The sequence below is a fragment of the Mustela lutreola genome, chromosome 2 (assembly GCF_030435805.1).
Source record: "Mustela lutreola isolate mMusLut2 chromosome 2, mMusLut2.pri, whole genome shotgun sequence".
NCBI lineage: Eukaryota > Metazoa > Chordata > Mammalia > Carnivora > Mustelidae > Mustela > Mustela lutreola.
This window is the reverse complement of record NC_081291.1, coordinates 139,579,875-139,724,053: the sequence shown is the minus strand read 5'-3', so window position 1 is coordinate 139,724,053 and position 144,179 is coordinate 139,579,875. Positions and strand designations below refer to the sequence as shown.

General features: G+C 43.2%; 2 protein-coding genes and 1 long non-coding RNA gene across 3 annotated transcripts; 1 reads left to right on the top strand and 2 right to left on the bottom strand.

Moving 5' to 3' along the window:
• Positions 1–39,431: 39,431 nt before the first annotated feature.
• LOC131824929 (uncharacterized) lies at positions 39,432–42,256 on the bottom strand. The gene is made up of 3 exons (XR_009351041.1): positions 42,151–42,256; positions 40,331–40,515; positions 39,432–39,944 (listed from the first exon to the last, which is right to left on the bottom strand). It is a non-coding gene; the product is annotated as an uncharacterized LOC131824929 (long non-coding RNA).
• On the top strand, positions 41,736–49,138 carry IL12A (interleukin 12A). Its single transcript, XM_059163651.1, has 7 exons — positions 41,736–42,226; positions 42,893–43,047; positions 46,158–46,271; positions 46,607–46,648; positions 46,724–46,765; positions 46,862–47,005; positions 48,466–49,138. Exons 1-7 carry the CDS (start codon positions 42,211–42,213, stop codon positions 48,619–48,621), a joined length of 669 nt encoding a protein of 222 aa, XP_059019634.1. The 5' UTR covers positions 41,736–42,210; the 3' UTR covers positions 48,622–49,138.
• Positions 49,139–54,135: 4,997 nt separating this feature from the next.
• LOC131824927 (uncharacterized) lies at positions 54,136–88,737 on the bottom strand. The gene is made up of 17 exons (XM_059163650.1): positions 88,431–88,737; positions 78,231–78,265; positions 78,024–78,110; positions 76,071–76,112; positions 75,720–75,749; positions 72,210–72,254; positions 71,805–71,852; positions 71,592–71,638; positions 71,442–71,491; positions 70,950–71,167; positions 70,596–70,846; positions 68,445–68,579; positions 65,577–65,715; positions 60,664–60,717; positions 60,086–60,166; positions 57,208–57,477; positions 54,136–55,597 (listed from the first exon to the last, which is right to left on the bottom strand). The coding sequence occupies exons 1-17, from the start codon at positions 88,460–88,462 to the stop codon at positions 55,578–55,580; spliced, it is 1,584 nt and encodes a 527-aa protein (XP_059019633.1). The 5' UTR covers positions 88,463–88,737; the 3' UTR covers positions 54,136–55,577.
• Positions 88,738–144,179: the final 55,442 nt, after the last annotated feature.

The window sequence follows — 144,179 nt, the reverse complement described above, 5'->3', positions numbered from 1 at the left end:
TCAAGAGAGAAAGGGTAGGAGAGGGGAAGAAGAAAAAGAGAGAAAATAAAGTACGTTCCACACATTATGAGCAATATTGTTTTGTGGAACAATTTTCAGCTGGAAGTCTTTTTTTTTTAAGTATAGATGTTTACCGGAACATGATGTAAAAACCACAGCCTGTAAACATTTGAGAAACTCTGGCCTTGGGACGCCAGGGTAGCTCAGTCAGTTGCGACTGTAACTCTTGATTTTGGGCTCAGGTCATCATCTCAGGCTCAGCGTGGAGTCGGCTTGGGAGTTTCTCTCTCCCTCTCTCTCCGCACCCCCCCACCCCCCCATGCTTGCTCTTTCTCTCTCTAAAACAAATAAATAAAAATCTTTTAAAAAAATAAAGAAAAACACTGACATTGATTTTTGAAGTAAAGTTTCTTCAAAATATGGACTATTGAGTTTCCACAATTACTGAGCTAAATGCAAACACTACCAAGGTTGTCTTTCTTACTGACTCGCTGAGCCCACTGGAGAAGCTGGAGAACAGACACCATCTCATTTATCTCTCACTGGACTGTGGGCCCCTGGTGCCTAGAACTTTGTACGATCACTATGGCCCCACAGTGTGGTGTCTTGTTTGCCTCAGGCCTTTCGTAAATGTTTGGCAAATTTAAAACAGACTGAATCCACTGTCAGTTAAGGTCAGCTAGGTGAAGGACCACATTTAACTTTGTTAGGGCCTTTCATGAACTAAATGATTAATGAGATTTGCTTGTATAATAAATGTCTGGCTTTGAACCCAATTAAAATTTATCTTCCTCTGATTACCAGGGCTAAGTGAAGGTCTCCAAATTACAGGAAAGGAACTAGGAGACACGTGTTCCCATCTCATAAGTGGTGGGCCCAGCGAGAGTTGCCAGGAGGCCTGTCATCTGTCCAAGCAGGCGAATGCCTGCCAGAGGAAAAAGGATTCTGTGTTTGGGATGGAGACTGCTGGCCACGGAGGGAGGGGCGAAGGTGGGCTCGGCCCCACAGAGAGAAGCCTGGGTGACTCAGAACTCACCCAGAGGCTGGAGGAGATGCTGGGGCGCTACACTGGGAAACAAGTGAAAGCTGGTGAAGCATTTCTGAACCTCACTCACACAACACCTGTCAGCTGACCCTGACTTTACCCCAGGGAATTTAGTGCCAGCCCTGGAAAGAGAGGGCAATGAGAAATCAGGCCTGACAGCAGCACCCTTTCTGTGCTAATTCGGGAGGTGTAACTCGGGGCCGAAGTGACCGTAGCCAAGCTCAGTCCACAAGGCGAGACTCCCCACTGTACTGGTGTCATGAAGGTGGCCTTGGGTTAATCCCTGAACTGGAGGAAACCCGGCTACAGCAGCTCCTGCTCAGAGCACCCCCGCACGAACCATGTGTAGAGCCTACATTTTTTGCCAAAGTGTTCTAGAAGGCACCATGGTGAACAGGGAGTCACTCAGAGACTGAGGAGAGAACCCCGAGGGGTGCTCGGGTCCAGATGATTGGGTAGCTGCTCGACACTGAAGTTAGCTTTCATTCCTGTCAGTTATTAGCCAACCCTTCCATTGACCTTTCCCACTGATGTGGCTTGGCAGAAAATGGGGCTACACAGGATTGTGGAAAATCCTTCAGCATCAATCACATTTTTCCAGAGAATTCACATATCTGCCAGCCCAACCCTCAGGGGCTCATTCATGTCCAGGAAATGTGCTAATGAGTCAGGCCCTGTTAGCATAATTTCATTATTAAAGAAGGTTCCTATCCTATGAGGAACTATACATCTGCACTCTGTCTCTCTCAGCCTATTCTAATTTTAGGATGTGGGGTTCCATGGTGCAAAGCACACTTCTCTATAAAGCCACAGGAATCCCTTCTGAAATTACAGCTGGAGAGTACTTTTTTGTTTCTATTCCGTTATCACATCAATTCACTGACAACGTGTACCAAAACATCTAGGAAATTTTCAAGCTTTGTACAGCAGTTAAAGAGACTTGTGCAGAGCAATACTGTCACTGACTCGTGGTTTCCAATAAAAGGGCGGGGGGAAACAGACTCCTTATTTCTTACAAATAATCTATCCAACGAAAGGTCACCCACTTGTTTTGTAAAGACCTCCAACGCTCACATGGTCTATAAGCTCTTGGGGAAGTGGGGTGTGTCCTCATGTGAAAAGAAAGAGAAAGCATTAGGGACCTCCTGTTTTTAAGATTTTAATTTCTATGCTACGTATTAGAATGGAAAAGTAGCGAGAGAACCACAACAAAACTAATAGCTGCCGTTTATTCCATATTTACCATGGGCCAAGTGCTTTGTATGCAGTATCTTATTTAATCCTCCAAACAATCCTACAAGCAAAGCTGACATTTGGCCAGGATGCAGGGATCGATTGTGGAATTACTGACATGTCTCTTCACCAGTTAGTACATATTCACTGCCCTGAGACCACTCAGTGACAGCGCCCGCCCTCTCCCTGCACACAACACCTTGTTCACCCTTTGACTTTATGTTCTCCCTTTCCTCTTCCCTGGGGACTTCCAGGACCGTTCCAGGACTAAACCATTGAAGCCAGAGATGGTTGTGATGGTTGGTGTCCCTGCTATACTCGTGGTTAAATATTTCCAGTGTGACCTCTGACTTAGGATGTGCACATGATTATCCTCATTTGCAGATGATGAACCAGAAGCCTGGGAGAGTATAGCACACTCTCTTCTCCAGGGTTGACTACAGTGATATTTCCAGTCATGCATGCTCTTCAAGAACCTTGTCACTTCCCCGTCAAGCATTGGCCTCTGTTTCTCCTCCCCTAGAGACTGGTTGGGCCTGTGTAGCAATCTCCGTGGACAGAATGTGGTGGAAGTGATGCTGTATGACTCCTGGGACTAGGTTAGCAAAGGTGATCCACTTTCTACTTGGCTCGCTCTCCTGGGACACTCACTATTGAAATACAACTGCCACGTAGAAAAAGCCCAAACCACATGAAGAGCCCACATGTAGGTGCTCTGGCCCATAGTCTCAGCTGAGGTCCCGGTGGACTACTAATATCAACAGCCTGACATGTGAGTGAATGAGCCTCTGGATGACTGCAGGCCCCACCCGTCACATTACCCCTCAACCTTTGAATCTTCCAGCCAAGGCCCCAGAGATAAGAGAACAGAGACAAACTGCCCATAGGTGACCCATCGAAATTTCTCACCTTAAACTTAACGAGTATGCAAAATGGAGGGAATTTGTTGCATGGCAATACATAATCATAGGGTAGTTAAACACTTTTCCCAAGGTCATACAGCCAGTGAGTGGGGAAGCCAGAAACAGCTGACATTGAGAGCTAGCATTCTTGACCACCAGATGACCCTGCTCCTGAGGCAACGTGGTAGCAAGAAGACACCAGCTGGACCACCTTTCAGCTGGGTGTGTGGAGCTGACGGATGGGCTAGGGCTGCCATCACTCTCCAGGATACTAACTGACATACCTTCCATCCTGTGGCTCTCTTGTGTATGGTTTCCATCTCCAATATCATCTCCTGATCCGAGATGTCTGCTCCAATTCTAGCCGTCACATCTGGATTCCGGTCATTAGGAAGACGGAAAGAAGAGAAAAACATGAAAACCTCCTTTCCAGAAAATTCCCTGGAAGGTGCAAACACTATTTCTACTTAACACACCACGCTCCAGAACTTAGTCACATGGTGTACCTCACTGCAAGTGATATTGGGCTACTGTCCAGCACTAGAGGCATGTTTCTGTAGAATCTAGAGTGTAAAAGAAGAGACCTGATATCAAGACACCTGACAATCTGCCAGAGAAAAGAAAGGGGATTGGGTAGGAAATCAGTGATTTCCAGTTTGAGCCATGTTAATACTCCACTTGCTCTACTTTCCCCCAACCTTCTATTTCTTTAAAAAAAAAAATCATAATCTATTATTAAATATTTTCTAGAGGATTTGAACTGATTTTGCTGTGACAGTTTTGAATGCCCTAAGACAATAGGAATCCCCTGGTATGTTGCCAGGGGAAATTTGCCTTAAAAATGATCTGGTTTCAGTCTGCTGTGGCCCGTTATCCTCCAAAGGAATAGAAACGCTGAGTAGATCAAGAACCTAAAAAATATAGTGTCATGTTCAGCCACACAGGATTAGCTGATGGTTTTGGCTTGGTTGAGAAATAAAGGTTACCATGAACTTTGCAGGGGCCCATTTCTAAATTGCAAAGTATATTTCTTCCCCTCGTAAGTGTACATCTAAAAAGTGCTTCAGATGATGCTTTCTCGGATGACGACAATGCTGAAACCGATTTCATTTATCCCTCCCTAAAACTTGAATGTCTACTCTCTTTTCCATTTCCAAGATTCTTCCCAACATGGAAACCGTTTAGGTGAGTGGAGGGGGCAAGCAGTCTCTTGGACTAAACAAACACATCACTTGAACTTCTCATCACAAGCCTCTAAGATAAACATTTTTCAGTGCTTGATGATTCAATCACTAATAATTCTTTAAAGAAGGGACCTGAAATGCAGTGGCCAGTGGAAGCAAGTTGAAAGGAGGGAAAATGATAGTATCCCCAATAGACCAATCTGTCTTTATGTAATTTTGATGAAAATTTGCCACCATGTAAGAAAATAAAACAGAAAGTTCAGGATGGCTTAGCAATAGGGAGAAAAGACTATATATAAAATGTTCTGTTGGCACAAAAATGCAAAATCTGATTTCTGAACTGGAGTCTATCCGATCTCAATTGGCGATGTTGTCAACTTGTTTCTGCAAGAAATGAGACTAAACTTGTATAGAATGTTTCCCCCAGGCTTCCAGGGGAGCTTGGGAAAGTGTGTGTAACTAGAAGGCTTAACCCTAAAAATTCCTCCCCGCAATCTAAAATCCTGATCCTGAAGGAAAACTGGGTAGGAGCTCCGTGACCTGCACTTTCTGTTGAGAAAGGGGATAGGGGTTTGGGTTCTGCCCACAAGGGAAGAGGGAAAGCTTGAGTGAAGATAAATTTTGCTATGGATTCTTCCCCCCACTACACAGAAAGCCAGCCAGAACAGAGAAGGAGCCTAAGTCTGCACAGCATTTTGTGATGGACAAATATCTTTCACCCTTAGACCTCTATAAGGCTCTTTGCAGCTTGTAGGGAAAGCATACAATTCTGATCATGGAAACCAAGGTTCAGAACACTCGTGATTTTCTAGGGGTCACCAGCTGATGAGTAGAAGAGATGCACTCCAGCTGGGTCTTCAATACTAAAGAGATTACTTTTTCTAGTCCTTCACATTTTTCTCTCTCCACTTTTCCAAGTGACCACTGTATAAGGACACACCACATAGGTTTCTAAAATATATTCACAAAGTCTTCAAAACTCCTCCTTAAAAAACAAAACAAAACAAAACAAAACAAAAAACAGAGCCTACCAATTCTTCTTCTCTTTAGCATGAACTGGACTTAGTGACTCTCTCCTAACAAACAGAATATGGAGAAATGACCACGTAGTGACCAGGTCATAGAAGGGTCTGCTGGTTCACTCATCTGAGGGAAGCCAACAGACAAGTAGTGAGGGCACTCAAGGAGAGAACTACAACCTCCTTTCAACAGCCAGCAAAGAACCCAAGGCTCCTGTCAACAGCATTGTGAGTGAGCCATCTTGGAAGGGGGTCTAGCCCAGTCAGGCACTCAGGTGGCGATAGCCTCAGCTAACATTTTAACGGCACTGTTATGGGAGGCTCTGAGCCAGAACTGTCCAAAACCTACTCTCAAACTCCTGACACATAGAGACCGTGAGATAACAAATATTTACTCTTTCAAACCACTAAGTTGTGGGGGTAATTTGGTACACACAAATAGATAATAATAAGGGCACCTGGGTGGTTGAGTCAGTTAACATCCGACTCTTGAATTCGGCTCAGGCCATGATCTCAGGGTCGTGAGATGGAGGCCCAGGTCAGGCTCTGGGCTGGGCACCTCCTTGGGATTCTGTCTCTCTCCTTCTCCCTCTCTCCCTCCCTTCTGCTCATGCTGTCTCTCTCTCTCTCCCTCAATCTCAATAAATAAATAAATAAATAAATAAATATTAATTAGAAAAAGAAATAGATAACCAGTAAACTTGTGAACTCTTCATTCTGTTCTTTGTTTTCCAAAAGCATATTCTTTTCCCCATGCCATGTGTTTTTGTTTTTGTTTTGTTTTTATCTTTCTCTACTTTTCAAAGACTCCAGACTGTTTAAGTACAAACAACCCAGCGGACCCCTCATGCTATTCCTTGACTCCCAGAAGCCTTAACTTTGGGCCACATTTTTTGAAATCCATGATATCCTTTACCTATTCTGCTCATCTACTTTAAGCCAGCATATTAATGTTTAATAATGTTTATCATCCCTTCCAGATACTATGTTTGTATTTTTTTTAAAGGTTATATTTATTTATTTGACAGAGAGAGACACAGTGAGAGAGGGAACACAAGCAGGGGCAGTAGGAAAGGGAGAAGAAGGCTTCCTGCTGAGCAGAGAGCCCAATGTGGGGCTTGATCCCAGGACTCTGGGATCATGACCCAAGCGTAAGGCAGACACTTAAAGACTGTGCCACCCAGGCGCCCCACTGTGTTTGTATTTTAACAGGGAACTTCAACATCTGAACCTAAAGGGCAGTTGCAACATATGGTGGGAGGGGAGGGGAATTTCTGACCCCTGACCTGCACTCAGAGTAGTCCATTGTATTCTCTCTATGTGGACACCCTACAGGCGATGCTCACTGTGTGATTAGCCAAGATATCTAGGGACCCAAATCCTGGATTTTAAAAAAAGGTCGAACTAAAGAAGTAATTGAAAAATGAAAAGTAGAAGGTTGAATCTAAAAAGGCCATCTACTGTATGGTTCCAACTCGATGACATTCTGGAAAGGACAAAACTATAGAGACAGTAAAGAACCATAGTTGCCAGGGTTTGGGGTGAAGGAGAGATGGATAGACAGAGCACAGGGGCTTTTTAGGCAGTAAAACTACTCAGTATGGTGCCGTAGTGACAGATACATGTCCTTATGCATTGGTCCAAACCCACTGAATCTATAACACCAAGCATGAATTATATGTAAACTATGGACTCTGGGTGATAATGATGTGTCAGTGTACATTCACTACTTTTAACAAATGCACCGCTCCAGTGAGGGATGTTGAAAATGAAGGGAAAAGGATATGTGTGGGCACAAGGGGTATATGGGAACTCACTGTACTTTCTACTCAATTTTGCTATGACTCTGAAACTGCTCTTTTAAAAAGTCTATAAAAATTTAAAAAATCAAATTTTTATAAAAAAAATACGTTAGTCTGGGGGTGCCTGTATGGTGGATTAAACATTTGTATCTTGGCATCAGCTCAGGTCATGATCTCATGGGTCATGGATCAAGCCTGGCATCGGGCTCCACGCTCAACAAGGAGTCTGCTTGAGGCTCTCTCTCCCTCTCCCTCTGCCCCACCCCCCGACTCATTCTCTCTCTCTAAAATGGACTAAATAAATCTTTCTTCTTAAAAAAATAAAGTAGGTCAGTCTACATTTATAGATTGTGTAGAAGAGAGGCAGACAACAATGGAGGAGACCACAGTTCTAAGGAGGGTCTACATCCGACCCCAGAATCCTTAAAGCCTGTGCTGTGAGGAGACAATATGGCAGTCTATCAACAGCAAAGTCTATTTCTAGCTGTTTGGTCTCTGCCCAGCCTTGGGCTGGATCCTGGTAGTATAGAAGTTAGAGATAACTTCCCAGATCTACAAGCTACTTAGGGAAACAACATAACACACCTGAAGAAGAAGAAGCAAGAGCAGCTGATAGGACGCAGGGTGACGGGCATTGCTGACATGAGTGGTGGTGAAGTTAGGCGTGGATTAACTCCTAAAACAGGGGTGTGAGAAGTGGCTGAAGTGGTGGTTAACCGATGCCAGGTGCAGAAGATAAAAGATAAAAGGTGCAGAATCGAGTAGGTATCTTGGTGGGAATTCAAGTGAAGTTGTCTTAGGGACGACAACTTCACTTGAAGTGAAGTTTTTCCTTCACAACTATTCACAATACAACTTTTTACAATACAGCACTCTTCAATGGGAAGAGGACGGCTGACATACAGCCCTTCAACTATGCTTCTAGCTGTAAAATAGGAAACATGTTGGAGCTTACCTCCTAGGGTTGGTATGAGCACTGGATGAATGCAAACACCTCCAGGCACTCAGAGCTACGCTGAGCACGCAAGAAGTGCTTAATCGGTATTAGATGCTGCTGCGGCTGTTACTGGACCCAGACAGAGGCAGCAGCAGCTCCTGGAAAGAAAGTTGCTGGAGGAGCCCACGCAACACCCAGTGACAAAGATGCCTCTTGACAGCACACTAGAAACTCTTTCAAAACGCATTCTGCCCAGCTGACTGCCCTCTCCCTGCTGTAGGGATGGCGCATTCTGGCCAAGGCCCCGGGATCATGCCAGAGGCTTCTGGCCTCATTATGGGCTTGGGGCTGCCTGGGACTGGGGCCTGCTGCTCCCTCACAGCCTGTGCCGCGGGGACCATCGTGCCGCCACACAGCCACCACAGGCCACCGCCCGCAGCACGTGGCCAGCAAGGAAACACAGCCTCCCCCTTGCAGGGGGAGATGTGACCTGAGAAAATCATGTTGCCGGTTATCTCGGGCACAGCCCACCCTGAAGCCTGCATCAATCCCCTTGGTTTGGTGAAGGGCAGTTCTCAGGGTTATCTTTAGAATTCACACTCCAAATGCTTTAGCAAGAAGAGACTTCTGCTGATGAGTGAGGGGATGAAAAGGGTTAGCTCAGGTGTCACAGTCCCAGAAAGAGGGGCCTCGTTGTGTCAGTAGGACAGAGAAAGTTAGTGTCTAAAAAACACCAATGGTGGGCGCCTGGGTGGCTCAGTGGGTTGAGCATCTGCCTTTGGCTCAGGTCATGATCTCAGGGTGCTGGGATGGAGCCCCGCATCGGGCTCTCTGCTCAGCAGGGCGCCTGCTTCCTCCTCTCTCTCTGCCTGCATCTCTGCCTACTTGTGATCTCTCTCTGTCAAATAAACAAATAAAAAATAAATAAAAAACACCAATGGTGTTTCCTGAGAACTTTCCCTTTTGCACTGCCAAAGCAGCTCTCCTTGTCACCATCCCTGTTTTATGTGGCCAAGGGTGAAAGATTCAGAAGTCCTGGGAACCTCTTGCTTTTCTTTATAGAGACTCTCTCCCCACAACTATTCTTGAGCTAACATCTGTGTACTACTCTTTGGCTCAGCTGGCTTCTAGATTTGGAAGCATTTAGCGATGTTGGTCACTCATTCAGAAATACTTATCAAGGACTTACCATGTGCCAGGCACTTTACTAGGCCCTGAGGGTGAAAACATAACTAAGATAAATTGTGCTCTCGGGTCCTGTCCACCTGGTGGGTCACAACCACAAAAAAAAAAAAAAAAAAAAAAAACCAACGTGGTGAGTTCTATGCCATAAGCCAGTTATATTATTCTGAGACGTTGCAGAGTGTATATGAGAGTTATACCCACAGCCCACCACCTGATGAATGTCTTAGAGTTTACCCTTGTCAGGGAGAATTATGTTTTAATAAAAGTACTGAAAGGCAGAAAAGTTCTCAAAACAAAAAAGGAATTCATCTCTGTGGCAGACGGTCCTTACTGATTTGAGAGATGAGGGGCAGGAATTTTCTCTGCACGTTTCAATCATCTAATACCACCTTCCTTAGAAGGCAGCCCCAAAAGCCAGATTAAAATTTAGATGCCCCACCTTAATGCTGAGCATCTTATCAAAAGAATCACCTCTACTAAAGGTTTCTCTATGGAGAGGGGAAGGTTCTCCTGCTGCTAAGAAAAGCAGTGTTTTTTACCATATCTTTACACTAAGGACACAATTTCTCCCAAGACTCAAACCCTTTCTCAGGGGACCAGGATGTCAGAAGTCTATCACTAATGCATCATCATTTATCTGCTGAGAGAGCCTGATGGATCCCTGTCCATGGAGGCGGGCTTGTAATGGGTCTGCTGTGCAGCATCCACTAAAATTAGGCTTTATCTCAGCTGGAAGGGTCTCCTTCTTTTGCGCAAAGCTATTTGGGATGAAAAGGGATATAGTTCTCATCTTTTTATGAGCTATTTCTGGCTAAGGATAACTTTACTGGGTGATCTCAACAGTAAAGAAAAAGGGAAGCACCCTATACATTTCAGGCGTCCTGGAAAGAGCCCCCCTTTGAACTCTGCCCTGCCCATTGCCGCTGACCATGGCCAAAATTAGAGATAGACTGTCCTGGGGGCCTACCCCTGCTAGGTGCAAACACTCATTTAAAAATAAACAAAACTGGGGGCACCCGGGTGGCTCAGTCATTAAGCATCTGCTTTTGGCTCAGATCATGATCCCAGGGTCCTGGAATCTAGCCCCACATCAGGCTCCCTGTTCAGCCAAGATCCTGTTTCTCCCTCTGCCTGCTACTCCCCCTGCTTGTGCGTGCGCTCTCTCTCTCTCTCTCTCTCTCAAATAAATAAGAATCTTATAAACAAACAAACAAACAAAACTGGAGAAAAAGCTACTGGAATTGGGTCTGCTTGTCAACAGACTATCCATAGGACAAACATAGTATAGGGGTCCAAGAGAGGAACCCAGGAGAAATAGAGACTCAGAGAGTTAACAACCTATCTGCAAATTCACCCCAGAGAGCGAACACTATCTAACAGCCACTTCTACCCAAGGCCCACTGAGTCACTGGAATACTAAGTGCTATAAAAGAGGAAAGAGGCAATGAAGAGAATGATACTGTACGTTGGGGGGCAGGAAGTCAAAGAAAACTTACAGAGGACACGGGACTTGTGCCCCATGGGCCCTTAGACCAAAGTAAAGTAAAACAATCTCAGAACCAACAAATGTAACTCAAATGATATTTTCAAGAATCTGGTCAGAGATTTGAATTGTATACGTGAGGGGTATAGCTAACTAACTTACTAAAGTTTGAGCTGGTTCATGTAGTAGTTTTTATTAAACTATGAATTGACTTAAACTGGAAAAGATTGGTTTTTATAAAATGACAAAATCAACCCAAATGGAAATAAACCAACCATACTTTTTTAAAGATGACCAATAAAAATTAAAACAAAGGCATTCGTTCATTCCTTTGTTCCTTTGACAAACACTGAATGTCTACTAGTGTCAGTCAACATTTTAGGAGAATTTAAGGTCTTGCCTTTGAAGCTTATAGTTTGGTAGAGGGGAGACAGACAATAACACAGATTGAATAAATAAGTAAATATCTGGAAGTAATAAGATGAAAATAAAACCAAGTAATGTGCTAACTACTGATTCAGATTGGATGGTCAAGAAAGGATGTTCTGGGGGAAGTGACATTTAATAGGAAAAGGAAGAGTAGGAGCTAGAAAGCTGAAGATAGGGTACTGGGGTGATCATTCCAGGCCAAAAAACCAAGTATGAAGGACCTATGGTAGGAGCACTTAATATAATATGTTCAAGCAACCAAAAGCGAACAAGGGCTGAAAAATGGTGGGCAGGAGGAAGGTGGGACAAAATTAGGAAGGCTAGGAGGGCCACGTCATGGACAGCCTCACAGGCCTCGGTCAGGAGCTTGGACTTTGCTCTAAGTGTGAGGAGAAAACAGAAGGTTCCAACTGCTGAGTGGAAAATGGGCTGCAAAGAGTCAGAGGTGAGGTCAGGGAGACCACACCAGGGGTGGCAGTAGTCTTGTGAGAAAGGGTGATGGTTTGGACCAGGCATGCACACAGCTGACCCAAATCTCAATTTTTCCATTGCCCTCATGAGAAAGCATCAGCAAGTGGTTCTTAAGTTACCTGGTGGCTGAAAAACAAAAATGAATTCTTCCAAATAAGATTCAATCAAATCATGTAGGGATGCCCTTTTCCAACAGACCATGCTAGAGTTGCCTTTGTCTCAGACAAAAAATAGAGGAAACAGAGATGTCCTTGAATAATAGCCCTGGAATTTGAGAAGATGAGTTTGAACTAGCTGGACTGGGTCTTGGACAGCAGAGATTGAAAGGGAGTTTGTTTGCCGTGCTAAAGAGCAGAGGACACCCCTGCATCTACAGCAACCTAAACCAATAGTTGTCTGTCCTTTTGGTTTAGGATTATTCCTGTGCAAATTCAGTTTTGTCTTCAAAGGATCATAGAAAGTAAGGTTAGAGAACAAGAGATGGGATTTGAATATGAATCTCTTCTGGTACATTTCAGCTCTTTAGCAAATCACACACCAATCTAAAACTGGTTCTTCTTGGTTGGGTGGGAGAAGAAAGGGTTAGATTTCATCAGTCACCATGTGCACAGAATATTATATAATGTTCTACAAGGTACACAGAAATTGTAGAAGGCATGTTATTATTTGCCAGATGCTAACTGTGTTTATATAACTTGATTTTCTTGGTCAGTGATCTCCGTTTTGTAAATTTTATAAATTCGCTCAAACCAATAAATCAAACTCCATTTCATGCTATGAGAGAGCTACAGATTAGGCTAGCAAGCCCTGTGTGGGGTTCTTTATAAAAGAATAAGAGAGTCAAACTTGTGTTCTTAATGCCCATTTTATATGCATGACTTGAGTTGAGTTCCTCATGCATAATTCATGTGGTCATTTACAGGCTTTCTCAGAACTCCTCCTTTAAGAGTTAACTAACAAAGGACGTTATCAGCCATGGCAACCAAGATATTATGCAAATCTATCTCTGAGCCAACAGAAAAGGGGGTGGGTTGATTAATTAAAAAGATAGGGGAGAATAGAGAGGTACACATCCCTCTTGAAGTTACTCATCATTTATTAATGTATTTAACTGAAAAGAATTTTGAAGAGTAAATACATGTTTGTGCATTTCCTCTGGGTGTGAGGGCACTGGTTAACCCTGTGAGCAACCATCTGAATGAATGCAAAATGAATGATTTCATTCATTTCATATCTGCTCCCTCCAAGGAACAGCATCACACGAAGGTGAATTTGGTATCAGGTGACACCAGATTCTTGTTCTCTTTAGCCCATTTATTCAAGTCACTTCTTTCAACAACTCACTTTCTTGCATATGCAGTATAAAAAAAAATAATTGTCTCTATTTTTTTACCCTGGTGCAGTGTGGGAGGGGACTATACATGGGTATGAGTAGGAGTAGACAGCAATTATTGGGAGTCATCAGGAAGCTGGATGTCAGAAGCAGAAACCAAGAGAGTTAATTTTCCCAGAGTCATTGGGTGATAGAGAACCAAGTCAAAGCAAAGATCCCCCAAAGTATTCCCATGACAAAGCTCCTGACGTAGCTGCTAGTCACTGAATTTCTGTTTCAGTGGGACCCTCTAACTTGCCAACTGAGACTTCTGAAGTTTTCATTTCCAAAAACTGATCCACAGCAGTTATAGGATCTGATTCATGAGTAGTTAAAATGTTTACCCTTTACCTGACGAACAAATATTTCCATCAAGTGTGGCTATAAAGCAAGAGTGAATCAAGAAACAAGTTAATATTTCTCTCCCTTCCTCTCTCCCATCCTCCTGCTCAGCCCACCCAGCCCCATCCCACTTCTCTCTCAGATTTTTGTACAGATCGAGATCAGGTCAGGGCTCCTGTCCAGAAGAATACTTCAGAGACAGAGAGCCAAGCCATCAAAAGTCTTTCCGGATTCCACAGAGTAGCTTCAAGTTAATGCGTGACTACTCCTTGACTAATGGAAGCCCTGTGATAAGACAGCGGCCAATTTCTCTGCAGGTGCTTGGTTTTTTACTTTATTTCCTGTACCTGAGAACTGAAGATACCTACTCCCATATCTCGAGTACTTGCTCTTCGGTACATTCTATTTTAAAATTATGGTGTAATAACATCCTAACCCCACATTACAAAGAATTTGTGGATTGTTCTGATTGAGCTGTGGAGTGGACAGCACCTTGTTACTGTTCCAAAATAACCTCTGTTATTTTTTGATTATACAAATAATAAATGTTTATTGTATAAATTTTGGAAAACAAAGAAAAGTCTAAATAAAGAATTAAAAACTACCTGTCAGTATTTGATGTGTTTTCTTAGTTTTTTTTTTTTTCCTTGTACATGTGTGAATATGTCTGTAAGTACAACATTAAAAGCATGGTCTATTCCCCATGGAAAAAAGTTATACTTGGGATAATCCTCTGGTCTGGATTTCAGCACTTTATCCCAGGGACCACAAATGATGTGCCATAAAACATAGCTACAACTACAAGAGTTCTATAGCCATTTAAAATTAGTCTTCTTAAATGAGCAATGTTCATAATTCCTGCCAATATCCCAGATTACAGTGAGGTCACAGAGGCTTCCAAACCACTGAATACCACTACTAAAGTTTTCAAGAGGTGAGCATTCTTTTTTTTTTTTTAAAGACTTTATTTATTTATTTGACAGAAAGATCACAAGTAGGCAGAGAGGCAGGCCAAGAGAGAGGGGGAAGCAGGCTCTCTGCTCAGCAGAGAGACCGATGTGGTACTCGATCCCAGGACCCTGAGATCATGACCTAATCCAAAAGCAGAGGCTTAACCCACTGAGCCACCCAGGCACCACCAAGAGGTGAGCATTCTTGGAATTAAGAGTTCCTTTCCCAGCCTCCCAGGAAGAGGAATTTCCAGGATCACCAGAACAATGGATTGTCAGAGCTTTGCTGTTTTCATAGCAAAGCTGGTGTCCACAATCCCAGTCTCTAAGTCTGACCAGTTGTTGGACTGCTATCACTGGGGTCTTTGGCTGTCTTCTCTGGAAACTAGAAGCCAGTTAATCCGATAATTCCTGATGATAAAAAAAAGGAAAGCCTCTTTCAGTTTCTCATCTCACATATTCTTAATTCTGTATTCTTTAGAGCTTCTTTCTCATCTATTTCCACTGTAATTCTTTTTCTAAGAGAACTTTCTACCATTCCCTCTGGAATCCTTACTCTGTGTAAAAAAAAACAAAACAAAACAAAACAAAAAAAACCACCTCCAAACCCCTCCCCCCATTTCTAGTAATATCATAGGTTGTTTGGAACAACTTCCTGTTGGAAACAACTAAAAAGGAGCTGAATTAACTTTTAGTCTTCTTGAAAGAATCAAAGAAGTTAGCAAAGAATTATAAAACTGAAGAGAAATTCTGATGGTCCAGTTAGTTCAATAAGCACGAAAACATACTAAGAGCATGGGTCTGTTCTGCAAAGTTTAAACTTTGGTTTTAATGGCCTTGTGGGTGAAGGGCATGTTTACCAATCTGTGGACCTGCACAAGGCAGAGGGTCTAACAGGAGACACAGGGACAAATTCCATAGTAAGCTAGGACTTCCGAGGACTGCAGCCTCAGAGTGAAGCTAAAGTGGCTTGCCCTTGGAACCTCAGTCCTTAAATCTGACAAGGTGGTCTGAGGTTATTAGTTTCCCAAGGTTCGAAGCAGAAGCAAAGAACATTATTTTTGTAGAATTCATAGTAGTCTTTGAGTTGTGGTTACAATTTTTTTCAACTGTAATGACACACACACAATCACAGCAACTCCAGAGCAATGAGCAATAAACAAAAACTCCTGTGCACAACTTCAGATGCTGAAAATATCAGATAAAGACTATAAAACAATTATGCTTGTGTTTAAAGTTTATGAAAGATCCGCTTGAAGGTATCTGCAAGGAACATAAAACCACCAAAAAAGCAATATAATGTATTAAGAAAAGAAACATATAGATCTTCTGGGAAAGAAAAATGCAGTAACAAATAAAAAATTCAGTATATGGGTTTTAATGACACTGAAGAGAGAATTAGTAAGCTGAAATAGGGGTCAGAAAGATTATCCACAGTGGAGCATAGGAAGATTAAAATGGAAATCACAGAAGAGAAGGTAAGAAACAGGACAGAGGAAGAAAGTCTAACATGTATTTAATTGGTGTCAGAAGAAGTTAGATATTATGGGGTCAAGATAGGATCTGAAGAGATAACGGTTGAAAATGTTCCAGAGTTGGTGAAAGATGTCAATCAAAAAATTCAAAAATCACTACAATATCTAGCAATATAGCTAAGAATGTTAAACACATTATAGTGAGAGTGCAGAATACTAAAACCTTAAAAACATCCAGAGGAAGAAAGGCAGCAACTTCAAAGGAGCATAGATTAAACTGACAATCAATTTCTCAACAGCAATAATGGAAACCAGAAGACAATGCAGCCCTACCTCCAAAAAGCTGAAAGATTACTGCCACTTGAATTTTACACCCAACAAATATATCATACGAGAAAGAAGATGAAATAAAAACATCCCAGACTAACAAAAGCCATGAGATGCCACTACCATCACACTCGTTTGAGAGGAAATTCTGAAGGATGGATAACTTTTGCAAGCGGGGGGGAGGGAGGGGGTGACCACAAGTAAAAGGTCTGAGCTACCAGAAGGAAGGAAATGTAAAGAAAGTAGTAAAGGGGGTGTATGTAAAGCTAAATCAACACTGACAGCATAAAATAATAACAGTGCTATTGCTTTTAAAATATATGTTTATGCTTTTAAATGTTAAAATGTTAATGCTTTTAAAATATAGAAAATTAAAATGATGCTTTTAAAATATAGAACATTAAAATATATCATAACAATAACATAATAACATATAGGTCAGGAAAGCAATAAATGGAATTAGAATATCCTAATTGTTTTTATTGTCCTTTGGGAGGGTAGCATTAGACACTAATACATTAAAGATATAAGTTGTCATGTCTCAAGTAATCTATAACATCCAAAAAAGTAGAAAAGAAAAATGGGATGAAAAAAATAATATGTAATAACTACAAAGAAAAGAAAGGAAGTAGAGGCGCCTGGGTGGGTGGCTCAGTGGGTTAAGTGTCTGCCCTTGGCTTGGGTCATGGACCCAGGATCCTGGGATTAAGTCCCACATTAGGCTTCTTCCCAGCAAGGAGCTTGCTTCTCCCTCTGCCTGCCACTCCCCCTGCTTGTGCTTGCATTCTCTCTCTCTCTCTGACAAATAAATAAATAATAAATAAATAAACTCTTAAAAAAAAGAAAAGAAATGAAAGGAAATAATGGCCTCAAAAGTTAGTGCAGTAGTTAATTCCAGGGTTGAGGCAAGGGGACAGGATGAGGAAGGAACACCCACAGAGTGTTTCTGTGGTGCGGCAATAATCTATTTCTTCAACAGTCTGGTGGTTACATGGCCAGATGCCAGACAATTATGTTATACTGTACATTTAGGTTTTGATGTACTTTTTTCTATGTGTGTTATACTTCATAATAGAAAGAAAGGAAAAGAAAAATGCAAGCTCCCCATACTTTCAACTTTCACAAAATAATTCACTCAATCTCCTTGTCTTGGTGGAGATCTGGCTCTCATCTACTTCTCTCCTCCCCTTTTAGGGCCTTGTTGCTGCTTTCAGAGCATAACTCTTATTTTCCACTGGAATCCATGCTGTCTAGCTCAGTGACCCACTATCCATCTTTTTTTTTTTTTTAAGATTTTATTTATTTATTTGACAGACAGAGATCACAAGTAGGCTGAGAGGCAGGCAGAGAGAGAGGAGGAAGCAGGCTCCCTGCCGAGCAGAGAGCCTGATGTGGGGCTGGATCCCAGGACCCTGGGATCATGACCTGAGCCGAAGGCAGGGGCTTTAACCCACTGAGCCACCCCGCCCCACCCACTATCCATCTTGATTTACTCTCTCTCTCTCTCTCTCTCTCTCTCTCACACACACAAACACACACACACACACACATTACCACCTTGGCCCATTGACTGAAGACTCAGGCCCTGACTCCAACTTTCTCTCTGACCCATTTCACACCATTGCCATGAGTGACTTCAACATCCACATGATCAAATCAGCTCACAACGCCCCCTCCAATTGTGAACATCAGGCCTACCCCTAATTTCATCACGCTTTGATCATAACAACCCATTCCCATGGTCATATCCTGGACCCTGAAAGAGATAGTAAAATACTATTAACTTAAACAAGAAAAAAGAAAAAGAGACAAAAAGAAAATTAAAATCACCCATGATCCGACCCTTCAGAAATAACAGAACATGGCTGTGTGTGTCTGCCTCAGATGTCTGGGTGCCTAAGAGAAAGATGACCCGTCTTTCACAGCATGAGCCTGTCCTTTTAACTAACCCATATGGTTGTCTGTTCAGTCAACAGTTAACCTGACTTCTGTTATGAACCCACTTAGACCATCACTTTGACCTTAGCAAGCTGCTTCCCCTCTCTGGATTATATTCCCCTTTCTCTAAAACAAAAACATTGATTCTGATCATTTCTTTCTTCTTCTTCTTTTTTTTAAGAATTTACTTATTTGTCAGTTAGAGAGAGAGTACACAAGCCTGGGAAGCGGCAGGCAAAGGGAGAAGCAGACTTCTCACTGAGCAGGGAGCCCAATGCGGGGCTCTATCCCAGGACCCTGGGATCATGCCCTAAGGCAAAGGCAGACGCTTAACCAACTGAGCCACCCAGGTGTGTCCTGACTGTGATGGTTTCTAAGGTCTCTTCTAGTATAGGCTATCCCTAAAAGCGAAACTTGGGGGAGCATCTCCACGTCAGCGTCCGCAGCTGGGCTGACCGCGCCCTCAGAGCACGAGGTCCCATCTGACAAACACTGTTACCATCCAGAAGGCCTGCTGCACAAATGCATAGCCCGAGAGGTATTCCTGTGCATTTTTAATCAGCAGCCATTATGATGAACAGCATTTTCCCATTTCTGCTTCCTGCTCTCCCTTGACACCTCCGTTCCCCTTCTCAAAGGATACGGAAACAGCCTACTTTGCTTCAGATGTCAGTGTTTATTAACACCAGGGCAGGAAAGATGTGCATCTGAACCGGCAGGGATTAAATAATGGAGACGAACATAAAAGCTTTTTATGTTGACGTTCTTACATATCATTTATTGACAATACAATCCTGTTTAATGCTTTCCAATCCCGTTTCGGGGCTTGTCAGGAGCATGCTGGGACATTGTTCACAAACCCATTTTGTACTGATTTCCTTGGCAAGCCAGTGAAAAATCTTTGGAGGGTAGCAGGCTAACGGTGGCCAGAACAGGAGAATTCAGACCAGGATTCTGGCTTTGGTGCCCAAAGGGTCTCTGCTGCCCCAAGCCCTTGGTTCCGACAGCTCCCAGGCTCCATGCCTGGGTGGGGTCTGGTCATCCCCACCCCCTTTCGGAGCTTCTTCTGCTCACTCACATTTCTTGCTTGCAGGGTGCAGGAATGATTGGCAAAATTCAAGACTGTGACGGAACTCTGAAACAAGCAGGTGAGAGAGACACAATTCCCCAGGCTATGGGAGCATGGGATCAAAACCAGACATCACGATTTGGTGAGTAAGTAGAAGACTACAAACAGAATACTAAAATCCCAAACAAACGTAAAAGCAGTGTTTACAGAGTACCTCCAGTCCAGGGTCAACTACATGTGAGCATAAAGAGAGATCTGGAGCTGAGAGGAAGAGTAGGTGTGCATACCCGCAATCAGAGAGCCCCGACCCACATCAACATACCCCACACTGCATATTTAGTATGGAAATCTATTCAGAAATGATTGAGGCATATTAAACATCAGGTTTCTTCACTTACTGAAAGAGTGTATAGCACAGTAGTTAAGGGCTCAGGCTCTGGAACCAAGCATAACTGAGTTCAAACCCTACTTCCATGAGCTGTGCTTTTCTCAAGACAAATGGGAATAATAATAATACCCCTTCCTAAGATAATTGTGAAAATTAGATGAAAGGATGCACGTAAAATACTGAATATAGCATCTACCACATCCGGGAACTCAAAAATCACAAGCTGTTGTCAAGGGTTGTGGGTGAGTTCCTTTTTGGCTATCCCCACTAATACCAGCAAACATAGATAAGCTTAGTTCCAATACTTGTGGTTATGATTTTTTAAAATTCTGTCTTTATCTTTACTTATTTATTTTTTGCCCTGTGATGTTAAGGACAATGTTTTTGTTTTTGTAATTTTATATAGTTGAAAGTCCCTGTAGAAATTCAAATGACTGTATTCATTTCTTTATCAGTCCTGCATTTCTGAAACAGGTAGCACAGAGTAGCGTGTTTCTTTAGAATAGGAATCCATCAAAGTTCAGGTAGCCTTAAAGACGTAGCACATTGTCGGTGCTAAATAATGTGTCCTAATCATTAACGTTGAATCTTTCTTCACGTTTCGAGTTTTACAAAAAGTCTTGTATAGAAGATGTGTCAATGTGTGGTGATCGCTGTGCACAGTGCTGGAGTGTGTAAGCCACAGATGTTCACAGTGTCATCAGGGCGGTCCCTGCACCCCAAGTAGGTGCCAGGTCACCAAGGACATGGATTTTGTATTTCCGCTCTGTCATCTATCCTCACCGGGTCACCTTGATCCTCAGGCTGCTTGCCCTTGTGACGACTTCTCATCCAGATATAAGGGTACCCGAAGGGAGAAGGGGTGTCTATCTACCTTAAGGATTATGGAAGAAATATTGCTTCTCTGGAAGGAAGGATATCGTTCTCTTTTTCCCACCAAACAGGGGCCCCTTCCTAGTCCTGCATTCTCCCAGTAGAATTACATCATAATTTTGGTTAGAGAGATATTCAGTGTTTACACTCTGATGACTATTTAAGTATTATTCAGGGCTGAGTCAGATGGTACTTTATGATTTATATTCTCTTTCTTGTACAACTTTGGGCTTTCCCTGGAGTTAACAACTACCCATTTTTATTTACTTCTATTTGAACATACTACTTATTCAACCAAAAAGTCTCCATTAATCATCTAAATTCCTCTCCAGATGTTCAGAAACATGAGAAATGTATCAAATCATATTCTTGAAGAATTTTCTCTTAGAGACTTCTGTCCTATTCTGATCAGAGCTAGCTGCCGTTTGGGGGATACCTGCTGACATCATCCTGCAAGGCTCCTTTCTCTCTGTCTCTTCTTTCACCCCCACCCCTTCTGTTTGGTTTATTACTGAGTTTTGTGGTGCAGACCCTTCTGCAGCCTTCCTTCAAAAAGGAATGGATCACAGGTAAATTTATAAGATCTCGAAAATGTCCTCATCTTCATTTGCTTGAGAGCTTGGTGGGTGTGAATTATAGGTTGTAAAACGTTTTGTTTCTGACATACTTGAGAACATTTCTCCACTTTCTTCTAGCCTCTAGTTTTGCTGGTGAAAAATCCAGAACTGCTATGACTCATCACCCTTTGTTACATAATCTGTTTTCCTTTTCTCTAGAAACTTGTAGGATCATATCAACGCCCCTGTGTTACGAAATCTAATGAGACAATGCCTTGATTTGTCTGATTTCATCTATGTTGATGGCCACTAGGTGGGCTTTTTCTGCTTCCTTTAGTTCCAGAAAATTTTGTTGAGCCATTTCTTTGTTGATTTTTTTTCAGTTCCGCGTTATAAACGTTTTAATTTCCAATGTAATAAGCAAAACAGATAAATTTTTAAATGCTCGGTTTTCATTTCTTTGGTTGTAGTGATGTGGAGTCTATTTTCATATTACCTTTACTGTTTTTATTTCCTACATTAATTATCTGTTTGTGTCTTTCATCTGTCGCATTCTCTTTCTTTCTAGCAGGACTTCCCCTACCTTTCGGTGGAAGATTCTTCAGCCATCATAAAAGTATCAAAAAACAAGAAGAACATAGGAAGACAACTCACATGATGCCACCCCCCAAAGACAGCCAGCCGCAGTAGATAATTTGATGTTTTCTTCCATCCTCCTTTCTTTTTTGTCCTAGCACATGATTGTGGATCATGTTGTAATCTGACAACGTTGTGATCATCCTGTTTATACAATTATGTGCTCTGCAATTCTTTTTTGTTTGTTTGTTTTTAAACCTCTGAAGCAGGCACTTTCAAATGTGTGACTCACTCAATTCTTTTTAAAATTTTTTATCAAAGAGTTCTCTCCTATAAAATCCTAATTTTCACTAGGCCCACATAGCACTTGCTCTAAAATCAAGGCACAGAAAGAGCAGTATGCCTCTGGAAACAAGTATAATTGGAAATTTTAAAAATAGTTCTGTGAAGAAAGGGAGTAGGTTTAAGATAAGGGTTGTGAATCTCTGAGACTCTAAGCTCAGGAATTCCCTACTCTTGGCAGAGCTTCCTGATTTCTCTTTCCCTCAAGAACTGTACCTAGACCCTCTTAATTCTCTCCTTCCAACATTCAGATCCCCACCTGCCTTCCTTTCCTCCCTGCCTATTCTAGATGCTGGTGGCCCAGAGGCCTTCAGCCCTGGTGAAGAAATCTCCAGATTTCTTCCTCCAGAAATCTTCATGACTCACTCCTACACCTCCTTCTAGTCTTCACTCCTTGGGCCCACACACCCACACCCACCTTGGGCCACACTCCCCGTTCCCTTTACCTTATTCCCATGGTTTCTTTTGTTCCTAACCACACAAATGTATGGTCTTCAGTATTGATTCTGTGTCCCCTCTCCACCGCACTCCTGGGGTTAGAGATCTTTGTTATGTTCATTCATGTATCCCCAGAGTGACTAGGACAGTGCCTGGCACACGGCATGTGTCAATAACTTATTCATTCTGTTGAATGAATAAATGATTGCTCAAACAAGCCCCCCACGTGCCTTTACTACCCTGGTTTCTCCCACCTTCGCTGTTGTCAATTTCCAGACTTGAATTTAACCAACACTCATTTTTTCAGCCTCTGATGCTGGGGCTTCTGCTATTTTCAGGCTGCTGAGGTCTGCCAAGTGGACCCACCACAAAACCCTATTGCTAAACCTCACGTGTGCCTTTGATCATACCTAGCCGTCTTTGTATTTAGCTCATGTTGCCTCCCTAGCAAATTCCACACTGTGATGTTCTAGAGTGCCTTTCTTTTTGAATTTGCATAGAACCAGACTGGTGGCCCACTCATAGCCCACGTTCAGACTTGAGCTGTTGTTTTCATTTTTACAATACATTTTTCCAGCTCTTACTTTGTCCGTACATTTGTTGGCCTCTTTCCCTCACCTACTTCTAACGTAAGCACTCTTGCTGAATTTTTAGTCTACTCACAAGCTACCTTAAATTCTTTTGCTTTTTAATAGAGACAGTTGTAAGCTTGAGTTGTTGGGTTGGTTGGTTTAGTGTTCTTAAGTGATTTTATTTTATTTTTTTTAAAGATTTTATTTATTTATTTGACAGACAGAGATCACAAGTAGGCAGAGAGGCAGGCAGAGAGAGAGGAGGAAGCAGGCTCCCTGCCAGCAGAGAGCCCGATGCGGGGCTCGATCCCAGGACCCTGGGATCATGACCTGAGCTGAAGGCAGAGGTGTAACCCACTGAGCCACCCAGGCACCCTCTTAAGTGATTTAAAAAGCTCTTTGTATATATACACAATGGAATACTATGCAGCCATCAAAAGAAATGAAATCTTGCCATTTGCAACAACATGGATGGAACTAGAGCGTATCATGCTTAGCGAAATAAGTCAAGCAGAGAAAGACAACTATCATATGATCTCCCTGATATGAGGAAGTGGTGATGCAACATGGAGGCTTAAGTGGGTAGAAGAATAAATGAAAGAAGATGGGATTGGGAGGGAGACAAACCATAAGTGACTCTTAATCTCACAAAACAAACTGAGGGTTGCCGGGGGGAGGGGGTTGGGGAGAAGGGGGTGGGATTATGGACATTGGGGAGGGTATGTGATTTGGTGAGTGCTGTGAAGTGTGTAAACCTGGTGATTCACAGACCTGGGGATAAAAATATATGTATATAAAAAATATATGTTTATAAAAAATAAAAAATTAAAAAAAAAAAAAAAAGAATATAGAGAATGCAAAAAAAAAAAAAAAAAAAAAAAAAACTCTTTGTAACTGAAGCTTAATGGCTGTGTTATATTCCATTATACAATAGTGTACTTAACCTATACTAATATTGGATGTAGATATATTTTTCCAGTTATTTTGTTATCATAAAAACTTAGAGACATAAATCTTTATTTTGCTTTTCTGTGAATCCCTTCTGGTAGATTTCTAGATTTATTGGGGTCAAATGGTATAAATATTTTAAGATTTATGATAAATTTTGTCAAATTTTTTTCAGAAAAGCTGTACTGACTTATGTTCCTAGTCACAGTGATCATTTCATTATACCCTCACCAAGACTAAATGTTCTCATTTTATCATTTTTTTCCCCCAACTGGATAGCCAAAGAATAGTTTTATTTTAACTGCATCTCTTTGCTCATTCATGTTATATATAATATTTTTTCACATATTCATTAACTATTTGTACTTGTCTATTTGCAAATTGCCTATTGATGTTTCTTTTCTCATTCATCTATTGAGATATTCATGTTCTTAAACATTTTTATTTATTTATTTATTTGTTTGTTTGTTTGTTTATATTGACAGATAGAGTGAGTGAGCACAAGCAGGGGGAGTGGCAGGCAGAGGGAGAGGGAGAAGCAGGCCCCCCAAGGAACAGGGAGCCCGAGGTGGATTTGATCCCAGGACCCAGGATCATGATCAGATGCTTAATGGACTGAGCCACCCCAGGTGCCCCATGTTATTAAACATTTAGTGTGTGCATTTGATAAATTTAGTGTAGTAATTATGTGTAACATTCAGCAGAAGTAATTTTCCAGTTTGATGACTGCCTTTTCCTTCACTTTTGCCTTTTTATATATACACAGTTCTTTGTTTGTCTGTTTTTAAAGACTTACTTACTTGGGGGGTGGGCAGAGAGAGGGGGAGAGAGAAACTTCAGCAGACTCTGCACTGAGTGAGGAGCCCAACATGGGACAATCTCACCACTCCAAGATCACGACCTGAGCCAAAACTAAGTCCAACATTTAACTGACTGCACTACCAGATGTCCCTGTAGCCACTGTTTTTAAATCTTGTTAGAGCTATATATCATTGCCTTCGGAATCTTTGCATTTGCTTTTAGCTTTGAAGAGTCTTCCCTGACCCAGAAATTTGACACTGTCTTCTAGTTTTTGTTTCTGATAGTTCAAGATTCATGCAAGTTGTTCTTCATATGCAGGCCCGGCATGTGTGATCATATAAATTTTTCCTCCAGCTAACCAACCACTAAATGTTCTGGATTTGGAGTTTCCGCCGGACCAACCAATGACACCATTTCCCCCTCGTGAATTAGAAACTGCTTACAAGATAAAGATACAATGGGGGCAGATGTTGTCTTCTTAATGCTGTAAAGCTGATTAGAACATGTAATTTTAGATAAACAGCCAGCAGACCAGCAGCCAGTTTATCGACAGGCCAGCAGATCCAAATGGGGAAGGAAGAGCTTGAGTCCCAAGTTCTCTTGTTTCTCTTAGAATTCTAAACGCCTTAGTCAGGCATTTCCTTCCCCCTCCTCTAGAAAGGAGAAAGCAAGGGCCTGGGAGTGGGACAGTGGGACTCCAGTGGGACTCCAGTGAATGACCCTGTACCTAGAAGCACACACTCAGGAAAACAGCTTCCCTCTATCCCTTCCTCCGACCCCACACGCACCCACCACCGACATCTCCCACCACTCACTAGAGAACCCTTCGCTGCCCTCCTGTTTTGTGATACCATCTTCGTCCTCACAGTGGATGTTCTAAGGGCTACTTCCGGCCTCTCCTGTTTCACTAAACTCTCCGCTAACAGTAGAAACAAATTGGTAACATTATTGTTCTTTTCTGTTGTCTTTTACTTTCTGGGAAAGTAAAAGACATTCCTCTTCTTCTTCTTCTTCTTTTTTCCTCAAAATGTGTTAGTTATATTGTCTGTTATACTCCAGACGCACTTCAGAATGATTTTGTCATATTCCAAAAATAACCCTTTTGGGATTTTGATTGGAGTTATAACTATAAATTAATTTGGTAGGAATTGACATCTTTATGATATTCTGTTCTTCCATCCAAGAACATGGTATGGCTCTATTTATAGAAGCCTTCTTTTATATCTTGTAAAATCTTGTCATTTATTTATATAAATCTTTCATATTTTTTGTTAAGTTATTCCTAGACATTTCATCTCTTTTGTTGTTACTGGGAATGCAATATTTTTCCCATTATGTTTCCTCACTGGTTATAGTTAGTATATAGAAAATCTAGCAATTTTCAGATATTTATCTTTATAGGGGCGTATGGATCTTTCACATATTAAGTCATTCTTTCCATCCTTTTATTAATGTCAGTATTCCCCCGGGCCATGCTACCAAACTCATCTTAGATCCCCTTTTTGCAGAACCCTGTGTTCTCTGTTCAGTCCTTACCATTCTTGACATCTTGGCTGACCACTCTCCTCCTTTTAAAAAGCTATTATTATTATTATTTTTTAATTTTTTTAAAAAGATTTTATTTATTTATTTGACAGGCAGAGATCACAAGTAGGCAGAGAGGCAGGCAGAGAGAAAGAGGAGGAAGCAGGCTCCCCGCCGAGCAGAGAGCCCGATGCGGGGCTCAATCCCAGGACTCTGGGACCATGACCTGAGCCTAAGGCAGAGGCTTTAACCCACTGAGCCACCCAGGGGCCCCCAAAGCTATTATTTTTTAAATGCCTCTTGTGAGCCAGGAATTACGTTAAGTGCTTAAATTAGATTAGTGCTTTCAATCCTCATAATATTTTATTTTAGGTAGGTCTTATTCTACCCATTTTTACAGATGAAGCTGAGACCTAGAAGGATATGTAGAATTCCCCAAGGTCACACAATAAGTAAGAGGTAGTATTGGGTGTTCATATGTTCAAGACCTTTACAGTCCTTGGTCATCTTCTATGACATTTTGTTTGCCTTGTTCCTTTTATCCTGTGTCTCTGTTGTTCATTTTGAAAACTGGGGACATTCTCAGTCATTTTTCTTTCAAATGTTTTTTCTGAAGTTTCCTCCTTCCACACTCTTTCTGGGACTCTGATGACATGAACGTCAGACCTTTTGATTTCCTCCCACGGGAGAAAGGGGCTCTGTTCTTACTACCCACTCCAAATCTTTTTTTCTCTGTTGTTGAGACTGGATAATTTCTATTGATTTGTCTTCAAATGTACTCACACTTCCTTCGGTTATCTGAGACCTGCTATTCAGTCCATCTGGAGAGTTGGTTTGTTTTTGTTTCTTTTTTTGTTTTGTTTTTTTAGTTATTGTATTTTTCAGTTCTAAAATTTCCAAGTAGTTCTTATATTTTTCTACTTCCTTGCTGAGTGTTTCTACCTTCCCATTCATTTCCAGACTGCTTGCCTTTACTTCTTGGAGCATTTCTATAATGACTCCTTAAAAGTTTTAATGCCAAAATCTGTGTCATCTCAGCAGTGGCATCTGTCCCTTAGCTTTTTATGTGAGATGACATTGTCCTGGATCTCCTTATGACGAGTAATTTTGCAGTCAAATCCTCTACCACTGAGCTATACCCCCATGACGAGTAATTTTGGATTGTACCTTTGACATTCTACACTTGATCTTAGCCAAAAGGCCGAGAAGCGATGTACCTTTGACATTCTAAATGTATGTAAGGAGACCTGGGCTCATGCCTCAAGCCTATGGGAAATTTTGATATTTTTTTTTTAGCGGGCAATTGACCTGATTGGGGTCAATCCACAAGTTCCAACCCACCTTCTGTGAGTTGTAGTTCTAACAACAGTTCAGTGTTCAGTGACTTTGCGGGGCTAGTCAGATCTGTACCCTGTGTGTGCCATCCAGTGACCAGTGACAGACCAGCATGGCATCAGTCCACAGATCAGTTCTCACAGTCCAATAATCTGTTTAGGATCACAGAGATTCAAGTCCAGGTGAGCCCAGTAGAGAGCTACCGGATGGGGTTGATTTCCTGAACTGTTCTGTCCCCATGATCTTCTTCATACATTTTCATTCCTGGGGGATTCCCTTTTCAGTCTGGGTGTTTAGTTCCACCCTGTGCTGTCTAATTCCCACAACACAGAGTATGTATACCTTCCCAAACACGCAATACGTACCCAGAATGATAAAGCCGATTTAAGTGTTATGTCCTCACCCCAGTCCCACGCCTAGACCAGTAACAGTCTGCAGGGAAGGATGCCTTGAGCTGATAGCTCACACAAGTTAGAACGTGACTCGGGGGCTGAGAATGGGCTGGACCTCTGACAAAATCAAGGTGCTGTGAAGAATAGGAACATGCTGTTGGGGTGAGTGAATGAGTAGTGTTTATAAATCACTCTTTCTTCCTTTTCTTCCCTAAACCATTAAATGTTACCATCACCTTCCTAATCACTTAGGCTTTTAAAATCTCCATGTTTTCTTTCCTCTGTGCTTCCCCTCCCCACCCACAAGCCTGTGAATATCCAGACAGGTGCTCAGCCCAAAGATGCCTCTTCAACATCTTCAACAAGTACTCTCTCTTTGCTGTTTTCTGTCTAGCCATTTTTAAAGCCTCCTCTAGCTTCCTTGGCCTCAGATTCCTCCTCTCCAGTCCTCAAACAGACCCTGCAGTTCCTGCCCTTTGTTCCAGCTGTGTCTTCCCAAAAGGCCCTTTTAACCCCATCACATTAGCCAAGGCTCAGTTCCCTGGAGACTCAGAGACCTTACCATGGTAGAACTGGTCTCACTTCCCCTTAGGTTTTGAGGACATTGCTACCGTAGCTTTTGATCACATTTGCCCTGAGGTCCACTGTTGTCTCCTTCACCAGGGCATGAGCTACTTATGATGCAAGACCAACTCTTACTCTCTTTGGTAGCCCCCACTGTGTCTGCCCTAGTACCCCGGATACAGTAGATACTCAAGATATGGTTGTTTCATTAGATTCAATGAAATGGGCTTGAACTTTTAGCCTCCAGTGTAACATTCTTGGAATCAATGCAATCCAGAAAAATTATTCTTCTAATGGACTTCTATGGGTATCTTGCTCAGAAAGGAATGTAATAAGAGAAATTATTCTCTCCCCAGCATAGCCTGGGCACTCACCTCTATGCTATTATAGTTCCCTATAATACTTCTCATTTTATATCAATTATCATTGTTTAATTATTTGGTAGGTATCTATCCCCCTCTAAACTTTGATATCATTCTTTGAAGGCAGAAACCGATCGTTATTCTTCTCCAGTGTGTGACTAACACCTACCACAATTTCAAGTTTGCTGAAAACACTCTCAACTACTTATTCCTTGAATGGAGTTCAATAATTAAGAGCTTCTGAGAAGAAACAGAAGTTTAAGTGTGTTATATAGCACTGTAAATTGCAGTGATAAGAAATAAACTCTGAAGTCTAGAAGTAAATGAACAAAAGAAAATGAGAAACACCATAAAATGTAGTCTGCCTTCATCAATACAATCTCAACTTACCTTCTCCCATTCTCTTTCACTCTCTTTCTTGACTTCCCAAATTCTTTCATTTTTTCTTTTCCTTCTTTGTTCATACATCAGATGGGAGTGCCAATTGTCTCCTTGTTTCCAGCCTCATCTTCTCACATGTGAATAGAGTCTTTAGCTTGTCATATGGCTGCCTAGGTAAAGCTGATATTTCTTGGTTCACCCCTTTGCAGCTTAGAGTAGTCATGTGACTAAATTCTGGCCAGTGGAATGAAAATAGAATGAGGTATGCAATTTTGGCGTTATACCATTGAGGAAAAGAAGTATGCTCTCCCTTTCCACTTATCCCCTTCCCAACACCTGAAATGCAAGTGTGATGGCTGGAGCTACAGCAGCCATGTTGACCCACAAGGTGGAAGCTCCATGTTAAGGTAGACCAAGAAGATAAAAGTAGCCTGGATCCCAAACCCCATGTTGCCACCAAACCCACCTTGGCTACTTCCACCCACATTGTTAATAAAGTGAGCTACAGAAATGCCTAATTTATTTAAGCTGCTGTTACCTTTGTCTTTAAAATAACATCAGTATTTACATCCTTAGTAATACAATGCATGACCATCTTTATGGTCATTTTTCCCAACCAAGATAAGAAGGTGGGGGGCGGGGGAGGATGAAGATACTTTTTGAAAAATCCCACACCTATAGGCCAAAATTGTTGGATAGTTACCTTGAGACAATAATACTTTCCTCTGTAACCTATCTCCGGAGAGAATAATGTGAGCTCTAGGTGCAAGATATCTCATTCTCAAAGGATAATGTATGTTACCACAAGGGAATTAATGCAAGCATAAGGTACTTTGTAAGAAGAAACCCATGTCTATCAATAGATGAATGGATAACACGTGGTACACATACACACACAAACACATACACAATGGATCTGTCAACCACAAAAAAGAATGAGATCTTACCATTCACAACAACATTGATGGATTAAAGAGGGTATTGTGCCAAGTGAAATAAGTCAAACAAACAAACAAAAAAATGCCATATGATTTCACTTACAGATTGAACCTAAAAAACAAAATAGACAAACAAAAAGCAGAAATAGACCCATAAATTCAGAGAACAAACTGATGGTTGACAGAGGGGAAGAGGATTGGGGGATAGGCAAAATGGGTAAAGGGGAGTGGGAGGTACAGCCTTCCAGTTATAGCATGAACAAGCCATGGGAATAAAAGGTATAGCATAGGAAATATAGTCAACAGTACTGTAATAATGTTGTATGGTGACAGACGATAGCTACTCTTGTGGTGAACATAGTATAACATAGAGACTTGTTAAATCACTATATTATATACGTGGAAATAATGTAATATTGTGTGTCAACTATGCTTCAATAAAAAAATACATTAAAATATTGATACCTTTTTTAAAAAAAGACATTTTTGGGGACACCTGTGTGGCTCAATTGGTTAAGCATCTACCTTCGGCTCGGGTCATGATCCCAATCGAGCCCCTCATCAGGCTCCCTTTCTGCCCCTCCCCCTTGCTTTTGTGCTCTCTCTCTTTCTCTCAAATAAATAAATAAAATATTTTTAAAAATCATAATAAAGAATAAAATTTTAAAAAGACATTTTATAAAATTTTGTAACATGTTCTATGTCTCAAAAATTTACAGATGCTTGCTATCTTGTGATATTTCTGTTAAAAAATAAAGCTGACCTTTCAGTATTTAAATGAGAAAGGAAAAGTTGTAACAATGTCTACTGAGAATCATTTTTGTTTTAAGTAAAGGGTTAGGAGTCTGTCCCCATTTGGACTTTTGCAACCAGAGGAAAAAAATCCAGCAATAGCATTACCAATTATTATTTAATGTTACCTTGAGTAGATAGCAAAAAGGAGTTCTACTGAAAAGCCTTTTGAATTATGTTTGTCTCTCAGGGTTCTGAATCTTTCATTCACTTCCCCCCAAAAAGAACGAAAGACTTACTTTAAGGCCTGGCAAAGCAAGGGAAATTATTGGCCAAGGATCCCCCTATAACACTTAGGGTGATAACACTTAGGGTGAGTACTGAGATAGTGTGCATCTCATTAATTTAGCTGTTGAGAATTTTGATTGCTTACTAATATTTATGCAACTTCTCAAACTTAATAAGGATAATAACTTCATATTTTGTATTTGAAAGAAACAATAGACTCTTAGCATTCTTAGATTTAACCTCCTGGGTTTTTTTTATCCATGAAAAATTTGGATGTGTACAATATGACATGATCTTACATTTTGCTGCATTTCACAGAGGAAATCTATGAATGTCAGGATCTCACCTTCAGGATTATGGCTATCCACTCTCTTCAGCAGAAAACTTGCCTGGTTTAAAGGACTTGTTCATCAGAAATCTGGGGGCTTCCCTCTATAGAGGCTAGAGTTTACAGTGCCTGAAAGACCAAGAGAAGAGACCACCTCCTTTCAAAATCCTTTTGTTAGTCCTTAATAATAGAGAAACACAAGTGTTAGTTGCTGATCCTTTTTCTCTACAAATTATTCTCTTGCTAAAGGGACAGAGAAAATATTACTAGTAGATGTGCAGTTGAAAGGAAGACTATCAGTCAAGAGATCTCAGACGAGGGTGGCCCTTCTCAGTAGCTTCCTGCATCAGAAGCCCTGGCGCATTCATTGCTCTAGTCAAGAACCTAGCACAAGAAGGTGCTCAACTAATATTTGTTGAATGAATAAATAGATGCTATGGATAATTCAGGGATGCGTAAGAAATATTCCTGCCCTTAAAGAGTTTACCAGTTATACAGACACAATACATAAATAAAAAGAAACCAATTTTCTAAGAAGCTAAGAATTGATACTGCTTGTAAGTACTGCAGCTTTCCTGGAAGGTAGTTCTTTAAGGCTTAGACGAAAACAAATGAAAAGTGAGAAGAGACTTCAGAGAAGAGTAGGTAGAGAGGAAGGAAATCCAGAGAGAAAGGTAGGCATGAATATGTAAGGTAGAGCCAAACACACTGGGTAGATATAATGGCAGAAGACGGTTGGGTTTGAGGGTGAGGTTAGAAAAAGAAGCAGGGGCTCTGTGTGGAAGGGCTGACCAGCCAGTTGGGAGCTTGAACTTTCCTCTGGGTCACAGGAAGCCATTGTGGTTTGCTCCCCTAGAGGAGAGAGCCGGAAGGGGGCAGGAAGACCTCTTAGAAGGCAACTGCTCTCTGTACATATGTCCAGGCAAGAGTCTAATGTGGCAGGATCAATACAGAAAAGAATGACACCGGGAAACACAGTGCACCACCCCTTTAGGATCTGGGAGATAACCCTGCAACACTTTTCACTGGAATCACAGGAAGTGAGTCTGACTGACGAGGGGGCTACTTTGACCTAAGATGCACTAGCATAAATTCTAAAGTAGAAGAAAATTTCACCTATGAAACAGTTCTGTTAGCTTTGCCTAAAAATGTTTTTCAGAATATTCAAGTTCATTTATTTTTTAAAATACTGAAGAGAATACGGAAACAAGTAAAAATTACCCCAAATCCCACTCCAACCCACCAAGAGTACTGTTATTATTTTGGTGAATACCTTTCCACACATTCTTGTATGCACAGATACATACAAAGTATGATAGAATTTTATTAATTTGTTCCATATGTACTGTTCCAGAATCAATTTTCCTCACCTCATAATATGTTGTAAATATCTTTCCATATTGATAAACATTGACCTACATATCATAATGTCAGTCTGTCTATATCACAATATTCTGTTAATGGATATTTAGATTCTCTCTAATACCATAAACTATCCTGTGATTAACCTTATTATGCATATAATTTCCCATCTGTATAATCATCTCCAAAATACAATCTAAGAGGTTGAATTGGCAAAGTCAAATATGGGGCGCCTGCGTGGCTCAGTCATTAAGTATCTGCCTTCGATTCAGGTCATGATCCCTGAGTCTTGGGATTGAGTCCCCCCTCAGGCTCTCTGCCTGGCAGGAAGCCTGCTTCTCTCTCTCCCAATCTCCCTTGCTTATGTTTCCTCCCTCGCTGTGTCTTTCTATCAAATTAATTAATTAATTAAATCTTTTTTTTTTAAGTATATATAATTTTATGTTTTGATACTTACTTCCAAACTGCCCTCCAGAAAAATATATCCCTTCATTTATTTACTCAAGAACTATTTCTGGAATATTGACTATGTACCACGCCCTTTTCTATATAGTCCCTGACCTCAGGGGCTGTACCTTCTAATATAGAATAACAGACAATAAACAAACCACTAACATGTAACATAATGTCAAGTAGGGGTAACTGATAGGAAAGCAAAATAAAATAGTAGTGGGCTGGAGAGTCACAGAGTGCGCGGAGGGGAAAGCGCGTTTTACATGAAGTGGTGAGGGAGCAAGGATAAGGAAGAGCCTTGTGATCGGTCCTGGAAGGTAACCGAGGGTAACAGTGGTACAGGGAGAAGGAACAGGAAGTGCAAAGACTCTGCCATGGGAACCTGCCCAGCAGCAGCGTGCTTCAAGGCCAGAAAGGCAGTGACGCTGGAGAGTCTTTGGAAATGTGGGTGCACACGCAGCCAGATCAGACCTGAGAGCGCACACGAGGAGCAGCGTCCATGAGGGGCTTCCGTCCATTTGCAGAGCTGTTTGGATTCATTATGATATTGGCCAAGGGGATCTGAGGGTATTAAAAAAGGAGAAAGATGGGACAAGATCTACTTTTGTGTTTTGCCCCTTCTGGGTCTCCTATTCATTAGACACTGTTGAGTGGATGTCTGTTTTCCTCCCCACATTTTCCCGCCATACACCCGGGGGCTGGTGAGGATGGGACACAGGTAATACTACCTGGGAGATATCTGAAGCTTTCCTTAAGTTTATTTTATAAGTCTCATTATGAGGTCTTACTATACCTCCTAACTTTAAGCAAATGTGCAAGCTCCTTCTTCCAGGTTAACTAAACTGAGAAATTCTCTGCTTCCCTGATTGGAGACCTCTATCACCTTTTTTGTTGTTGTTTGTTTCCTTAAGATTTATTTATTTATTTGAGAGAGAAAGAGTGTGGAGAGGGAAAGTCTTATGCAGACTCCCTGCTAAGCATGAAGCCTGATGTGGGGCTCGATCTTGTGACCCTGAGATCATGACCTGACCGGAAACCAAGAGTCAAATGCTGAGCTGACTGAGCCACCCACGGGCCTGGGAACCTCTGTCATCTTAATAAAAATTCAGGCAGCAACATGGGCTCATTATAGCTGATTTATAATAATTTTCCCCAAGCCACTTAACAAAGAATCTTTAACACAGAAGGTGGCATAAATATAAATATTTACTGGATAAACAAAAGAATGTATTGACAAATATTCTTTAAAAGCACCTATACTTTGTAAAGTGCTCTTCTATTATTGTGATTAGCATCAATTTCAGAGGATACATTCTGACCCTCTTCTCCAATTCTGAACCTCTTTGATGACAGCTCCCTGAGTCCTGACTTTGGGCATCTTCTTACATCTGTGGGGAAGGTCCAAGGAATTTAAATGTGATAAAAGAGAGCACTGACAGTATTTAGGACACAGGTTTGAGTAAACCCAAAGCTTCATTCTGCCCCAACATACCTTCCTGAGCTCACAATTTCTGCTACAGTGATACTTTAGAAGTCATAGGAAAAAAATAAGACTAAATAAAACCCAAAGAAAGTTTTAAAATATTAACTTCAGGAGAAAAGGTTATTTGCTGACAATAGAAATTGCGATGTTAGTTAATTTACTGTTCTTCAAACAAAATTAATAGTAATGTTTTCTTTGGGTTATAAAAGTAATTCATATGCATTGTAGAAAAATGCTTCAATACTGAAAAGCATAAGGTACACAATAAAAATTACCTAATAATCCATTATCCAGGTACAGCCACTGCTGCAATTTTGTTAGATTTTCTTCCATTTTAAACGTAATTTTGATCCTACTATACACACATAGTCTTACATTTTTCTTTTCCCCTGACAAGTTCTGACTTTTTCCCAATAACACATTTCTTTTTTTAAGATTTATTTATTTATTTGAGAGAGAGAGAGTTGTGGGAGGAACAGAGGGAGAGAATCTAAGTGTACTCCCCACAGAGGGGGCAGCCTGACGCAGCTCCATCACACAACCCATCTACCCAAAACTTGAGCTGAAATCAAGAGTCAAATCCCAACTGACTAAGCCACCAGGCGCCCTCAATAACATGTTTTTAATATTCTTAGTAAAAGATATGTAATGCTTTAACTATGCCTCTGTTATAATTTATATTATGTGCCTATTACAGACAATTGTTTTCAACCTATATTATAAACTCTCACAGTGTTGCAGTGAAGACTCTTGTATATGATCATTGTCTCTTTTCAATGCCCTGAACCAGAGCCCAGAAGTGTAACTGTTTGGCCAAAATGTATGATATTTTAAAAATCTTTTGTCGGGGCGCCTGGGTGCCTCAGTGGGTCAAAGCCTCTGCCTTCGGCTCAGGTCATGATCCCAGGGTCCTGGGATCGAGCCCCACATCAGGCTCTCTGCTCAGCGGGGAGCCTGCTTCCTCCTCCCTCTCTGCCTGCTTCTCTGCCTATTTGTGATCTCTGTCTGTCAAATAAATAAATAAAATCTTTAAAAAAAAAATCTTTTGTCAAGTATTTCAAAAGCACTTTCCAAAAAGGTCATATTAATTTACACTCCCTATACTCTCCACCCTCCCTGTTACCCCATTATATGCTAAGAGACTAACAAAGATAGGCTGGATTCAAATCCCAGCCCCACTCTCCTAGGAAATTTATTTAACCTCATGAAAGCTCAGTTTCCTCATCTGTAAAGTGGGGATAGTAATGGTATCCAGCTCATAGGATGTTATAAAGATTAAATGAAAGGATAATATTGAATCACCCACTACAGTCCCTGGCATATAACACGTAGTCAGTAAGTACTATCAACTGGTATCAGTAACCAGTAAGATCACTCCTCCCGATTCACTCCTAGTCAACGTAATATCTGGGTGCAAAATCCCCTAACACAGTCGGGAAAAGTACCAAGCTTCCCAGTTTAATAAAACTGTTTATAGCTGAAGTCATGCAATAGTTGTATCCACAAACGAAGCCTCAGTATTCTGAAAATAGCAGCCTCCGTAGTTACCACCTGGAAGCAAAGAGGATCTTCTGAAAGGTGTTTTCTGCCCTTTTTACATTATTTTCGTAATGGTATTTTTCTTATTCTTTCAAGGGAAACATATTTACTTCAGGGGCAATGGCTACAGTTTGGAAACTGTTGTGGCACAAGCAGCTGCGTAATTCACCAACAGGCCTCACGGTAGGGACCTACTACATTTTAGCAGTAGCCTCTCAAAAGAAATCAATAGTTTTTGTTTTTTAGTTTGTTGGTTTTTTTTAATCTCCCTGAGCAACTTAACTAAGAATTTCATTCCAATGAATTTGGAAAGTCTGCTGGAACTGGGTGTGGAATTCAATGAGTTTCTCGTTCGGCTGTCCCAGAATTTTTGATTGAGGAGATCCCAAGATAAATGAAACCATTTGTAGAGAGCCTTTTATCAGATGGAGGCCCTAAACCTGGGGCATGAAATCGGTTTAGCTCTACTGAAATCCAAAATAGATCACTTTCAATTGTTTTTGAGAATACATTCACATTTTTTATATAGATACTTATTGAGTGTGGGAACATTAGTCTTCTGCTCTAGAGAGGAACAAAACTGTTCTGTTTGTTGTCTGAAAGGATATTACTACCACTGGAATAAATATACAGAATGTGTTCTAGATTCTTTGAAGTCCCTTGACATCGGGTAAATTTGTGTCATTATTTAGGAGAGAAACACTGGGATATTTATGCTGTAAAAACAACAGAGGAAATGAAATTGTAGGATATCAGTAAAGGTCCGGGCTGCTGTTTTCACCTGGGGTTTCTTTGGAAATCTTAACTAAATAAAAAGCTTTGGTCTCCTGCCAAAAGGTAGCATTGGGGAATAGAAAACTGATTCAACTCTTCCCTTTCAGAAGTACAAATATGCCCAGTGTTTTCCTGTCCCATTTTCCTTCTCACTCTGAGATCAGTGTTATCAGACCCTATAAATTTCCCATGCAGTGGGTCACCAAATAAACAGAGGTATATGATAACAAACAGTTGAGTTGAATGTCTTCCTGTCTAACTGTATTGGCTAGAAGAGATGGGTCATTCTTCCCGTGAGACAGATTCGGGGAAAATTCTAATTTCGAGTTGTCCAGAACCTGATATACCCAGATTACTTCTAACTCCTCACTGCTACAAAGAATGACTTGCTGGACATTCTCCTATATGTCCCTGTGTGAGCCTGTGTAAGAATCTCTTGGAGATAGACACCCAAGGTAGAACACTGAGTCATCAGGTGTGCACATATTTAATCTGACCAAGCCACATGACTGAACATAGCTGCATCAGTCTACCTGCATTGTATAAATCATTCTACCATCTGACATTTCCCCCCAACACTTGTCAGTATCCAATGTTCTAATTTTTGCCAATCTAATATGTATAAAGTGATCACATTGTTTTTCCACTTGTGTTTTTCTGATTATAATATATCCGAGCATCTCATTATGCTGATTAGCCTCGAGGGTTTCCTCTCTGTAAATCATCTGTTCATTAGCTTTGCCAATTTTTACTGGAGTTTCTGTCTTTTTCTTGTTGACTTGCAGGAGGTCCAGGTCTATTCTCCTATTGGACAGTGCAAAATGTCTTCTCCCCATCAGTCAGCGGTCTGTTAACTGTCCATGATTAACAGGAATTAATACTACAGAAATTCTTCATTTGGGGGCACCTGGGTGGCTCAGTCAGTTAAGTGTCTGTCTACGGCTCAGGTCATGATCTCAGGGTCCTAGGATCCAGCCCCATATAGGGCTCTCTGCTCAGTGGGGACCTGCTTCTCCCTCTCCCTCTGCCCTTCCCTCATGCTTATGCACACATGTGCTCTCTCTCTCTAGCTCTCTCAGATAACTAAAGATCTTTTAAAAAAAATTCTTAGTTTTTCGGTAACCAAATTTATCAGTATTTTCCTTATGGCCTGGGGCTTTGCTGTTTTTGAGAAGTCCTCCCCATTCTTGAGTGACAAAGATAGCCTCCTACATTTTCATCGAGCACTATAACCATTTTACTTTTTCCTATTTTTCCTATTTAGTCCTCCAAGTGGCTTTACTATCTCTGTATGCTGTTTTAGGTTGGAATCCAGTTTTATATTTCACCACATAGTGAACATTTTCTGCTAAACAATCCATGCTTTTCTCATTGACCTGGGTGCCATCTGAATCTTATACTAAATACTCATATGTACGAGTCTGTCTCTAATTTCTCTATTCCGTTTCAATGGTTTATTTGGCCATCCTTTTGCTAAACACTATTCTTATTACTATTGCTTTGAATGGCATGTTTGTATCTGGACTAATACCCCTGTTTATGCCTCCTCTACAAGTTTAGCTTGGATATTCACAGACTTTTATTGTTACATATATATTTTTTAGAGTAGGTTTATTATTAAGTTCCTCAGAAAATTATTTGTAATTTGCATTGGGATTGCATTGAATATGTGAATTAATTAGAATAGACTTGAGCTCTTTATGTATTAAGATCTTCCTCCCAAGGGTATGGAATGTGTTTCCATTTAAATTAAATCACTCTATGTTCTTGATTAGATTTTTAAATTTTTTTCCAAAGACTATTCTACACTTACACTAACTCATGTAATAATCACAACCACCATTTAAACTTTTATCACCATAACTTTCCAAATTAAGAAACTGAGCCCAGAGAAATAAGGAACTTGTCCAAGAACTCATAACAAGTAAGTAAAGTAAGTGACAGAGCCTAGCTTCAAACAGTTTATAGTCCATACTCTTAACCACTTGGACTGCCTCTCAATTTACAGGGAGTAACTTTATAGTTTGGCTGTTACTGTGAATGGTATCTTCTTTGTATTGTCATTCATTCATTATTTGGTATATTATTTTTATTATATTTTCTAATTGATTGTTGCAGTTGTAGAGAAATGTAGTTCGGGTTTTTTTTTTTTTTTAATTTTAATTCCAGTATAGTTAACATGCAGTGTTATATTAGCTTCGAGTGTACAATACAGTGATTCAACAATTCCATACATCACCCAGTGTTCTTTTTTTTAATTCCAGAAATGTAGTTGATTTAAAAATTTTGGTATTTGCATCCAGTGAAGTCGGTGATTTTTCTAAGTAATTCTAATTAGTTCTACATTTTTCTCTTGTTTCTGTTGCCCCCCCCCCTTTTTGGGGGATATCTACTGTGTATCCCATTATAAAATAATGACCATTTTGTCTTTTCCTTTCCAATTTTTAAGTCTCTGTGTTCTTATTCTTGCCTTACAGCATTGGCCAAGACTTCCAATAAATGGTAGACTCTCTGTAGTAGTGATCACGGGCAAAGAATTTGTCTAAAAAAGCAGTGTTGTTCCAGAAGAAAGTTTTAATTTTATCTTGGTTGTACTATACACAGCATATCAGAGAACTGTTTCACAGAGCATAGGTTAGAAATTGTGTTTGGGAGGCGCCTGGGTGGCTCAGTGGGTTAAAGCCTCTGCCTTCGGCTCAGGTCATGATTCCAGGGTCCTGGGATCGAGCCCTGCATCAAGCTCTCTGCTCAGCAGGAAGCCTGCTTCCCTTCCTCTCTCTCTGGCTGTCTCTCTGCCTACCTGTGATCTCTGTTTGTCAAATAAATAAAATCTAAAAAAGAAAGAAAGAAAGAAATTGTGTTTGGTGGTCCAAAATCCATTCTAGGCAGACAGGCCCTGTACTTATCTATGCCACAGAAATTACTTTTCCATAGGGGAGAGTCCTTCCAGGGGAGGCATAGTTCAGTTGTGATGAATCTGACTTCATTTTGACTTTAAGTATATTTAATTCCGTCCTAGTGCCCTATAGCAACAACACAGCTCTGCACCTGTCACTTGCTTCACACAATCTGCTAGATGCAGTTGTTTCTGACAACACATCGGTCCCTATCCCCATGGGGGAATTCACAGACAGCACCACTGCAAGGAGCCTTAGAGAGCAACCAGTGCTCTCATTTCACACACATCTAAAAGTCCCTATAGTGGGTGCCTCCTCACCCTTGAACAGATGATCCGCCCTGGGAGCCTGATGCTAACAACTGAGAGAGCTTGAATCAGACCAGGGCCTATCATAGCTTTCTTCTAATTGGCTTCTTTGCTCCATCTTCAATGGGTCCTGCTTAGTACTCATGGCGGTGTCTCAAGGTTTACAGGGACTCATCCATCCTGACTTCAGTAGGGACCTAGAGGAGAGAAAGAGGAAGCATCCACTCTTCTTTGTAGCCTCAAGGCTTTTCCCTATTCAAGATGGGCTCATCTGCACAGAAGTGGGTACTGATGGCTCCATTATGCAGTCCTGGGGCCTGAGCACTGTCAGACCCATCCGAAGCTCTGAGTAGGTGACCAAACACACCCCTCCCTTTTACACATACCCAGGGTGACTAACACTTGTGGTAGAGATGAGTGAACTGAAAAGTCCCACAGGAACCTCACACCCAGTACATCCAAAATGGAACTTCTCACTGTCTCCTCCAAACTCGCTCCCCTCTTACACTAACCCCTGCCTAGGCCCTGGAATAACCCCCATTCCACCATCCTCAACACCTTCCTGGCCATCACACGTAAGGAGTTACCAAGTCTTGGCCCCTCAGCACCCTGAAAGTCTCTCTGGCCCACTCTGTCCTCCCCATTCTGACTGAGGCTTTGGCCATACCTCCCAGCTGCTCCCTGTGCTCTACTCCTGATGCCTGGGATCCACCTTCCATACTATTGCTGAAGGGAATCTTCCCATCATGCCTCTCTAACCATGCCTCCTGCCTAAAACCTGAGAAGGCTCCCCACCACCCTCAGAGCGGATGTTCCTTAGCATGGCATCTACTACCCTCATAGCACAGCCCCATCGCTCTCTCTGATGTCATACCCTGATGGCAGGGGCCCCAGATCCCCACTTCCCACTACCCTCCCTGACTGTGCTTCAGACCCCTGTTCCCCCGACCTAAAACCTGCATCCCATTTACTGGGCACAGTCTACTGCCCGTAGAAGCATACTGGGGGGCCCTGCTCCGGGGAGCCTTCATTGCCTCCTCACCGCCTTGTCCTGCTGAGGTGTCCTCTCTCTGGGCTTCTCCCACGGCCCCGTGCATCCATCCCACTAAATAATACCCTTCTCTCCCTGTAGGAAACTGGACTCTCCGGAACAACAGTTTATTGCATCGCCAGTCTGGTTTCATCCCTTTTCACATTTAAAATAGGTACGCGAATAAAATACACGGAGTCAGATTTAGTGTGGGAGTGTCCCCCAAGGGACCTGTTCAGCAGTGGGTGTCAAACGCTTAGCAGGGCCCAGCCGGCACCGGCACCGGCGGACCGTCTGAATGAATACACGGCGAGCGGACGACCGACGAAGGCCCTCTCAGGGCCGGGTGGGCGGTCGCGATCAGGGCACATCCCGGACACAGGTGGACAGTGAGCGGCACTACTCGGCGCTCCGTGGGAAGGGGGCGCTGCAGGGCGGCGGGGCGAGGGCCGGAGGGCGAGGGGTGGGCGGGCCTCCGAGGCCGGGACCGACGGCGGCCGGCGAGGGGTCGGGCTGGCCCGGGGACCCTGCGCCCTGACTCTGCGCCAATTTCGCTTTCGCTTTGGGCGGGCTGGAGGCGGCGGGGCCGTCCCCAGAAGGTTGCGGCCGGGCACCGGCGGAGTTAATCCGAAAGCGCCGCAAACCCCGCGGGCCCAGCTCCACGTGTCACCGAGAAGCTGATGTAGAGAGAGACAGAGACAGAAAGCAAGCAGGACAGCGGAGTCCCGGGAAAGTCCTGCCGCGCCTCGGGACAATTATAAAAATGTGACCCCCCGGGGCGGCCTCCCACCACCGCCCTCACCTGCTGCGTCCTCAGTCCGTGTCCAGCGCCCGCCCGGGGTCCACGCCGCGCCCGCTCAGCATGTGCCCGCCGCGCGGTGAGTAACCCGCCCGCCGGGAGGCTCGGCGCTCGCTCGGCTGCGGAGGGGGCGGCAGCCCGGGGAGACGCGGCAGCAGCCCGGGACCGGCTCAGCGGAGACCGGAAGGCAGTCCGCAACCTCGTGCAGGGTGACAGAAGGAATGACTGCGTGCTTACCGCGCGCTCAGTAGGACATTGTCTCCTTATCTGGAAGCGGCCTTGTGGGCTATCATCGGGCCCACTTCACAGATTGGAAACTGAGGCCCCTCGCGGTAACTTTCTTTCTCAGGGTCCCTCAGTTATAGCTAGAAGAGGGCAGATCCCAGCCAGCTTCAAAGTGAGGCTGTCACCCCACTGTTTCCAAAACACTTGGCCGAGTCTGGGCTAGTCACTTCACTACCTGGCCTCAGTTTCCCTACTGGTGAAATAGAGGGTGAGCTCTGAATTCAGCCGCCTTGTCCGAACTCGTTAGGGGGGCCTCACAGGGAGTTGCCTTCTAGCCCTACACCAGAGCACTGCCTTCCAAGAACTTGATTCATTTCTCAGGTGTCTAAGGAAGATTGGAGATGCTGGAGGGGGGGTTGGTGAGGGTAAGATGTGGATGGGTGCAGATGACCGAATGGATGGAAGGTAGCAGTAGGGCAAACCAAGCTGATGAGCTCAGCCTGCTCCTCTTCCTTTCCAGGCCTCTACCTTCTGACCATCTTGGTCCTCCTAAACCACGTGGACGACCTCAGTTTGGCCAGGAGCCTCCCCACAGCATCCCCAAGCCCAGGAATGTTCCAGTGCCTCAGCCACTCCCAAAACCTGCTGAGAGCTGTCAGCAACACGCTTCAGAAGGTGAGTTTTTCAATATCCTTGTTCCCACTTTGCGGCCTTTCTAGGGAAGGGGTTTCTCTGAACCCCTGATCACCTGAAAAGAACTGCAGAGAAATTGGGGACGTTAATCAGGAGCCGTCAGGATGGGGAGAGGGAACTTTACAAAGGGCCCAACTATTAGCTAAAGAGTCTCAATGAAATTGTGTCTCCAGAGAAGGCAAGAGTGGTAATAAATTATAATGGCACTCATTTTGGCTATGTCTACACAGAGGAAAGTGGATATTTACAATGTTCCCTGTAGCCTGCCAACAGAGATGGAATTGTATCAGGCCCACACTCTTTCTCTGACACACTTATCAATCCAGGAAAGCGTTATTAGGTGCAGCCCCTGTGCTCCAGGGGCTACAAAGATGAATTAGATTTGCCCCGCGCATCACTCACCAGCTTCCAATGTGGTGACACAGTTCTTTGTCTGAGCAACATGTTCCCAGGGGCCTGTGACAGTGGGTGTGTCACGGGTTATCTAATACAATTTACAGCTTCATTCACTTATTTAGGTTTCATATTTTAATGCAAAAACATCCTTTTTTTTTTCCTTTTGAAAGTGCTTCTATACCTACACCTTCTGCTGGAACAGCCAAAGACTGATGTTTTAAAAGCTGTCTTTTGGCTCCCTGTTCTCTGGTAAATCTTTCCTGAATATTTTCTAGCTTGTTGTTTTATGACTCTCTTAAAATATACCCAAGGCCACAAGGCCTTCTTAAAGAATTCTTTCCCCCTTCTAGGCTTTCACAATGCCAATTGCTCCTCACAGTTCAGTCAATCTTAATTAAAAAGGCAGCTCAGCAAATGAAAACTGCAGAGAAAAGTTCTTGGACTCCTGAAAAAAGTTTCAATCTGGATAAAATTTAGGAGCTGCAATTTAAATAGATGCTTTATGTGAAAAAGCTAACCCTTCGACTCCCCAGTACAGCTCTAAAGGTCAAAAGATTGCAGGACTCAACTTGATAGTTTTTTATAGCGTTCCTTTGTCAAATTTGCTAGAACAAATCAGCTGGCTTCTTACAGAAGAAAGAGGTGGCAAACGCATGCTGCTCACAGCCCACAGATGTGTGGAGTTTGACCCGGACGTTTTGTCTTTGATTTTGAGTTTGATACCATTGAAAAAAATGGGCCTTTTATATAAGAATCCAAATTTCCAGCTTCTCTTGAAGAGAGAAGGGCCCATATTTCCAAATCCAACTCTTTACCCCCTGCTCAGGACGGCGGCTGCCTGGGTGCGTGTGTGTGTGTGTGTACGTGTGTGTGCGTGTGTGTGTACCTCCAGGAACAGTGTATAGCTCCAGGTTGCTGCTGTAACTAAATACCTCAAAGTTAAGGGGCTTCAAACAACACCAATTTATTATTTTATAACCCTGGAGTTTGAAATCTGAAATAAGCTAGAATCCAGATGGGAGCAGAGCTGTGTCCCTTTCTGGAGACCCCAGGGGAGAATCCATTTTCTTGCCTTTTCCTGCTTCTAGAGGCAGCCCACAGTCCCTGGTAAATGGCCCCCTTCCAGCCTCCAAGCCAGCAGTGGCCTGCTGAGCTGCCCACACGCTGCATGACTCTGACGTTGACTCCTGCCGCCTACCATTTATAGCAACCCAGCAATGACATTGGACCTACCCAGATAATCCAAGATAGCTTCCCAATTTAAAGCAAGCTGATTAACAACCTTCATTTCATCAGCAACCGTAATTCCCCCTTGGCCATGTAACCTCTTCTCCAGTTCCAGAGGTTAGGAAGTGGATGGAGGGTGGGGGGATGGGGCATTATTCTGCTTACCCCGGGGATTTTACTACTTGTTTCCAAACATGCTCTGCATCTCAAGCCTTGATTATGGCTCCTGCACTTCCCTTTGCCTGAAATTTCCTCTCCTCTGCCGGTAGGCCTTCTAATCCTCTTAATGCCGATGTCTTCTCTCTGGAGAAGACTTCATACCCTTCTCAGTACTTCTTACATGCTGACATGACTCCTTGTCGTTTGGGCACTTGAACTTAGAATCTGGGAAGGAAGCGGGGGATGACAGTCCTCTTCTTCGTCCTGTTCCTTAGTACCGTGGGTCCTCCCTTCTCCATGGAGGATACTTTCCGAGACCCCCAGTGGGCCTCTGGAACCACAGACAGTACCGAATCCTATATTGTGTTTTTTCCTATACACACATATCTATGATAAAGTTTAATTTCTAAACTAGGCACAGTAAGAGATTGACAATAATAATTGATGATAAAATAGAGCAATTATAAGAATTTAAGTTAAGGGAATGTGGTTTCTACGTATTTTACTGTACCATACTCACCCTTTTTCTTGTGATGATGTGAGATGATCAAATGCCCGTGTGATGACTTGAAGTGAAGTGAGCAGCCACAGGCATTGTGATGTGCTGTTAGGCTACTGGGAAGCTTTTGACTCTGAGCTAGAAGGAAGATCACCTCCTTCCAGACCACCGTTACTGGCAGGTAAAGTGAAGGAAAGTGAAGCCACAGATAAGAGTAGGGGGGACTCCTTGGACACCTTAGGCTTGATGAATGGAAAAACGATCTCAGTCTTCAATCAGATTTACTGACTTCTTAGATAAATTTCATAAATCTATTCAACGGTGCTTTCCAGCGTGCTTCTAAGATGACATCCGTGTGTGTGGTTGCGTGTGTGTATGTGAACCACTTGTCTTTAGGTTACATGTTTGTTATATCCATCAAGTTGGGACCTTAACAGTTCTGCCTTTAGACATTCTGCTTGAAAAGGATATTCATAAAACCCAGGTGCTTTGACAAAAGGGAAAAAACCTGTTTTCACCGGAAGCAAGTGTCACAGCATGGTGTAGACGCTGATTAGCATAGCCTGTTGAAATGATTTATACTGTTTACATAATGGAAAAGTGGATCATTCAGAGAAATTCGTCCTAGGCAAAGGGAGAGCAGGGAGGGAGAGAGAATGTAAATAACCTGTTTCCTTTTGTCTTAGGAAGATCCCAGATTTCCTACCTGTCAAAGACGTGGATGTCAGAAGCAGCCTGCAGTGTCAGCTTCTTATAGGGCCAAGTGCCTTATTAATATTATAAACTGGGTTACTCTTTATGTTTCTTACAGGCCCAACAAACCCTAGAACTTTACTCCTGCACTTCTGAAGAGATTGATCATGAAGATATCACAAAGGATAAAACCAGCACCGTGGAGGCCTGCTTACCATTGGAATTAACCATGGTATGGATGATTTTCTTCCCCAAGCAAGTAACACAGTTAAGAGCTAGGCATCAAACCTCATCTTCTTCCAAAAATGTGCATCACCAGGAGATTTTAATAGGTTCCACTTCAGAAGCTGAATTTGAAAAAATATGTATATACATACAACAAATATGTGTTTTACAACAATGTGAATATACTTAATACTATTGAATTATAGTATGCTTAAGAGGAATTAAGATAGTAAATTCTATGTTATGTGTTTTTTACTACAATGAAAAAGATGTGTTTGAGAAAAGCCAGGAAAATGTATATTAAGAATTAATATTTTTGATGTGATTTTTTTTTTTCTCTAGAATGAGAGTTGCCTGGCTTCCAGAGAGATCTCTTTGATAACTGTAAGTCAGGAAATTAAAGGTTTCAGCCCCTATGATGAATTCATATCATTGATGTCTCATTATTTTTTCTTCTAGAATGGGAGTTGCCTGGCCTCCAGAAAGGCCTCCTTTATGACGGTAAGACACAAATATTGTCTTTCCTCAGATGCAATGCGGGGGGAAACATTTTCAGCCATCTCAGTGGCTCCTTCCCCATTTTGTCCTATCACTTAGACCCTGTGCCTTAGCAGTATCTATGAGGACTTGAAGATGTACCAGGTGGAGTTCAAGGCCATGAACGCAAAGCTTTTAATGGATCCTAAGAGGCAGATCTTTCTGGATCAAAGCATGCTGACGGCTATTGATGACTTGTTGCAGGTAAGACCTTCATACTACCAGGGAGAGCACGTTCTTCAAGCTGAGATGGCTAGTCAGAGTCTGTGATGATTGGGAGAGGCCGTAAATCCCCCTCCTCTGTCCGCTGCAGAGCCTCTCAACAAAGGGCACTCGTGAGTAGGCCTCGGGGAAGACAAGCAGACTCCCGCTTGTTGAGTGTGTGGTACACACTGGGCTCCCTGCAGATGTTTTCACAGATTCTCTCTTACCATCCCTGCAACCACCATGTGGGGTGTGTTCAGAGGAGGAAAGCCAAGCTCAGAGTTAACTGCTTGTCCAAGTGGCTTGTAAGTGGCAGAGCCAGGATTGAAACCCACATCAGAGGGGTTTCACTACTCTTAGCTTCTCGCTCACTCTGAACGCTTGCCTCACTCTGAACACTGAGCACTGAGGGGCCATTAGACGTATCTGCAAATACTATGGGAGAAAACAAGTGGGGCCTGATACCTAGGTGTGACCCTTTCTGAACTAAAATGTGTATGACATAAAACAATGACCCATCACCTGGGATATCCACAACGTCACTCACAGACAAGAACTGGCTCTGTAATTTTCTGAATCACCCCAGCATGGATGCTAATACAAAACAGAAATAGTCACATAAGAAAGAGCAGGGTGAATACCTTGGTGGCCAACGCATGGATAAAAAGAAGTATGAGTTCTCTTTTTGTGCCGAATTATTGCTGGAAATACAGCAGTGAGTTGCCTGCAATTATCAAAGAATGTTAGCATCTAGAGAGTTATTTCATTTTCACGTCCAAGATTCAGATGATTTGAGTACTGGAATCCATTCTGCCAGGAATCAGCCAACCGTGCCCAAACCATTCAATCCCATTGGGACTCAGGATTTTCCCTTGTAAAATGGCGTGACTTCACCCACCCTACCTTTCTCTTGGGCTTTTTGCAAGGAACAAGTGGACATATTGATCCCTGTGCAAAAAGAAGATCTTGCATTATGTTATCAAATGAAAGGGTAACACTGAGCGCTCCGTGGCCAGGTTTATGTATCTGGCACAAACGAGTGCCTGTAGCAGACAGGTCCGTTACTCTGGGAGTTCCAATCAATAGCGATCCATCACCTCTCTGTTCTAAAAAGGACTTAGCTTCTTAGTATAATATATACAAATTAATTAGATATTGCAGCAGATGTCATCTGAACAGAATTGTTCCTTTTGAAAATGCAACTCCCACTGACGATTTTCTAAATAGCTTTAAGGGTCTTTTCAGAGCTCACTGAAGATACATGTGCTTGGATAATGAGTATTTCTTCTCTCAGGTTCTGCCTGGCCATCTGGCTGAGAGTAGATCTGGGTCGGGTTTAGGAGTTGTAATGAGGAAGTGGGATGCAGACTCTGAGACATGTATTGGCTTCACCCATTTTTACGGATGAATGTTTTAATTGGGAATATCATGTATGTCACCCTTAATATTTATCCTTATAGGCCCTGAATTTCAACAGTGTGACTGTGCCACAGACATCTTCCCTTGAAGAACCAGATTTTTATAAAACTAAAATCAAGCTCTGCATACTTCTTCATGCTTTCAGAATTCGTGCCGTGACCATCGATAGAATGATGAGCTATCTGAACTCTTCCTAAAAAGCTGAGGTCCCTCCAGACCTTAAAGCCATTCTTAAAATAATGTGAATCAAAAATATTTTTCACAGGATGTGGGTTAAGAACCAGAAGGGATTGCCTTGACCTGGTCCTGCCTAAGCTAGTATGATCATTCTTATGCTTGTTTACATTAGTTGCCCCCCAAAATCTGAACAATGTGACTGTTCCATCCCCAGGTTGCCCTTGATCAAGCAGACTTCACATTTTCTACAGATAAGTTGTTTTTAAGTTTTCATGAGCAAATTGCTAAAGAGGGAAACGTCCTCACTCAACATGTTCTTCTTTTCCCTTTACTAGAAGAGCAAGAATTTATAAGCTATTTCTGTACCAGAGTGTTTATAGAAACAAACACTCAAGCATAATTTATTTTAAAATACTTATTTATATAATTTTGTGTTCATGACGGCATGTGAATTAACTTATATTTATTTATGTCATATTTATTAAAGTATTTATTATCAAATGGACTTGAGAAATACCTTATGTTCTAAAAATAAAATGATTGGATAAAATAAGTCTCATTTTTTCTAATATGATTGGAATACGTTAAGCATTAAAATACACATTGTGGGAAAACTGAAAACACCAATGTGAACAAATTTCCTTGGAAAGAATGTCACAATATTCTTACCCAAGCCCTACTTCCTCTAATCTCTTATTTTAAAAGAGACTTGGAAGACTAGATATGCTTTAATACTAAGGCCATCAAGTGAGTTATGGTATTTGAGAGTATGTTTTGTTTGACATCTACATCTAAAAGTAAAACACATAAAAGTGTTTTTTTCCCCATTAACTGCAGCACCATAACATACTGTGTGCCCTAGACAAATACATAATATCCTTCAACTGGGAAAAACATCATTTAGAGGTCTTCTAGTTAAATTATTCTAATTTTTGTGACCCTTTGGGCCCTTAGGGGGAAGCTGTTTCCCAGTTACAATGAGAAAAATTCTCCATTTGCTTCAAATGATCTAGAACTTCTGCCTAAACCACATGGATAATTGCCACTTTTTAACTTAAGAGATGTGCTCCTAACGACCCAATATTAAATTCCATCTTTTGAATTATCTAAACCATGTGAATTTTAAAAGACTCACCTGGCAAAATACCATGTAATTTAGTGCTCTGATAATCATCTTCCTCCTTCCTCTGAAAAGGCCGTAAGAAAGGAGCTATTTAGGGGGTCCTGCCCCCTACCTCATGTGACTCTTCCCCACCACAGTCCAGCTCATATCCCTGAGGACTGAGAGGGGATGTGTACAGCTACCCCAGGCCCCCTCATCTGTGTGGCAGAATGACTCATCTTGCCCACTGGATACACAGATAGAAGTCATCAGAAACTAGATCCCAACACATACTCCCCTTATCTTGAGGGATTCCTCCACAAACTTGAATGACCTGAGAGCGATTCACAGACAGGAGTTTCTTGCCTTAAGTGTTGGGTTTGGTTTTCAGTGGCTTTGATAATGGAAAGAAGAGCTCAATGGCGTGATGGGCCTGGGGCCTTAGAGTTGATGCCTTCCTTCACTAGGAATGATGAATGGCCTGCTGTCTGTGCCTAGAAACAAGGAGAGGCAAACAGATCATCTGTCTATGGACAGGGCTTGTACAGAGGAACACAGGTGTTACTTTGGTTCTAGAAATTACCATGACCTATGCTTCAGACGCATGACTGACCCGAGAAACCTCTTCTATTCTTTATTATGTGGTTAGTTCTTCTTTTTTCCATTTAGTCCTGGGCCTACAGTCTACAAGTTGTATAACATGACCAAGTTGTTTTAACCTCTCCTTGTTTCTTCTCCTAAGAAGGGAAGACGATGTTAGAACCTTCCTCAGAGGGTCAGAGGGAGGGTTACGTAGAACAGCTCATGTCGAGCACTAGCACTGTTCCTGACATGTAGTACATGCACTATAAATGTGAGCAATTTTTAAAAATTATTAGTAGTCTTTGGGCTTGGTGACTGGGCCGAATTGGTAAAACCCTCCTTCACTACTATTTTCTTACCTGTGAAATTCAGAAAACTGTAGGTCCCCGCTCAGCATTCAGCACATCAGGGGCTCCCCAGGGGTCTGGTGCAAGCCCCTACCCTCCCAGAATAAAGGATAGCGAGCAAAGGAACATGGTAGGATTGAGATACCTTTCCCCTAAAAATATTCCCCAGTCTTAGCCTGTTAGAGATTCACTTGATTAACAAATTATTTTGGAAAGGAAATAAACAGTGAAAGAATTTCTCAGACCTGAGAATGACTTAATCAGAGAATTAAGATGAAAAATCACAGCTGACAGCTGCCCCCCAGAGGGTGCAGAGCTTTAGGATGAAGGAAACAGTTCTGGATAATGGTCTGGCCAGACATCCAAAGGCAGGGATTGGACAACTGAAGAGATGCCAAAGCACCTGAGACAACCCAATGAGGAAAGAAAACATGGGGACAGAAAGAGAAGAAAATCCAGCTTTGTCTGGGGCCAGCACGGACAGAAACTAGTGAGTCCTCTTGGCAGTATCACCCTGAACCGTTCAGGTGCTGTCCTTGTTTGAAGACCAAATACTTGGTTCTACAGCGGGATCTGGCTTCCTAGTTTAGGGCAGAGTGCTTTACAGTATTGCCACGGACTGAAGGTTTGTGACCCTTAAAATGCCTATCTTGAAGCCCTGACCCCCAAAGCAATGGTACTTAGAAGTGAGGCACTGGGAGGTATGTTAGGTCATAAGCGTGTTCTGATGGTAGATTAAATGCCCTTGTAAGAAGAGAGTGGGAGAAACCCCCCAGCTCCCTGTGGGGACACAGTGACAGGTGGCTGTCTACAAACCACCATGAGAGCCCTCACCAGACACCAAATCCTTGGGTACCCTAACCTCGGACTTCCCAGCCCTCAGAACCATGGGGAATGAATGTCTTTCATTTAAGCCACCCAGTCTGTGGTATTTTGTTGTAATAGTCTCAGCTGGCTGAAATAAATAGAAATTTAAACATCTATTTAAATTTCTTTTAAAAGCCACATTTTCAAAAATTGAATTGTATCAATTTTTTGGTTGAAATGTATTTGGTGAGACTAGGTCAAAAATTTCCGTTGTATTTATGTATTTTTTAATATGATATTAAAAATAGGAATAGCTTCTTTCACCTGGCTGGCTCAGTCATAGAGCGCATGAGTCTTGATCTCAGGATTGTGAGTTCAAGCCCTGCGTTGGACATACAGCTTACTTAAAAATATATCTATATGAAGGGGCACCTGAGTGGGTCAGTCTGTTACGCGTCTGATTCTTAATTCTGGCTCAGGTTATGCTATCAGGCTCATGGGTTGGAACCCCACACTGGGCTCTGGTTCAGTGTAGAGTCTGCTTGGGATTCTTTCTCTCCCTCTGCCCCTTCCCTCGCTTGCTCTCTCTAAAATAATAAATAAAATCACTTTAAAAACGTAAATGTGATTATGACATCAATTTAACATCAGAAAATATATTCATGTGAACTTTTTTAGAAGCAACATTAACTAATGCTAACTTGGTGCTAACTAAATGCTAGGTGTGTTTCTCGGGCCTGTGCAGCCATAGCAGCCTTTCACCTTTGGTAGTAGGGGCCCAGTAAGTCAAGGGACATTTTCATCACCACCATACAAACACCATCATGGTTATCTATACGTGTCTCCTCCTCGCGACACTAGGAAAACTTCAAGTACAGGAAATGCCATGTTACCCACGTCTGTGTATTCTCAGGCCCTGGCACTGAAAGGTGGTAGAAAGCGAGAGAAGGGCAAATCTTCATGGGCTCCCATATGTTTCTCATTTCTTTTTCTAATCTGGGAATAAAGAAAGTCTCCAGTCTTTAAAAAATCAAAGTATTCCCAATTACCAAAAAAAATTTTTTAATTATAAAAAATGCACATGTGTGCTTACTTCAAAACAATTTTTGCGTGCTTATACTGGGAAAAATCCAAAATGCATAAGCCTGTAGATACATATATAGCCCACATGTCTACAGCTTGGCATTATGTGGTCACTGTCCTTCAGAAGCCAACCCCTCTCACTGGTGAACCAAAGTATCGTCCACTTCCCCTTGCACCGGTCTCTCTCGACAGTAGTTCCAAGAGGCCCAGGCGATCACCTCACCGGCCGGTTCCCACACTGCCCGACAGGAGTGGTTCAGAGATCCAGCCAAGCTCCCCAACAACCCCCAATAACCCCTAGTAGTTCCCTACCAGAGAAGCTCCTCTTCTGACAGCTTTACCCATGCAGGTTCCAGATGAGATTTCACAAATAGCCTTTACAGCTAAGGGAAAGTCAAAAACTCACTGAACTAGTCCAAGTTTCTCCAGCAGTTGAGTTTTTATAAGTAACAAAACCATCTCTTAGACTTCCCAACTTGCTTGAAAATAAAGCAACACTGTAAATGCATACAGCATACCCTCTTCTAAAAATGAAACTCAAGGGGAGCCTGGGTGATACAGTCTGTTAAGTGTCTGTCTTCAGCTTGGGTCTTGGCCTCAGGGTCCTGTGATCCAGCACGGCGTCGGGCTCCCTGCTCTGCGGGAAGCCTGCTTCTCCCTCTCCTTCTCCCCCTGCTTATATTCTCTCTCTCACTGTCTCTCTCTGCTGAATAAATGTATGGAATCTTTTAAAAAAATAAATAATAAAAATTAATAAATAAAAATGAAACTCAAGCCAGAGTTTATAGCAAACAGCACGAATGGACTTCCACAGAATAACGATGGCTGACTAACTCACCAGGAATCCACATCATAAGAGAAACACACTGGATCTAAATTCCACTAGTGGGCTTCAGGGCAGAGCTGCATGTCCTCATTAAGAAACAGGAAAAACCTCAGAACTCCGTGCTCAGAATTCAATCCAGGACCGCAGCTCCAGAGCCGTTACCAGAAATACTCCAACCACAGGGTGTGGGCTAGAAAAGATAAACTCCCAGCAGTTACCCAGTTGGGATCACACCCTTCAGCAGGCCGTGTGCTGCTTTAGCCCCAAGAACTTCCAACAACGGGCAACGGGCAAGGCCAACAGCTGAAAACGACCATCCTCATGAGAACCTCTTGAAAAATCAGCAAATCAATGGCCTCTGCAGAAAATGAGAGTGAAAATGTGCTTCCACATGTCAAAGAACGGGAGGAGAATTTCCCCCTAAAGCAATTCAATAAAATTACAAAATGCGTCCCAAATGTGCAGAAAAGTCCCGTTAGGAAGATGCACAGGTGAGGAACTAATACGAACCCACCTGGTTTTAAGTGGAAACATACCTTCCAATAGCGAGGGGGCAGGAGTGTCGCTGTCATTCGTGGAGTGAGGACAGTAGAGGGACAAGGGGACGGGCAGGTTATTCTGCATTTCTGCAAACTCCCAGGTGAACCAGCTCACCATGGTTTATGCTGGGTCCCAGTCCAAGAACTGGAGAGCCGGTGACAAAACCAGCTAATGCCCAAACAGCCAAGATAATAGCAATCGAGAAATATGATGCTTTGTAAGTAAACAATAATACAAAGGAGACACATTAGTACTGTACAGATTTATTTTTCTTCCTTTCATCCACAGTATGAAAAAGGTTGAAAATTGTTGGGAAACCAGATACATACAAAGCACCTCTGAAATTATGCTTTTCTTCGGAAAACAACTTATAAAAAAAATCATAAACATTTAAAAATTCAAGTTCTTTAATAAAGTATTTATACTCCTGAATGTTAAAATTCCTTGTTTCCTAAAATATAGGACAATTAAAAAAAAAACTCATAAAGCGACACTGATTTAATTCCACAGGATCCCTGACAATTAAAAATATGTTCTCCCCTATAAAGTGAATCTGTTCTTCACAGGCAAAACAATAGTTTAAGTATATTTCTCTGATTAATTCATTGAGATTTATTTTATTCTCCAGCTAATGCTTACAGTAGACTGATGGTAATTTATAGTTTCTTCAAATAAGTTAACAAAACATATCCAAAATGTTAATCAACTACATGCATGATTCTGGGAGAGTGACAATGGCTATACGGACCCCAAAAAACCATTTCACCAATTAACAAGAGCCAATGTGGCTCAGTATTCTCTGGGGCAAATCTTCTTCAAGAAGACATGACAGTTTTCCCTTGGTCCTTCTACAGCGATTTCTGAGTAGCATTTGTCCCCCCAGAAAGTAAATGATCCCAGGGTGAAAGTCAAGAAATGTAGTGCTTGGCCTTGTGATTTTGGAAGGTTGATGAAACTTCCAGGGACTCTCTGACCATCCATCCGTCTTCACCGCCTGAGATAAGATCGCCTCTGAGCGTGCACCCCAATGTGTGATGGGGACAGGATTACATTTCTTCTCATCACTCCAGGTCCAGGTAACATGATTGGTTTACCGATTTAACAGACCACTAGCCAGATAGGTTGGTAAAGTGAGCTATGGAAATCATCCCACCTAAGAAGATACATTGTACCTGGGGGGGTGGGGGTTGGTGACAGGCCTGTCACAGTGGGGGCTAAAAGAAAAGGAAATCTCTCTTCATTATTAATATCACGATGAAAAAAAGCTCAACTACATCGGCATGAGTTTAAGCACACTACCACTTAATTGCTTTCATAATTCGCAGACTCCAAAAGGAAAATTACCACATTTCTCACCTGACTGAGTAGAGTCATTTTAAGCACCTTTGTAAGGACAGATAATGGTTGGGGAAGAAGGACAGGATGGTATGAGGAGGTGCAAAAAAAAGGAGAAATAAATAAATGAATCTCGATGTTATAGAGATTTTTTCTGCCTTAAGTTGTCTAAATATTTTACATTTTCTGTGCCCCTGAATAATGTGAGCTGCAGAGTTTCCGCCTGTGTGAAAAGAGCTGCCTTCAGACTGTGCAGTTCAAGGTCTCATCAAGTCCATACCCAATTACCAGTTGAAGTGGTCTTTTGCAGATAAAAGTTCCTGAGGCTTCCTTTTTAAGCTCATCTTCCAAACTTCACCTTTCCTGTAAGAAACCTAAAGCAGAGAGAATCAAACAGATTCAGGGATTCACTATTGGGCAGGAAAGGGAGCATGCTTTTATAGACAATCACTTGGAAGTTCAAAAACGATCTTCTGTGATAGGTGCATTTTCCTGAGCTGAAGATAAGCCATCGCAAATTCAAGACTGTGGTTACAGGATACTAAAACGTCCTGATAAAAAATGCAAAACTCCACCAACTAACTGGATATTCTGGCCACACACAAAGGCACAAAATATTGGTAAATTTTTTTTTTGGTAGTTGGTTTTTTTTTTTGGATTGTTTGTTTTTAACTCAGAAGAGTTTTGTTGTCCTATGTAATGAGGAAATTGGGCTGATCAGCCAGTTTTACGATCTCTTTCAGCGCTAAAAAAAATTTCACAAACCCCTTTACAGTTCTAATGTATCAATAAGTCAGGTGTCTAGTGAGATCAGGAGCAGAGACAAAAAACAGAATAACAACCCATTATAAAGAGCCTGTGAGAGAGACTTTTCAAGGCTTATTACTTTGATGGAAGAGGCTGTGATTATTTGGTTATGACAACACAGAGGCTATTGTCGGCAACAGGCAGAAACATCTATATGCAAATAAGCAGATTTCCACACATGGGCCTCAGTAATTTACAAAATTTCAACATATCCAGGAATATGAATGAAAAAATTGGTACCAAAACTCAATAGTCTATCTGCTTGCGGCTGCTGCATCCAAAATCTACAGAGGAAACATGATCATGGTATCTCAAAGCATCCTGACAGATCACAGGATGATTTTACCATTCACATAAATTTGTGGAGGCATCTACACATTCTTCACATCCTTTTTGGAATAAAAAGTCCAAACAATTCCAACAAAGCCCTCTCTCTGACTTACTGAAGCTGTGGAGAAGTAACACTGCATTCCTCAACTACAGTAACAATAGGTAACAAAGGTTTGAACCAGTTTGACCAACACGCCAAATCAAGCCACACACACAAAAAGAAGTGATTAAAGACAAAGGAAGGAACTGTGTCGTTTTCTGGATTAAGTCTATAAAGTTTAGCCTTAGTCTGGACTCGGCTTTTCCGCTTTTCTCTGCCACTGGAGGCTCACTGGTGCCACCCAGCGGCCTCGCCCAGCACTGCTTCTGCACCACAAGGCCTATGAGGCTGAATGTCTGTCTCCAGTACCCTAAGGAAACATCTTTATCCCACCTACCCCCCACCCCACCCACCCACCTACCAGTCCGCTGCCTTAGCCAGCCTTACTACCTGCCTGGAGCTCTCCATGCATTATCTTTTTTCACTCTCACAATAAACCCAGGACATAGAGTTTTTTGCATCCATTTGCCAGAGGGAAACAGAGAGGCTTACAGTTAGGTTAACAATTTGCTAGTCCCAAGCCAGCCAGCACTTGGAATGGGATTTGAACCATTCCTCTGAGCCCACCCACAAATCATCTTTATTTAGATCTCCACTTACGGCAGATCACAGGCATACTCGACCTGTCCACCTTTCTCTGAACCCAAGCTCACAAATAAACAAGGAACACATTCTATGGTAGAAACTTGCTATTTGCAAAGACACAGCTTGATTCTAAGTAAACAACGAAGATAATTTTCCGCTCACCTTTCAGCACATCTTGGACTTCAACAGAAACGTTCTTCAGGCACTTGGATAAATTCTCGGCTGTGGCATTACCTTGCTCCTTTTCTTGCCACTTCTTCAGCATCCTGAAGTTACACATGGTAACATCTTCTTCCTTCTCCCGGATATCATCAATATCACTAATTTCCAACTCCAGGTTGGCAATGGCAATTTTTATCCACTCCCTCCCCAGCCTCGCAGCAAGAGTGATCAACTGTGCGTCTGTTAACAGGGTTCTGGTCTTTGCTCCATCTAAAAGCAAACAAGGAAGTCCACCGTTCCTCTCAACATGCCAATCATTTATAGCAATTAATAATGAAAATGTATTCTCCTTCTATAAAAAAGGACGCAATGATTTGTAATATTAACTGCCTTTAAAATATATTTAAGTGTCCAAAACTCCCTGTTTTCTAAACGATTATAAGGACCAAAGAGAATTATTTTGTGCAATAACATTAAACCAGGGTATAATGTTCACAATGGTAATTCAGTCACTCAGAGAAAGAGACTGTTTACAAAGCAGCACAAGGTGGGTTGGAATAAAAAAAAAAAAAATCAGACACCAAAAATCATTTATACAGCCCCAAAAGAAAAATATACAGTTACACCCCTGCCCAGCTCTGTGTCTTTATCCGAATGTAAGTGCCTCACATAGATGCTACCCGAAGGGCCAGTAAAGCAAGCAGCAAGACATCCGAATTGAAATCTCCATTATGCCATTTCCTGGAATTTGGGGGAAAAGCACACCCCACAGAAGAGTCATGAGATGGTATCTGTAACATCTGTTGATCTCTAAGAAACAGCATCATAAGCTTGGAGGGACACGTTTGCCACTGTTAAACCATAGGCCCCATGAAAATTATGAGCCTTATAACTAAGCTAGATTTTCTCTTTTCATGTGTTTCAGTTGGTTGTGCAATAGTGCAGCAAAGTTCACTGGTTGCCTACATTCAGGGAAGGATCGGTAAAGGGATTACATATACTAGAGGTGAAATGAGAAGGGAGTGAGAGGTAGCATACTTTCTGCCCTTCCTCTAGAACCACAATATTTCGGCTCATCTGCCGCTGACAATTTACTAATAGGAATGTAAACTTTGCACTGAGACCTTTTCCCACCTCACAGATCCTTAACCTTCTAGATTGAAGAATGGGGTCTAAGCCACGGCCTGCGCCCTCTAGTGGCTTTTGGAGACATGGTGCATCGCTCCTAGCTCTCCCAACTGCTGCTGCTGCAATGAAAGCTGCACCGGGAATCCAGGAAAAATGCAAGTTCTCAGGACCATCCCCAAATCTACTATTTCTGATTCTGAACCTAAACTTTAACAAGATCTCCAGGTGATTCTACGGAGACTGAGTGCTGACTATATTTAAAAAGCATCAATCACACTGACAGAGTGAGTAAAACCACCAGAATGGGGGTGACTCCGTATCTCAAAGAACATTGTGTAAGTTCCTAAACTAAAGCAAATCCTTACACCAAGTTATTTTGATGCCACACTGTCAACTCCAAAAAGGCTGGAAATCCTTACTCCTTCCAGGTACCATTTAATCATTTTAATTCTATTTCTACCTACTTGCTATTGGAGATCATTTTAAATAGCCAAAAGTTAAATGCATATAACAAGAAAAACTTTTCCAATGTATCAGTTTAATATAAAATGGGTCCCAGCTATAAGATGAACACGGTCTGAGGATCTAATGGATAACATAGTGACTAGAGTTAATTCTGTATTATATACTTGTAATTTGAGGAGAGTAGATCTTGTGTATTGTCATCACCAAAAAAAAAAAAAAAAAAAAGTGAGGTGATAGATGTACTAATTAACTTGACTGGTAAATATTTTACAATGTATATGTATATCAAATCATCACATTGTACGCTTTAAGTATAAACAATTTTATTTGTCAATCATATCTCAATAAGACTAGGAAAAAATATTCCAATTTAGTTAGGTTTTTAAAATAATTCTAGAGCCTCACTTATTTTGATGTTTACTTAACAAAACAACAATAAACATTTCTACAGTGATACACAGTAAAAATTATCCACATGTCATCCTCACAGTCTCCTGTTCTAGAAAGTAGAAAGTATCTTGCTTTACTTTACAGAGAGTTTAACTGCTTTCAGAGATTCATACACCTTACAATAAAAAAAGGTATTTGATGAAGCAGTTAATTTAGGGAGTTACTGGAGGCCCCTATAGCCTTGAGACCTTGAGCGTCACATAATTTGAGTCTGTTTTTAAACTTAAGTTTGTAAATTCTGGCTGGACTTGAATTTTGAGCTACATACTCCATCTTCTGGCTGCTTGGAGTACTGTTGTTAAACATTTTAAATCTATCATATTTTCACAACTATCAAGCCTTGGTCTCTGCCATTTAATTGTAAGAAATTGAGACTTGCCTCCAATAATTGAGCTGGAGGCTCTTTACCCCAGAGAGAGCTAGTAACCATGAAGCCAAGGAACGCACACATGGCCATTCAGTGTTTCATTCATTCAGTCGGCGTTCATTATCTTCTACATAAAAAGCTCCATGCTCATTGCTACAGGAAAAGTAAAGATGGATAGTCCCGTGGCCTGTACCCTTATAGACTGTAATGGAGCTCCCCCTGGTGCCCCATTCTATTTAGACTGGATGGAGGGGAGAAGTGGGGACTCAAACTGGAAAAAGGGTGGGGCAGACCAAGCAGGACCCTTCCCCAGGCCTGAGGAGCTGGGACACAGAGAGGGTATCTGGGAGGGCAGGCACAACTGGGATGTGGCCCCAGAAGACTGACCCAACAACAGGGGCTTGAATGAGTATCAATGGGGAAAACCAGGGAAAATAATTCACAACCAGTGATGACTTTTTTACACACCTGAAGAGTCAACCTGCTTCATTCTCTTGTCATAGATGTCCTCATCAGGTAAGCTGCTAGTCATTTTTCGTCGCCTGTTACCTTTAATTTAAAAAAAAAAAAAAAAAATCACCAAATTGGCTTTCCCTTGTGTTTCTTATTTTCTACCTACCTTTGACCTGGATTTTTAAAGAAATCATCATTCAGGTGGAAACAAATTGAAAATGAATTCAAAGGTTTTTTAGACGATTAAGAGAATAACAGAATACTTAGCAGACTGTAGCAATATCACATTTGCCCAGCAAAATATAAATTCTAGTGGACAGAAGGAATAAAAGAATAGGTTAAAGGGAGCCTGGGTGGCTCAGTCATTAAGCATCTGCCTTTGGCTCAGGTCATGATCCCAGGGTCCTGGGATTGAGCCTTGCATCAGGCTCCCTGCTCGGCGGGAAGCCTGCTTCTCCCTCTCCCATTCTCCCTGCTTGTGTTCCCTCTCTGTGTCTCCCTCTGTCAAATAAATAAATAAAATTTTTAAAAACAAATAAGTAAATAAAAGAATAGGTTAAAACCCACTCAATGTCCAGTTAACTAGCACTTACCATTTGTGCTTCTTTTCGAAATGTTCTGATTCTGATCGTGCTGAACCCAGTCACCTGTTAAAGGATAATAAGCAGCAATGGGCAACAGGCAAAATTTGACTTAAATCAATTTATCAAAGTATATAAAGCTCTAGAGTCTTGGCAATCTCTCTGAAGTTCAAATATGAGTTTGGGATTATAACTTGGTATGTATGCCAATGAGCATATATCTTTGAGGTAAATACTGAGCACTTGTTCCAGCAGGTCCTACAAGGCAATTTCCCAAACTCAAGTCATCTGCATATAATTATTCGGATTCTTACCAAACCCACATGCCAGGTGAAAAGCTATTTATTTACATCTCTAACTACTGTAAACAGAACACTGGTATCACTTGCTATATCGATAAGGAAGTCATAAAGATAAACATTGCTTATTTCAAATTGTACTTACATGTACTCCACCTAAAACAAACTCATATATTATTGTTCTGCACTCTGGAACATTGTACTTGGGGAGTTCTGTCTGAACACATCATTGTGACTCTACACCACCTCCCCAGTGTGAGATGCAGTCGCTGCTCTCTAAGGTGACTATGCCTCACCCAGGCCTTCTGTAGGTCCCTAGAGCGATCTCAACCAACCATTAGGTTAGCCCTTCCTCCCCTACAAAACAGTGGAGCCCAGAAACACCTTACCATGCAGAGTATTATTAAATGTTTTTAAAAACCAAGCATAAGAGGTCTTATAAAGTGGTCTTTAAAATGACCAAGAGACTGGTTCTTAGCCCAGAAAACATGTTACTCAGATTGCTACATATTGACTACCTCTATTAAAGTACCATTAGCTGTGACCAAAAAGTTAACGTCTTTCAAGCTCATTTATTTGAACAAATAACGAAAACCCAAAAAACAACACAATCCACAAGACCCAGCCCCGACGAAGATTATGGGTAAATAACTTTGGCTCAGATAAAAGAGCCTGTTTCAAACTAGCTAATTTAAGAGTATAACACTGAGAATAAGAATCAATCCCATCTACCAAAAAGGCTCATGCTTAAACAAGGACTGAGAATTCCGAAAGGCTTCGATCCCGTTTCTCTGTTAGAGTATAAAGACAGGAGAGGAAATGCAGACCTAACAGGCAGCAGTCTGCACGGCAGGAAGACATACAGGTGTGCCCGGCACACAGCACCCACACCACGTCATCACTAGCAGAGACCTAATTCATCTATCCATGACCCGATGAGTACAAAAGAAACTAGCTGAAAATGGACTCAAATATTGTTCAGATGTTGAAGAGGCTTACAGAATACTTAACAGATCCTTGTTGTTATTACATTTGTATAACAAATAAAAATTCTGGAGGATGAAATGAATAGAAGAGTGGGTTAAAACTCGATATCCTGCTCATGGCACTTACTACTTATGCTGTTTTTTGAAATGATACTGGATTGCGTATGATTACCGGGAAAGAGTTAAGGTATTATAATTCAAAATGCAAACGATGCAAAAATAATTTCTACTACAGACATGTGGCACTGACAGGAGGGAACCCTGTGCCATTTGCAAAGGAAGCTACAACAGCCACAGGCAGGTTCAGAGACCTGTCCACACTCCCACAGAGAGCTGGTTAATTCTAGGGCTGGAACTAGAACCCAGAGGACCTCACTCCCAATCCACTCTTCTGCTTCCCTTTTAGCTCCAAAATGTGCTCACTAGACACATGTCTGTTGTTTTAATAACCTTCTTCAAAGAGAATTGGAGGTCAAGGTCAGACCTGCCTGAGGAGGCAGCCAAGGGCAGCTAGGGGGTGTGCCCCTCCATCTCCACTCTTCCGGAGGCAGTCCACACCAGCGGCAGCCCTCTCCAACTCCTCCCAGGGCAGGAGAGGATATTGAAGAGGTTGTCACCGGAGGACTTCCCAGCACCAAAATCTTAAACGAGGAAAAGCGTTTCCACCGCAGAGCCATAATCACACAGCAGGAGCGACAGTTCACTGATCAGATAGACAGGGGGACACAAATGAGGCAGGAGATCAGCCAAAATGCAGATGTACATCCAGGTCATGGGACAGACTTTGTCAGGATGTCCCTCATTTATATTAAAATGTATGAGATCAAAAAAAAAAAAAAAAAAAATGTATGAGATCCTCGAGTACAGATCCTTTACCTCTTTGGTTAGGTTTATTCCCAGGTATCTTATGGTTCTTGGTGCTATGGTAAATGGAGTCGATTTTCTAATTTCCCTTTTTATATTTTCATTGTTGTGTATAAGAGAGCAACTGATTTCTGTGCATTGATTTTGTATCCTGCCACATTACTGAATTGCTGTATGAGTTCTAGTAGTTTAGGGGTGGAGTCTTTTGGGTTTTCCAAATAAAGTATCATGTCATCTGCAAAGAGAGAGTTTGACTTCTTCTTTGCCAATTTGAATACCTTTTATTTCTCTCTGTTGTCTGGTTGCTTTTGCTAGGTCTTCTAGTACTATGTTGAACAAGAGTGGCAAGAGTGGGCATCCTTGTCTTGTTCCTGATCTCAAAGGGAAGGCTGTCAGCTTTTCCCCATTGAGAATGATATTTGCTGTGAGTTTTTCATAGATGTATTTTATAAAGTTGAAGAATGTTCCCCCTATCCCTATACTTTGAATTGTCATAATCAAGAATGGATGTTGTATCTTGTCAAATGCTTTTTCTGCATCAATCGAGAGGACCATGTGGTTCTTTTCTCTTCTCTTACTGATTTGTTCTATCACATTGATTTGCAAATGTTGAACTGCCCTTGCATCCCAGGGATAAATCCTACCTGGTCAGGGTGTATAATCTTCTTAACGTATTGCTGGATCCTATTAGCTAGGATCTTGCTGAGAATCTTGGCATCCATACTCATCAGGAATATTGGTCTGAAATTCTCCTTTGTGGTGGGGTCTTTACTACAGAACACTCATGAAAGAAATTGAAGAAGACACAAAAATATGGAAGAGCATTCCATGCTCATGAATTGGAAGAATAAACACTGTTAAAATGTCTATACTGCCTAGAGCAATCTATACTTTCAGTGCCATCCTGATCAAAATTCTACCAGAATTTTTCAAAGAGCTGGAACAAACAATCCTAAAATTTGTACAGAACTAGAAGGGATTCCCGAATTGCTAAGGAAATGTTAAAAAAGAAAAACAAAACTGAGGGTATCACATTGCCTGATTTCAAGCTTTACTACAAAGCTGTGATCACCAAGACAACATGGTACTGGCACAAAAAAAAGACACATAGGCCAGTGGAACAGAGTAGAGAGCCCAGATATGGACCCAAAACTCTATGATCAAATAATCTTTTACAAAGCAGGAAAAAATATGCAGTGGGAAAAAGACAGTCTCTTCAATAAATGGTGCTGGGATAATTGGAGAGCTATGTATAGAAGAATGAAACCCGACCATTCTCTTACACCGTACACAAAGATAAACTTGAAATGGGTAAAAGGCCTCAACATGAGGCAGAAATCTATCAAAATCCTAGAGGAGAACAAAGGCAGTAACCTCTTCAACATTGGCCACAGCAACTTCTTTCAAGACATGTCTCCAAAGGCAAAGGAAACAAAAGCAAAAATGAACTTTTGGGACTTCATCAAGATCAAAAGCTTTTGCACAGCAAAGGAAACAATCAACAAAACAAAGAGACAACCTACAGAATGGGAGAAGATATTTGCAAATGACACTACAGACAAAGGGCTGATATCCAAGATCTATAAAGAACTCCTCAAACTCAACACACACAAAATAATCACGTCAAAAAAATGGGCAGAAGATATGAACAGACATTTCTCCAAAGAAGACAAACAAGTGGCTAACAGACACATGAAAAAATGTTCATCATCATTAGATATCAGGGAGATTCAAATCAAAACCACCTTGAGATATCACCTTACACCAGTTAGAATGTCCAAAATCAACAAGACAGTAAACAAGTGTTGGAGAGGATGTGGGGAAAGGGGAATCCTCTTATACTGTTGGTGGGAATGCCAGTTAATGCAGCCACTTTCGAAAACAGTGTGGAGATTCCTTAAGAAATTAAAAATAGAGCTACCTTATGACCCTGCAATTGCACTACTGGATATTTACCAAAAAGATACAGATGTAGTGAAAAGAAGGGCCACCTGTACCCCAACGTTCATAGCAGCAATGGCCACAGTCGCCAAACTGTGGAAGGAGCCAAGATGCCCTTCAACAGACAAATGGATAAAGAGGATATGGTTCATATATACAATGGAGTATTATGCCTCCACCAGAAAGGGTGAATACCCAACTTTTGTATCAACATGGATGGGACAGGAGGAGATTATGCTGAGTGAAATAAGTCAAGCAGAGACAGTCAATTATCATATGGTTTCACTTATTTGTGGAGCATAACAAATAGCATGGAGGACATTGGGAGTTGGAGAGGAGAAGTGAGTTGGGGGAAATCAGACAGGGAGACAAACCATGAGAGACTGTGGACTCTGAGAAACAAAGGGAGGGTTTTGGGGGCAGTGGTTTGAGGGAATGGGTGAGCCTGGTGGTGGGTATTAAGGAGGGCACGTATTGCATGAAGCACTGGGTATGGTGCATAAACAATGAATCTTGGAACACTGAAAAAATAAAATTAAATTAAATTTTTAAAAAAGTCTGAAATCCAAACCTCAGAAAGGTAAGAGAGGGAAAAAAATAAAACCCAAACCCTCTATTGGCTAAGCCCACCTGCTGCCTGAAGCGTCCACACCTCACTGAACTACCCAATGACCAAGGGGTCTGGCTGTGGGTGCCTGAGAACCAGAGCCTCGCTGGACTCTTCATCTCTTAATCCGATCTTTAGATGTTAGGTAACGGAACAATCATCCTACTTGTTTTCTTACCCCCACTACCCCCAAAACCTGAGTTTTCATTCAAGATTCAAAACACTTACATTCTCTCAGTTTTGCTTTCCACACAATTTCCTCAGAATCCATTTCGACTAGAAGTAATTTAAATTCCACTGGTTGCTCCAAATACACTTCAATGTAACTTTTTAATTTTAAAAGTGAACCATCAACAAATTCAATTTCCTTAAAAAAAAAAAAAAGAGTGAATTTTTTTTTTTTTTTTTTTTAATAAAAGCTGCATTAGTTGGCAACATAAAATGTCAAGTAAGGAATGGTAAAGGGGTCAGCGCTGACTGGAATGCTTACTTCGATTCTGATCTCATCCCGTAATCACAGATCCTCTGACTCTCCTGCTTCTTCTAGCCCTTCTTTACTCAGACTTGCTTTTCTCCCTCATTGAGGCTTCCAGTACTTTGGACCGATTTTTTTAAGGTGTAAATTTTCAGCGCTTTCTTGGGTTCAGTGTTTCATGTTCCCAAACTAATCACCCTTTCCTAAGTGTTCTTAAACTCCCTCACTGGTTTCACTTCAATCATTCCACAACCTGGAAACGATTTAAAGACATTTACAGAACCACACTGTTTATTTCGTCCGCATTCCTCACTGAACACCACCTTGCCCCCACAAACCCTTTCATTGCTATTTTATGGATAAAGATCTCAGAGAAGCTAACGAACTTGGCCAAATCCACATCTAGGAAGTGGGAGATTTGAATTCGCACCTACTTACAACCACTACACTTAACCACTACATAGACCGCCCTATGCCTTGGACCTTCTCTCTTCTCCAGACACTAGCAAGTCTGCAGGGAGAAATGTACTTTAAAAAAAAAAAAAAAGAAAGAAAGAAAGAAAAGAAAAGAAAAATCATTGAACTACACTGGACATCACCTTTAAAAACCAACATTCCTACCCTGTCCCCTCCCTTTCCATTATAAACCACTAGCATTATCCTCACCATGGATCACCAAGGCCTACAAAGCCAAGAGCTTTCTCTCCCAAAGCCCTCTGCATTCCCATTTCCCATTCCCATTTGTCTGGTGCCTGGAGCCCAGCTGCACATCCCCATCATCTCACTTAGGCACATTCAGTTCCTTCTTCCAGGAAGGTTGTCTATCCTGGTGAATCCCTCTCCCCTCCAACCCAGAACAAATGTCTCCACATAGGAACTCTGCACGGAAACCCACTGCACCCATCTCTATGGTAATACATTACACATTAAAATTATTCTTTACATGACTATAGTATATCTCTCTATATCCTAGCATCTTTTGAAGGAAAAGATCACAACTTACTCATTTTTTAACTTTTAGCTCTTATCCCAGACTGACTTGTAATAGGTACTTTTGATAAATGTCAGTTAAATAAATCACTAATGGTCTAAAATCAGTAAGAACACCTTAGATTTAACAGAGTTTCACAACTCTCAGAGTACCCCAAAACCACTACCTTGCATAATCATTAGGGCAATCCTGGGAGATTAGCGCCATTAGCCCAGAGATTTGGTAAAGAGAGAGCACACAATTGGTGACAGAACTGGACTATTTAAAGCCCTCCCGCCACCACCATCTTGTGTAAGCGACACCTCTAGGGACCACCTCAGTCCCTTCCCAGACAGATGGACCATTCGGTGTGTATTATTCCCTCTCCTAGTGGCTCTCAATCTTGGCAGCACAGTACAGTCACCCTGGGAACTTTAACAAGCCCAATGCCGAGACCACTCCCAGAGCAATTAAGTCAGCATCTCTGGGGGTAGGACCCAGGCCACAGACTTTTTTCAAAGCTCCCCTGCAAATTCTATTTTGCAACAAAGGCCAAGAATCACACCATCCTAAACAAACCCTTCGAATTTAATCCCACCCCCCAGACAAGACTGCAGCTGGCGTCTCATGATCACCTTGAGGTGGCACCTGCCAGGGCTTGATCAGCTCACAAGGGCTAGGAATCAGCCTCTCAGATCCCAGTGCAGAGATGGTGGCATTAGGGGCCAAGGGCAGAGTGGGCTCAGGGCCAGGCTCATCTGCCACCTGGGTGTGGGACCCAGGCAGCTCGCTAGCCTGCTCTGCACGTTAATGGAGGATGCTCTCTTCAGCCTCAAAGTTGTGAAACTCAAAAAACACCCGGTGGGAAGAAACCCTTTGCAGCTGGAAAGGAAAGTATGGAAGGCTGTCTGCCCAACCTGACCACTTCTACAGGGCCAGAGGCCTCTGCTAATACGATAATGCAACACGGGCCACCCCCATCAGCTCCCTCTTCTTTCATATTTTAATGTAATGGAATCAAAACACATTTTCAATTTTTCACAGATTAAGAAACAAACAAAGGGGTGTACAAAAAGAATTTCCACAGAGATGTCTAGTTAGCTAAGCTGCAGCACGTAGTCAGGGCACGCAATGAAAATAAGTTTCAAAAATAACTTTGTCACTTACAGGAAACCAAAATCGCCTACAAATGTCATGGTGTATACAGTGAATAGTTGAAATCTACTGACAATTTGCCCCCATAACTATTTTTCAAATGCCTTCCAATAAGAAAAAGCCGATCACCTTGTTAGCAACTCTTTCCCATTAACCTTCAGTGCTCTGTGACTTAAGATTAAACTGAAGGTTTTTATTCCTTTGAAGCTCACACTGTTTGAAGAATTTAATTTAAAGAACTCAAGAAAACGTAAAACCTTTCTAAAGGAAAAAATATTAAATAGCCTATTTCTGCAATGGTGGCAAATTAATTCTGAAATTCAACGGCATCTTTGGAATAAGCTACAAGTTTAGAAAAACTATGGCTTTCCTGTAAATAAAAATGAAATAAAAATGAAAACAAAATGAATTCTTTTAAAAACCTTCAAAATAACCTTAGCTACAAAATATACATTCCTGCTGCTACTCCAAGTGGTTATTTTTAAGATATATATACCTCTGGGGTGATTTCAGCTTCTGGTTCACTGATCAGTCTGTATTTCTTCCCATTCTCCAATAACTTCTGGCAAACAGGAGGCTTGTCAATTTTCATGAATTTCTTAGAGGAGTGCTTTACTGACTTGGAAATATCCTAAAGGCAGAAATAGGTTTGGGCTGTGAAATGCATCAGTAACAACTGTAAGAACCGTTAAGTGCCCAGGCAGTGCACGTGCCCCCAGCATTCTCATCATGTCCCCCCACAAAATGACCGTGATGGAAACACCTTCAGGCACCCTAAAAAGAAACACCGCAGAGGCTAGTAAGTCATCTCGGACCCGCACTGCAAGCTTCTAGGTTTCCAAACCTCTTTCGCTCAAGCACTACAGCCAAAAGCAACTACACACACCCTGGCTAGCACCAAAAGTTTGCTTCTGAAGGATTTGAGAAAATTAAATGAGTGCCAGCATTACACGTTTGTACTGATTATCTGTCCATTGTGTGAACAGAAAGCAACTACTCTATTGTACACAGTTCCCCTTGACCCAGAGCTTGCTTCTACCCAGCACTATGTGTTTCCAGCCTTGGCCTCACCACTGTCCCAGAAGGGTTACTGATTTTATACGCATAGTTCGAATGCCCCACAAAGGCAAATGAGAGACTTTGGCCCAGGCTCCCTTGTGCAGCAGCTGTAGATGTAGCTGAACATGAAATCTGGGTTTCCTGAATGCAAAGTGCAAGGAAATCTTCCTACACAGAAAAAAAAAGTCAATCCCAGAAGGTGTAAAACTACAGCATCAACAGGAAGCCCATCCTGCCCTAACCGTGCCATGCGCCCATTGTTCCAGCGGCAGAATCAGCTCCTCACCCAGCTTCCCAGGAAGGAGAGAGAACACCCTTTTAATTAATTGAATTTACATGGGATTCTTTTGACTCCATTTGAAGACTCGTTTCCCAGCTGAAAGTATTAACTTAAATAAGATTATAGGAAGCATATTTCACCTTCTTAGGAAGAAACTAAAAACCTATTACTTAATAGAGTTCTTATATTTTAATATATATTGCCAATTACAATCAATATAACTTGTGTTTAAAGCCATCAAAACACTATAACCTGAAAACACTGGAGATAGGCAGTGTGACCTTGGAGGGGGCCAAGGGCTGGGTACCCCAAGATGGGCCACTCTGGCATGAAGATTATTTTTAAATAATAAATAATTAATAAAAAAATAATAATAATTTTAATATAATAATAATAAATTTTTAAAAAGCAATCAAGGGTGAGGGCATGAGTGAATAGGTGAAGGAGATAAGAGTACACTTATCACAATTAGCCCTGAGTAATGTATAGAATTGATGAATCCCTGTACTGCTCACCTAAAACCAAGATAACATTGTATATTAACTATACTGGAATTTTTTTAAAAATTAACTAATGCAAACAATTTTTTAAAAAAGGCAACCGAAACACAGCAGATTCAGGAAAGGCTCTTAACCTCCCTGACAACTGCCTAAAAGACTTTGGACAGGGAGCCGGCGTGGCTCAGTCAGTTTAGCGTCTGCCTTCGGCTCAAGTCAGATCCTGAGATCTAGTCCTGCATCAGGCTCCTCGCTCAGCAGGGAGCCTGCTTCTCCCAATGCCTCTCACCCCGTCTTATGCTCTCTCTCACTCTCTCGAATAAATAAGTAAAATATTTAAAAAAAAAAAAAAAAAGAAAGAAAAGAAAAGAAGAATTCGGATAGAGGACCTGCTCCAGAAAGAGAACTGTCACTAGAGATAACAACACTAGCACATTAACTAGGTATGGAAGACAGGGAGGAACATAGCAAGGCCTGTTTAAGCAAAGTCCTCTATGTCCCATGGCTCTGAGTGGCCCAAGAGACACTTGTTTACCAAACATTTATTCTTTTTCATTTTCCTGTGAGTTGCGTTTCTTTCCGCTGAAGTCCCAGACCCCCGCCCCCTTCTGCTTGGATCGGAATGACCACCCTCCCGCAATCAGAGGACTTGGCACCCCCCAGGCACTGACCCTCTGACCTCTCTAGGTGAGCGCCAAATGAGACCCACAGAGGGCAGACGCTTCAGTTAACAAGAATGGGACCCACACACACGGCATCATGTTGGAACCCAAAGTAATCAACACTTATGATTCATTCTCGTTAAATTTACCTTGATGAACGACTCGTTATTGGTTGCTATGTACACCCGAAAAGACAAGGATGGGTTATGGTCAATGGCTTTGTAGAGAATCACGGCCCCGTGGTGGTGTACAGTCTCTTCACTTTGAATAACCGGCCCCACAGGAGAAAGAGAGCTCACGCGCCATCTGACGTGGGTTGTAGAATGATCCATGGTGGATTCTAATGAGGCCCCAGAACTTTTAACATGTAAGACTTTGAACGTCATATTGGCATTGTGGTCTGTTAAAATATGAAGGTAAATCAGCACACTGGGCAGGACACGGGTTGCACACACATACACACACATGCACAAAAATTAGACATTTAGGAAACAAGTACTTACGACCCAAGCAGAGGGAATGTGGAAACTGAATGGAGGTGAGACAGGTTGGGTCACATTTAACATCAAACAAGGGTCCACCGACAACCCAGGGTTTAACAACCAGGTCTGCAAATTTGCTCCAGGACAAAACGCAATACTTGATGTCAACTTTTCTGTTAACCTCAAATATCAGACCAGTTTCCGTGCATTGGTAAGTTCCCTCTGTGTCCAACTTCAGTCTGCATTGGACAGATAAGAACACCTTTTTAGTCCTTATGTTTGGTCGGGGAGGATTTCTTAAAACTACTTGTGTTTTTAATTCCATTCAAAAGCACTAATGAAATTCTATAGCATTCTGAAGAAGCATCACTACCAAAGAAAATAGCCCAAGGAAGTACATAAAGTGTGTGAAATTAATTATGTTGTTCTGTGTTTCCCCTACCTGGGGTCATTTTTATGTGTGAAGTTAAGTTACTGATGATGTTTAAGTCTTCTCTATTCACAACTACTTACAAAAACTGTTCCCTGGAAAGCGGCCTGGGGGTCACTTGCTCATTTTGTTTCTGGAGAAAAAGTACACACATAAAAGCAGGTAATACACAAACAATGTTACTTTCTTAAAGCAAGTTAAAGAATCATACTCTATAATGAAAATATACTTACATTTTCAACATTGCAGTGTTCACAGTGAGGTTGGATTTTTTGAAGTTCTAAATGATAGAGAAAAAGTTTTATGTATATGAATGTGGTTGGCATTTTCGGATACAAATTTTTTCATAAGTATATGTGACAGGATGAGATGACAAAGTTCAAAGGCACATGCCCCTGAGCAATAACAATATGTGGAAGAATATTTTGGAAAATGTCAGTTTATACCTGAATGCGAATGCTCTTTGGGCAATTCCTTCTCCTCCCACTCTTCCGCTGTGAACGAGATCACACATGCATTGGCAGGAGTCAGTCATGGGGTAAATCGTACATGACTCAAGCACCCACCTTAGCTTCCCAACCCACAGAACTTTAAATGTGTATTTAAACACCTCCACACGTCAATCCAATGACACATGAGACACTACGTCTGTCGATCCCACTCTAGGTCTAAGGTGTGAAAACGGGCTTGAATGCGACTTGAGTTTTGGTGTGCCCCATCTCGGCACATAAAACTTTATGTGATCTTTCTCTGCAGCCATCATCCTTACACGGGGCCCACATGTTCTCCTTTCACACAAGCACGGGAGAGCAGCAGAGGAACCAGAGGTAAGCACGTCGCCCTGTTCTTACTCTGAGCAGAAGCTTCCTCCACGCAAGACCCTCCTGGCTCCCCATCTGTGAAGACAAGAAAGGGCATATGAGCCATCTCCTCATCAGTTATTCCTCCCCAGGGCCAGCGTCTCCGCTGGAGAGCGGCAGCCTCCACTGAAGATTCATCCACTGCCCAAGATAATGCTCGGCTGGCATCAGCCCTCCAGCTATTAGGGTTAGACATTAGCTTGGAAGAAAAGAACTGACATCAGATTTTAGGCCTATTTAAACTGGAACAACTGTAAGGGTCTCTGATTTGGCATGCAGATTCCTTCCACACCGATAAAGGTCCTGTATGGTCTGGCTCTTCATTACTTCATCTTCTGCCTGCCTCCCCCGCACCTGCTGCCCTCCAGTCACCACCCGCCATGTCTCCACCCCAAAGCACACTCCTGACTTTGCATATACTGTCTCCTCCCACAAATACTCGTGTTGCTTGCCCCCTCACATCTTTGTGGTCTCTGCTCAAATGTGCCCTTATCTGAGAGGCTTTTCTGATACAAATGCACACTCCCCCTCCCTGAAACAGGGCCTGCCTGACATATTCATTTCCTTCAGGGCATCTCCCCACCTTGCACACTGTGGTTTAGTGTCTTCTGCTTCCTGTTTCTCTCCCCCCTAGAATGTAAGCTTCATGAGGACTGTAACCCTAGGGCCTAGTAAGTGCTCAGTCACTATTTTCGGAATGATTAGACTTCCATACTACAAAATATATTAAGAAAGGGAAAGCAGGGGCACCTGGGTGGCTCAGTGGGTTAAAGCCTCTGTCTTCGGCTCAGGTCATGATCCCAGGGTCCTGGGATGGAGCCCCACATCCGGCTTTCAGCTCTCTGCAAGCCTGCTTCCTCCTCTCTCTCTGCCTGCCTCTCTGCCTACTTGGGATCTCTATCAAATAAATAAATAAAATCTGAAAGAAAAAATTAAAAAAGAAAAAAAAAAGAAAGGGAAAGCAGGGGCACCTGAGTGGCTCAGTCGGTTAAGCATCTGCCTTCGGCTCAGGTCATGATCCTGGAATACTGGGACTGAGCCCCACACTGGGCTCCCTGCACAGTAGGGTGTCTACTTCTCCCTCTGCCCCTCACCCTGCTCTTGTTCTCTCTCTCTCATATTCTCTCTCTCTCTCTCTCACTCTCTCTCAATAAACAAATAAAATCTTTTTTTTTTTTTTAAAGAAAGAAAGGGAACAGCAATGAATTTTTCTATTATCTACACTGGTCACTAGTTGCATGAACTTGACCTCTCTGGTGGCATTACTAAGTGTCCCCATGCTTCACTTTCCACATCTATCAAATGGGGATTAGAATAATACCATCCCCCCCCAAAATTAAGGAAAATTAAATGACCATGCCCTAATTCAGTAAGTGTTACATAACTATTATTAACTATTATTTTGCTACGGTGATAGGTGGGACTCATTAAAAAATTTACAAATTCTAGACAACAATTCCTGTCACTTAAGGCAAGACCTAATGTGTCAAATGCTTGGTTTTATATTGTAGACATCTGAACAACCTCTGGGAGGGTCACCCCATGGGTAAGGCACTCATCAATACATATACAAGGTCCTATGCCATCCCCCACGCCCAGAAGGTACAGACACCCCCCAGGACAGCGCTCCACCCCAGCACACACAAGCTGCCTGATTTGTCAGCCTATCGGGAGCTCCAGCTTTAAAAAAAAAAAAAAAAAAATTAAGATCACATGGCAACAGAGATTAAAAGTATTCAGAGTCCTGGACTCAGAACACTATAGATCTGAAATACCGACCACCTCCTGCACCACACTACCCTCCAATCATATTTCCTCAGTCACTATCTTATAAAGGATCATAAAATTCTACTTTATTGGTTGGCTGTAAGTCTGCGTTGTATTTCATCCACAGCCCATGGTTTTCTGCCTTAGGAGAAGAGAAAGTGAAAGAGATCAGAGAATCCTAACCAGCAAACACCGAGCCTCTGACCAGGTCTTCCCAGCCAAAGCAGAGAAATTGATGTAATTCTCCCCAACTTATCAACCACAGCTTCCCTTCAAGCATCGTTGGGTGACCCCAGAGTTCATGCCTGTGAGTAGAAAGCATATCCACTTGGGAAGGGAACGGGTAGGCTGCACTGTTAGCTAGAGCACAGAGGAGCAAACAGTCCAAGGCAGCCCACCTGGTCTTTCCACCCGACCTGAGAATGCAGGTGAAGAATCACAGACATTTTAACAAAGAGAATAATTTTGGGGGAAAGCAGGACTCTTCCATGACCTGGGGCTCGCTCCAAAGACAGGCATCCTCGGCCCGCCCACAGAAGATGCCAGGACTCTTGGGACTGCCAGAGAATACCAAGATGTCTAACCCAGCCAAGGGCCAGCCCCTCGGTGCTCCACGTTTGCCCTGCTGACCACACTGACCGCACCAATTCTGAGCCTATCTTGAGCCTCACTGAACACTGCCTTCCACCTATGTTGCCTGCCTGGGTGAGGCCCTGGCCCTGGCCTAGCTTCTGGACCCTGAGGGTCCTGACTCTGGACTCCATGTCTCTACGGCCCTTTACCCAGTTATTACCAGGGATAACAGCAGAAACCTGATCCAATGCCAGCTTTCTAGTTTGATTCCTATTTTAATCCAATCTACGGAGGCTGGACTTTCGACTGCATTTTGGAGGATGAAATAATCCATAATGTACAGAGAATTGGGGGTGAGAGGGTTGGCATACATTTTTGCTTTATGGCTATCAGAATATGACATCTCCACGAGGGTGCTACACACTATTACACACATTATCACAGCTTCTCCTCAATGTATAACATGATTGCAAGAACTTACAGTTACCATCACAGGTTCTCCACTGAGAAATTGCAGAGAGAATCAGACTATCTAAGGACTTATGAGCGAAGAGACTTCATTTATTTTAAGTACTGCAAAGGAGCCCTCTGACTGCCCTGCTACAGCATTCAGGGGCAGATCAGAGTCTAAGAACTGGAGGGGGGAGGAGGGTCCTACAGTAAAAAGAAAATCACTTAAAATACAAGCTTAGTCACTCACAAAACTTTCGACAAAAACCATATTTTATATTTAGAATTCCCTTCAAGTGGTTTCATTCTCAAGTTGTTCACGGAGAGCTACAACAGCACGCCAGAAACCCCCAAGCACAAATGGAGCACTTGCAGCGGCAGACAGTCAGTGGGCCACAATCCTGAGCAGCGAGCCCCACCGAGGCAAGCTGCGGCCGCTTACCGCAGGCCCCTCAGGCAGGGGCCTCAGAGCAGCACAGCACATGTACAGTCTTGGTACCGACGCACATCACAGGCACATGCTTTTTTTTGCCCTGTGTAGTGAGTTCACATTTCCAAAACACTTAGAGAAGTTTCCTAACGTTCACCTTAATCTTGCACGGGGAGAAAGATAACGAGCAAGTGATCGGTAATGTAAAAATCCCAGAGGCTATCCTCCCCTTTCTTCCTTTCAACGACAAAAAATAGAACCGAGAGGAAGGATATACTCACTTGTTTGTTCTGGTTCTGGTTCCTCATTATCTACAAAAAGCCAAGAAGTCTAAATCAAACTCTTTGGACAACCAAGAGGAAACACGGACTAATGGGAGAACAGGTAAAATGCTTGGCTCTCGCCACCAGCAACCATTTCCTGCCTTTCTTCTTCAGCTCATCCTGTCCTCCCACTTCGCTTGCCAACTGGAAAGTATTTACCACGTAGGCACTTCTTCAGGACTTCAGAAAACCATGCTAGTAATAGGTCCTCAAACCATATAAGGGATGTGTGCGTTACTTTAAAATAAAAATGAAGGCTCATAGGTTTAACCAGGATTCCGTGATTAAGGAAAAGCATACGTTACTCACCAGATTCACTCTCAGAGCTGCTCTCAGAACTGCTGTCCTCTCCTGAACAGAAACATACACCAAGGGAAGTTCGCAGTGAATAAAAAGTAAGAACTATTTTTTAATTATATCTATTATAAAATAGATGCAAACTCAACTAATTTCTTCCTAATTTAATAAATTCTATTGAGTCCAAAACCAGTCTGGTTTCTCTAAGAGGGGGCTTGTTTTTCTCTGGAACTGGATAGAACATACTGAGTACAAGCTCCTGTTAACCCTCTGGCTGCGGGAATCACTTCCTCTGGTTGTTGCTCAAGCCCTTCTCAGTGGTGACTCGCCCTCCCTGCTCCCGTCTGGCTCCTGCATTTGCACATCTGGACATGTCACACACACGAGGCCAGTGACACAACTGTGCAGAAGTCCTGGAGTGGGCATGCCACTGACTGAAGCACAGGACAAATGTAGTCCCTATTATCCAACTACTTCTGGAAAAAGTGGTCCCCAAGAACGCTCCCTCCTCCTTCCTCCTCACCCCCGACTCCACGTGTCAGTCCACTGCAATCACGCTTCTGTTCCCACAGCTTGCTGGAAATCCTCTCCCTGGTGTCTCTAAAGGACCACTAACCCCCAGAAAAGAACTCCTGCAGGTAGACACCCATCACTCCCTCCTGCCCACAAGACCCTCCCGAGATGTCTGTCCTGGTTCTCCTACCTCTCTCAAAGCTTTCCACCAGTGGCCTTGCCACTCTTCTCTTCTCCCACCACCCCCCTCCCCAATTAATGCCCCAGGCCCCACATTCCCAGCCTCTCTTCCCCCTAGAGCCCTCAGCAGGCGTGGCACCAACTCCCCAGTAGGATCCCGACCGCCACTTCCAGGGACACCTGGGCCTCTCCTGGCAGACCCCAGGAGCGGCCCAGGCCCAACCTGCCGGCCAGGCTCATTCCCCCACCCCCACTCCTCATTCTCTGTACCTCCCAGTTTCCAGACCCTGCCTCCCCCTCCACACAGCAAGTACACACATGAAAAGCTATTAGCATTATTCCCAAACCCTCCCTCCCTATGTTCGTACGGAAGGAGTGGCAGCGGTTACAGGGAGGAAGGAAAAGATCTGAGAATAATGTCGAGAACAAGAATAATCGCAGCCCACAGCAGCTTGTTCTGAGTGTTCTATGCGCCAGGCACGTATATATGTTAACTTGTTTACATGTATTTACTCATTTTTTTATTCATTTTGTATATGTATACTTTACATATATTTATGTAAAACACTTCACAACGTATTTACACCGTTCTCCTCACGACTGTCCAATCATGAAAGCGGAGGCCAGCCCACCTGCAGGGCTAGAAGTACAGAACAGGGGTTCTCAATGCTCGCTGCACCTTGGAACCACCGGGAAAGCTTTCTCAACACATCCATGCCCGGACTCAGCCCTTCCCTAGAGGTTCTGATTTAGCTGGTCTGGGGTGGGGCCTGAACAGCAGTATTTACCTTTAAAGTCTCCAGATGGCTGCAACGTGCAGCCAGGGCTGAGAACCGCTGGCCTAGAATCAATCTATTTTAACCACTCCCCTAGTCCCCAAACTTGAACGCCAGGATGACTGCCGCTCCTTCTCCAAGCCTTTCCAGGAAGTCCGGAAGTCCCTCCACCAAGCCTCACCTCTGGAGTTCCCAGGGATCCATTCAAACCCAGCCCAAAGTCACTTCTGCGGTCCTCCTCCCCACCGGCTTAGCCACGCCTCCTCGGCGACCCCTCCTGTCACACGGACCAACTGGCAAACAGTGGCCGCTTGTCTCGCAGTTGGTCTGTGAGGCCTTGAAGACGGAGGCCCTGTCTTATCCCCTTAGTTGGCCAGCACTCACCCTGACACACAACGCTCAAGGTATGAACGAACATTCACCCAGCTTCAAAGTCCCAAGCAGACCAAGACCAGCCTCCTAGTCGGTTTCCTCGCTTAGGGAAACTGCCACCTACCAGTCTGGGGCGGCGTGCCTCCTTCTTCAGTCACTCCTTGCCCTTCGTGTAAGGAGGCAGGCTTGCAAGGCAGCAGTTGGGAAATGCCTGAATGCAACAGAGTAGCCACAGTCCATAAGTAAAATAAATGATCATTCTCGAAAACGGCAAATGCTCCACAGAGTGTAAGTTTTTTAACACCTCCACACTGACTTAGGAGTACCGTACCTTTTCCTTCTGAAGGGGCATTGTGAGGGTCATCACTGCAACAAGAAAAGAAAAAGACTTTGAAAAACCGATACTAATTTTATATAAAATAATTACAAAAATCTTCAAAATGATCATTATATTGTTTCTCCAGAAATGCTGCAAATTAAAGAACTCTCTCCCTCCTCAAAGGTTTTCCTGCCCCTCTCACTCTCCACCTGTGGCCTGACCCCACGTACTGCCAGGCCAAACTCATCAGTGGGGCTTCTTGGGAGTGCACCTGACCCCTTCTGGTCCCATCACACCCCCAGGAGCCAGCACCATACCTTCCAGGCTCACGGGATTGCCAGTCATGCCCAGCCATCTGGCCTTCCTCTGTCACATCCCTAGGCACACAGTCCTAACTGCCCATCCCGCGCTGGCATCCAGCCCTCCATCTGGTTGCGTGAGTCATCCTCCCTCTCCCTGGTCATCTTGCTCTGCCTCCCTGGCCTTCTCCCTCACATATGGCACCCAAATAGTGAGGGCTCCTGTAGCAAGCATGTAACAAGAAGGCCTCTCCCTTGTCCTCTCCATGCCTGAACTCTCCATGCCCTATGCACATGGTCTCCACTCTCCCTCTCCCCAATGCCCCCTGCACTCAAAGCCACCTGGCTTCTGCTCTCCCACGCTGCCACGGACTCCTGGCCAACAGACCCAGTGGGCCCTCTGCAGTCCTCAGAGACCACGGCCTCACAAGATGAAGCAGGTGGCGGGCTTTTCCGTGGCTTCCGCGTCCCTTCTTACCTGGTCTGCTGCCACCTCCCACCTCCCCTGTGGCAGTGACCTCCCCACTCTCTGTGTGCTTCACCCCCCCACCAGCCTCCATCAGCCCCCAGGGTAGCAGCAGCTACGTGATCAGGAGTCACCCCTGTGCGCCCTTGTCTTCCCACCTCACACCACCTCAGGGTGCCTCTTCACACAGGGTTTCTGATCCTAAATCTGCACCTCCTTCCCAGTCCTCTTCTTGGAGTCCCAGATGCCCAGGGTCTTTAAATTAACTATTTTAAATTAGCTATGCTGTTAAGCACTTTAAATTAACTACGCTACTACCTGTCTTCAGGGAGAACCTGCTCCTCCTGACCTGTCTCTGCAGAGAATCACATCCCGAGGGCACCTAGCTGGGACCTCGGCCCTCACCAGCTCCTGCCCCTTCTTGCTCATCAAGCAGCCAGTCCTCCTGAGCCCCCTCTAGACACCTCTCAAATCTGTCCCCTCCTCAGCATACACTCTCTCCCTCAGTTCCAGTGCGCTCCCCCCCACCCCCCCACCCCGTCTCTCACCATGGGCCCTCAAGGTAATTTTCTCATAATTACTATGCATGCCTGCAGTCTCCCTCTCCTGGCTCATCAGTGACTATCAGTGTGGTCTCCTCACACCTTTGCTTATACCCTTCTGTGGCTTCTCACTGGTTTCTAGCTAAACCTAAGCTCCTTGGGAGGGTGCACAATGACCTCCACCCTGCTCCGGTGTCTCCCCTCCATGCGCTCACCCAGAGTGAAAGATCTTCGGTGTCCCAAGCACACCCTGGATCTCTCTCTCTCTCTCTCTCACACACACACACACACACATCACTCTCTGTATCACCACCCCCACCTAGGGTCACTGCCTATGGCCTTGCAAATCATGTGCCCCAACTTTGGAGGATCTGTGAACATGCACTCTGCAGGGGGTGTTGGGGCACCTCTGGGAGGTGTGTGTGCAGAGAAGTGACAGCCCAGCCCTCCCCTTAATGCCAAAACTGCTATTCATCATGGAAGAACAGCACTTCTCATGGTATAGTCTGAGGAACAGGAGAGTTATTTGAGGTACGCTCTAAAAACTGCTGTTTTGGGCCCACTGAATCAGAATCTTTGAGGAATAAATGAAAAGAGAGGAAGAAAACAACAATGATGTTATTTGCACTTATACATGTTTAAAATCTTTATTTTCTCATTCCATCACCGCAAAAAAAGTCTCTGAAGGCCATTTTACTAATGCAGAGACTGGCTCAGACAGCTTAATTAACTTCCTCAGGGTCACAGAGCTAAGGACTAGAGAAAGAGCACCCGACTCTAGCCCTTTATGACTTCAAAGCCCACACACTTGCCTGGCCCAGTGCCTTCCCTCCCTGCCCACCACTCCACCCCCAAATCCCAACCCTGGGAGCAAAGTGAGGACCCAGCCAGCAAGGGCGGCTGACCAACTGCTTTCCCTCTCCCTCTTCTTCTCCCATGTCAGTTGGGACGCCCAGATGTTGGTGTTGTAAGCCTCCTCAACTCAAGATTTTAGGTAAACGTCCCCAAATATTTGGTATTTCCCAAGCTCCATGGTTCTAGGAAATATACACATCCTCGTTTTCAGACTTAAATCCTTTTGTTTTTTAATCCTCAACTCTTGCTCAAAAGGTCAGGCCATGGTGGCGAAGTTGTAATTGGGAAATGCTTTAAGAAACCAAGAAAGGCTAAAATATGGTTTTTGGTTTGTTTTTTTTTTTTTTTTAAAGATTTTATTGATTGGAGCGGGTGGGTGGCTCAATGGGTTAAGCCTCTGCCTTCGGCTCAGGTCATGATCTCAGGGTTCTGGGATCGAGCCCTGCATCAAATCGGGATCTCTGCTTGGCAGGGAACTTCCTTCCCCCTCTCTCTCTGCTGCTTCTCTACCTACTTAACGATTTCCCTCTCTCTCTCTCTGTCAAATAAATAAATAAAATCTTTAAAAAACATTTTTTTAAAATAAAAAATTAAAAAATAAAAGATTTTATTTATTTATTGAACACAGAGAAAGACCACAAGTGGGCAGAGAAGCAAGCAGAGAGAGAAGGAGAAGCAGGTTCCTTGCTGAGCAGAGAAGCGGATGCGGGATTGGTTCCCAGCACCCTGAGATCATGACATGAGCCAAAGGCAGAGGCTCAACCCACTGAGCCACCCAGGTGCCCCTAAAATATAGTTTTTAATGAAATGTCTAAAAGAATAAGCCAGATGTGACACCTCCTTTCTCTAGACTCCTACCTCTTATAATGCAGTCACTATGTCTTTTAATTTGAATTATGAGAACATGGATTGAAAGTTCGTCATTCTTATTGCATAAATTATGCCTGGTTAAAACCCACTTCTGTGTTCTCAACAAAACTATTTTTCTCCTTACTAGCACTTTCATTTTCCCCTTTCTGCAGCGGCTTATCTGTTTTCAGACATGTATCCATCTGCTTAGATACTACAACTTTTGCTAAAACCCAGAAAGCCTCTGCATAAAGCCTTTATTTTCTCCATGAAGTAGATGAGAGTGAGTGGTGTACAAGATGAGATTAGTGAGGCCCAGAGGTAGAAGGCCAGCTCCCCCACACAGAGACACCAGGCACCAACCGAGGGACAGTGATGGGGGTGGGGCTTAGACCGGATGAGGAGGACGCAGCTCCTCTCCCCACAACAAGGCAACTCTCTCCCCCACCCCCATCCCCCACCCCGCCTCAGGAAAGCCAGACTCCAGGGGATCCACAGGGCCCCTTGCAACTGAATGAATGCTAGGTGGCCACCCTCTCTTCTATCATGGGCGCTGTCCTAAAGCAAAACCACAGCAACTATCAAAAGAGAGCAGCTAGTCCAAATGCTCTCAGTGTAATTCAGGGACTAGAGAGAAGTAGGAAAGGGGCAGGGACATCTATTCAGCACCTGAAGATCCTTAAATACTGATATGGATTTCATCACTGTTACTAGGTAGAATTTTCCTGCAGTTCCAACACCAGCATCAAATATAAATGCTGCCGGGGAGCCTGGGTGGCTCAGGGGGTTAAGCCTCTGCCTTCAGCTCAGGTCATGATTTCAGGGTCCTGGGATTGAGCCACACATCAGGCTGTCTGCTCAGCAGGGAGCCTGCTTCCTCCTCTCTCTCTGCCTGTCTCTGCCTACTGGTGATCTCTGTCAAATAAATAAATAAAATCTTAACATATATATATGCGTGTCCCTGAGCTGCTACAGGACATAAAATACGAGCTTAAAAACTTCAAAGTGCTAATATTAAGTGAGAGTGTTTATTACCTGTTTGTTGGAAAATGTGGATTCTGTGAAACTAAGTGCAAATGAGTAAAACCAGTTGTTGTCAGAATTAAGTCATAGCTGCAATTAAATGAAACCTGAGAGCAACACCAAATCCTCACATAGGTTCAGGACCTTAAAACTTCCAAGAATGCTTTCAGAACCACAAGAGCACCAGTTCCTCACACGAACTCTGCCAGGAAGACGTGGCCAGGACTGCCATCCCCACGTGCAGCTCAGAGGTCTTGCTTGCGTCATGTGGCCAAACCCACCCGGGGCAGGAGCGATGCAGGAGAACCAGAACACAAGCATTCCAAGCTCTCGGAGGAAGCCCCATCTCCCCCCTTGGCAGCCAGCTTGACTCTGTGCAGCCTGGGCAGGTGACTATTGGGCATAAGAATGATTTCACTCCAATCTGGCTCTGTAAGTAATAAGTCTCCACCTAAAGATTTTTAACAATCCTTAAAGTAAAAATAAAGTCTTAATATGTATGTGTTAAATGTTTGCTGTGTGCTGGAAATTAAGCCAAGGACTCAGCCTTATGTCGACCAGCTCATTTAAACATCATGACCATCTTTTAAGTGCCTAACACTGGGCTAGTAAGTATCCCCATCACACAGAAGAAGAAATAATGCTCAGAGATCTTGGGTGACTCATTCAAGAATCATGGTCTATCTGATTGCAGAGTCCAAACTTTTATCAGTACAGTTTAACAACAAAAAGCTAAGAATTCTGCCAAGCAGAATAATGACAAAACACCAGTCTTTCTTCCTACTAAGGTTCCTACTGCCGATGAAGGTAATTCTCCACTGTAGGTAAACAGAGTTTTTAGGCATAATTACATCCATAATAAGCCCCAAATCCTCCTCTAACTTCTCACCAGAATTAAACCATCTGTAACCAAACTAATGGTAACCCCCAGGTTTTACTTCTTTTAGCCCCTATCAACCTTCTAGAAAACAGACCATAACAAGTAAAGTAAAACCCATAAGTAAATCAGTTAAAGAAAGTGAAAAAGATTTTATGTTAGCCACAAACTAGAGTTAAAATGCACAATCATGAAATAACTATACTTCCCAGGACATAGTCCCAATGCAAATAATATTCTCTATAAGACAGATCTCTTTCCCGTCAACTCAGAAGAACAAACGCCTATTTACCCTATGACAGGTGCTGCACTAGGCAGAGGGGATATAAAAGTAACATAAGACACATGAACCTTGTCCCAAGGGAGGAAGAAGACAGATCAGAAAACAAATACATCTGTATATGAGGCAGGGAGAGTAAAATAAAAATAAACATAAGTATAGTGTTAGCCCAGAGCAGGCTCTGAGGAACTGGGAAGAACTGAGCTCTTATGCTAAGATCACAGGCACATGGCTAACTACATAGCCAATTAAACCATGATGCTAAGGCCATCTTGCATTTTCAAAGAGTGCTGCTTCCCCACAAACAGGATCCTCTAGCTATTAGGCTCAGAAAAAGCTGAAAATGAAAGGAACCTACAAGATCTTCCAGTCTGATGCATCATTCTACAAGGGGAGAGGGAATCTAGGAGAGGGTAAGTGAATATATACCCACGATCACAGAGCAAGTTATAAGCAGACACAGTATCACAACTTGTCCCAGGTCTCCTGGTTTCTTCATCAATTTATTCAACTAATACGTGTGGAGCGTGTGTGCCAGATACCAGTAAACAAAGGAACAGGTCTGTGCCTTCCCCAGCCTATCAGCCTGATGGTGAAGCCTGACTTCCTGTATCGGAGACAGGAAGTGCTTGAGAGAATGACAAGAGAGCTCCTCTAAGATTGAGGAATTGGGGAGGGCTCCCAGGGGAAGTGACATTTAAGCTGAACGACAAAGTACAGCAGAAATGGACAGGAGAGAAGAACTGGAAGTAGCGGGGCAGCTCCTGTCTGAGACAGGAAAGAGTGGATCAAGGCCCAGGAACAGGAGGAAAGCAAGTATGGTCAGGGGGAGCGAAGCAGGGGATGAGGAAGGTCAGGGAGGGGGAGACCAAACTGATGGTAACCCCCAGGAGGCTAGTGGCAATTATTCAGTCTGCTGAGTAGTCTCTACATTTCCATCCTGGGAAGACTGAAAACGTGAAAGCAGAGAAGGAAGTCAATAGTGCAGGGTTCCAGAATCTGCTGTCCTCAACGTCTTCCACGGGAACTGCCTGAACGCGTACGACCCTCTGACAACCTGCAGGTTAAGACACTGTTTGTGTTGAGTCCAGAGGCCTAAGCATTTCCCCAAAGAAAACCTCAGTCCCCCAGGCCACAAGAGCCAGTACCCCTGCAGAGGCAGTTGTAGTACTAGGTGACCAAAACCTCCAAGGGAGCTAGGTAACTTTTAAAGCACTCTCCAAGGAAAGTGTCTTCATTCAGGACCAAGCTCTGGAAGCCAACAGTGCCCTCCCCACAAGCCAAGACAGAAAGACTTCCATACATGCCAAGCCCTCCAGGAGCTTGAGCCCTGAGGTAGATCAGAGACTCAATAAAGGGAAGAGGCAGGTGGGGGAGTGGGGGCAGGAGAGATGTGGGCACCTGGAGCCATCAGCTGTCCATCCCCTTGAGGATGCTGCCTGAACCAAGCTGGCTTCCTATCATGACCTATTTTCTTTTCTTCTTTCTTCCCAAAGATCACCACTTCCAATCAGCTCGCTCACAAAAGAAGCCATCCTATGGGTTTTCTTCTTCAATGTTCAGGTCCCTAATGAAAGCACAGTCTTAGGTTCTTCCAAAGGTCCTTAGCGCTGGCAAAGATGGAAAATGCATGGAGCTGGCTCAACCGGCCAGCTCCTTCACCCACCCCATCCCCTTTTTAAGTTACTCCAATAGGAAAAAATAATGGTGGAACTGGTAGGTCTTTGGGTAACAAAAGGCTGAAGGACTCACTGCATATTATTTGTATTAGGCAAAAACTGGAAGGAACTATCATGCTCACTAAGAGTAAGAAATGGATGAACAAAAATGTGACATTATCATATAAGGGAGTACCGTGAGCAAGCACAATGAAAAGAACTGCTTACACCCCACACTGTGGATCCATCTCAAACAAACATAATGTTGCACAAAACAAGCCAGACATGAAAATTATATGCTGCATGATGCTATTTTTAGAATGTTTACAAACAAGCAAAATTAATCTCTTGTTCCTTTGGGAAGGAGAAACATGACTGTGAGTAATCAGAGTATGAGAGGGCCATCTAGGGTGCCATGTTTTGTGTCTTGACCTGGGCAGTGTGTTACAGAATGTTCACTTGGTGATGTTCAACTTACCATGCTTGTGTTTTCTGTCTGATTGTGTACACACACACAAAGGGTTTTTGGCATCTAGGGAAAGGAAAAGGAAAGTATCTAGAACTCCAGCTTTACTCGCCAGAGTTGTGAATGGAGAAGGACCCTGGCTGGTGGGAGGGCAAGATGAAGTGGCTAACTGCACTGGGAATATGGTCTAAAAGGCAGCTAGCTGTGGGGCGGCAGGAACGCGGGGAAACAGTTTCAGGGTTTATTTCCTTCCTCCTCCTTGTACCTGTCAGTGAGAGCTTTGCAAAACGTACTCCAAAGGGAAGTGGGGCCAGGAGAGAAATGGGCTGGAACCATGCTGGCAGGGAGAAGAGAGGCAGCTGGGACATTTCCAGCAGTGAGAAGACAAGAAGGGAAGGAGGAAAAGAGAAAGAAATCCTGAGTGCCCGGAGTGAACAAAGAGAGCTCTCCTGAGCTGAAGATGTGTGGGGTGGGGGAATTCCCATGACTCAACCCTGTTTCTCTTCTCCCCTCCCTGAACAAACAACATGTGATATACACCTGCAGGAATACAGTTATTGCACTGCTCTACTGTAATTTGTTTCCAAGTCTGGGAACTGAAAAAAAAAAAAAAAACAATGAGTGAGAGTGAAGGGGTGTGTACAGCCAAGAAGTCCACAACCCCAGCATCCAACACATGGTCTGGCATATAATTTGCACTGGAAAAAAGTGTTCATTGAACAAATATGCGACAGAAAGAACAGGGTAGACATAAAGACTCTATGCCTCAGTATTTTAAAAAATCTGTAAGAAACAGTTTAAATGGCCAAAACTGTGAGAAGGGAATGCTGTGCAGCTACTAAAAATTATAAGCAACAGTAGCTAGCATCTGTGGGGTGTTTTCCAGTTTACAGAGACTGGCACCTCACCCTTGGCTGATACTGAATTTTATGGACTTTGTTGCCAATCTGAAACATGAAAATGACACATTACGAACAATCTCCCTGAAGAGGCCAGAAAGATCAGAGATGGGGGACTAAGGAGTTTTGGTGGAAAGAGTTGGGGTGGGTCCATATCCTCCAGCAATACCAACAGGGGCTGGTAGTTCTGGGTAGTCAGCAGAAAAATTCAGTTAGCTCTGTTTGTGTAAATAACTGTGTTAATGTCACATACTATATTTCAATTCACTTCCTCTCTTTATTGTTCTGGCAGGGGGAAAACTTGACTTCTAGAAAAGATTTAATTCAGAGCTCTTTAACAATCATTCCCAGGACTTGCTGTTGGGTAAATATCCTCTGTAAGCAGTTTTTGATACTCGAGGTGGACTCAGTTCGTGTCCTGTGGTTTTACCCGTGATCTTAACCTCAGGAAACCAAACAGTCAAACCTATCTACACACAGACTTTTCTAGGCTGCCTTCCTGACTGCAACAGTGTTTTAAAGAAAGGGCAGTGGCAGAAAAAAACAAAACCTCCCTCCTCCCTGTGAGAAACTGGGCCTGATGTTTAATGACCCGCGAAAAAGTTAAGTCGTAGACACTTTAAACTTGGGCACTCGCTCCTTGCTCTAGTTAAACTTGGGCACTCGCTCCTTGCTCTAGTTGTTCCTGTAGAAACGTGGTTCTGCAGCAGTGACTGTCCTAAAAGAAAATTTTCTGCAGTCTGAATCCTTGCTGAGCGTTTCTGCACTGCTTTGGGTGACTTCCTGCAAGCGCTTAACGGCAATAAAAGGATTACCTAAAGGATATATTTCACAAAGTGCCCATCACACACTTGCTGAAATACTACATCCGATGCTAAAAGCTCCTTTTGCAAATGATAGTAACTGGAGAACACGCCCACAATACCCTTAGAGCATCCCCAAACTAGCTCTTAATAAACATTCCCATGTAAAAAGCAGCTACTTTTAAAGGTCTGGTGACAAAGAGGCATTGGCTCCCTTTACAGTAATAGCAGAAATCCTTCAAGCAATGTTAATTGGAGCCTGCCGTGCGGGAGACGTGTTAGCGCCACATCGGGGGTGAGGGGCTGCCGCGGGTAGGGCCGCCACACTTGGGCAAGGTGGGGGCGGGGAGGGGGCGTTAAGGGAACCAATCCTACCCTCGACTTCGACTCAACAATTTAAAAGCCGACAGTGTCTGGCAAAACGCCGGGCACCCTCCTGGAGCGACCTCCCAAGTCCTCTTCCAGTACGGAGGGCGCAGGGGCTCCCGAGAGCTGAAGCCCGGGAGCTAGGGGCAGATGAGGACAGCAGAAACCGAGCCTCGAGGGCGGAGAGTCACGGCGGAGGCGGGAAGCTCGCGAGTCCACCGCGGGGAGCAAGGGGGCGCCGCAGGGCGACCTGCCCTCCACGGCCCCCACCGGCCGCCCGCAGCCGCTCCACCAGGAGGTCGAGAACTACCTCGGGCCCACCTGCCACCGCGGCGGTGCCGAGCCCAGGCGGCCAGGGAAACGCGGCCGCAGGCAACAGCAGCGCCGCCTGTAGGCCCCGCCTCTGGGTCGGGAGCGCCCGGCCTCCGGAGCTGCGCGCCGCCGCCGCCTCCCGCGCGGGCACCTGCGCGCGACCCCGCCACCGCGGCCCTACCCAGGTGCGGCCCGCCGAGACCCCGGGCCAGGACTAGAGGGCAGGAGTGGGGCAAGGGGGGGCGCGCTGGCTCTCCACGCTCTGGGCCCGCGTGAGGCCGGCGCCGCCGCCGGAGTGTGCTTTGTTTTCGCGGCCGGAGCGGGGATGTCGGGACGGCAGTGGAGCCCTCGCCCCCGCCCGCGCCCGCGAAGGGCAAGGGGAGAGCCCGGGAGGGTCTGGGGGTTGCCGAAGGAAGCAAAGCCTTTTCTGCAACTCGGCGACGTTGGGCCCAGCCGTCGCGCGAGCCCGCTCCGCCCCTTCTCCTTCCGAACCCCCCAGCCCCGCAGATGCGCTCACCTGCTCTCCGCGACCCCCACGCCGCGGCTCATCGTCGCTCTGCAGCTGGGAGGGGGCTCCACGCGCGCCCCGGGCTCGGCGCTCAGTGCGCGCCGGGGCGGCTGCTGGAGGGGCTCGCGGAGGGAGCGCTACCCTGCACACTCGGAGGCGGCCGACGGGGGAGGGAAGAGGGCGAGCGAGAGCCACCGGGGGAGGGGACTGGCTGGGAGGGGGTGCTAGGCGCGCATCCGCAGCGGCCGCTGCAGCCTGAGGCTGCCGAGGCTCCGGTAACGGAAACGCACGCTCGCCAGCGGCCCCGCGCGCGCACACTGGCGTGCACACCGGCGTGCACACTCGCACACGTGCGCACACCGGCCCAGTCTTGGCTGCTGATCCGCACCCTCGCCCTGAGGCAACTCGGCTTGATGACCCCAACCCGCGGTTTCTGTGAAGAAGGACCAGCGCCATTCTTTCAGAAGGGTCAGAGAGCTCAAGTCATCCAGATTGGGGCTGGCTACTCCAGTATCTGGGGATTTTCAGCTGGGAACCATGAGACACCTCCCCCCCCCCCCCAAGAGGTTCCCAAATTTGCTTCTTGGGATCTATAAACCCCCTGAAATTGTCAGGTTTTGAATCTAAAATACAAGTGCCTGGAATGAGGTGCCACAGCTATTATCCGATTAACAGCTGCCTTAACCCCCCCCCCCAAAAAAACCATGAAGATGGATGGATTAAACCAGTGGTTCCCAAACTTTGCAATGTATTAAATCACCCAGAGAGTTTTTAAAATAGCAATGCCCCACGTAGCATCTCAAACCAATTAAACCAGTGAAGTGGGACCCAGGCAGCAATATTTTTAAAGTTCCCATGTGATTCCAATGCTCAGGAAAGTGTGAGAACCACTGCCTAGATGGTTGGTGGCTCTCACCTATCACTGTTCTCTTTTACCCTGTTTTTCAGCATGGTTGCTTGTCTGTCTTCCATGAAGTGGTGGCTGTCACAGCACCTAGCCCAGGTCTGGCTCAGTACAGGGTGACTGGAGGAAGGAGGCAAAGGCAGAGTCCAGGATGCCAGCCTTCTCTTTGCTGTTTCTGAAATTCTCCCCAGGCTGAAATACCCCCAACCTCCTGGAAATGGCCTCATGTAATGCCTGAAGCTGGGGAAGAAAGTGGTTCATTGCAGCTTGAAGAGACATCTGTCTTTTAGGTTCCTCCAAAAGTCTCAGCCCCCTGCCTGCCTCACTATGACCCAAGGTCCTGAGCTGGCAATGTGGGCGAGCATAATAAAAGTCATAATCCCTGCTGGTGGAACACACGTGAGTCCAATACTGTAGTCGATACTTTATATTCTAAGAGCTACCCTGGCACTCTTACTGGGCCTTGGTGTTCTCCCGCTGAACATCAACAGTTTCACAGAACATCAGCATCAGACAAGGCCTCTCTGGGACCACGATGGATCAAGACAAGAACAAGACCAAGAACAACACAAGAAACAAGAACAAGACAAGACTCACCAATCATGTCTGAACATAGACAAAATGTGAACATGATCCAAGCCACAAAATACCAAACACACGGCTGTCCTAATATGAGGGACTGCTGCTTCTTGGCCACTCATGGCCTTAGCCTTACTCTAATCTGCCCTCCCTATGGCTAAGATTCATGAAGACACACATTCATAGAACGATCCCTGCTTTCTTAAGCCTACCTCCAAGTCTGTTAACAAGAGCCCAGATCCTTTAATAATATTTTCTAACATCCTTTCACTGAGACACCTTCATGGTGTCCCTCACTGCAATGAGTAATAAATCCAGCTTGCATAACTACAGGTGTATTCCAAGTGGTCTTTGGCAAGAGGGCATTAAAAATAAATTTACTTAATCATTGCAATAACAACACAAGGTAAATATTACACCCTCTTTACATACAAGCTAACTAGGGTTCTAGATCATATAATGGAACTCACACCAGGCTACCAGCTGTCAGTGAAAGACTGGTTCATGTTCACATGGGCTTGTGGGGAGCCAGAGTAGAGTATTGCCTACCCACCAAACTTTGGCTTCCAGATGAGCCTGAGCTCTCACCCCAGCTCTGCCCTCTTCTATCTATGGGAATTTGAGCAAGTAACTTAACTTTTCTCAACCTCAACTTCGTTGTCCCTCCCCGCAAAAGGGAAGATGTCTAGGAACTGGTATTTTTTTAATTAAGATATAATTGACATACAACACTGTATCAATTTCAAGTATACAACATAATGATTCCATATTTGTATATATTGTGAAATCACCATAATAAGTCTAGTAAACATCCATCACCGCACAGTTACAGACTTTTTTTTCATGATAAGAACTTCCAGATATACTCTCTTAGCAACTTTCAAATATATAATACATTATAACTAACTATAAGGCATTGGCATATTTTGTATAAGCTCCCCAAGTGGCCCAACCCAGCCCCTGTTGGCCAACCCTGGTTTGGACTCCACTAGCCAAATCTCCCTTTCCCTCCTTCCCATTCACTTCTCAACCAATTGTAACATTGTTCCTGACCCACTGCCCACTCTTGCTGAGGTCAGCAGTTACCTTGCAGCTGCTAGATCTGAAGGATACTTTTCCATAGGCCATTGACTTGACCATTCTCCCCTTCCTAAAATTCTCCTTCTTTGACTTCCAGGAGGCCCACGTAGTGTGGTAAGCAACCGAGGCCCAGAGAACTGAAACTCTTGATCCAACAGCCTGTGAGGCTCCAAAGCCTATAAACAACCATGTGAGTGAGCTTGGAAGGGGATCCTTTACCCCAGCTGAGCTTTTTCATGATTGCAGCCCCAGTGCGCCAAGTCACTTCCAGATTCCTGACCCAGGCAAACTATGACATAATAAATGTTTGTTGTTTTAAGCTGTTAAATTTGGGGGTAATTTGTTTTGCAGCGGTAAATAACTAATACAAACAGGAAACAAGATGCTTTGGTTAGTGCCGTGGAATCACATCACTTGTGCTTCAGCTTCGGTAAATTCAACCTTAGTTGGTTTGCAAAAGAGGGAGAGAGAACAGTTAACAAAGTGTTGACAATTCTGCCTGCTATTCTGGTGCAATGATATGGTAAGATGAAAGAAGTGGGTCTGGTTTCATTCATCCGTCTCTGCCCCGGTCCTGGGCATCTCTCACAGAGGAGCAAGTCTGGATGCTGACTGTGCTGCTCATATTTTTAACTATCCATGTTTTGTACAAAGTGAAGAAAATGAAGTTAATTCACTAACTTGGGTTCTATATATAATGTGGTCAAAATAACCCCTGAAATCCCCTAACTAATCAATATCTGAGCCCAAGAGTCCTCCAGGCAAAGAGCAGTACTGACCATGGGCCAGGGCCAACTGTGAGCCCTACTGTGGGCCTCCTCCTCCTCCTCCATTTGTACCTCCCACAGATTAGGAGCCAATGAGCCCCAAAGGATGTGCCATTCTAGAGACTTTTTCCCCCACCCAGTTTGTAGACCAGACTCAAGATGGGAGACCCCAGATTTCCTGTCCAAATGGTCCTGAACCCACTTCTAGGGCCTGCATAGACCATTTTCCCAGGTCCAACTTTCTGTGGGTAGAGCGTACCCCCAGAGTGCACAGGCCAGAGTAAGAGGAGACCAAGGGCAGCTGCTTGATGGGATATGGATGGCGCTTGGGTGGTCCACGTGGGAGCTGAGTGGTCCACATGTGTGTACCGAGCCCTTCACCATGTGCACAAAGCAAGCAGTGGAAAACCAAGAGGGTGGCCCATGGACCCCGAGCCAGCTCTCCTAATGCTGCCTCACACTGGTGATGGACTCTGAGAAGTCTAACTCCACCTGGTCTTCCACATCATTTTACAGGAATATCTGTAAAGTCAGGAAAATGGAATGTATTTCATCTAACCTTTAAATATTTAGACATATTACATATGGAGATTAGTCTTTACTATAGCCCTGTGTCCTGCAAATGATCAGGGAGCCCTGGCCAAGAACTAAATTGTTTGTATTTACTTCAATTTACTCAGTTTTGGCCTCTCTTTGCCTGAGGAAGTGGAGGCCAAAGCGTCATTTGAATGGGAGAGGACAGTAAGGGATAAAGTGATTACTTTTCCAACTCCTCTCCTTTTATTTAAATATATTTGTTTATTATTTTTCCCAACACATATGGTTAAACCCATGAAGATGGTGTGTCTTCTCTCTCTGAGGCCCAAATGAGGCTTGTTCTTGGAAACTCCTGTTGATAAAGCCCATGCTTGGATTTTTTGTTTTATGGTGGTTGTTTAGTCCTTTCCTTGGGGTAAGTACTCATCTCGGTTAGGAGTGTTCATTCCAGACCATTTTTCCCTAAATCTTCCTATATATTACAGAAAATACCATTTTTATATATGTTTGTCTCAAAAATTATGTGATATGTAATTGTTTTTCAGTTTTTTTTTTTTTTTAAAGATTTTATTTATTTATTTGACAGAGAGAAATCACAAGTAGATGGAGAGGCAGGCAGAGAGAGAGAGAGGGAAGCAGGCTCCCTGCTGAGCAGAGAGCCCGATGCGGGACTCGATCCCAGGACCCTGAGATCATGACCTGAGCCGAAGGCAGCGGCTTAACCCACTGAGCCACCCAGGCGCCCAATTGTTTTTCAGTTTGATTTTACTCTACAGTGTATCTCAAAGGCCTATCCATCTTAAGGACAAATTTTGCTATTTATCTATTTAGCACTATTCAATTCATATAATTTTTATCTCATTTTGATACTAAAGATACTATATGAAGTTTGTATGTGAGTTGTGCTTGTTTTTAGATTAAACAGTAGGTTTATTTATCTTAATTCTTAGAGAATGGAATGTTAATGGAGAGAGATTTGAAGAAAGAGGGTTTCCTGAAGCCATCTTGGAGAATTCCTTAAATCCTATAACATCAGGGGCACTTGGGTGGCTCAGTTGGTTAAGCATCCAACTCAGTCTCAGCTCAGGTATTGATCTCAGGGTCGTGGGTTCAAACCCTGAATTGCGCTCCATGCTGGGTATGGCGCTTACTTACAAAAAAAAAAAAAAGAAGAAGAAAGAAAGAAAAAGAAAAGATACTGTAGGACTGAGAATCGTTTCTTGAAGTTGTGAATAGGAGATGATCGTGCATTTCCTGATTTACGTGTGGCAAAAACTACTCAGGTTTCTCTCCACATCTGTTTTCTCTCTGTCACAGACTCTTGTTTTCGGTACCAGGCCTGGAAAAGCAGATGCAGCCAAGATATCAACCCTAAGAAGTTCTTTTGCTACTGACATTTTCTAGTGGAAGTCTGTAGTTATGTATTCAAACAGCTCTTGGTTTTCTTCCTAAAGGCCATTGATCTATTTCCTGGGGTTCTGAGCCACCTTGGAGTTTTGCAATGTTTGTTTTCTAGAATGAGGCATCCAGTTTTTTGTTGAAGATGCTTTTCATGGCATCCAGGGACTTGCTGTGCACCGGTTTTTTCCAAATGACAAAACAAGCCGTCCTCCAGCTCCCAGGGAGAGGGAGTGTTGCCCCCTGCTCCGCTGTCAGTCAGAGCTCACAATGGTACACCTTCCTTCCAGTGAAACACACCACTACTGACAACACGGCCCTTTGCCCAGAACTGCCAGACTGCCAGCGTTGAAGTTAAATCATTTATCTTGAAGAATCTCGTTGTAATGGACTGAATGTTTGTGTCCCCTGCCCACATAATTTAGATGTTGAAACCCTACCCTCTGATGTGGTGATACTGGATGTGGGGCCTTTAGGAGGTACTTAGGTTTACATAAGGTCAGGATGGTGGGACCCAACCCCCAAAATGAGGTAAGCATCTTTATGGAAAGAGGAAGACACCAGAACTCCCTTTCATCTTGTGAGGAAATAGCGCAAAAGTGGCCCCACTTGCAAACCGGGAAGAGAAGTCTCACCAAAAACCAAATCTACCAGCACCTCAGACTTGCCCAGCTTCCAGAACCGTGAGAAATAAATGCCTGTTGTTTAAGCATCCGGGCTGTGACATTTTGTTGTGGCAGCCCAAGCTGACTCGGACACTCGTCTTTAGCCGTCTGTTGTTAACAAATGTTACTATATTTTGGGGAGGACTATTCTGTTTCTGCCTTTATCCAGCTAGACTTTATCTATTGTCTTCATTTACTTAGAGACAGAAAGTGTGTGAGAAGGAATTCAAGGGAATTAACTTCAGCTAGGAAGTTTTCATTCTTCCCTCCTACAATCCCTGACTTCCGCATTCTAATAGTGCACCTGAAGTGTAACTACTCCAAGATTGATTTCCAGATCTAGTTTCATAACACATCATCGTGTCTCCGATGATTTCTAGGACTGGTACAGAATGACAAAATATTGCTCAACACAATTTTAACTCACCCTTATTTTTTTAAAAGTAAATATCATCCGGGTTTTTTTGGTTTTTTTAGGAGACAACAAGATAATTGTAATTCCAGAAAAATTGGAAATGTTCCTTTTAGTGTGTTTTAGTATCATTTTATGTATAAATCCTACCTCCTCATTTCTGATGACAGAATCCGTAAGTAAGGTCAGGGTGTTAGCTTGCGCTGAGAACAAATTTAGTAAAGGCCTTGCCACACAAAGTGAGATCCGCAGGCTAGCGACATCAGCATCACCTGGAGACTTGTTAGAAGTGCAGAATCCCAGGCCCACCCACACCTACTGAGTCCCTATCGGCATTTTAACACAACCTCCTGGTGATCTGCAAGCACTGCACAGCTATGAGAAGCACTGACCTAAAGACACTGGGTAGTTCACAGACTCTCCAGGAAGGCCAGAGAGCCAGAGTTGGGGTATTGCTGTCTGGAACACACCCCAATCATCCCACAGGCTCAGTGAGGACCGGAGCCTGGGCAGACACTACGAGGCAGCAGACTCCATTAACCACTGGAGTCCCTGTGGGTCTAGTCCCTTCTTCATCCCTCTAGCTTCCCAGACAAGGCATAAGGCAGATGCAGAAGGTTGCTAGGGCCCCCCACCTGAGAGGAGGCCAGGAAACAGAGTGGTATTTTCAGTTTAAGTAGTGACAGGAGGGGTGTGCCTCAGAAGGGGAGGGAATCTTCAAAACATAGGCAAGGGCAGCTGCTGGCTGGCCATAAAAAACTGCAGATCTCCACTCCCGACCTATTTCTTTTTTGGAGGAATGCTGGAGCCCAGCTCTACCATTACCTACCCAATCACCTTTAGCAAATTCAGGAATATCTGTTTCCTCGTCTTTCATATTATTTTAGTATGATGACTTTTTATTTACACTGAGCTTTACAGTTTGCAAAGCACTCCTATATGCATGTTCTCATTGGAGCCACAGAACAACTCGTGTAATAGAGAAGGAAGGTAGTGTTATGTCCGCTTTATAGGTCTGAAAAGAGAAGCACAAAGTGGTCGGTCTGCGAGTGCTGAGACCACGAATCTTCAAACTACTGTCACCCATAACCACAGTCACGTGAGTTAATGCCTGTGAAAGTAAATTGAAAGTGCAATGTGTTGTTCCAGTAAAAGGTGCTCCTTATCAATCCTGTATTGTTTGACAAATACACTTTCTGGTGGGACTGAGTCACCACCATGATGATTCTGTGGGTCCCAGAATCCCCTTTCTCTCCTTGGGATATGGTAAAACTACCGCCAGGAAAAGTTAATAATTAGTATCAATGCTGGTGTGAATATTAATGAGCAATAAAAAATACCACAGGAACCCAGATGGAAGAACTAAGTAAAATTCTTTCAGTGTTTACAGTCACCTGCAGAAAGGGTCTGAGAAAATGTTAAACATTTCTTCTGAACTATGTTTGAAGAACTACAATTTTAGGCCACCAATTCAATGATTTGTTCTGTGTCCTCATACTTTATAAAGTCTTCTGTAATTTCCCGTGTCCAATTCTAGAAGGTAAAAAGGCAGCTAGCCAAGGGACCAGGACAATGATTAGACCAGAATTCAGGTTTTCTGTTCTCAAAATCAGTGTTTACTTTGAGTGTCTAAATAATGGGTCTTTTCTATTTTATTTTCTAGAAAGATACAATAGTTTCCTTTTATCTCTTTTAACAGTAGGCCACACCCAATGGTGCCTTCATCATCTGTTATGAATTCCACTAACTCCAGTCCTTTGTCATTGATGTTACATCAAGTGAAAGACCTTTCAACAGGGTTTTTAACTGGGTGAGGTCTCTAGGTCAAATATTTTTGGCAAAGCCTGCCCAAGGAATCAAGTTTTCAGCTAAAGTGGTAGAGGAACGATTATTACTTTTTCTTTTCTTTTTTTTTACTATTATGAAGTCCTGGTTATGCAAATATGTGATAATAAATGTGACTACCATCCTCTCTAAACTGAAATAGTTTTATTCACATCCATTTATTTACCTAAAATTGAGAGCTTTTGCTAAGAAAGAGAAGAAAAATGAATATTAGGACAATCAGGCTCCTTCTCCTCCTTGAACTTCTCTGTGACTATGACCTTGGACAAGTTATTTGTCCTCTCTGAGCCTCAGTTATGTTCTTTGTACAATGAGGATAGTAGGATCATAAGCATATTGTTAGGATTTAGCTAGTGCATGTAAAGTCACTAGTTTAGTGCCCAGCACAAAATAAGTGCTCCATAAATGGTAACTACTGCTAATCCTGAAAGGACTGTATGACTGAAGCACTATATTGGAGATACAACAAACAGAACAGTATGATGGCTATAAAACTTGAATTAGAGTGTCAGCATATAACAAGGATTATTTTGCTGGGTATCATATTATCGCCGTGCGTTCTCCTACGGCTATTTCAAGGAATTCTGGGAGCTAAATGGAATATTAAAATTAGATAGTTTCAGATTCTTGGACAACTGAGGTTTCATTTCCCTAGGTAGAAATGATAACCATACTGGTGTCAGATGTGTGTTAACCTGCATTATCTAGATACAATATCTAGATAGTAGCCTAGAACACTGACACTAGCCTCATTTGACAAAACTTCAGGTTGTCTCCAGATATTTGTAAGCATACAACAAATTCTTCAAAATAAACTCAACTAAAATAAATTTTTATGCATGCTGTATACACTGTGTATATTATTTTATGCAACATTTACTGAGCTCTGGTGCAAGCACCCTCGTAGGTATTGGAGAAACAGTGCCAAATGAAGGTAGAGATGGGGTCTGCCTTGCTGGAGTGGAGAACCTCTTAAGGGAGATAGACTTTAATCACATAATTGCCCAAACATTATGAATAGGAAGTACATGGTGCTCTGAAAATGTACAATAGGGGAAAAGGCTACACAGGAAGATGGGGAAGGTTTTCCTGAGGAAAGTCATGCCCTTTTTCCATCTGAGGCATGAGAAGCACAGTGGATATGTTCTCATGCAATCTGGAATCAGTCCAGGTTTTTGTGGCACCTAAAGAGTATATAATTTGGAAAGCCCTCTTTTAGAAAATGAATACAAACATATCTTACTTTGAAAACTTTATAAAAACACATTGACCATGCAAACACATTAAGGGCTCCATGTCAGTGAGCAGCTCCAAGGCTCAGCTTCATCAGCTTTTCAAGATGGGGTAAAGTAACTTGATGGCTTTTGAATGAACAAGGGAATTTTCCAGACCCTGACCAGGGAGACAAGTACTCAGATTCCCTATTAGAGCTAGGGACCAGTGAGAACTTTTAAAGCAGTCTCTATAGTAACCTCAATTTTTAATTAAAAGACCCAAAAGGATGGGGTACCTGGGAAGCTCAGTTGGTTAACCATCTGCCTTTGGCTCAGATCATGATCTCAGGGTCCTGGGATCGAGCCTCAAGTTGGGCTCTCTGCTCAGTGGAGAGTTTGCTTCCCCCCCCCTCTCAAAAAATAATCTTAAAATAATCTTAAAAAAAAAAAAAAAAAAAAAAAAAAAACCTCAAAAGGGTTTGCTGGGTTACTCTAGGGCCTGGACTATAACTTTGATTTTTTGAAAGCAGTATTCATGGGCAAAGAGATCCCTCCATCTTTCATACCCATGATGTGCAACTCAAAGCAAAACTCAACTAGTGTGACCAACCATCTCAATTGGCTTGAAACTCTCCCAGTTTTAGCACTAAAAGTGCCTCATCCTGACAAAACCCCTCAGGCAAAAGGGGACATATGGTCACCCTCATCCAGCAGAGGGCAGCTTGTGAGTCCTTACCACTGGGATGTCTCTTCTGGTGAAAGTGGATGTAACAAGCATTATTACTGTTCACCCACTTTCCCTTCCCTTTTACTTCCCAACAGGAAGGAGGTATACATTTCTCTGCTCTTTTGAAGTTGGGTGATGTCATGTGACTCGCTCTGTCCAATGAAACATGAGTGGAAAAGATGTTTGTGACTTCTGGGTAGAAACATTTAAGAACTAGTATGTGTATTTCTCCATATTTTCTTCCTCATACCACGACACTGGCAATGTCTTAGATGGTGGAGACTGTCCATCTGAGTCCCCGAGTAAAGATGACATGGAGCAAAGCCCCCCCACCAACCCTCAAAGTCATGCAGTGTATGGAATAAACTATTATTCTTTTAAGCCACTGCAATTTGGATAGCTTTTGTTACTGCAGCATAACCCAGTCCATCCTGACTGATACAGAGAGTAAAGCCAAGATCCTACTTAGAGTCTATAGAAGTGGTATGGTTTCAATGACTTTCTTGTAAAAAATCTCCTATATTATTTCTACAATAAAACTGTTGTACATATCCTGATAGGATGCTGAAAGGGGAGAAAATCAGCATCACTTTTCCAAACTCTCTGGCAGGAGAAAGGCTATAGACTAATCTGAAGATCTAGTGAGAAAAACTGCCTGGGTTTGGGATTACTCGAGCAGGTGCCACCCTCTTGACCTCACAGGATTAGACAGGTTCATGATGCCCAGCCCTTCAGAGAAAATGAGGCTCTGCCACAAGTCTACACTACAGATTACAAAATTTAACATGTACTCTCATAGTAACAGGGTTAAATTAGATTATATATACATATACATACATACATATACATATATATATATATTTAAGCAAGTTTATGGAGGTATCATTTATATACTATAAAATAATTGTAAATGTACATTCCATGATTTGTAGTAAACTCGGCCAGGTTGTGCAACCATCACGTTTTCACCCATTAGAACATTTCCATCACCCCAAAAAGATCCCTCTTGCCCAATCACAGTTAACACCCATTACCACACCCAACTCCAGACAACCACTGATCTACTTTCTATCTTTCCAGATTTGTCTTTTCTGGACTTTTTTTTTTTTAAGATTTTATTTATTTATTTGAGAGAGTGAGCGAGAGCGAGCACAAGCAGGGGCAGCTACAGAGGGTGAGGGAGCAGAATCCCCTCTGAGCAGCCAGATGTGGGACTCAATTCCAGGACCCTGGGATCATGACCTGAGCTGAATGCAGACGCCTAAACAACTGAGTCACCCAGGCGTCCCTGGACATTTTATATAAATAGAATCATACATTATGTAGTTTTTTGTGTCTTCTTTCAGTTGACATCATGTTTGTAAGGGTCATTCACATTGTAGAATGCAAAAACAAACATCAGTATCAGTATATATATTTTTACAAATAGCCATGTATTTTTTTGAAGAGGCAGGGTATGGTGAAGAAATCACAGGCTTCAGAGACTATTAAACTTGTGTTGAATTCTAACCCGTGGAAGCTCTCAAACTGTCAGTTCAATTAATTAACTGATCCCCAGTCCCCTAAAAGGTAACAAAGTCTGTACTTGAATACAAGCATCACTTTCATTCCCCAACATCTTCTTTCTCAAGGTTTATATGGAAAGGTGTATATACATTGGAAACACTATCTCCCCGTGCAGGGATGTGGAGAAGGGGCAAAATCCCAGAAACCTCACCGTGGCCATTTCCTCCTCACTCTACACAACATTTCCTCAGCCCCATAGACAGAGCACCTGGCATGGTCTCTCTCCTTCTTCAGGCCAGGTTTCCAGGGGTGCTGAGGAGCCCTGAGTAAACCGCCCAGAGACAAACAGCAGGACGACAGGAAGGCAGGAGAAGCAGCAGACAGGATAACTCAGAAACCCAACAAAGCAGCAGCAAACAACGCTGCGGATACAGCCCAAAGAGCCTTCAAGAAAAAAATTCTGGGCGTACGGAATTAGGTACAGATACCAAAACATCTGTATGTAAAGCTTTTAATTTCCTCACTATAGATTTTATATGCCCCGGCTGCTCCCACAGTGCATCAAGTATTTACTCCACTCGAAGGTAACACAAATGTAATTGAGAAGACATCATGATATTCCTGAAAGCATTTAAGCCCTAAGCTGAGGGAAACTGCCAGGGGAGGCACTTTCGAAATGCCCTCGTCCAGTGGTTCCCAGCCCTGGCTGCACACTAGAACCCCTAGGGGAACTCTCAGAAACACGCAGTGCCCCCGGCCACACCCCAACTGTGTTCGTTCCCCAGGACCGGCAAACAAATTACCGCAGGCATGGTAGCTTATGCAACAGAAGTTTTCTCACAGTTCTAGAGGCTGGTGGTTTGAAATCAAGGTATGAGCGTGGCTGTGCTTCCTCTGAAGGCTCTAGGGGAGAATTCTTCATCTCTTCCAGCTTCTGCGGTCTCGAGATGTTCCCGGGCTCGTGTCCGCACGGCTGCGATCTCCACCCCATCCTCCCGCAGCCTCTTCTCCCTCTGTCTCTTCCCTGGTGTCTCTCTAAGGGCACTTGTCAATGGATTTAGGGCCAACTGGGATAATCCAGGATGATTTCCTCTCAGTATCCTTGGCTTAATTACATCTGCAAAGACCTTTTTCCAAATGAGTTGACATTCACAGGTTCTGGGGGTAAACACACCTTTTTGGGAGTGACCATTCCACCCACAAACGGCTGCTAGAGAATGAATGTTCGTGTGCTCCCCAAATTCCTACGTTGAAGCCTCGCCCCCAGTGTGATGGTATTTGGAAGTGGGGTCTTTGGGAGGTGATTAGGTCAGGAAGGTGGAGCCCTCTTAAATGGGATTAGTGCCCTTACTAAAAGAGGGTCCCGGAGAACTACTTCACCCTTCCTACCATGTGAGGACAGAGCAAAAACACAGCCGTCTATAAATCCAGAAGCAGGTTCTCACCACACACTGAATCTGCTGGTGCCTTGATCTTGGACTCCCCGGCCTCCAGAATGATAAGAAATAAATTTCTATTCTTTATAAGCCACCCTGTCTACAGCAGTCTGTTCAGCAGCCTGAGTAAACTAAGACAGAAATCAACCAACTAAATCAGACCTTTAAGGGTGGAACTGGGTATTAGCAATTTTCTTTTCCTTCCTTTTTTTTTTTTTGAGAGAGAGATTGAGAGCTTGAGGGGAGGGGAGGGGGGACGGGGCGGAGCGGGCAGAGGAAGAAGCAGACTTCCCGCGGAGCAGGGAGCTCGGCATGGGGATCCATCCCAGCACCCCGGGATCATGACCCAAGCCAAAGGCAGACATTCAACTGACTGAGTCACCCAGGTGCTCCTGGGTATTAGTATTTATTTAAGTTTCCCAAAGTAATGCCAACTTGCAGCCAAGTTTAAGAATTACTGATCTATTTGAACTGCCCCTTCCTGCCCAGCAGAGGCCTTGGGGTGGAAACAGCAAAGGCACAAAGAGAGCCCAGACAATGGTCCTGTTGCCCAATGTGTATCTGAAGCTGAGCAAGATTGAGTGGACTGCCCGTCACAAAAAGAGGAGGAGGGAATGTGGGAAAGAGGGAATCCCTGTGGAATCATGGAAGAAATGCCCGATGGAACAGGAGAAGCTTCTAGCTTCTAAGGTTTACAATCTATTCACAGGAGGGAGTTTTGCTAAAGGTTAAGGGCAAGGCCTTGGCGTCGGATAAGCCTGGTTTCAAATACTGGCTCTATCGTTCTTTGCTGTATGACCTTGGGCATGTTAGTTGTCTCTCCTCACATTAGCTGTCTCATCTCTCAGGATGGAAGGGAGACAGCAGCCATACGGCCCTCAGTTACTGGGTATAAGCGTTACCAACGGAATTCAGAAGTGATAGACCAAATTCCCAAAGGGCAGGCTTTACTGGGTACAGAAAAAAAAATAGAAAAGGATGAGAAAGAAGTTTAATACACAATCCCTTGGCTGTTTTAATCTATAATAATTGGTGAAAGTAAAGGGGAGCATTTTAACAAATCCTGGAGCCAGGCCATTTGGCTCATCAGAGCTATGGCTGCTAGCCTCATGGCCACTACCAAAGGGATAAATTTCGCTCGAACAATAGATAACACCTCTACAATCTCTGGACACCAAGAAAGCAGTCCGAACGGTAGAGGGCAGGGGGTGTAGAGGGAATGCAAAACCAAGACTACTGAACCAGAGGACATGGTGTGAAGAAGCTGATGAAATCGATCTACAAGATAAGTTAGTACCTTGGTGGTCCCAATCCTGAAACGCTGACTGGAACTGCCCAGATGAGACAGCTCAAAGGCTGCATATGCAATCCACGCTGGCTTGGCTTAATGACGATCAAGAGTCCATCCACTTCACATACCCCAGCTAGGTCATAGCAAACGCCATGACTAAGGGAGCCCCTTGTGCATAGATACCCCATACAGACATACCATTGCAAAGACAAGCAACAGTCCAAGAAACCATGTCAGAATTGTTTTCTCAGCTTACCTGTAGTCTAAGAAAATTAGGCCCATTCACTAAAGAACAGGGGGAAAAGGAGGATAGTCTAGGAAGAGCCCCAGCAGGATAGTCTTTAAATGGTTATTAGGAAATGGAACGAAGAGGGAGGACACTGATGAGGCTGAAACACTGATCTTCATGCTGCACTATGGGAGACTGAGTGCACAGACAGCAGCTCCTGCTGGTGCTCTGACACTGAAGGGCTCTAAACAAATCCACTCTATTTACCCTAGTTTGGAGGAAATTTAAGAGCTGGAAGGCCAAGCCAACATGAAAAACATGACATTGTATCACTGGTGCCAACGGTTAGGCAAGTTAATCAGGATGAAGGTTGATAAAAGTACCAGGGTGTCTTGGCCTGATCCCTGGCTTGGGGACCCCATGCCATGTGCACATGTGTGGTCAAAATGGCCAGGGGCTGGACACAACTTTTTCTGGGACTCCCTAAGTGCAGGATCCCAATGTGAAATTTCAAAACCTATTGGTGAGGTCCTAACGGGGACCACAGTTATCTTGGGAGCATACGACGATGCAACAGTCCAAAGTTTGGGTAAAAATTGGGTTGTCTGAACAGACTGTGTGAGATAGTTTTGTCTTCTTTACCTGGATGCATGATGGGGATGGATATTACGTCTGACTGGGGAACACTTCCTATATATTATATTATAAAAGTGAAGGCAATGAAATTACCCTTTGGCTATTATTAATTGGACATAATCTATAGATTTGCTGGTGCCCACACAGATTGTTAATATGACCCAACTATTGGATGCCTCATAGACTAAAGAGATTTCCACTTTATTTAATGACATCTCTGTAGGTTTGCCCTTTATTTAATGACATTTCTCATGGCCCATGAGAAAGAGAAATGACTCAAAGAGACAAATAGCAGATTATCAAGGCCTGAATAAAGTACTATCACCTACGGCATCAGCAGTCCCTGGTATGGTTTCAACACTGCAAAAAATATAAGCCAAAGATACCAGTACTTGGTGCTAGATCTTGCAAATGCTTTTTTTCTTGATCATGGTCTCAGAAATGAGCCAACCACAGTTTGCCTTCATAGAAGGATCCCAGGTTACAATGACTACATTGCCACAGGGTTATTCGAGTCACCAGTTTACTGCCATACTTTGGTTTGATAATATACTACACTGATGATATCATGACAGTGTCAGACACTGAGGAACGAGTAACTACTTAAATGAAATGGTGACACACATAACTAACACAGGCTGGTTGACAAATCCAGCAAAGATCTCAGAGCCCATCCAAACAGTACAATTATTAGGAGTAGCATGAGCGAGAGCCACCTTTGACATTCAACAGAAAACTCAAAGGTAACAGTCGACATTGCCTAGCCCTGGAACTGAGTAAGGAGCCCAGTGCCTGTGGCGGTGCATGGGTGTGGAGGGCACAGATTCCGCACGTGGGAGCACCACTCGCTCCCCTCATAAAACTACCTGAAAGGAGTCCTTGTGTGAGTGGGAGACTTCAAAGTAGCAAAGAGTGATAGTCCGATCAATATTGGGCTCTCATAATTCACACTCAGAGATGATGTTGAAAGTATCTGCAAACTCACACTTAACACGGACGAGAGCTTATGGCCATAGCCCATGAATACTGCCCGGCAGTGATTGCTGGGATTTGGGGACAGAAAATTTCCAGATGCAGCAGTATGGTACATGTCATATGAGAGACAGTTATTGGCTTGTTATTTATGGGCATTAATTGAAACTGAGTCTATAACTGAAGGACCCAAAATAATCTTGAAACCTGAAATATGCATAATATCTTGGATGATGTCACAGAAACATTCCAATAAGGAAACCAGTACAGTGAAGAGTTTCATAATAAAATGAAAATGGTCTCCTCAGGAACATGCTCCTGGAGGAACAAAGGGAGGTTCTCATTATATCCAGGAGTGGGTGGCTTCGTTTCTACAGGGCCAACTTTTGGAGCCTCCAGATGCTACTGACTCATTGGTGGTGTCATACAAATGACTCTTGACTGACCAACAAAAAGCTATGTGGTTTATGGACGGCAGTTTACAGTACAAGCAGCATCCTATTTGGAAGGCTGCAGATGACAAGCTGGTGAAAAACTATAACTGAAGAAGGTGAGAGCCAATCAGCACAACTGGCTGGATTACGTCTATTCTCCTTGCGTTGATGGAGGAACTGAACAACAGTGAGAACCCAGAAGTTAGAGTGTGTCTGTCTGGCTCATGGGCAGTGGCCCATGGCTTGGCCATAAAGTCAGGCAGATGGACAATGAAAAAATCGGATTACTAAGGGGATGTCCATATGAGACAAAGACCTATGGGAATTTAAGGGGTGCGTTACATAGGACATGTCAATGCCCTATTCGAAGAATTTCTTTCCCAGATTGGAAGGTGATTGGAATCAGCAAGTGGTTATCTCGGTGCATTCGCCTGTTCAACTGGGTTCAAGGGGGTAGCTGCAGCAACACAGAGATGGGCTGATCATCAACCTATTCCTCTTGCACCCCCAGAGGCACAAAATGCCAGCCAGAACTGTCCCGTCTGTCAGCTCGGAAGACAGAAGCTATAGGCAGCTGTGTGGCACATTCCCAGAGAGAAGACTCTTGGGCACAGCTGGCAAGCGGACTATATTGGGCCATTGCCAGAAGAGCTAGAAGCCTATGAATTGGTCCTGATGGAACAGACACTTAATTTGGACTGGGCTTTGCATACCCAGTGGTAATGCAAATGCTCAAAACACTATCAAAGGACCAGAGCAGAGGATACTGTACAATTTGGACTGCTGGGTTACATTTCTTCAGAGCAAGAATGCACTTTGCAGCCCATAGTGTCCAAGAGTGGGCAAAGAGATCTCACACAAATGGACTTAGCATGTTGCTTGTCATTCTTGGAATAGTGGTTTGATAGAGAGTTGGCAGGGACAATTGAACATTTATTACCTAAAACTGGGGGCATAAAGGCATGAAAGGCCTGTGTGCTCACACTCGGCATGTGGGGAGCCAAGGAGGGCTCCCCACTCATTAGACTCCTCTGCTTCTCTGGAGAATTGGGGGGACAGGGGATGGGGAGGGTGTTAGTATGACTATATGATTATTCCCACGTCACCCCAACTTTCTTTCTGACTGGTAGTGATCATTCTGGGTCCAGGACTGCAACTGTGGGTACCAAAAGCAGAAGGAAGAAGAGATGCTCCTGACCAAGGAACTCTAACTATACCTTTAAATCTGTGTGCCAGGGCGCCTGGGTGGCTCAGTGGGTTAAGCCGCTGCCTTCGGCTCAGGTCATGATCTCAGGGTCCTGGGATCGAGTCCCGCATCGGGCTCTCTGCTCAGCAGGGAGCCTGCTTCCTCCTCTCTCTCTGCCTTCCTCTCTGCCTACTTGTGATCTCTCTCTGTCGAATAAATAAATAAAATCTTTAAAAAAAAAAAAAAATAAATAAATCTGTGTGCCAGAATTCCTAAGGACCTCTGAGCTGCCTTCCCTCCATCCTGCAAAAATTCAGGTTGAGCAGGAATGCAGCTGTGTTGCTCAGTGCTCTACAAATCCTACTCGTAGAGGAGTGGATTGAGGGGGAAACACTTTAGACCAGCAACAGTGGCTGAATCTCACATCCCTTCAAATGGTAGAAAAGTTTGGGTAAAAACAAATGACACATGGAGAGGAGAAATAGTAGCTGGGGGTAAAGGAATAAATAAATGGATTTATGCAACAGGAGAAATCCGATTGTTGCGCTGGTGCCTTTAGTGAGGATCGAAGCTATAGACGAACCTTGTCTCCTAGCACAGTTCTGTCAGGTGCCTGAAAGGGTAAAGCCATATGTTTGCCAAAACCATCTCTGCTTTTGGAGTCTGACAAGGACAAGTAGAAATCTGCAGACCTGAGTAGCATTGGGTGCTATTTTAGTCACCTACTATAATGGGTGACATTTTAGTCACTTACTATAATGAACTGAACCAATTATTAAGAAGCAAACAGAACTCTAGTTATGTTCCCGTGTCTTTTGGCTCTTATTTTCCTTACATCTACTACCAATAATATCATTAAGTTAGCAATGTCCAGAAAATACTCCTACTGGGCCATTGAATTGTGTATGTACTGCTTCTGGCCAACTGATTACTGTGTAAACCTTGAAGATCAAATGCCTATGAAGGTCTCCAGTCATAAGGATTCAAAAATAGCAGGAGTATACCCAGGATGCCACAGTGTCCTGAGCCCACATACACACTACCCTTGTTTTGGTGGATGGCAAGGTATTAAGCAGAACAGGAAAAGACGATGACTTTCTGGGGGAATAAAGCAGTGGGCATCACATGGTAGAGCCGAGTTCCGCTGGGAATGGCCTCACCCCACTGAAGAAGGCTATGGTAGGCCCAATGGCATATTCAGACTATAGCACATCCACATAGGACTACCACCCATCTCTCCCCGGGGGGAGCATTCCTGAGTACAAAACATGTATCCACTCTGCACTCAGGCCATTAGTACACAATGCATGGTAGACTCAACCACATTGACCCCCAAGACAGAAAAGGGCCTTACGGGAAATAGGTACCAGTTTAGGCATCAAAGGACAAGCTGAATTTGCTCTTACTGAGGAGCCATACTCAGAGGATGACAATAGAGTTTTCTTATTACTGGCATGAAATGTAGCCAGTAATACACAATAAAGACCTATTGTGCAGCACACAGGGACAAAAGTCATCCAAGTCAGGGATAATTAAAGACAATTTTATTGGATGCCCAAGGCAACTTCAGAATAAAAATCCCACTTTTTATTGGGCTAGCTGTCAAAGAAATGTACCCTGTAAATGTATAAAACCAGTTTCCAACTCAACTCACGTATTGTTTTTAGAGTCTGTGTCGAGAACATTCTTTTTTTTTTTTTTTTTTTTTTTTTTTAAAGATTTTATTTATTTGTCAGAGAGAGAGAGGGAGCGAGAGCGAGCACAGGCAGACAGAGTGGCAGGCAGAGACAGAGGGAGAAGCAGGCTCCCTGCCGAGCAAGGAGCCCGATGTGGGACTTGATCCCAGGACACTGGGATCATGACCTGAGCCGAAGGCAGCTGCTTAACCAACTGAGCCACCCAGGCGTCCCAGTGTCGAGAACATTCTTATAAATCCTTAAACAGATTTCCATGCAGTTCGATTTTCTAAGGGTCACGTTTTATGTCAGAAACACTGAAGTTCCAAGTAAATCAGAGACAATTCTTTGCATAAACTGCGTGGTCTCCCGTATTTCAACTCCAGCTCCCACAGCTCTCTTTCATGGGCCACAGAGTCCAAAGGGCTCATTTTAAGCTACGTAGAGACGGCTGTTCCTGGGCCTCTGTTTTAGAAGCCTCCAACCAGCCTCACTGGCCTCATTCCCTGCAACTGCTGCTCACACCACAGTTTTACTGGGTCGGGAGGAGGATAGGAAGAATGCCAAACCATGAAGCAAATGGTAAACAATGAAATATTGATGGCATCAAAAAGAACCTGAGGGAATCACAGAGGCCCACATTACTTGGAAGCCTTGTGGGTTTGATAGAATTGCTTAGCCATGTGTCTAAGCATAAAAAAGCACAAATACGTTGCACAAACTCTAACTATGGGGGTGATCAAGTCTTTCAAACAATAAAGAAAAAATTAAATTCTGGACTTTAAGATATTTATTGTCGCCTTCATCTCTCAGACTTACAGGCAGATCAACTGAAGAAATATTTAGATTTGAAAATAAATGCCAAAAAAATCCAAACTCAGAGCGGTACACTGGAAGACAAAGCCTTCAATCCAATGATATGCTATCATTTTTTAGACACACATCAGCTTCTAATAAAAGAAAGAAAAAAGATAGATTTGAAATTTTTGGAAAACGTGCTTTGAAAGAACTTTAAAATACATTCTTGGGGGATATTAAGTAGCTGCGTTGAGAATAAAACATTGTACCGTTTAGCTTCTGGTAGAGGATGAGAAAAATCTCTTTAGAAAATTCCAAGCCAAATAAATAATTTGGGGTAATTGCTTGATCATCTGGAAATACCAACCAAAACAACTCTTCCATGACTTTGGTCTGACCTCAGAGAGATGCAAACATACATGGGAAAGCCCACTAACTTTTCCATTGTTTATGTGTCCATGCTTAACATGGACAGAAAAAGCCATGAGCAAAAATGAAAGTAGTTTGATTTATTGCAGTGGATAGAAGGTTTATGGGTAATTTTTTTTTCTTTTCCTCTGATTTATGTTAATGTTACTATGCTTACCATGATTTCATAATCACATTTTCACAATGTTTCCTGCATGATGCTTTGTCTACAGCCAAAAAGATCCAGTGTGACACAAAAACACTGTGGGGCAAGTAGGTTCTTGACCAGATTTGTGAGGATTCTCCTTAGAGCCCAAGCTGAGGGATCTTAGGAAAAAACAAAGACTCCCAGCCAAACCAAATACCCGATGACCTTATAAATAAGTGATAAAAGAGCTCACGAACCACTGGATTTCAAATGTAGCTGCACATCAGGATCAGCTATAGAATTTTAAAAATACAGCTGCTCAGGTTCCTCGGCATTGTGACTCAGTAGCTCTGGGGAAGCGGCCAGACAGCTGTATTTTCTCAGATCTCCATAGACTATAGTTAGGAATGAGAACAGACAAGTTCCTGCAGGCAACAGGGAGAAGTTACTTTTCATTTATATCCAAATGTATGTTTTGACTATTTTTTATTTTATTTTATTTTTTTTATTTTTTTAGTAGATATGTTTACAATAATAAATAGTATAAAAAGTTTAATTTGGGGGCGCCTGGGTGGCTCAGTCAGTTAAGCATCTGCCTTCAGCTCAGGTCATGATCCCAGGGTCCTGGGATGGAGCCCCACATCAGGCTTCCTCCTCAGCAGAGTCTGTTTCTCCCTTTCTCTCTCCTTCTGCCTCTCCCCTTCCTCGTGCTCGCTCCCTCTCTCTCAAATAAATAAAAAAATCTTTTTAAAAAACAGTTTAGGGGCGCTTGGGTGGCTCAGTGGGTTAAAGCCTCTGCCTTCAGCTCAGGTCACGATTCCAGAGTCCTGGGATCGAGCCCCGCATCAGGTTCTCTGTTCTGCAGGGAGCCTGCTTGCCCACCCCCCCCCGCCCTCTGGCTGTTTCTCTGCCTGCTTGTGATCTCTGTCTGTCGAATAAATAAATAAATAATATTTTTAAAATAAATAAATAAATAAATAAATAAGTTTGATTTGCAATCATATATACATATGATTCACAATCACATAGACATTGAAATTTGTTCTTGCTACAGGTCCCATAAATATCTCCATTCTCTGCTTCCCCCAACAGCTGATAGATGCTTTCTAGTTCTATCCCTTTGACATGTAAATGTAACGCCCCTTGCAAATTGCTCCTCAAACAAGGCTGAGCATCAGAATCACCTCGGAAACTTTTCAAACTTAAAGACTTCCAGGTCCCATCCCAGGGAGATCTTATTCATAACATACAGGGTGGAGAGTGCCCAGGTAGCTCAGTCCTTAGGCGTCTGCCTTTGGCTCAGGTTGTGATCCCAGGGTCCTGGAATCGAGCCCCTCATTCGGCTCCCTACTCTGCAGAAAGCCTGCTTCTCCCTCTCCCACTCCCCCTGCTTGTGTTCCCTCCCTCCCTGTGTCTCAGTCAAATAAATAAATAAAATCTTCAAAAAAAGAAGAAGAAAAAAAAAGAGTATAGAGTTTAAAAAGTATATATATATATATATATATATATATATATATATATATATGCAAAGTGGCATCAAAAAGCTGCATTTTTAAAAGGCTCCCCGGGGAGCTCTGTCATGTTTAGAATCTGCCACCTTGGGTTGGGAGTGGGAGGCAAATTAAATAGTTCCCTATCAATCACTGTTAACTTTTTTTTTTAAGGTCTTATTTATTTATCTGACAGAGAGATCATAAGTAAGCAGAGATGCAGGTAGACAGAGAGGGGGAAGCAGGCTCCCCACTGAGCAGAGAGACCTATGCGGGGTTCAATCCCAGGACATGAAGACCACGACCTGAGCCAAAGGCAGAGGTTTTAACCCACTGAGCCACCTAAGCACCCCTCAGTTACTGATAGCTTAAGAGTATGAGGATGCAAGATAGATTGGGCCATAGTAGGTCAGAGGAATGAAGAAAAGGGGTTGTAAGAGAGAGCACTACATTTGGGAGGTGCTGAAAAAAAAGGACATCCACAGACCAATTCTCCCACCTCACAGTTTGGCTAGGTTTTAGCCAAAACCTTTCACTGAATATATTTTGACTGCATCTTTTAACTTTTCAGACTTCCAGGTTATAAAACAGAGTAAATTCAGTTGTCTTTCAATTGTTTTCTTTGGGACTATTTTCAAGTAAATAATATATGCAAAAGTTATGACATTAAAAAGAGAAGCAGAACATACCAAACCACTAAAGGCCAGGCGCAGGCTTGAGGTCAGTTCCAGCCATGCCTACCGAGGGCCTAGTGGCTATCCTGTGAAGGTCCATTGCTCACTAAAAATCCAGCAAGCCCCTGGTTTTTACTCCTCCTTTTGAGTGCACTGGGACAAATCATTCAATCAGAACCTCAGGCTTTTTCTGGCAAATCAACAAGAATGTTTCTTGAAAAATTTGAGGACAGGTTCCCCCTCCCCCCGAAAATTGCTACAAAGTTGAAAATCTGTTAAATATAACAGAATCAGTTCTAGACATGATTATAGTAGAGTAAGATACGGGGAGTTTAGAATAAAAATAAATTTTAAAAAGTCCAGGGTAGGTTTACAAAAATCCCAGAGAACTTGTACAAATTGAACATGAAAGGTGTTTAATGATTTAAAGAACTAGTGAATCTATTCACAATGGTAATATGATATCAACATGTCACAAGACAGTATCAAAGCTTAGAAGAATTTCTTTAAGCCAACATTTAAAGACATATTTACTTGCTCAGACATGTAACTTTCATCTGTATTGATACATTCAAACAAGATTCATGAAAGGATATTTTAGAAGGTTAACACTTAAATGACATTTACTTTTGCTTTTGAAATGGAGATGCCTCCCTCGCCTTTAAGCTATTTGGTTCCCAGTAACATCTTTTCTTTCAAATGCACTCACTTGGTTTAATTTTTCTAAGTGCCTTTCTCCACTGGCTTTCAAATAAATTATTTACCCCTCTGAAATGTTTTAAACATAACCCAGCCAAAGCTGATGTAAGTGAACCCAAAGGAATTGACAACACAAAATGAAAGGTTTTTTTTTCTTAAATGGGGCTACAGAAAAACAAGGAAAAATTGATAGAAGAATAACCTTAATTCTCCATTTAACCTTAATTCTCCACTCAGGAAGGGAAATGAATGCAAGACAAACTGGGTATGATAACATTTCCTTAGTTTTTTCCTTTTCTACCGGGACTCAAAATGTAGCATATTCAGTGCCTGTTAAAATGGGTAAGTTGCTAACTTACAAAATTAACTGTCATAATTGTTAAGGTATTTTGTCAAAAAAGGAAATACTGCAACAGCGCACAGTATTTAGTGTAACTGAGTTAGCATATAGGATTTAATTAAAGAAACTTTAAAAAAGCATACATTCCACAAGGTTTTATTTTGTGGCAGATGACCAAGGACACAGAAAATGAACTGTGACTTCTTTCAGGTTCACACAGCAAAAGTGAAGGTTTTCGGACTTTAACTTTTACCTTAAAATAAATGCAGAAATGGGGAAAGCTTTGGCCAGAAAGGGGACTGATTATGTACTGGGTGTGTTCCCACCTTGATTTGGAAAAATGCTGCTGGAGGATGAACGATAAACCTTTTAAGTCTCTCTCACCACAGCTGGACACAAAGGAGCAAGAAAGATGTAGAAAACACAGCAGAGGCTGAGAATGCGCGGGACAGAGCTTCTCCGTGGAAGCAAGTGTGGGCGAAGCAACGAGCTGGGATCTGTTCCCACAAGAATGTTTACATCTTCATTAAACCAGGGACCCCAGCCAAAGAAATACCTCCAGGGACTAGGAATCAGGATTCTTTTAAATGCTTTCGTTTGTAATGAACTACTAAAGAAACAAAGTTGATACAGGAAGAGAGAACCCACCTTATTGTCCCGTCCTCCGACCGCAGATCCCTAATTTCAGAGTGCGAGGTGACCTTGGAATCCACAGATTCCAACTCTTGCACCTTACTTCATCACTGAGAAAACGGGGGCCTGCAGGGAGTTTTTTCTAATCTTCTCACCTCCCCTTGATGCCCTGAGTGGTCACTTGCTCAGTCCTCTCGGCTCATGCCTGCTCCAGCACTGGTCTGGAGTCCTCTTAGAACTCTTCGATTCTGGGCAGCAGAGTCCTTAGATGAACGAAACCACCAAAAGACCACTTAATCTCTTTCACAGACACTGGCGCGCGCGCACACACACACACACACACACACACACGGGCTCATGTGTGGGGGCACACATCCACACGGGCGCAAAAACTCGCTCACAAAGGACAAAAGCAAAAACAAGTCCCTCACCTAAAAAGCAGAACGACAAGCAGGAACTACAGGGAACATCAACACAATGGAGTTATTGTAAACGCTCGAGCCTGGAGACCGCTGTGGCACAGAAATGTGAGAATGAAGTACTACCCAGGTGGAAAAGGCAGTTAAAAAATTCACTTTATGTACAGTGGAGAAGCCTGATGTACATCCACAGTGATAAATCCTGTCGATAAGGCGTACTGTTGATATGAGATGAAAATGGCACTCTGCCTCTGTGGCCTTTTCCCAAAAGGTGGAACCCCAGTCTAATCATGAGAAAAAGATGAGACAAATCCCAAGTATCTACGAAGTACTTGACCCGTACTCCTCAGAACTGTCAAGGCCATCAAAAACTCAAGTCGGAGACACTGACCCAGACAACAGGGGTCTGAGGAGTCCCGGCAAATTGCAATGTGGTTTCCTGGTTGGGATCATGGGACAGGAGGGAGACATTAGATAAACACTAAAGAAATCTGAATGAAGTATGGACTTTGGTTAATAATAATGTATAAATATTGATTTGCTATTTGTAACAAATGTACCACACTAATATAAGACATTCGTAATAGGGGAACCTAGGTGCGGAGTGTATGAGAACACACTACATTATCTTTGTGATGTTTTTGTAAATCTAAAACTGTTCTGAAACAAAACATTTATTTTTAAAAAATTCTATTTATATAGTACATCTATCGGCACTTCTGAAGTCAGAAAGATCTGCTTACCGTCCGGTTTCCCCTTATTAGCCTTATCACCCGGGATGACTCCCGCCTTCATTTTCTCTCCTTGTCTCTAATTTAGATTGTAGAAACTGAAGGGGATCCAGAGACTTCATCCTGAAAAAGGGCCACTTTGGCCTAAGGATTATTTTTATTGGTTTAAGCTAAAGGCAACTGAGAAGCAGCAGACATTGGAAGAGCCCTCCTCATCTCTACCTAAAAGCAGGGCATAAATTCACCTTCACAGAAGTGACATAAATTTCCATTTGTAAAGCTGTTCCTCTCTCCCCATACCAGAAGAGAAACAGCTTAATCATTGCAGAGGGCGCCTGGAGTTGGATTTAGCATAGTAAATTATACTAAACCACCCTTGTCTACCACCTAGTTCCTCATCAACTTCCTGCACTTGACCGTCCTTCAGAGCCCCAACATCATTTTCCTTTATCTAATCACTTCTCCACAATTTATCATTGTTTGTTAAAATAACATATAAGCCCCCAAATCTAACCACTTCTTTGGGTTTTCGCATCCTTCCTGTGAAGCCCCCATGCAGATAACCATATTAATAGAATCTGTCTGCCTTTTCTCCTGTTAATCTGTCCTTTGTCAGTTTAAATCACAGACCCTCATTCCAGAACCTAAGGGGATAGAGGAACAGTTTTTGCTCCCCCACTAAATTGAGATCAATGAACTATATGTGGGATTGTAGCTAAGAGCATTTGGAAGCTTCCAATTATTTCCTATTTGTATGACTGATAAGTACCTTCTTTAGAATTCTATTTCCTTAACTTTTTATAAAAAATTGATTTAGATTCAATTTAATTAACATATACTGTATTATTAGTTTCAGAGGTAGAATTCACTTTCTTCATCTTTAATGTAGAGATGATCACAGTACCTTTATCTCAAAGAGATGTTGTAAGCAACAAATGAGATGATGCCGATGGGAAAGGCCCAGTGCAGTTCAGGATAGTGAGCTGTTATTATGCCTAGTCAGTCCCTGCTGAATACTTGACCCTCAGTCAGACCTCATTCCTTTTTCTTGGCTCTCCTGGTAGAGGCACAGCAGGGGCAATATCTGGTCCCCAGCTTTGTTAGTTTAAAAAACACATTTTATCCATCCAATTAGGTGTGATCAGGTTCAGGGAAACTAAGTCATCTTAACCAAACTTTCAAGAGGTTAGCTCACAAACCAGCAGGCTGATGTATTAAGTTTCCTGAGAAATACAATGGTCAGAGAGACTGTGTCTGACTGTGAGACTGGTTTCTCCCAGCTGGAACATCCTCTGAGCCTCATCTCAGGTTCAAAAGCCTGCTCAAGGGGCGTCTGGGTGGCTCAGTCATTAAGCGGCTGCCTTCGGCTCGGGTCATGACCCCAGTGTTCTGGGATCAAGCCCCGCATTGGGCTCCCTGCTCGGTGGGAAGCCTGCTTCTCCTTCTCCCTCTCCCCCCACTTGTGTTCCCTCTCTCACTGTCAGATAGATAGATAGATAGATAGATAAAATCTTAAAAGAAAAAAAAAGCCTGCTCAAGAAGGCCTGGGATGGGGTCCAAAGATGATTATGGTCTCAGTGAAATGTATAGCCAGCTCCTGGGTATTTATGTTGCTAGTCCACTGTTATCAGCTGAATTGTGTCCCCTCAAAACTCATGTGTCAAGTCCTAACCCTCAGTACCTCAGAGTGTGAATACATTCAGAGGCGAGGCCTATAAAGAGGTAAGTAAGGTAAAAGGAAGTCGTTAGGGTGGGCTGCCTCCAATATGACTTGTATTCTTATAAGAGGAGGGGATTGGTATATAAACAAGCACAGAGGGAAGACCACATGAGGACACAGGGAGGAGGAGGCCATCCGCAAGCTAAGGAAGAAGAACCAGCCCCACTGACGCCTTGACCTTGGACTTCTAGGTTCCAGAACTAGGAAAAAACTGATTTCTGTTGTGTAAGCCACCCATGCTGTGGTATTTCATGATGGCAGCCCTCACAAACTAGTACCCACCCATGACAGAGAAACACCCAGATGGCCTGGCACAAATTCTACCTCTTATCCAATTCTCTTTTCAGCTCTCCCCCTCAAACTGTAAGTACAGCACATACTGAGACATTTAAGTTCATCTGTACAAATCACCTTATGTATAGACTTACTTGTACAAATATTTATTTGTATAAATAAACTTACTTATGGAAATATATACAAGCAGAAAATCAGAATCCCTTTTGAAATTAAGAAAATACTCCAGTATGGAGCTTGCCAAAGTAGATTTGTCTCCAAAATGTGATTCCAGGGGTGCCTGGGTGGTTCAGTCAGTGAAGTGTCTGCCTTTGGTCATGATCCTGGAGTCCAGGGACGGAGCCCCGCATGGGGAGCCTGCTTCTCCATCTTCCTGTCCCCTTCCCCCTTGTGTTCTCTCTTTCTCAAATAAATGAATAAAATCTTTAAAAAATGATTCCATAGTAAAACACACTTGGAAAATACTACATACTATAGCTTCTCCTCGAAGTTCACAATGTACATCAATACATTAAAGGTTCTAAGAAACTCTACAAAAATGAATGTGTTTCAACATCACAATCCAGTACTTGAAGAAATTATTTGGTCATGAAACTCTTGTAGGTTTCTATTTACAATTCACTTTAAAAAACGTTGCACTAGTCCAATGCTTCCTACTTACCCATCATCATTTAAATGTGTTATTTCCACAGAAGTCAGTTAATGTCATTCTTCTTATACCCCCAGTTTGTTTTTCAGAGGACTACATTTCTTGGCTATCTTCCCAGATTTCTCAAACTTTGCTTACACAGTACAGAAAAATAAAATTCTCCTTGCAAAGCAAGGTAAAGAGGAAACAGAAATCATTTGAGCTAGTGTCATTATCCTGTTACATCAGTTAGCTCTTCAAGTTTTGACAGACCTGGAGAATACAAGAATACAAGACCAGACCAGAAGCTCTCACGTAAGGCACCCAGCTGGCTTGGATGGTGGAGCATCCTTGCTCTCAGGGTGGTTAAGTTTGAGCCCCCTATTGGGTGCAGAGATTACTTAAAAATAAAATGTGAAAAAAGAAAAGAAAAGAACCTCCACTTGATGAAATTTACTCTGTACAGAGTCATCTTTTCTGGAGCTTTCTGAGAATCCCTAATTGCAGCTGATACTTGTAAGAACCAGAGAAATAGTATAACCAGCTGGGAACCTGTTATTCGTGTGATGCCAAAGGGGGCTTTCTGGAAACTAAAACTTATCCCGTCCCTGCACATCGTCAATCTTGAGTTTTATCTTGATCATAAGAGAAAAGGTAACTCGGTGAGTTAAAGGCCTTTGTTATTTATAACTGATATTTGTCCTGCTCCTTGGCCAGCTGACCAATAAAATAACTATTTCTTTTCTGGTCTGTTCTTCACCTTCATCTCTCTTAAGACTCCGATTGCCATTTCGGATTTTGTACATGGGGAAGACAGCAGCTTCTGAAAAAACAGACGACCAGCTTGGGAATGAAAAACGAAAAATCTATTTTCTGAAACGAGTGAGCTAGGATTAACTTACAAACCTGCCGAATTCCTTGGTGGAATTACAAATAGAATTAGAGAAGGCCCCCAGAGTGTTAGAACTCGAGAGAAAATGATGGCTATCCACACAACATTCACCCTCCCTCCCCATTTCTCAATAGAAGAGGGGACTTGGGACCAGACTGCAAGGGAGGGTGTGGCATACCCAGGAAGAGAAGACCCAGTCATGCAGAGCTGGCTTCCACTTGAGTGAGGCTACTTACCAGCTGGGGAACCCTACGCCATCAGTCAGCCCCTCTGGAGAACCTGCAGTCCCTGCTGCTGTGCCCTCTTTTGTGGGCGGTCACAAGGAGTAGAGTAAGAGCAGGAAAGTTTGTAACCGGGCGACTTCTACATGAGAGGTTGCAAACTGTCATCTTCCTGGTATGTTTCCTGATATTTATGATAGCTTCAACTCTTAAATTAGGAGATGTTACTTGACAATCTTGCCATTTGTGGCAATGTGGATAGACCTAGAGGGTATAACGGTAAATGAAGTAAGTCGGACAGAAGGAGACAAATACCATATGATTTCACTCATGTGTGGAATCCGAAACACAAAACAAGTCAAACAGAAACAGACTCATAAATACAAAGCACAAAACGGGTGGTTTGACACAGGAAAGGGAGCTGGGAAGATGGGTGAATAGGTGAAGAGGACGGAGGTACAAACTTGCAGTTATAAAATCAGTCAGTCACAGGGATGGAAAGTGCAGCAGAGGGAACACAGTCAATAATATTCTAATCACTTTGTGTGATACGTGGTAACACTCACCCGTGCTCAGCATTTCCTGGTGTGTATAAATGTCAAATCACTATGTTGTATACTTGAAACTAATGTAAGATTGTATGTCAACTGCACTTCAATTAAAAACAAATTGGTTTCCCATCAGATTTCTAGATACTTTGTATAAATAAATGTATTTGTAGAAATGTAAACAAGTAGATAATCAGAATCCCTTGTTGAAATTAAGAAAACGACGTCTTTCAACATTGGGCCCCGCATTTCCCATGAGCATTCCCCCCTTTTGATGAGGTACACACTCTCCAGGTTACAGCAGGGCCTGGCCCTCCCCATTTGTTAATGAGATTTGGGTGATACAGAGAGACTTTGAATTTCTTAACCTCTGTAAAAGAGTGAGTTGCAATATTGGGAGTCAGGATATCTACATTCCAACTTCCTCCTAAACATAATGTATCATTTTTCTTATAATTTTATTTATTTATTTGATAGAGAATGAGATCACAAGTAGGCAGAGAGGCAGGCGGAGGGGTAGGGGGAAGCAGGCTCCCTGCTGAGCATAGTGCCCGATGCAGGGCTCAATCCCAGGACCCTGAGACCTGGGCTGAAGGCAGAGGCTTAACCCACTGAGCCACCCAGGCACCCCATAATGTATCATTTCTTTACACAAAGGCTGGACCTTTGATTTATCTATAAATCCATAATCACTGACAACACTGAACTTTACCTGATCCCTGTTCTTCTGGAAAATGGGGAGGATTAATCCTCCCAACCCTTTGTTTCCTGAAATCCTCCATCCTTCTGTGTTACTAGAAAGGGCTCTTGTGAAAAACTACCTTTCCCTTAGGTAAGACACGCAAAGACCCCATTGCTTACCTATGTGAAAGTCAGACATAGACACTTCAAATTCCTATTGTCTTGTTAGAAAGCAAAATTCAACTGAGTAAATTTAAAGATCTGTTTGGCTTTACTCACTGATTCATGAATTGGGTAGCATCCCATCTAACAAACAGAAAATTGCTCCAAGGAGTTGTGCAAATTGGGAGATTTTTATAGACAGAAGGGGTCAGGTCAAGGATGTTAATAGCAAAGAATGGATTCTTTCAGCCAAGGTCACCTTCCTTTGGGGGATGGCAGGGGTCTATCAGGCAGATTTCCTTCCTAGTGCTGACCAGGAAATTCCAGACTGTCTGGTTAAGATTATATTCCTGGAAAAGGCTGAAACTGCAGTTAGGCTAGGTATGAGGTCTCCGTTTGGTGATACAGTCCTATATTAATGACTCCATTGGGCCTGTCGCTCAATCGTCTCAAAAATGACTGGATGAACTGACCCCTTCTTAATGGGGGAAGAAGACTTACCTCTGCCTTCAAGGTCCTTCTAGCTGGACTAAGAATCAAATTGACATGAGGCAGATTAACAGAAGAAAATCCTGTATGTATGGGGAATCCACACAGACATGGAAATTCCAAAGACACTCAGGCAAAAGGAGTGTATATATCATTCTGAACTAAGGAGAAGGGGACAGGGGTCTGGGACTTCAAAAGAAAGAAATGCAATTCACAGGAAAATGAAAGAGAGTAAATGTTTGGTAAACAAATGTCTACTGGGTCACGCAGAAACCTCAGGACATAGAGGACTTTGCTCAAGCAGGCCTTGCTCTGTTCCTGTCTCCCATACCTAGCTCATGTCCTACTATAGTTATCTACGGTGACAGTTCTCTATCTGGAGCAAGTTCTCTATCTAAATGCAAAGCAATTGTGGGGAAGCAAAGTTTCTTCCTCAGTCTTTTGAGCCTTGATTGTGTTCAGTACAGCATAATCTGTGTGCCAAAGTGGGCTGTGTTAAGGCAGCTTGCCATTGCTCCCCTCCAATCCTCCCCAAAAAACCCAACTAGACACAGAAATATATTTTTTTGATTGGCTGACTGACTGGGGCTTCCCCTGAGATAGAGGCAACTCTAACTATAAGATCACCCCACCTATAATTTGCCTACTCCTCCCTATGAGTGTCTTAGGGGAAACCACTCTGCAGAGACACTGATCTTAACATCTAAAAGGCTCTTTATATAGCAACAGTCTGACTAAGATCAATTTCCTTACCCTACTTGTTCAGATTTGCCTTTCACACCCTGGCTCCTAATATTGTATACGATTTTTGCACAGAGCATGAATCCTCTTAAGCATCTCGCACTGAGCCACAGTGTTGGACAGTGGGTGAGTGTTCTCCTAGCTTAGGGGCTATTGGAGAGAGGGAAGTCTGAAGAGACAGGGAGGGAGAGCAGAACAAACCTGGAGATACTCTTCTGAAGAATGGAAGGTGTGTCTTTTTGATGGGCAGAAAATTCTCTAAAAGTCATTTCCATTCACTCAAGACAATTACGTAAACTAAGACTTAACCATCTCCATTTCATCTTACCCCTCCTACCCACCACCCCAAAATATCTTTGGTTTCCTCTCTGCGGTGTGTCCTTCATGCCACCTCCAGTTATCTCATCAAAACCCAGCCCTGATGACTGCACTGATCTGTTCGAAAGACTGTGGCTGTCCTCCACTGCCTTTGGGGTCAAGACCAAAATCTGCAGTGTGATACAGAAGATGTTTCCCAACTTGATCCTATCCAATCTTTCCAGTAGTGATGTAGGAAAGACGTTATTACGGTTTGAAGCCAATGGCCAAGGAAGAATTCTTGAGACATTTTTAGTGCAAAAAGGTGATTTTATTAAAACAGAAAGGGCTACATGGGGGCGGTCATAAGGAGTGGCCCATTATATACTTTCAAGTTTGGGTGGGGATTAGGGACAGCATAAGTATTTAAATTATTTTGTAAGCAAGGTTTCCAGGACCTAGAGGGGGCTAGCTATTGTTGGGAAAAGATCATTTATCATCAGCTAATTAAACTTTAGTCATGAGACCCTTCAAAAGTATATCGGTGCCATACGCTTGGGGGATGATTGCCAAAACAGATATTGGGGGGGGGTAGAGATAAAGGAAATCTCCAAAGGAATTTTTATACATTAAAGTAGAATTACAGGACCCTGGTGGGTTGGTGGGTGGGGTGTCAGACTAGGATTGCCTTTTGCCTTTAGCAAAGTATTATCATTGAAGCAGTTGAGTCCCTAGAGGAATGTCACCCTGCCTGTTTCAAGGACTTGTCAATGGGCTACATTTAGTAATTTTTCTGCCTTTGTTTCCCACATCAGAAGCTTCCCTCCCTCAATACAGCAATACAAATGAAGGGTCCAACTTACCGCGAGCGTTCCAGGAGAGGCCTGATTTCCACATCCCATATTAGGACTCTGGCAGGCCTCCAAGAGTGCAGGGGCCAGTGGCCCTGAGAACCTGAGAAAAACAGGAAAAGAACAATGTGGGAGCTCCTGTTAATCCGGGAACCTGGCATTAAGGCTGTCACCCTGTGGCGGGTACAAGGAATCTGTGGGCTATTCAGCGGAAGAGAAGCTGTAAAGGTTGTAGAAAGAGGATCCTGCTTCCTGGGAAACCCGGCAGAGACCAAAGGACAGCCTCAGTTCTCTGATTCTAATCTCTCCCTCTCTCTGAGCTTTTTTACAACCTTTTCAGTTGTAAATAGTTGATAGTAATGCAAAATGCTCTCATGAGCATGCAAATGTTATCCTGTAAAACGTCCAGTTGATTTCCCTAGCCCCTGTGGAAAAACCAATTTGCTTCCAATTACATATTAATTTCAGTATTTCTAATCTATAAATGCATCTGTTCTTAAGAGTTATAATGCCTGCCTAGTTTCTTCATTAATTAGTGAGTAAAATTAAACCTTTAACATAAACATACAATTGATCCTTGAACATCATGGGGGTTAGAGGCACTGACACCCACAGTCAAAAACCCACATATAGGGTTGCCTGGGTGGCTCAGTTGGTTAAGCCTCTGCCTTCTGCTCAGATCATGGTCCCTGGGTGCTGGGATCCAGTCCCACATCAGGCTCCTTGCTTGGCAGGGAGCCTGCTTCTCTCTCAGCCTCTGCCTGCCACTCTGCCTTGCTTGTGCTTTCTGACAAATAAATAAAATCTTCCCCAAAAAAAAATCCACTTGTAACTTTTGACTCCCCCCAAATCTTACTGTTGACCAGATGCCCTATGACAAGTTGATTAACACACATTTTGTTTGTTATGTGTATGATCTACATCATTCCTATAATAAAGAAAATATTAATAAAATCATAAATACATGTATAGTACAGTATTCTACTGTATTTACTGGAAAAAAAATCCATGTATAAGTGGACCCACCCAGTTCGAACCAATGTTGTCCAAGAGCAAACTCTGTGTGTATAATGATTTTAATTATCTTTTAGTAGAGGGCTAGATGCTGTCTGGTCCTACCCCAGATTCTTCCAAATCTATCCAGAGACAAGTTGTCTCAGTATCCTGAGGGAGTCGCAGGAGATAGAGAGTTGATGCTGATCAGGGAGCAGAAGGTATCACCAATATCCCTATGCCAGGACTAAAAAAAGGGTTGTGAAACATCATGGAAGAACCACCTTCTTCACCTCCAGAACAGCTCCGGCAGCTCAGCCTACACCAGCACCAACAGGGGGAGGACCTTGCGCTCAAGTCAGTTAGTAGCTGGGGGGAAGGGGGACAACCGTGGTCAGCTCCTGGGCCACAGCAGCGGTGGTTAAGGAGAGCTGTGTCTAGAGACACTGACAGACTTCAAACCCAGCCATGGACTGGAGCCTGGAGGCCTGAAGAAAGGATGAGCTTGGGAGTCCAGTGTGGGCCTCAAACCTACAGGGTTTTCTTGTCATTGTTAAATGTTCCCCCACATTCTCCGAACATCCTCTTTAAGGGAGACATGAGACTGGGGAGGAAAGAAAATATTAGGTTACTCTGGTACCTAATTCTGTATTCAAGGAGTTCTTTGATCCTATGTGGGAAACAAAGGCAGAAGAAAAATTATTACATTTCTTTACTTCCTACAACCCATTGACAAGTCCTTGAAACAGGCAGAGAGACTTTCCTCTAGGGACTCAACTGCCTCAATGTTAATGCTCTGCTAAGGGCAAAAGGCAATCTTAGCCCAATCCCCAGGATCCTTAAGTCTAACATATAAAAATTCCTTTAGAAATTTCTTTTATCTCTAACCCCCCCCCTCTAAGATACATGTTGGCAATCATCCCCCAAGCATATGACCCACCAATACACATTTGAAGGTTCTCATGACTTAAGTTTTATTAGATGGTAACAAATGACTTTTTCCCAACCATAGCTAACCCCCTATAGGTCCAGGAAACCTTGCTTCCAAAATTCCTTAGGGACTTATGCTATCCCTAATCCCTTTCCAACTTGAAAGTGTGTAATGGGCCACCCTTCCTGCCTATGGGTCCTGTCCCTGTGCTTTAGTAAGACCACCTTTTTGCACCAAAGATGTCTCAAGAATTCTTTCTTGGCAGTCGACTTCATATCCCAACATCTTTCCTACATCAACCTTAGTACTCATTATTAAAGGATCTGGGATGCCAGGTTATGTAGGAAAGCAAACATGATATAGAAAATAAGCTCTTGAGGTGCCCATCTACTGAAATCACCCCTTATTCAAGCATCCCTCCCCAAGCACACTAGTCTCCATAGCAGTGATCAAAGACCGTGGTCAGTCTCTCATCGGCTGTCAGGGGCTGTCAACACATCTGTCATTTTCATATGTCATCGTGACTATGAGGACTCCAGAAATGCAAGTCTTCTGAAAGATGAGGGTGGGTGAAATAGTCGGACACTGGAGAAGTGTTTAAAGCATGTGTAGAGCCATGACAGGGAGGAAGAAACAGTTAATAAGAGGGGGAAAAAGCCCTGACCAGATTTGGCAGACATCATAGGTGACTCATTCAATATCTCCCACCTCCTTCTTTTCCTGTCTCTACTTTAGAAACTGGAAAAGTTGAAATAACCTCTCTCCCCGTCCTTCCTGCAGCCAGCAAGTATCAGTCAGACTGCCCAAGTTCAAACCTGGATTCACCTCTTCCTGATTACCTGATCCTGAGCAAATCATTTAGCTCTCTTTTCCCCAGTTCACTCCTCTATAAAACATACCTACCTTGTGGAGTTGTTCTGAGGATAAATGAGTTAATATATGTGAAGCCCTAAGAATAGTTCCTGGTGAAAAAAACAAAAATGGTAACTCCGGGGTAACTGGCTTTTGGTAGAGGATGCAACTCTTGATCTTGGGGTCATGAGTTCAAGCCCCATGTGGGCCATAGAGCCTACTTACCCCCCTAAAAGTAACACTAGCTCAAAAAGATATCTGCACTCCCATGTTTGCTCCGATACTATTTACAATAGCCAAGATATGGAAGCAACCTAAGTGTCCACTGATAGATGGATAGAAAAGATGTGATATATATACATATATATATGCATGTGTTGATATACAGACTGGAATAGTACTCAGCCATAAAAAAAGAAATCTTGCCATTCTCAACAAAAGTGTATGGACCTTGATGGTATTATATTAAGGGAAGCAAGTTAGACAGAGAAAGACAAATACTGTAGGATCTTATCTTTCTCCATTTAAAAAAATTAACATATAATACACTGTTTTAGGGGCCTAGGTCTGATTCATCAGTCTTACACAATTCACAGCACTCATAACACATACCCTCCCCAATGTCCACCCCCAGTAACCCCATCCCCCAACCTCCTCCACTCCATCAACCCTCAGTTCGTTTTCTGAGATTATGAGTCTTTTATGGTTTGTCTCCCTCTCTTCCCCTATGACCCTCTTATTTGTTTCTCAAATTCCATAGAATGAAATCAGAATAATACCCTCTAGTTCCACCAGCATCACTGCAAATGGCAATATTTCAATTTTTGAAGGCTACATAATATTCCGTTGTATATATACACCACCTCACATCAAACAGAATGGCTAAAATGAACAAGTCAGGATATGACAGATGGTGAGGATGCAGAGAAAGGGGAACCCTCCTACACTGTTGGTGGGAATGCAAGCTGATGCAGCCGCTCTGCAAAACAGTATGGGAGTTCCTCAAAAAGTTGAAACTAGGGGTGCCTGGGTGGCTCAGTGGGTTACAGCCTCTGCCTTTGGCTCGGGTCATGATCCCAGGGTCCTGGGATCGAGCCCCACATTGCGCTCTCTCCTCAGCGGGGAGCCTGCTTCCCCCCCTTCTCTCTGCCTGCTTCTCTGCCTACTTGTGATCTCTGTCAAATAAATAAATAAAATCTTCATTTAAAGAAAAAAAGAAAAGAAATCTGTGTGGTGGGTGATAACCAGATTTACTGTGATCATTTCTCAATATATACACATATTGAATCATTATGTTGTACACCTGAAACTAATTTATCAATTATACCTTAATTAAACAATGGGTTGCCTGGGTGACTCAGTTGTTTAAGCATCTGCCTTCACCTCAGGTCTTGGGATCAGTGCCCCGCATCAGACTCCTTGCTCAGCCCGGAGCCTCCTTCTCCCTCTGTTTCCCGCTCCCCTGCTTATGCTGAAAAACAGCATTCAGTGAATGACCAGCAGTCTAACTGATCTAAAAGTAGGGGCTCAAGTATATACCCCCCTTGGTGTGGAGGTGAGGAGACACGATTAACAGTCCCAAGGACTGCCTATTTTGGAGGTGAGGTTTGCTGAAGCAAACTCTGGATGCTGGGCTGGTAACACACTAGAGGATCCCCAGTTCCCCTGAATCACCATCCTCCAAGGCCAATTGTCATAGGCCACACGCTCACCAGCAGCCCAGGGAGTATATAACCACACCTGGACTGTTGAATTCCAGACTCATCACCACTGAGCCCTTGAAGGCTACTCTAGGGCCAAATAAGTTCGGAAAAGTTTTCTTCCTATCCTGGTATTTTTTCATTTTCCTATGCTTATAATTTTCTCAGCCCTGTTATCTATTCACACAAAATGGTGATGAACATCCTCTCCCATCTGCAGTGTTCATCTGGAACGATATGGAATGCATAGTCTTGCCAACACTTGGTTGGCTATACATCAACATTTAGCAGAACAATTCTTCCCCCCTTCAACCACATTTGTCAAGTTCCTACTGTTTTCTTGGCTCCAACTTTTCTCCCTTAGTAATAATTCTTGGTAAGCCCCTCAATTTCTTCCATCTTGCTGACTGTATTTCCTTAATAGTCCCTCAGCTTTCCTGCCCTCTACCCAACTCTTCAGGGATTCAGCCTGACTTTTGCTCATCAAAGGGCAATCTGGCCTAATGCACATGTTCCATTTCTTGGCTACTCTCGATCCCCTGGTTGAGTTTTCCTCTGGAGCACAGTGATGAGTAATTGCACCCAAATCTCTAGAAAAAGCAGTGCCAAGAACAGGAGGCCCTCTGAGCATGAAATTACAATTTCAAGCTGAGGAAATGTTTCTCTAATCATTTCCTGCCTTTCTCAATTACTTCTATCCCATCTATAATCATCCTCCCTATAAAGATAAAAATAAAATCTGTTTATAGAATTTCTGAACTTTAAACAGATTCATTGCAACACAGCTTGTCAAGTTTCCATTTGGTACAAATTCCCAATTTGGAGAGACTAGATAAGCAATCCATCTCCATCGGATGGGGTTTTGGAGTGGGGTGGAGTCCAGAGCCATTGACCAAGAAAGAATTCTTGAGATGTCTTAGGTGCAGAATGGCGGGATGGTTTATTGAAGCACAGGAACAGGCCCCAGGACAGAAAGAGCTGCTGCACAGGGGTTGTGAGGGACGGCTGCTTATATACTATGGGGCTGGCGGAGTAAGGACAAGGGAGGTTTCAAAACAACTTCCATATGCTAAAGACAACCTACAAGACACCAGAGACCTTGCCATTGTCAAGTTAAGGTTGTTTTTCTCCTCTAGCAAGACAGTAAGGAGAAGAGAGTTGGGAGATTCATGAAAAATGTCACACATGTCCCGCGGGGCTGGAGGGGGGGTTACGGTTGCAGGGTGTCATCTTATGCTTTGTCTTCCCCAGCCTTCTGCTCCCTCATCATTTCTCCCCTGAACAATTTTGACCCTTATATCTTTGAAGTTATTGAAGGTGGAAGGTCTCATCTTCTGTAACTTCTTCCTGCTGAATAGGGGCATAGAGATGTCCCTAGCTATGTGTCCACACTGGACAGCTGGGGAACGTATAGGCGAGTCACAAAATGGGGAGGCAGCTGAATCCAATATGGTCATATATGAACCTCCCTGAGTAGAAAGGATCATCTATTAGCTGGAAATAATCGCAGTGAAGGAGTCTTGGCACTAGGCAGGGAGACACCAGAAATGACAAACAAGGTTAATCTAGTAAAGAAAGAGAAGTCTGAGGAAAAGACCTTCGATAGTTGACCTTTATTTCTTCCAGTCCAGAAGTTTAAAACAATCACTAAAGGAATCATTTAAGGCAACAATTTGAGTATTCATGTCAGTTAGATACCCCCAAGAATTTTTTAATAATCTGGACTATATATACTGCCTGTTTTTATGCTAGCCCTAGTCTGGTTTGCCATTCTATTTTGTAAAGCTGCTATACACATTTGTATTACCACAGCACTTCATAGAAAAGGGCTACTTTGAGAGTCATTTAGGGCTTTGACCATTTAAGGATTAAGAGCTTCCATGTGCCAAACATCCTCCAGTCTTGAAGAGGGAATAAGATGGATGTTAGGTGGTCATACCAATGTAACACAAACCATGTCCACCGTTGTTTAAATCTGGAAGGTTGGCTGGGTTGGTGATGGTTTTAATAATGCATCTGTACATCCAGGCAAAACCCAGAATTCAGTGACCTATCTATCCTGGGGGAAGCTGCAGACACAAGTTAGGGCTGCATAGCCATTGGGTCCTGTTGAGAGAGAGAGTAGAATTCTAGAAGGGCCTCTTTTAACTGCAGTCAGTATTTCAAGGCCTACTCGGTTTTAGAGGGCCATTCTTTGAACATGCAATAATTTTAGGCCCATATTTGACTAGGAGTTAGGGCTTGATAATAATTCCCTTTTCTTCAAATTTTTCCACAGGCATATAGGACTAGAAAAGGCCATGCTTGGAGTAATATAAATATTTTTAAGGCTTTGGGAATTGCAAAGCACAGGTGGGTGCTATTAATTCTGTTTTGGGGGCAGCCGTGTTTACTGACAGGGCTTTGGCCTCAAAAGTCTGAATTAGACTGATTATACTACACCCAGTTTTTGTTTTTGTTTTTGTTTTAAAAAACACCTTTTCCATGAAACTATTGCCATTGGTAAACCAGCTGCAATTTTAATAAGGGCATCTTTTAAATCTGGTCAGCTAGAATAAACGAGAGCAATAACCTCTGAACACTTACATTCTGTAAAAATACAAAGTTCAGGTCCAGGTGTAAGGGTAGCTGTGCTAAAATCTGACAGGTTTTAAGTGTTAGTTCAGGCATATCTATAAGCATTGCCTGTTGTCTAACAGTCAGCAACCCATCATCTATTGGTGGCCTTTAGTATCTAAGACATTCTGGACCTGATGTGAAGCCATTACAGACAGGGACTGTCCCACAGTGAGCTTTGAGACTACTTTTACCAGGAGGGCTATTGTATGCTTAGCTAAAGTTTTTGTTTGCAATTGTAGATTCATGAGGTGGCTTCTAGAATAAATAAAACCTATAATACCTATGAGGGATGAAACTATCAAGAAGCCCTCTTTGTCTGAGGTCTAGTCTATTATCTTGAGAGGAATCGCTGGCAAATGGGGGAAGACTTGTCAAGAGATAAGGGCATCCCCAAGTCATCATCTAGTCCAATCACAAGTGGGGTCTATCCATTACCTCTACAAGCCCATGGTTAACCCTATGGAATGGGGTATGCTCTGGCTTTTAGGGAAGCATTTTGTCACCCCAGCCACACAGAATTGGTCAAGGTGCTAGTTGAATTATACAGTTGTTGGGGAATCAATCACATAATCATGTGCTCATGGGGTCCTGATACTAGTCCTATAGAATAAAAAGCACAAAGATTGTCTATGGGCTATTGTGGAAATTTCTCTGAAGTTCACTTCACCTCAAGTTGCCTAACTTAGGTAAACAAACATTTAAGGACAATCAGATCTAGAATTTAACATTTGCCATGGTGGGTTATTGTGTTATGTCCGTAATCAAAGGAGCAAGACTGATACAAAGCGAAGGCCAAGCATTGAGCATCAAACCGACCATTCGGGGTCGCCTCCTACAGAGAGGGTGACCCCTCCCTGCCTTACTGACTAACTTTTAAAGGGCAAAACCCATGTGGTTGAGCCTGGCCACACACAGGTGGCCAATGAGATTGTAATACACAGAGAAAACTGCACAGTCATGCTAGGTCACACACAAGTGACCAACTGAGTCACAATTTACCTTATAGTTGATATTTGAACTAGCCTATCGCCTTGGTCAGAATTGGCACCCAAAAGGCGGCGCTCACACTCCTTGGTAGCTAGGGAGACAGTATGTGTGCCCCACTGATTGGATGTCTCCACCTGGCCTGACTCGCCCTTGTATTTGGGCTTTGTTACCTGGGACTGGTTTCCCCAGACTTGCTTTTAAGTAAGTCCCCTGTGGTGGGGGTGGGGAGTGCAGGGTCTGTTTAAGTTTTACTGCATAAACAACAAAATCACTGTTTAACCGGATGGAATTGCTCTGGCTAAATAGGCCCTTACAATTGAAACATAATTTTCCTCTCTAAAATAACCCTCATTTCCAGAGCTAGCCAAATCAGGACTAAAGTCTGCAAAACAAGTCCAATTTTAAAAAACTTGGCATAATTATTTACATAAGCTCAGCAAGAATAATGACTGATCTCTCAGGATCTGCTTTGCTGGAACTTTTGTAAGGAAGCTCTAGGTTGAACTTTTAGTAGCCTCTCCAGGCCACAAGCCAAGCCAAGTACTTATCATCAGACATGCCTGCAATACCTGTAGATGTGGGCATTCTTCTTTACTGAGGTTCTCAAAGTATCCTAAGTTTCCTGCACCTGCCAGGAAGTGACATTATTTACTCACCTGGGGAGGCTGCTGGGAGCTCTACAAGCAAGGCATCAGGCCAACAGTTCCAAGGGGCTTTATGGCTCCAGGTTTCATAAAGCCAACCTCAATTCCTTAAAGCTGTTTGGTCATATCTGAGTCTATGCATGTCTCTCTTAAATAACGACATTCCAGTCAAAGCCTTGGTAAAATAGTAATGTTTTCAATGTTGTCCTGTTAAAAGGAGAACAGATTCTTATTCAATTTATGCAAATGACTATGATTGTGATAGAAGAATACTTACTGAGACCTTTTGAATTTGAGGGTTCAAGTAGAGAGAAAAGTTGAAGCTTTAATTTGCTTTATTATTATTTCTGTATACCACTGATGTGGTAAGAGTTTTCCTCAATCTGGAAGAGTAAACAGAAGAGAACTAGCAATGTTTCAAACAAGAATCACAACCCTATAATCTTTTATTTCATTTAGTCCCATGTTACTAATTCTTGTTTAGTTTGAATACAGCTTTAGTTAGTTCTGTAAATTGTTCTGTAAAACATTTCAGTTTTGATACTTGTTTTTTATCCTAAAAGTCATTTATAGGAACCTCCTCGAAGATGTTTGTAAGACAGTAAGAACAATTATAAATGACGAAAAAAACCCTCAGAAACGGACATTGTTAAAGAGCTGATGAGATGAGAGTTTACAAGGAAATTAGGTTTATTTCTTTGACACATAACACTTATATTAAACTTTAGGAATTGCATATAACCTTCAGAATAGTTCCAGCATTTACCCAACCAACCAAAGGCTTATCATTTGTTTAACAGTACTTCCCGGAGTGACTCTGCATACAAGATAAAAGGCCTAATGAGTTAAAGAGATTCATTTACAATTTAAATCTTGGAAGTTTGTTAAAACCTTAGAAAAGTTATAGCACAGTACTGAATAGTATTACAGATCATTACAAAAATTTTTATTTAACCAAGGTTGACAGTGAGAGGTTTGAAAGGCAAATATGTAGGGTTGGTTCTATAGTTCTTAGCAAAACTTAGCTCCTTTTCTATTGAGAAGTTTTAAACAAGTAGTGGAAGACATGATAGAAGATAAAATCTATAGAAACCGATTTTCTGGGCAGACAAAAAGAGGGGGAAAACCCTGTGTTTACCATTTTCTTATCCAGAGCAGATGAACAATTCAAGAAAACTTGTCTTTTGAGCAGAGAATTTCAGTCTTGAACCGGTATCCTTTAAAGTCCATTCATTTCAAATTTAGTCCATCCTGACTACCCCTAAAATCCCTTGCCAATGATTTCCCAGTCTTAATTACATTTAGAATTTTGTATTCTTTAGAGACCTTGGTCTCCAGTGAAAACTAAGTATACCAGAATTCTTTAGATGGCCAAGTTACGAACTGGTCAAGCACAAAGCATGTTTACCAAGAGACCCAAATATTCCTACTTTCTTGCAGTAAGATGTCAGAAGCAAAAACCAACGCCCAAACCATCAATGACTTTAGCACTGTATCCTGTCTGGAAAAGACCTACATGTCCAATAAGCTTAATTCCATTTATCATCCAAGCAAAACTTTGAAGTTTCAGGTTACCAAAGACTTTGAAAGCTATTTTAAGGATTAGCCATGAAAACTTTGAGACAATGAAACATATCAGTCATCTTTTTGCTAACAAATTACAACAGAGATAACATGAGTTTGACCTTCAGTAAACCTCGGTAGAATAAAAGTTTCACGTTCAGGGTTGATTAACTTTAAAGACACATCTCTTAATTAAATCAACAAAGTTAACTTGGTTTAAATACTGAAACTGTGGTCCACCTGGACCCTCCCCATCATCAGTTTCCACCTGAGACACTGGTGGGGCAATCTGGAGTGGAGGGTTGTTAATTAGTTCATGGGGTGCTCTTCTTTGCTCCTTGACAGTGAGGGTAGGAGGATCCAAAGGTGCAGGAGGCTTGAGGATGGTCCAGAAGCCAGTTTTGCAGGCCACACCCAAGGTGGTGTGGAGCCAGGAGAAGGGGGAGGGGGAGACAGAAGAGGCAAAGTGCTGCCGGAAGGCAGAGAAAAGAATTCCCGGTTCTAGAACTCATCAGCTCCAACAGAGGAGCAGACGCCATGTTTTCCCACCAATTAGAGGGAATGTCCATGTTGGGCCAGAAAAGACAGGAAATTTCCCCGAAACAAAGGAGTTTCAGCAGCTGCTTGGGAATATTCCATAAAGTTCCCGTCCCAAGGCAGACTAACCACAGTTGGCTCCAAGTGCAGCCATTAACCTGGGAAATGAGTGAGGGAGAAGCTCCCACATCTAGTAGAAGAGGAGAGCGTCAGGATCCCCATTGCTAGGCATGGCCAGTGTATCCTCCACCAACCTGGGTTTACTAGGAGGAAACTTAGATAATAGTCCTCCAATTCGTCCAGAGAGATTTTACTAGCCAGATGTACTCGGGCAAACACATTCTGCAAGAGGCCTTTAGGTTGGGGTCCTGGTGTAGAGCAATGAAGGCCTAGGTATGAGCAATGAAGGTCCCCTAGGTCCACTTGCTCTGTTTCCTGCAGAGGAGATCCTGCTGACAGTTCCCACTGAGGCCATGCAGTGTTACAGGAGCTCAGGCCTTTCCTACGTTTTGCAATCCAAATCGTTTCCAGTGGGTTAAAAGGCACCCAAGGTAGAGGCCTTGCAGAACCAAAGAAGCCTACTGAGGCCATGGTCCCAGGAAAGTAAAAAAGGTCCATAACCAAAACCTACCCCCACCCCCACCCCAACTCCTTGGTGGTATCCCACGCAGGATATGTGTGTCAAAAGCGACCAAAAGTGTCCCTCAAACAGGACATCGCTACTGATCACAATCCTGCCTTCCATGAAGGCATTCCTGCTGTAAAAGGCCCGTAGGAGGGATGCTGGCCTCCTACCCATCGCATCCTAGGCTGCCGATGGGTGCCTGGTGAACAGACCGAAACACCCATGCCGTGCTATCTTATGTCCTGAAGGTTTCATACAGCCCTGGCATTTTAACCCATGGAAAATACTAGAGAAGTTTTACAAGGGGGAAATTACCAAATTTAGTAGCTTTAATAGAGGGCATTAACTGAAAACAGTAAAGATAGAAATCCATTACGGTCTAAGTGACATTCTAACACATGTCAGTGAGGACTGCCAACTTCCCTAGGAAATGGTTCCTGGTTGGGAGCTGGTTTTGGCCTCTAAGAGAAAGTACCCCAGCCAAAAGTAGCTAGACCAGGGAAGTGGAGGGGGATCATATTAGATCAACTGGGATGAAACCTCACATGGAGTTTTAAGATTGGCAGCCGTCCTGGTGACTTAGGTGGCTGTCCCGTGCTCAAGACAGACAGCTTTGTGTGTAAGGACAGGAATAAAAAGAGGGCTTCATGTTCCTGGATCTCATTGCCATTCCAACCAGGGTACTAACTTCCAGCCAAAAAGTGGGCTTTCTCCACCCCGTGGAGTAGCCATGGGCTAGTCTTGCAGCCTGAGATGTTGGCATGAAAATGCTCCGGTAAGATCCTTGAAGAGTCCCTGGAACAACAGTAAAGGAAGAGAGAAAGTACTTACCAATTTTGCACTGAAGCTCAGAGCCCAGATATAAAGACTCAAAGCCCCACATTCAGGTGCCATCTGATGGGATTTTGGAATACAGATGAGGTTCAGTGGGGTGTAGTCCAGGGCCAACGACCAATGAAGAATTCTTGAGACATCTTTGGGGCAAAACGGTAGGGTGGTTTACTAAAGCACAAGGACAGAAGCCATGGACAGAAAGAGCAGGTGCACTGACGTTGTGAGGGGTGGCTGATTATATACCATGGGGTTGGCAGAGTAAAGAAAAAGGAGGTTTCAAAAGACTTTCATATGCTAAAGAAGACCTACAAGATATCAGAGGCCTTGCCATTGTCAAGTTAAGGTTGTTTTTCTCCTCTAGCAAGGCATTAATGCCAAGATAGTTAGGAGATTCCAGGAAGAATGTCACACGGGGAGTGGGGGGGTAGGTTGTGGGGTGTCAGTTTATGCTGTGTCTTCCCCAGCCTTCTGCTCCCTCATCACATCTGTGAAATTCATAAAGCTGAACATTAGTTCATTAGGAGGCAGGCTATTTCAAAGTAGACATATGAAAAGGACCAGGAGGAGTGGTATCCAGCAAAATACAGAGATTGACATAGCGAAATAGAATTAGGAAGGCTCTAACGTTGAGTCTCTAAAAGCAGCATAAACAGGAATGGCATGCTGGTGATTTAGAGAAGGGATTTCTCAGTTGTCATTTTGTGTGGCCAGTGATAGTTCAAATTTCTGTTCAAGGCACATTTTTTTTTAAAAGATATTTATTTATTTATAAATAAATAAGTAGACAGAGAGGCAGGCAGAGAGAGAGGAGGAAGCAGACTCCCTGCTGAGCAGAGAGCCGATGCCAGGGCTGGATCCCAGGACCCTGGGGTCATGACCTGAGCCAAAGGCAGAGGCTTAACCCACTGAGCCACCCAGGCGACCCCAAAGCACATTTTTAAACTTAAAATAGTATAGACAAGCAAACATTTCACAGAAGAAGAACACCAAAGGCTGAAGTACATGAAAAAATGTTCAACATCATTAATCATTAGGGCGATGCAAATAAAAACCACACAGAGATACATTAGAATGGCTAAAATTAAAAAGACTGACAATCTAAAGTGTTGACAGAAATGTAGAACACTTACATTTTTGGGACTCTAGTTTTCATCTAATGGAGATGAAAAGTGGCACAGCTATTTTGGAATACAGTTTGACAGTTTCTTAAGAAACATACGCTTACTTTATAATCCAGCCCCTCAACTCCTAGATATTTACGAAGAGAAACGAAATCCAATGTCCACACAAAGATTTATACATGAATGTTCTTAGAAGTCTTATTGATAATAGCTAGTAATTTTAAAGAACCCAAATGTCCACCAGCAGGTGAATGGATAAACAAAATGTAGTCTAACCAAGCAAGGGACCAGCGACAAAGGGACCGGCGACAAAGGGACGAGCTACTGATACATGTAACAAGGAGAAATACCAAAATCATCATGTGGGATGAAAGAAGCCAGACACAAAAGAGTATATGCTATATCGTTCCCTACATATAAAATTCTAAACAATGCATGCCTGTCTCTAGTGACAGTAAAGTGGTAGTTGCCCGGACCCCGGAAGGAAGGGGCACAGGGAAACCTTTGGAGGTAAAGAAATATTCTTTTATCTGAATTGTGGCAATAGTCTTACAGGCCCGTCAAATCTGTCAAAACTCACCGGACTGGTCACTGTTTATCTTTTCAACTGAACTAGACCTGACACATAATTCTACCTTGGTTACAGGTATACAACTCTGTTCCAAACCATTGACTGTATTCCCTATGCTGTACATTTCATGCTCACGACTTACACATTCTGGAACTGAAAGACTGTACCTCCCACTCCCCTTCCCGCATGTAATCTATACCCCCACCTTCCTCCCATCTGGCAACCATCAGTTTGTTCTTTGTATTACAGACCTTTTTTTTTTTTTTTTTGGTTTTGGTTTGTTTATTCACTTGTTTTCCTTTTCAGATTTTTGCATGTAAGTGGTATGGTCTTTGTCTTTCTGTGTCCAACGTATTTCACGTGGCAGAATCCCCTTTAGCTCCACTGAACTGTGCATTTTAATAGGTGCAGTTTCTTGTATGTTAATTATATGTCAATAAAGTTAATTTTTAAAATATTATGGAGTAGCAATTACTATTGCAAAAAAGCAGAAAACCTTTTTCTTCTTGGAGGATGTCTCGTAAGCAAGTCTTAAACCATATAAGCTTTAACTACTATTAATAGGAACAAATGAAGGGTGTCCACACTGAGTTGGTTTACTTCCTGGAATGAGGCACTCTCAGACCAGGCTTTATTCATAAGCGAAAAAGACAATTCCTTTCAGATTTAAAATAGTTCCTCTACCTGAGTACCTAGGGCAGGACACGCTCTTGGAAGGGATTTGGGCAGAGACCTGAAGTTTCTCCAATACCTTTTGAATATGGTGGAAAGGTCCTTGTCCCTGCGGGAACTGAGCTTCTAGGTTCAGGAGTCATATCCATGAAACTGGGAAGGAGTGGAGATGTGCATCCCCCACACTCTCTCACCGTTCCCTCTCCCCAAGATAACCGAATAAACAAACTCATATCTGTAACTGCAATTGGGCACATATTACAGCTCAACACTTCACATGCATGATCTCATTTCATTTACTGTAACCGCGTAAGGCAGATACTGCTGAGACGCCTGTTACACAGAAGAGAAAACTGGGGCTCCAGGAATTTATGTGATGAACCCAAGCTACATTACTAGTCATTGGCAGAGCTGGGACTATAAACCAGACATTCTGACTCCAGAGCCGTCTTTAACCACCCCACTCCCTAACATGGAAATCCACAGAGTCAACCATCGCTCAGTTAAAGCGACCCTCGCGTTTGCTCACTCCAAGTAAGGCACCACCTGGGCTTCAGCATTCCCACTGGAAACCCAACCCCAGGGCCCTGGACCTCGCTGGGGCTTCGGCCCCTGGACAGGCAGGGGAACTGTGTAGCGCAACGCACGTTTCCACAGAGGCTGTGCGTGCACGAGGCATGGCCCACACCTTCCTGAATAAAGCCAGACCCACAACTGGACTGATTATCCCAGTGACAGCCCGGAAGAAAGCATTTCAGGTTTAAAGCTTCCCTCTTCGGGAGCATGGCTCTCTCTCTTTGTGAGCGTAGCCATTTTGCCATGAACATCTGTTGAAGGGACATTGTCCGGATACTCTGAAAGAGTCCAGCTCCAGGCCAAATTCTACGCGTGACTTTTCAGGCCCGACACAGGCAACTATGAAGGCTCCCCCCCCCCCCGCCCCCGGCAGGCCACATAGGGGGTAGCCCCCCTGCCAGCCAGCCTCGCTCTTCCGCACACTGAGTTCCCAGTTCCCAGCACAGGAGCCTCCCTTTGGAAGTCTCCTTATCAAAGACCTGGAGAACTGTAGAGATCCTTTTCTCCACTTGGACTCAGTACTCCCTAAATTTCCACTCCTAACTCTTCCTCCTTACACCAGGCCCTTGGGGCCACAGAACTGCCCTGACCTTCTGTCTGAGGCTCCCTCATCTCCCTCAGCAGCCAGATGAGCCTTCCAACACTCCACCTGTGCCCTGAGCCACCTGTCCCTCTGCTGATGGGCTGTTCCAGGGGGAAAATGGATTACGAGGGAGCTGGTGCTTTCTGTGATTTATACTCTTGCTTATACCATTGTAGGCAGTGACAAAGCCTTGACTATTTACTTTCATTTTACTTTAATGGGCTACTCCCACACCTGGCTGCTCAGCTTTCTCAAGCTCAGCTAAACGGTTGTAACTCCCATCCCTAAAGACCCTGCCTGTGAGAGACACTTTGGCCTGTGTCCTACCTTTCTTCTTCTTTTTTTTTTTTAAGATTTTTTAAAATTTTATTTATTTGACACAGAGATAGAGAGAGAGATCACAAATAGGTAGAGAAGCAGGCAGAGAGAGCGGGGGTGGGGAGGTGGGGGGAGCAGGCCCCCTGCTGAGCAGAGAGCCTGAAGTGGGGCTTGATCCCAGGACCCCAGGATCATGACCTGAGCCGAAGGCAGAGGCTTTAAGCCACTGAGCTACCCAGGTGCCCCCCTACCTTTTTCTGATCAGTCTTCCCACCTACACCCAGTTCTATCCTTTCCTCTCTATAATAAGGCTTTGTATGCATCTTCCTTTTTTTTTTTTAAGACCTTATTTATTTATTCATGAAAGACAGAGAGAGAAAGGCTGAGGCAGAGGGAGAAGTGGACCCTCCACGGAGCAGGAAGCCCCATGCAGGATTCGATCCCAGGATGCTGGGATCATGACCTGAGCCAAAGGCAGACACTTAACCAATGGAGCCACCCAGGCGCCCTTGCATCTTTCTTTTTAATTCCTGCCTCTCCAGGCCACACCTGTGGCTGACTCAATGTCCAGATACTATCTGCTTGGCTTTCAGACCTGACATTCACGTGAATAACTCTCCGTGGGTGGTGACAGGCATCCCTCCACCTCCCCTTGGAGGAGTCCTGTTGGCAGCGACCTCCCAAGGGTCTGAGGCTCAGACTGCAGCCTCAGACTGCAAGTAGTGAGGTCAGCCACCGAAGCAGGGAATGATGACTAGAGGTATGTCCTACAGGGGCCCCTTCCTGATCTATGGTGTACCCTAGGACTTTGGGGAGAGTGAGGCTCTGTGAGTTTCTGGTCTGAATTGGAAGTATGTGAGACCACTTCCAACTTCGTAGAGGCAGTTGTAAGCGACTTGAGTCTCTGAATGTCCCTGCAGAGGCAATGTCCACTTCCTTGGCAAGACGAAGCTCCTCAGAGTCAGGAACGTGGTTAGTTCACCTCTGCCTCCCCGACACTAGGTGTACACCAATAAGTGGGTGTTTACGACATGAAACAAGCCATGAACATATGTTACTTCTGGAATGTTGTCATATAACAACTTCATTGTGCTTATCACCATTGCTCTAAGTTTATCTAGTGGCATTAGTTCTCCCCTTACCCTTGTATAAAAAGTCAGGCAGGTCCTATGACTTCTCTGTCTGCTTCTTAACTTATAAACCCAGTCTGAATCCAGTATTTACTATGTCTATTCCCAAATTAAAATCCAAAACTCCAACTGTGGCTTAGAGTTGAGCTGTTCCCCTTGGGTATATGGTGCCCAGGGCCAGCTGCAGACAGGAAGACTCAGTTTGGGGAAGAGGCTGTTTTCTCTCTTGTTCCTACCCTGCCGATTTCTGCCTCTAGTACTTCACCTGCTGTGGTTTCTGATGCCTCACAGGACTGGGTCACAGAAAAGCTCTGAATTGACTTGTTTTGTCATCTGTGGGCTGTTTTGTCCTGTGAGCACAGGAAACATGTGCTCTTAACCTGACAAAGTGCAAGTAATATCTGGTCCCAACCTAACGCCCCTCCTGTGCTCACCATTCAGAGCTGTTGGCCACTGAGGCTGACTTCCCAGGCCAGAGTTGAGCCCGGATCACTGTGACCCAACTGTCTAGACCCCCATCTGGCTCTCCTGCGACTCCTTACATAGGGTTTGAGAGGAGGACATTCCTTGACCATTGGCTAGGATCAGACTCCCAGTGAACCCATAATATTTTTTTGCAAAAGTCCTCTTCCCCATATCTCTCTTGTCCTTACTCCCTTCAGCCCTTTATATGTCCTTGATGTGGGTGAAGAGTTCAAGAGTCTGCCATACTTTTCTGCTCAGTCCTTTGGAAGCCTGCCCTCTGGAATGCGGTATCTATGTTACCTCTGGTGCCTCAGCAGTTACACGTTCATCTGAAGGAAATGAAGCATAAATGCTATTAAGCTTCACATAAAAATTAATTTGCCTGCCCAGCGAAGAGAAAAGTGGTTGAAGAGCTGTCATGGCTCAATGCCCCCAGATGACTCACTTGTGTGCCATGGCCGATTTAGGGGTGCAGAAGGGGACCCATGAACATGAGGTCAAGCTTTTTGTAGATGGAAAATCAGAAGAGTTTCCTCCTAGGCGTGTGTTGAGTGGCCATGGCCCAACGAGAATGGCTGGAAGGAAGTAATGAGCCCCACCACCCCGCAGCCTCCCATGGCCGCGGCCACTGAGAACTTGGGGTCTGCTGACGGTGTTTTCCAACAGCCCCTGTGGGAATGGTAGTAATTAATACCCGTATTGAATGGAGCTGAAAAGTCCAAAATAAACTCCCCTCAGGAGGTCAGGGGGTTGAGGGGAGCCATAGGCAGCTGGGGCTGGCTTTAAGATTGGTAATTGATAACAGAATGGATAATTCTGAAGACTGCTGGGCAATGCAAGCCATTACTGCAGTTGAGGTTCAGAACATGCTACCCCAAGAAATAACACTTTGGCATATTAAATATTTTAAGCTGCAGGAGTTTGAGAAAGTGGCAGAAGCAGGAAGGACACTCCGACACCCCACGCCCCCAACACCTTCCACCTTCCCTCTTCTCTGGAACACGCCATAAAACCCTCACATGAGAGGTGGGAGAAAAGGAGCATCCTTATCTCCAAAGACAAAGGGACACTGAGAAAAATCCTGACAAACATGCCTTGCTAAGTTTCCTCAAGTTCGTTACAATAACTGTATACTCCTAACCTATTATATTTCTATATGACTGTTTGCTCTTCATCAAACCTAGCATAAAAATACTCTGATCTAACTATTTCTTTGAATCTTCATTTACTTATGAAGACTCTTGTATCCCATAAAACTTATATTAAATAAATGTGTATGCTTTTCTCCTGTTCATCTGCTTGTGTCCATTTAATTTTCAGACCCAGCCAGGAACCCCCAGAGGGTTGGGGAAAACTTTTTCCTCCTTTACACTGCTTAGGATTTCTTTCTCTCTAGAACTACATGTAGTGTAGGATCCTGAAAAATAAAACCTCTAGGAAGATCAATTGCCTGGCTTTTCCTAGGATCCTTGCCCACCCTCTAGGCTCAGGAAGAGTGTGAGGCCATGAAGAAGGAAACCAGGAGGCTCTCTTTATACTTGAAGCCCAGGACGTAAGGAGCCTCTTCCTGCCTCCTTCCCATCAGAGACACCATTCCCAAACTCCCCATGCAATAACCATCTCCCTTGGTCCTTTGCCAAGAAGACTCCAAAGGGTTGACCAAAAAAGCCTTACTAGAGGGTGCCTCGGTGGGTTAAAGCCTCTGCCTTCAGCTCAGGTCATGATCCCGGGGTCCTGGGATAGAGCCCCGCATCAGGCTCTCTGCTCAGCAGGGAGCCTGCTTCCTCCTCTCTCTCTGCCTGCCTCTCTGCCTACTTGTGATCTCTGTCTGTCAAATAAATAAACAAAATCTTAAAAAAAAAAAAAAAAGCCTCACTAGCTTTCACAATATCATCATTTTCCCAAAATTTCTACCCACCCACCAAACCCTCTTTTCCTCCAGAAATTTTCTGGGGAGGAGAGAGGAAGGAAGGGTACAACTGCCAGTCCTCTGAGCCCAAAGGGGTTATTCTTTTTCTTCCCATCTTAACATATAGCCTGGTTCCCAAGCTCTTATTTGTGAAGGTGGAGATAAAGGGTAACAAAGACTTCAGAGAAACAAAACTCAGACAGCCAGGAACTAACGGAAGTGAAGGTTTGGGCTGGGAAAACTCTGAAGACGTGGAAGTTCAAGGCAGGAATGGGCCATGGGCATAGGTTTCAGGAGGTTGCGGAGAAGTACTTCGGAATGGGACCAGAACTTGTTATTCAACCCTCAGGTTAAAAGATCTGGCTTCCCACACAGATGAGAGCCAGGACAATGGGTGAAACATTTCAGACTGATGTATTATCCTGCCTGGTTGAATTCTATGACTCTACCGAGTTGCTGAATATGACACCCAGAGATTCTGCACCCCGAGTATGTTGATTTGGATGACTCAGCCAGAAGCAAAGCAAAGAATAGGACTGTGAGATCACATGAGATCCCAGCAAGCAGTGTGGAGTAGAAACTCTTTGATTTGTTTGGTTGAAAGGGGAACCAGGAGGACTTTACATGGGAAACAGCCTTTGATAATTGTGTGTCCATCTCAGGCCTTTTTGTGACAGATGTTTGAACAAAAAAAAAAAAAAAAGAAAAAGACATAGGGATACCTGGGTGGCTCAGTCCGTTGGGCGTCTACTTTCAGCTAGGGTCATGATCCCAGGGGTCCCTGGATCGAGTCCGGCGTTGGACTCCCTATTCAGCCAGGAAGCCTGCTTCTCCGCCTGCTTGTGCTTGATCCTAGCTCTCTGACAAATACATAAACAAAATCTTAAAAAAAGAAAAAAAAAAAAGACATGCATTTAGCTTTCATGGGAGAATGGAGAAACTATATCGACTTTTTTCTGTTACTAAGACATACATTTTATGAGGTGCCTGGGTGGTTCAGTGGGTTAAGCCTCTGCCTTCTGCTCTGGTCATGATCCCAGGGTCCTGGCATCGAGCCCTACATTGGGCTCTCTGCTCAGCAGGGAGCCTGCTTCCCCCCTGCCTCTGCTTGCTTCTCTACCTACTGTGATCTCTCTGTTAAATAAATAAATAAAATCTTAAAAAAAAAAAAAAAGACATACATATTATACAAAAAGAGAAGATTAAATGACATGGAGTGGCAAGTGATAAATGAAATCCCTACAGGTTTGATTTCAGATTCAAATTCAAGTTTACCCATGTTTAAACTAAGATAATATACTCCCAATGAAAATCTTAACTTTTCAGCTTCGTTGTTATTTATGATCTGCTTTTTACTTTTTTTTTTTTTTTTTTGCCAAAATTTCCACATGTTTGAAATCTAACAATCATCCCTTGGACTGTTTATTATTCTTAGCGTGTTCTTCATAAATGTAAGACACTTGTTAGGAAGGAAAAAGGAAGCTCTGAAATTAGACTTTCTGTTCAGAGGGTTTCTAATTCACAATAAGATAATTGTAAGGGCCTAACAACTAATTTATTTCATAATGTACATTTTTTTTAAAAGATTTATTTATTTATTTACTTTGACACAGACACTCACTGAGAGAGGGAACACAAGCAGGGGGAGTGGGAGAAGAGGAAGCAGGCTCCCCGCTGAGCAGGGAGCCCAATGAGGGGTCTGATCCCAGGACTTGGGAATCATGACCCAAGCCGAAGGCAGACATTTAACGACTGAGCTATTTAGGCGCCCCCATAATGTAAATATTTTTAAATGTAACTCTGTGTCTGTGTGGGTGGGTGGGTGCCCTCATCTGTCACAGAAGACTTGGCACTCCTTGGGGTTTCAATGGCAGATTTTGAGCACGTTGAGCTGTGTGTTAGATAGTCTCATCAGGCCAGCTCTGGTAGGAAATTGAGCTCCTTTCATTCCAATGAAAAATGAATCCAATGCCTTTTAATGGGATCTATATTCAATTAGTCAACAAATAGAAGAAAGAGACTACCAGTGAATACATTCCAGACAACAGAATTAAGCTAATTTATTTCAACCTGATACTATTGTTTCCCTCCTAGAACGCAGGATAAAGTAAAGAAAATTCTCAAGTTTCCTTTAATCTTCACAGTTCTTTCCAATTTTGTCGGTGCCTGAAAACATAGATGCCCCTTGTATGATTGTGTTACCAAATGTGATTCTTCTTTCTTTATTTGGAAGAGACTTTAATGTAAGTAACCCATTATTTATCATTAGCCTTCAGCCACAAAAGTATGCCTTTCTGCATCTGCACAGAGCTCTCTCATCAAAAGGCCAAATTATTGTTCAAGGTGACCATGACTGAAATAGGTATTTTTTCATCTAATAATGGAGGCTTTGCAGTTTAAATGAATGTGTGCAAAACATTCAAGGTCAAATAAATAATAAAATGTAGCTGAAGGACCATAAAAGCCCCCATTTAAAAACAAAACAACCTTATCCTACCCCTGTGTAAGTAAGCCCTCTGGCAAAAAATAAAAACGGGGACTTCTGCCCATGGTCCCTCTCTGCAGGTGGCCTTTTCTTGAAGTTCTAGAAGTTGGAGCTTTAGCATGGACGCAGGGAGGTCAGCTTTTGAAAATCACATCAAATAATGGCAAGTGAAGACACTGCCCACCAAAATATGGTTGTGACTAAATACATCTGAAAATGCGGGTTTGTTCAAATGCTTGTCTTTTCCAGGTTTACCCCATCAAGTGTCATGATCTCGCTCTTTTT

Bases quoted from the DNA above. Each gene is read 5' to 3' on its own strand.
- IL12A (XM_059163651.1), top strand. The intron at 46,649-46,723 runs GTAAGTCAGGAA...TTTTTCTTCTAG, and splicing joins GAGAGATCTCTTTGATAACT to AATGGGAGTTGCCTGGCCTC. The intron at 46,766-46,861 runs GTAAGACACAAA...CCTATCACTTAG, and splicing joins GAAAGGCCTCCTTTATGACG to ACCCTGTGCCTTAGCAGTAT.
- LOC131824927 (XM_059163650.1), bottom strand. From the start codon at position 88,462: ATGAGCCGCGGCGTGGGGGTCGCGGAGAGCAG. The intron at 72,255-75,719 runs GTGAGTATATCC...TTGTCTTCACAG, and splicing joins ACCAGAACCAGAACAAACAA to ATGGGGAGCCAGGAGGGTCT. The intron at 65,716-68,444 runs GTATATATATCT...TTTTTTTTTAAG, and splicing joins AAGCTGAAATCACCCCAGAG to GAAATTGAATTTGTTGATGG.